The sequence below is a fragment of the Odontesthes bonariensis genome, chromosome 3 (assembly GCF_027942865.1).
Source record: "Odontesthes bonariensis isolate fOdoBon6 chromosome 3, fOdoBon6.hap1, whole genome shotgun sequence".
In the NCBI taxonomy this organism is placed as follows: Eukaryota; Metazoa; Chordata; class Actinopteri; order Atheriniformes; family Atherinopsidae; genus Odontesthes; species Odontesthes bonariensis.
Window position 1 is genome coordinate 15,265,745 of NC_134508.1, and position 139,217 is coordinate 15,404,961.

General features: G+C 41.4%; 13 protein-coding genes and 2 non-coding genes across 21 annotated transcripts in view; 9 read left to right on the forward strand and 6 right to left on the reverse strand.

The window, feature by feature from the left end:
* The first annotated feature begins 1,884 nt into the window (after window positions 1-1,884).
* Window positions 1,885-15,635, forward strand: pcsk1 (proprotein convertase subtilisin/kexin type 1). Its single transcript, XM_075460469.1, has 14 exons — window positions 1,885-2,313; window positions 3,321-3,425; window positions 3,558-3,680; window positions 6,199-6,345; window positions 7,118-7,194; window positions 8,600-8,688; window positions 9,455-9,627; window positions 10,019-10,231; window positions 10,353-10,453; window positions 10,573-10,810; window positions 11,462-11,615; window positions 11,711-11,844; window positions 12,077-12,238; window positions 13,612-15,635. Exons 1-14 carry the CDS (start codon window positions 2,125-2,127, stop codon window positions 14,029-14,031), a joined length of 2,325 nt encoding a protein of 774 aa, XP_075316584.1. The 5' UTR covers window positions 1,885-2,124; the 3' UTR covers window positions 14,032-15,635.
* Window positions 15,636-17,106: 1,471 nt separating this feature from the next.
* Window positions 17,107-19,787, forward strand: LOC142376849 (globoside alpha-1,3-N-acetylgalactosaminyltransferase 1-like). Its single transcript, XM_075460471.1, has 3 exons — window positions 17,107-17,386; window positions 17,845-17,907; window positions 18,161-19,787. Exons 1-3 carry the CDS (start codon window positions 17,353-17,355, stop codon window positions 19,117-19,119), a joined length of 1,056 nt encoding a protein of 351 aa, XP_075316586.1. The 5' UTR covers window positions 17,107-17,352; the 3' UTR covers window positions 19,120-19,787.
* A 5,467-nt stretch (window positions 19,788-25,254) lies between these two features.
* ell2 (elongation factor for RNA polymerase II 2) lies at window positions 25,255-42,126 on the forward strand. Its single transcript, XM_075460470.1, has 12 exons — window positions 25,255-25,439; window positions 28,323-28,370; window positions 28,904-29,028; window positions 29,143-29,306; window positions 31,476-31,735; window positions 32,156-32,280; window positions 34,080-34,152; window positions 34,246-34,933; window positions 36,875-36,938; window positions 37,179-37,350; window positions 37,828-37,872; window positions 39,585-42,126. The coding sequence occupies exons 1-12, from the start codon at window positions 25,266-25,268 to the stop codon at window positions 39,699-39,701; spliced, it is 2,055 nt and encodes a 684-aa protein (XP_075316585.1). The 5' UTR covers window positions 25,255-25,265; the 3' UTR covers window positions 39,702-42,126.
* Window positions 42,127-42,805: 679 nt separating this feature from the next.
* Window positions 42,806-47,493, forward strand: glrx (glutaredoxin (thioltransferase)). Its single transcript, XM_075460474.1, has 3 exons — window positions 42,806-43,096; window positions 44,056-44,188; window positions 46,994-47,493. Exons 1-2 carry the CDS (start codon window positions 42,890-42,892, stop codon window positions 44,167-44,169), a joined length of 321 nt encoding a protein of 106 aa, XP_075316589.1. The 5' UTR covers window positions 42,806-42,889; the 3' UTR covers window positions 44,170-44,188; window positions 46,994-47,493.
* On the reverse strand, window positions 44,896-68,758 carry rhobtb3 (Rho related BTB domain containing 3). 2 transcript variants are annotated; one of them, XM_075460473.1, is made up of 13 exons: window positions 67,699-68,758; window positions 67,143-67,374; window positions 66,140-66,332; window positions 63,887-64,044; window positions 63,550-63,658; window positions 60,867-61,062; window positions 60,534-60,730; window positions 54,843-54,952; window positions 53,489-53,594; window positions 52,515-52,688; window positions 49,498-49,664; window positions 48,384-48,480; window positions 44,896-47,123 (listed from the first exon to the last, which is right to left on the reverse strand). In XM_075460473.1, coding segments are annotated over exons 1-13 (1,860 nt in total). In that variant the 5' UTR covers window positions 67,701-68,758; the 3' UTR covers window positions 44,896-47,004. The 2 variants fall into 2 exon arrangements, with proteins under 2 accessions (XP_075316588.1, XP_075316587.1); XM_075460472.1 differs by lacking the exons at window positions 44,896-47,123; window positions 48,384-48,480 and having other exon boundaries at window positions 49,515-49,660; window positions 67,699-68,756.
* Window positions 68,759-71,511: 2,753 nt separating this feature from the next.
* rfesd (Rieske (Fe-S) domain containing) lies at window positions 71,512-77,332 on the reverse strand. Its single transcript, XM_075460476.1, has 4 exons — window positions 77,229-77,332; window positions 76,165-76,322; window positions 72,543-72,577; window positions 71,512-72,343 (listed from the first exon to the last, which is right to left on the reverse strand). The coding sequence occupies exons 2-4, from the start codon at window positions 76,304-76,306 to the stop codon at window positions 72,038-72,040; spliced, it is 483 nt and encodes a 160-aa protein (XP_075316591.1). The 5' UTR covers window positions 76,307-76,322; window positions 77,229-77,332; the 3' UTR covers window positions 71,512-72,037.
* Window positions 77,333-79,143: 1,811 nt separating this feature from the next.
* nudt2 (nudix (nucleoside diphosphate linked moiety X)-type motif 2) lies at window positions 79,144-81,886 on the forward strand. Of its 2 annotated transcripts, none has more exons than XM_075460477.1 (3): window positions 79,144-79,244; window positions 80,809-80,939; window positions 81,039-81,886. In XM_075460477.1, exons 2-3 carry the CDS (start codon window positions 80,813-80,815, stop codon window positions 81,359-81,361), a joined length of 450 nt encoding a protein of 149 aa, XP_075316592.1. In that variant the 5' UTR covers window positions 79,144-79,244; window positions 80,809-80,812; the 3' UTR covers window positions 81,362-81,886. The 2 variants fall into 2 exon arrangements, with proteins under 2 accessions (XP_075316592.1, XP_075316593.1); XM_075460478.1 differs by lacking the exon at window positions 79,144-79,244 and adding an exon at window positions 79,265-79,638.
* Window positions 81,887-85,202: 3,316 nt separating this feature from the next.
* ube2r2 (ubiquitin-conjugating enzyme E2R 2) lies at window positions 85,203-95,025 on the reverse strand. Its single transcript, XM_075460479.1, has 6 exons — window positions 94,431-95,025; window positions 93,888-94,098; window positions 91,559-91,645; window positions 90,652-90,749; window positions 89,827-89,961; window positions 85,203-89,722 (listed from the first exon to the last, which is right to left on the reverse strand). The coding sequence occupies exons 2-6, from the start codon at window positions 94,062-94,064 to the stop codon at window positions 89,437-89,439; spliced, it is 783 nt and encodes a 260-aa protein (XP_075316594.1). The 5' UTR covers window positions 94,065-94,098; window positions 94,431-95,025; the 3' UTR covers window positions 85,203-89,436.
* Window positions 95,026-98,675: 3,650 nt separating this feature from the next.
* ubap1 (ubiquitin associated protein 1) lies at window positions 98,676-104,445 on the forward strand. Its single transcript, XM_075460480.1, has 7 exons — window positions 98,676-98,837; window positions 100,330-100,378; window positions 100,534-100,658; window positions 101,261-102,097; window positions 102,219-102,377; window positions 102,751-102,852; window positions 102,942-104,445. Exons 2-7 carry the CDS (start codon window positions 100,339-100,341, stop codon window positions 103,080-103,082), a joined length of 1,404 nt encoding a protein of 467 aa, XP_075316595.1. The 5' UTR covers window positions 98,676-98,837; window positions 100,330-100,338; the 3' UTR covers window positions 103,083-104,445.
* Window positions 104,446-106,465: 2,020 nt separating this feature from the next.
* On the forward strand, window positions 106,466-116,867 carry dcaf12 (DDB1 and CUL4 associated factor 12). The gene is made up of 9 exons (XM_075460481.1): window positions 106,466-106,873; window positions 108,391-108,681; window positions 109,522-109,800; window positions 110,904-110,964; window positions 111,144-111,337; window positions 111,437-111,502; window positions 111,752-111,914; window positions 114,532-114,710; window positions 114,867-116,867. The coding sequence occupies exons 1-9, from the start codon at window positions 106,814-106,816 to the stop codon at window positions 115,023-115,025; spliced, it is 1,452 nt and encodes a 483-aa protein (XP_075316596.1). The 5' UTR covers window positions 106,466-106,813; the 3' UTR covers window positions 115,026-116,867.
* Window positions 116,868-117,134: 267 nt separating this feature from the next.
* On the forward strand, window positions 117,135-133,186 carry ubap2a (ubiquitin associated protein 2a). 4 transcript variants are annotated; one of them, XM_075460482.1, is made up of 27 exons: window positions 117,135-117,208; window positions 118,934-119,071; window positions 119,354-119,431; window positions 119,562-119,672; window positions 123,717-123,879; window positions 124,019-124,099; window positions 124,182-124,245; window positions 124,686-124,783; window positions 124,878-124,936; window positions 125,050-125,120; window positions 125,284-125,446; window positions 125,531-125,801; window positions 125,910-126,214; window positions 126,335-126,561; window positions 126,927-127,188; window positions 127,782-127,821; window positions 128,006-128,180; window positions 128,456-128,507; window positions 128,641-128,956; window positions 129,118-129,209; window positions 130,917-130,976; window positions 131,064-131,157; window positions 131,244-131,660; window positions 131,783-131,887; window positions 131,965-132,032; window positions 132,107-132,298; window positions 132,417-133,186. In XM_075460482.1, the coding sequence occupies exons 2-27, from the start codon at window positions 118,976-118,978 to the stop codon at window positions 132,510-132,512; spliced, it is 3,756 nt and encodes a 1,251-aa protein (XP_075316597.1). In that variant the 5' UTR covers window positions 117,135-117,208; window positions 118,934-118,975; the 3' UTR covers window positions 132,513-133,186. The 4 variants fall into 4 exon arrangements, with proteins under 4 accessions (XP_075316597.1, XP_075316600.1, XP_075316601.1 ...); XM_075460485.1 differs by having other exon boundaries at window positions 130,926-130,976; XM_075460486.1 differs by having other exon boundaries at window positions 124,019-124,090.
* Window positions 133,187-133,635: 449 nt separating this feature from the next.
* Window positions 133,636-139,145, reverse strand: nop56 (NOP56 ribonucleoprotein homolog). Its single transcript, XM_075460487.1, has 12 exons — window positions 139,066-139,145; window positions 138,265-138,354; window positions 138,071-138,185; window positions 137,704-137,868; window positions 137,267-137,465; window positions 136,660-136,847; window positions 136,177-136,328; window positions 135,859-135,959; window positions 135,097-135,245; window positions 134,765-134,886; window positions 134,368-134,487; window positions 133,636-134,128 (listed from the first exon to the last, which is right to left on the reverse strand). Exons 1-12 carry the CDS (start codon window positions 139,066-139,068, stop codon window positions 133,817-133,819), a joined length of 1,716 nt encoding a protein of 571 aa, XP_075316602.1. The 5' UTR covers window positions 139,069-139,145; the 3' UTR covers window positions 133,636-133,816.
* LOC142377995 (small nucleolar RNA SNORD57) lies at window positions 134,567-134,634 on the reverse strand. The gene has a single exon (XR_012769590.1). It is a non-coding gene; the product is annotated as a small nucleolar RNA SNORD57 (small nucleolar RNA).
* On the reverse strand, window positions 136,402-136,521 carry LOC142377988 (small nucleolar RNA SNORA26). The gene has a single exon (XR_012769583.1). It is a non-coding gene; the product is annotated as a small nucleolar RNA SNORA26 (small nucleolar RNA).
* The window catches only part of mlnl (motilin-like), a 6,114-nt gene continuing 5,337 nt past the window's right edge, over window positions 138,441-139,217 (forward strand). The window contains exon 1 of one of the 2 annotated variants that reach the window (XM_075460490.1): window positions 138,441-138,525. The gene's annotated coding sequence lies outside the window, so the exon portion shown is untranslated. The remainder of the gene's footprint in view (window positions 138,526-139,217) is intronic. The other variant, XM_075460491.1, reaches the window with a different exon arrangement.

Here is a 139,217-nt window from a genome sequence, read left to right on the forward strand (position 1 = left end):
TAAGTGATCTGTAAAAACAGACAGAAAAAGGTATTAAAGCCCCGACTGACACCTGTTCGTCTGCTTTAGTCTGCACTGTTGGCTACAATATTCAACATCTTCTATGTTTGTATCTTTATGTTTAAAAGATTCTTAAGGCTGTAGAGCTGGGTTGATGACTATCACTAAGTGCAGTAAATGTAATAACTTTCTATTCATAAATCCCAGACATATGATACAATTCTCATTGTTTCGCTGATTCTTATCAAGTGTGAGCCAACAAGAGCTATAGCATAAGGCAAAACAAGAGGATAACAATACTATCTAAATATTAGTTGTTATAAATATACCCCAAATTACCAGAATTATTGAGTGACCAGTTGAGTTTAGACTGCAGTTTAGTCATTCACTTCTGTTATTTTCTGTTATGAGTCACCATACTGCACAAAGACAAATTCAAAACAAATGAAGATTTATAGTACTTGCCCATTCAACACCTAATCTTATTCAGTATACAACATGTTTTTTTACACCATACACATTCATACAATGTACACAACTGTAATCCTACTGGCCCATTTTGGGTCAAGTTATTGTGTAAGTAGTATCATATCTCAGTGTCGTCTATTGGAAATGTTGCTTAAAATACATCAGGGCAGACATGAAATAGAATACTCCCTTCTCCAGGTACCACAACACCACAGCCGTATCAGTTTATTATAACAACTGCCCTGTTTCTCTTGAGTTGACGCTCAGAAGCCCTCTCTGATTTTATTAAATGAAAATGTTTTTTTGTGTGTGTTTGTATGTGTTTTATATGAGTCATGGATCGTTCCTGTCATGAAAAATCTTGACAACAACAGCATAACCACAAGGAACCTTTATATAATCTCAGTGCACTGTAAACCCTCTGAAGAAGGTGTCGCAGAGGAGTATTTGTCACAGAAGCTCTGTCGTGACTGCAAACTCAACAGTTATGATCGTGTTGCCTCTGAAGCAGCTTTATAGAGAGGAAAGATAAAACTAGGAAACATTCATGGGCATGAGATGCATGTATTTGAATACTACCCCATTGTAAGTGTAAGTTTTAATGTATCTTATACTGTGAAAATGCTTAGATGCTGAGTTATTATCTTGGTCCACCTTCATAAATCATAACATTACAGAACTGCATGTCACTAATTACAACCCACATAGGACTTTATGAGAATGCATTTCTCTTGGAAGCCATTAACGAGAGGCCTAATAATATCTTATTTCTGATACCTATTGTAATACTAACAGCTGGAGAGAATCTATTGCTTTATTCTGAAAAAGACGATTGCCTCCACAGCTGCTGGGGCGACCAGCTTTTTCTCTCCTCCTTGTGTGTTCGAGTCAGTTTCATTTCGAGCTCTTGATTCAGTGGTGTGAACAGGAGCTGTCCGGGGTGCTGAAACGTCTCGTCCCCCTCAAGAGGACGAGAGCATTGCCTGAGGACAGAGAGAGAGAGGCTTTACAGACTCCGACAGACTTCCTTCATCCATAATCTGTTGTACGAAACAGACGAAGGAAAAGCACTGATAAGCTTGAGAGACACGTGAACAGTCTAATGTATATGAAATGGAGGAAGTGTTGCACAGATGCTGCAAAGCCCCCTCTTCATAATGATAAGCCTATTGTGGCCTTGGTAAATAGCCTTATGGAATCACAAAAGATTTGTTTGATTGTTGTGTTTTTTTCCTCCTTCTCCTCCTTGTCCTTCTTTAGGGATAAACAGTGGGATATTTTTAGTTGGATCACCCCAACCTCCTCCCGTTTAGACTTTCTCCCTCAAGGACTCAATCTAACCAAAGGTAGACGCCAGACTGACGTCAGAGCACCCGTAATTTGACGTGTGAACACCCCCCATCGCGACCACAAACACACGCGCAGCGCACAGACCAGCCCTACCTATCAACAGTATTTCCTCTCCTTGGCGGACCAATAACGCGCAGTTTCCCTCCATCACAGCCAGCGGTGTCTTCGGGAATAAGCAGAATATAAAGGGGATTCTTTGATATCACCACGCGACTGCTATATCTCGGAGTTTTTGGTTGCTTTTCTTGGGGGTTAACTAAGCTATTTGTAAATATCTTTTTCTTATCTGGTTGAATTTCCTCTGACATGGAAGTGAGATGTCGTCCAGCGGTGATGTGCTGTGTTTTCGCCGTCCTCTGCTCCGTGCTTCCTCGCACGCTGGGGTCTTCCTTCTGGGACAGGCAGTACCTGAACGAGTGGGCTGTGGAGATCCCTGGTGGGCTGTCCGCTGCGGAGTCGATCGCCCGGGAGCTGGACTACGAGCTGGTCCGACAGGTATGGCACCAACGCCCTGGAGCGAAGCACTGCTACAGATAAAAAGCTGAAACTGAGTCCAAAATGTGTGCAAGTGTGACTGATTTCTGAGTTGTGTATTTAATGGGCATAGCTGGAATCTAAACAGCTTCACAATTTTACTATCCAACATCTCATCTAACAGCCATCAAACAGACAAGGCTTACGCAAAAATGTTTCATGAAATTTTAATCAAGCCAATAGCCTACAGGAGGCTACCATGAGCTGTATTGTAACAGCAGAGCAGACCAACCAATAGCGTTAGAATTATTCTGTTTTTGCTTAAAGAGGCCTTCAGAATAAACTACTTAATGCCTTTTCATCTGCAAATACAGTGCCCTAAAAAGATCAAATAGGACAAGCTATGACTCATTGTTTGCCCACTTTAGATAACCCATAACTGGAATTATCCAGTTCTTTACATCCTTGTCTTTCCGGTAATGCAGCTTGACTAATGCAGTCTTCTCCAAAACAAATATATTACCATCATTCTTTATTGTTAGGGTAGATCATGAATTCCTACAACATCTATGGTTCTGAACAACCACAGGTCCTTTTAATCTTCCAGGTAGAGGACACAGTGTGGTAATTTTCAATAGACTTTTTAGTTCATCTGTGGGAGGGCCACTTTGATAGTCGATTCAAGATACTAATGTGGTTAATAAGTGAAAGCACAGGTAAAAGGACACCTGTTATTGCCTGTTACACCTCCAACGGTGCCATCTGGGTAGCTGCAAGGTTATCAAAACTCTCACACGTGTAGGTCCAGTGTGCTTTGTTTGCCTAGTAATAAGATAGAAATATAAATCAGTGAATTCAGTATATCTACTCATAAACCAATATCTATTTACTGTTTTAATACCATGAACTCTAGGTCAAGGAAATAACTGAAATGAAATTGTGTGGCAAGCCACACTCACCAGATTACAGGTGTTGTCTTTTCTCAGAAAGCGTTTTGCTCGTCTGACTTCCTGTCTGTTTCCCTGCAGATTGGGGCCCTGGAAGACCACTTCTTGTTCAGACACCGCAATCACCCTCGCAGAATGAAACGCAGCGCCCACCTAATCACCAGGCAGCTGTCAGAGGATGATCGGGTATGTGGTGCTTTTTATACGTGTATATATGCTCAATTTTCTCAGGATTATCTCGTCCTGATCTGTGCAGGAGTATCTTGTCTCATGTTTAGGAAGACTGCTGGAATCAAATGTTTTCATTTGTCTGTTCAGGTGCTGTGGGCAGAGCAGCAGTATGAAAAGCAGCGCAACAAGCGAGCAGCCCTCAGAGAGTGCAGGGATTGCCCTGTGGACAAGCTGTTTGATGATCCCATGTGGAACCAGCAGTGGTACCTGGTGAGTCTCCAAGAAAGCTTGAACACTGCCTGAGACGGGAAAAGTTTCAACAAATAATCCAGTTTAAAGAAAACATTTGAATACCTGCTTGCAGAATTCAATAAACCACAGATATAGGTTGATAATCACCCCTTTGGTCGAGCGTTGTATACTTTGGTTCTACTTTTGCCTTCTGTGTGTCTCTCCATCCTCCCAAGAGACGTACTTAATGAAGTCCAGTGACAAACAGTAAAGACATGTACTGAGAGGAAAACATGATTTAAAAAAGAGATAAAACAATCAAGTGCCATCAAGCCATTCAGGCCAAAAGAGCCATTTGTTTAATTGGTAACACAGTCCCTGGTGGAGATAAGAGGGGTGGAGAGACTATAATCCAACAGGATGGAGCAGAGTAGAGCACCATGCATTAACTCCCAGTTTACACAGAATATGATATTTCAGCCCAATGAGGCCAAGTAGCAGCACAGAACAATGTCACAGCTGTGCATCCCCTTCCAGACCTATTACTAACACATTCACTTTAGACAGATAACAAGCTGAGAGCAAAATTTTGACAGATTTGAATCTATAATCTTAAAACAAACTCAGGCACATGCATATTATATTACGATCACTTATCATCTAAATGAGCTAAATCTGAGGGAAAAAAAAGGGGTGAGCAACAATCAACAAAGCATTTTTTCTTAAAAAATATTTTGGCGAAAGACAGAGATCACAGCATTCACCACCAGCTGTTTAGCTACAGGAAACAGATGTGATCTCTGCTGTTGCCTATATCAAATTGCAGCCATTGGATTAAAGGGTTTATCAGGTAGGGATGATTTGAGAAACAGTGGGTAGGGTACATATATGTGTGTCGCATCAGTGCTTCTGTGTGCAGGGGAGATATTTGTTTTCTCAGCTTCGACTGTTTTGCACCTGCAGTAATCGAGCATGAGTCACGCTTGTGGGGAACAAATTGAGATGAATCATTTTTGCCGATGAGGGATGATGACACTAATGGAATTGGCCTTAAAGTGCAGCTTACTGTATTTCCACATCAGCCCATGTCTGTGTCACTGACAGAGCCACGTTAGAGCTCATCTGAAGCAGTGTAATTTAGCGTCTTTCTCCATTCAGCGAGGGCAAAATATGTGCAGCCTCCGGTGTCATCTTTTTACATCTGTCACCATGGAAAAATTCATTGTTTGTACCTCTTGCATTAGTAAATGAGGGCACATATGATAACGAGGGAAAAGATAAGACTAGAGAATACAGAGACTGCACTGTGTAGGTAATGAAAAGTGATGCTAAAGATTACAAGGCAGTGACGTCGGCAGGCCTGATGAGCATGGATATTGGAGTAAGGGTGGAGCTGCAGGAAAGGAGCAGGGGGCAGTAATTATGGCAGAGCTGGAGAGCTGGGGCTAAGAGTGTGATCTTCATCTATTACAAGTGGGTGACTGCCTGAATTTGATTAGGGAGTGACTCATACTTGTAGTCTGAAATTCCTCCTGCCTGCACAATTTTGTGTGTGTGTGTGTGAGTTAGTCTGTGTTAAATGTGCATTTAGAGATCTCTCTGAGCTCTTGCATGTGCTTTCATTTGCTCTTTATATATGTAGTCAGAGCTGAGAGGCTTACTGAAGCTGTTTGCTGTATATCATTGAATCCCATGCAAGGCAAGCCATTGAGAGTCCTTCAGCTGCTACTACCATCAACAAGTGAGTTATTTTGTGTTGAAAACAGTAGTTCTGATTTGGCTGGAAGTAAAAGCCTCTCAAGGAAAATTGTGGGATATGTTGTGCATTGCAATTGAGGTTTGTAGTCTATTTGCAGTTAGAACTGGTAACTGGTTGCAGAAAGAGGGGTACGATATGTGAGAAGACTAAGTAAAAACAGGTAATCAAAGTGGAGTCCAATACATCACAGGGATGAGTCACATCTTGGAGTGACGTTCTGCAGTGTCTGTGCATAATGCGGTGAGAGTGTAAGAGCAGTTCTTTTTTTAGTCTTAGCTGTCTCCAGCTCTGAATCATCTTCCCAAGGCAGGCAGCAAGCAAGCATCAAGCTCTGCTTATTCTCCATTGATCCCTGGTGATTCTACAGGCTTGCTGCACCCCACGCTGCGTAATATCAGACAGCCTCAGAGATGGTTTTATGAATACGGTGACAGGGGCATTCAATGTGAGTCGAGCTCAGGTGAAAAAAACTACGCATATCTGGTCGCTTTAAGGCATGTTGGTTAAATTCATCAATAGAGTTATTATACTGATACCAAAAAAGCCTGAATTATTATGACCTTCAACCAGCAATCTGCCTGCAAGTGGCCATACAGTAGGAGTGGACTCAAGGCACAACAAAGGAAAAGCTTACAACCCAGTAATGAATTTCTGTAAAGGTCACTGGCAGACTCAGAGGACTATAAGACCCGACTTTGTTCGGCCCTCTTTGTGATAATACTTCAACAGCCTCTTTAGATAAAGTGGTTATAGATAATTTCAGCTGTGCAATCATATTACTTTCTGCCTGTCTTTCAGCAAGACACACGGACGTCTTCCTCGCTGCCGAAGCTGGACCTGCACGTGATCCCTGTGTGGCAGAAAGGCATCACAGGAAAAGGAGTGGTCATCACCGTTCTCGACGACGGGCTGGAGTGGAACCACACAGACATCTACTCCAACTACGTAAGACACCGTTTCCATGGAGACAGCCTCCGTCGTCTGGTCCTTCCGTTGCCATAGCAACGTTGCTGGCGACACCTTCCAAGGCCTTTAAAGACAGTAATAACTCTGCTATATGATCGTCCTAGTCTCTGAGGGGGCTTCATGGTCTCTAATGACGAGATGAATGAGATCATTTTTTGGTATGAATGACTACACCTTTTGAATTAAGGGATGTTGGATTTGAAAATATTCATCATTCAATGTTTTGAAAGTCGTAAGGGGGATGCGATGCAGATAATTATGGCTGAATGGAAGCTCAATAAGGTTTGATTTTGGCATAGTTTCTCTTCTTTATAGGAACTCCCAGCAGCTCAACACTGCTGCCTCACCAGAGCAAAAGAATGGAAGAGAAAGAGGGAAGAGTAGAATAGTGTGTGTTAGCAACTCCCGCTGCAATTAACTTAACGCTGATTAATTTGAGAATCAATCAACTGACACGCTCATCCTTAATAATCAAGGCATATGATCGGCATGCATTTGCATAATATAATAGCAGTAAAATGACAATCACAGGCATCTGATTTAATTGGATATTAAAGCTTTCATGGTGAAACATAGACTGACAGGATGATAAAATGCCTCTTTTTTTAAAATTTCCAATCTAATAGTAGCAGTATCTTTGGATTGTATCAAATTTCATGTTACAGGGGAACAATGGGAATGTCAAAAAACAAAGCTCAAACATGACGTTATGCCATCTTTTAAAAATACTTTTTCTTTATATTTCCCAAAGGATGCAGCAGCCAGCTACGATTTCAATGACAACGACCCAGACCCTTTCCCCAGATATGACTCCACCAATGAAAACAAGTAAGTATTGTCAGACTTGGACATGAGAGGGGACACAGATGCAGAGAGTTGGCGGAAGGACAGACTTTATTATAATTCCAAAACAAAAATCACTCCCAGGGAGGCAACATAAACGGCTATGAAACTAACTTAGACTTAGAAACTAAACTATGAAAATTACAAACCAAAATCACTCGCAATGAGGCTAAAGAACTGTGACTCGCAAAACGTGAGATAAGCAGGATAGACAAGGTCTATGGCTGCAAAGACGACACACTGGCACAAGACAAAGGGAGACGCAGACTAAATGAACACAGGGGGAAAGGGAACGGGTGGAAACAATTAGGAATCAGGGAAGACAATCAGACAAATGAGGAAAGGCAAGTGACCTGAAACGAGAGGACAGTTACCTATCAAAATAAAACAGTGAATGACGAGACAAAAACACCAAAATAAAACAAGACCTCACCGTGGTGTGACAAGTATTTAATTCTATTTAAATTAAACTATCCTGGAGCGCCCAGGGGCTGAGATACGACAGTTCTCGGCTTTGGCTTCCAGTCCCACACCACACTGTTTTGCTTTACAGTCACTTTAGATTTTTTCAGGCCTTTGATGACATCTTTGTGCCCTCTCCAACATGACAGCAATTCATGTGTATGGCTTTACATGAACAGGGTTCACATGGGGTTTTGTTTTTTGTGACAGAGGTATTACATCCTACAATAGTAGGAAAAAAATTGCCAAATTGTTTCGTGTTACTTTGAAAAGCTTTTAGCAAGCATAATCCCTTTTTGCACTTTCTACATTCAGAAAGCTTTTTCAAGCTTGTTTCGCCTTGTTTTTTCAACCCTTTGTAACAAAAACTTCTGATAGTCTCCGATGCACAAGCCAATTTGAACTCGATGAGACCCCAGTCCACCAATATGAACTACAATATATTTTTTTAAATATATAAAAAAAAACTTTTTGGGCGATTTGTTCCGTGCTTTTTCAAAAAGCACCCTGTAGATTTTAAGCTTGCAATCTGCAAGCTGCCACACAAATACACACATAATTCCCTGCCACTTACTCTGTGCTCCACTGTTGTCAGAATACTCCTACTGGAGTTCAAAGTCTCCAAAATGAATCATTTCAGGGCCAATCAATAGGTGGAGCTCCGCTTTCTGGTTATATAAATTCTCCTGTCCTCTCTATCATTGTTTTCTCTCCTAAACAATACATTTGACGTAATTATGTAACTAAACAGATGATAAGCTCTTGTAATGAGGATTGCTTTTTTTTTTTTTAATTATGAAACAGGGGAAATCATGACATGAATAATTCCTGCCAAAAGAACATCATGTCTGAATATATTTTCTACAAATTACACTTTTTTTTCTGAGAGCAGGTGAACTAATCAATTGAGCATATTATTTATTTTCAGGCATGGCACTAGGTGTGCGGGGGAGATTGCTATGCAGGCAGACAACAATAAATGCGGAGTTGGGGTGGCGTACAACTCAAAGGTCGGAGGTAAGACCTTCGTTTGTGTTCTGTCTTAAATATGAATGTACCTGATTTTACCACACGATATGATATCTCTAAATGTCGTGATCCTTTTTTTTCTGGTTATGGACTCACTCAGTTTACTTTGTCTTTTGTCTTTTGGAGATTCTGTTTTGTCCCTTCTGACTAACTTTTTTATCACATCAACCAGAAATCCTCTGCATTTGTTTGGCTTGTCTCCAGTAATCTCATCACCTCAGCTTGCCACATACTCTGTTCTGTTTCTTTGTTGTGAACTCCATCTTATTGCATTGCCTTTTGTCTTGTAATTACGATTGAATTGAGACTTTTATACAGCTGATAGACTGTATATTTTATAAAAGAATATAAAATAAGAGCAATCATCACATGCAATGCCATGAACACAGCTTTTACAGTCTATCCACAGGCACTGGTTTTGATTTATTTTGTGCATGTGGGCAAAGCTTTCTTGATGGAGCCCTGAATAATCAAATTGTTTGCATAATGTAACCCCCTTTAAAATAGTTGAGCTCCAATACACTGTGAAACGCTTTCTATTTAAGGGGCTGCAATGTATGAATTGTTTCAAACAGTGGGAGCTGGTCCCCTCGAGTCCCAGAAGCACCTTCTTCTCCAAATTTTACTGCCATGAAAAAAATGTCTCTACTATTTTACTGTTGCTCATTCCTTTCACACTATGGTATGTCCTTGAGTTTACCAGTTTATAAAAAGAAACCCTGTGCGGTGTTCCAATTTTTCTGTCCCTCTCTAGGGATTCGTATGCTGGATGGGATTGTGACTGATGCCATCGAGGCGAGCTCAATTGGATTCAATCAGAACCATGTGGACATCTACAGTGCCAGCTGGGGACCCAACGACGATGGCAAGACAGTGGAGGGCCCTGGTCGTCTGGCCCAGAAGGCTTTTGAATACGGTATTCAGAAGGTACATTAGAAGACAGAAAGGTTTTGCTTAAATTCAGTTGGTGTGATCTCCTAAAGGGAGCAATTATCTGCTGGAGTGATGAGAATAAGATAGCGCAGGATCAATACGGACAATGCAGTTAGCTGCTAAGAATGAAGCTTCTAATGACAGACTGTCATCAGCAATAGTTGTCTGCAACGAGTAGGTCTGTCAAATTATGCCTGTGTTACAACATAACAGTATTTTGATGTTTGTTTTTTATCAGCAAAATTGTTTCAACTCAAAATACCTCAAAATAATTAGTTTAATCCTAACCATTAATGCTTTTTAATTTTAATAAGATATATTTACAACAAGGCAATAAGTGATACAACACAGGCAACATCTACTTATCTTTTATTGCCTTCTGTAGGGCCGCGGTGGGAAAGGCTCTATCTTTGTGTGGGCATCAGGTAATGGAGGCCGACAGGGTGATAACTGTGACTGCGATGGCTACACAGACAGCATCTACACTATCTCAATCAGCAGTGCCTCCCAGCAGGGCCTGTCCCCATGGTACGCTGAGAAGTGCTCCTCCACTCTGGCTACAGCGTACAGCAGTGGCGACTACACTGATCAGAGGATTGTAAGCAGCTGCACTTGTTTTACGTTGTGTTGTGTCATGTTTTATTACATCATGTAGAGACAGTTCATGTCATACAAAGTTATTTTGTTTCATGTATTTATCTTTGCTGGCTCGCTTTCAGACAAGTGCGGATCTGCACAACGAGTGCACTCAGACTCATACTGGAACTTCGGCTTCTGCCCCACTGGCTGCAGGAATATTTGCCCTTGCACTGGAGCAAAAGTATGAAATTCTGCAAATCTAACACCACACTCACATTTGTTGTGTTGTTCGTTATAGCAAATGTCATACAACTTTGAGCATTTCATTAAATTCTCACTGCGCTGTCTTTGTTACCTTAGTCCTGATCTCACCTGGAGAGACCTGCAGCACATTGTGGTCTGGACTTCAGAGTATGATCCTTTGGCCAATAACCCAGGCTGGAAGAGAAACGGAGCAGGGCTGATGGTCAACAGCCGTTTTGGCTTTGGACTTCTAAATGCTAAAGCCCTGGTGGACCTTGCTGAACCGGCCACCTGGAAACATGTGCCGGAAAAGAAGCAGTGTATTGTCAGGGATGACTCCTTTCAGCCAAGGCACGTGAAGATTTGCTGCTTTTTAGTCTTCCGTTGGAATATACCCTGTGTGCTCTGCTTTAGTCCTGTAGACTGATGAGTGTTAACCAGTTTTGTTTCCTTTTGTCCTGACATCTTTCTCACTGTTAAACAGAGGGATTAAAACCAGAACCCAAAAACTGAGGAGGCATTAGTTTAAGTGTTCATTCTGCAGTTTACTTTGGATTATGAGACTCAATAGCACCGACACCCAGTTTCCACATTATCTTGCCACACCCCTGTTTAATCCCAAGCATTTGGCTCTACATTTCCGTCAGTGCTTAGTGGTCTTCAATCCTATCCAGCTTTATACCCGCATGAACACGAAAATCCTTTCATTCATGTCTGGAAGAGATGTGGATTAGCTGCTTTTACAAATGAATGACCAGATTCTTTGAAATCTGCATATGCATATTATGTCTGCTTGTGATTGTCATGCGGAAAAAAACTACACAGCGGCATATCATTTGTACAAGTAGGGCAGTATTGAGTTTCTACTGCCTAGGTTCTTTTTACATAATCCTGCAAATCGCAATAATGAGAAAACACTGAATGAAAGCCCATATGACAGACTACTGTTGTCTTGAGAGGCTGTTTGTGTAATATTCCCTGCTATTTTCATTCATCCCACAGGGAGCTAAAAGCAGCTGGGGAGATCACTATAGAGATTCCAACAAAAGCTTGCGCGGGGCAGGAAAATGCTGTCCACTCATTGGAGCATGTGCAAGTAGAGGCCAGCATCGAATACACCAGGAGAGGGGACCTGCACATCACACTCACCTCCCCAGCTGGTTAGTGATATGCACTCAAGTGCACATAAGCACACGGACATGTGAGCAAAATAACAAAGTTGTTAAGTGATTTATCCCTTTGGGTGTTTCCTCAGGCACCACTACTGTGCTTCTGGCAGAGCGAGAAAGGGACACATCATCTAACGGCTTCCGAAACTGGGACTTCATGTCTGTCCACACGTGGGGAGAAGATCCTGCTGGTACTTGGATCCTAAAGATTACAGATACTGTGAGTTTTGTTCATATTCCTACATATTGGCCAAACAAACATTTTATGGTTAAGTGTAAAATCTTTTTTTCTGTTCAAAACAAAGGTACACTTAAAGTAATTAGTTAAATATGCCAAAATAGATCTTATATGAAGCTTCTTACAAATGAATTGCATTTTTGCTGTATCAAAAATAATACCTGATTTGTTGAGCGTAAGATTACACCTTTTATTTCTTATTTCCGTTTCACAGTCAGGCCGTATGGAGAACAAGGGAAGGATCTTGAACTGGAAGTTGATTCTCCATGGTACATCAGAGAAACCAGAGCACATGAAGAAACCTCGAGTGTACATTCCTTACAACGCTGTGCAGAACGACCGGCGAGGTGTAGAACACATGGATGACATGATGGAGGTGAGCACAAAACCAGTCAGGCAAGGGACAAATGAGAGTTAACTACTAAATTCAAGATCTCCTTATTATTAAGCTGGTTTTGTGTTGAAATCCTGCAGTGTGAGCGCAGAGTACAACATGGCGTTAAACAAATTGGCATGTTGCGTCAACTTCGCATTGTTTACAGAGTCTTTATATGTCTTATTGAGATGCTGCAGATGGAATAAATGATGATATCAAGACATGACAATGTCCCTATGTAGGTCTTAACAAGTTATCCATTCACTGTTTCTCAAGTGACTACAGTTGTGCACGGCACTTTAAGGCTGTGAAACAAATGCTTATATGCTAAAGTAAGGATGAAAAATATGAGATACAACAGTATTTCAGTCTGGACTAAAGGTGACTGGCTGAATGAATTGCCAGAAACATGACAATGCAATAATTTAAAAAAAAAGTCAAAAGCCTAACAACAAAATTTATTATGTTTTTTGTAGAATATAAGAGTGCAGTGTCAGTAGTTGTGCTATTAATTTAAATAAAAGTAAGACTGCTTCCACATTTTCTTACTATCAAGATTTCTCGCTATCACACATATCTGCTCACTAAATCCAAGCTACATTCAATTGCTAGTTAGCGTAAATTAGCATACAAACTGAAGACATGGACGGCAGGTAGCTTATTAGCCCTGTCTGCTGATGCCGTTTTCCTAGAGGCAATGCAAAAATATTTACATTTAAAAATTTCATATTATTTGTAATATCTAACAGTGCATTTTAAGCACTTGGGCTATGAGTAAAAATGTGCCCCTCATTTTATTGCCAGCAATTAAACAATTGCTATCACTCTTAATTGTTCGCTAGATATAAGCCAGTTAGCTTGTCTACAGCTGTTGTAGCTTTCCTCCTAATGGGATCCAAAAAACAGGAGAAATAAATGCAAACCCAATCCCCTGGAGTCTTCAGCCGCATTTTAAGTGAACATATATAGAAATTATACCATTTTTCCCATCAAACCTTCATTGGGAGGACAGATAAATTCATTGTTACTCTATTTCTGTGATAGTGTTACATAAGAAGATGTTGTTATCCACATTAGCTACTTTCACCATAATATTACATAACAGCTAAGAGCATGCTGGCAGTCCTGTGTTAGTTAAAAATCCAAGCCGACATTGCTTTCCTTTTTTTTGTTTGTTGTGTGTTTTGTTTAGGTTTTTTACCACATGCATATCATGAAACTGTAGAAACTGTAAATACAAAATAGTGCCTCATTCTCTTGGAACCAGATAAAACACAACACAAATCATATGTCCTTTCAGAGGATTACTTTTGCCTCACATCATGTGTCATGACCCAATGCCATGTCTCCTCTTTCTTGTTCTGGTCATACAGGAGCCCACTCAGGCCCGCCCACCTCAGAAGACTGAGGCTGCACAAGCTTCTCCTTCATATCCAGAGAGGGAGCCCAGAAAGCCTTCAAACTCCTCTTACTCCCCCTCTCTGGCGCTATTGCGTCTCCTGCAAACGGCCTTCAACCGTCAGGTCACAGCCTTGCAGCCGCCCCAGACTGCAGCAAGGCCATCATCTGCTTGGAGGAAGCAGCACCTGGGCCAAAGCCTCTCCCTTCCTGCTACAAGACTCCCGCCGCAAAAGCTGTACCAGGCTCTGGACTTGATCAACAAGTACCGGGGCACAGAGGACAGCATCTACAGTGACTACAGTGATGGCTTCTACAGCAACAAGCCATACAGGCACAGAGACGACCGGCTGCTGCAGGCCCTGTTTCAAATGCTCGATGATGATCGGAAGTGAGAGCCAGGAGGTGTTGGTTTGGGAGCAGAGGAACAAGGGGAAGAGGCAAAATAAAGCAAACGATTGCTACTGGGTCTGGAAGAAAGGAGAAGATAAGAAATACCCCAAATGCTGCATTTCTAATCTATTTGCCAATCACCATTTGTTAATTGATTCTTTCATTCCTTCATTTAGCCATACAAAATTTACTAATGTGATTCAGAATTTCAACTTATTTAGAGCCTCTCTGCTTTAAAATGTATCTTCATGTGTTGAATATAAAAGCATTTAACTAGAAAAATAAGGGAGGAGGAGGTCATGGGGGCCTTGTCTCTCTTCTCTCTACTGCTTGCTCAAGCATGCCACCTTTAGAATATCAGTTTTGTAATAGTACCTATATCTATATATCATTCAGACAATGATTGTAATACGGTTTAAACACTAATTTAGAGTCCCCATTTCTTCATAGTTATACTTAGTGTCTCTTACAGTATAACAGGGTGCTTTCTTTCACACCACTGGGGATGAATTGATTTAAATAAATAAATAAATGAAGTAATTGAATTAAAAATACATATTTGAAATATATTTCAATTGATAAAATATTCTCAGGGTGTTAGCAAAGCTCAAGAGAGTAACAGAATGATCTCTGTCCTCTTTCAAGTACCAAGAGAACTATATTTACTGTGAAAGATTACTTATATAAGTATGCAGATGAAATGATGCACTTGTACTAAGATGCTTTTAATGAGATTAAACTTTTAAATTAAAACTTGACATTCAAAATGAAAAAAAAAAGAAAAGCAAATGAGCACCCAAATAAGAGATTCATTTTCTCGTGCAATTTGTTTAATTTTTTTAAGAGTACAATGCTGCATTAAAGGAAATATTTTTCTAAGGAACCAATATAACCCATGAAATAATATCTATGATATCAAACCCTTTTAGCAGTTTATTTTACTGTGGCACAGTTCACACAGCAACTACAAAGTCGGTGTAGTTCTAACTACATACAAACACTGCCAAAATCTTGTTTTCAAAAACAGCTTCTATGTATTCACTGACTGTACAAATGGCTAATCCTCTCTAATAAGCCAGCTCATTATGTGAATCCTCCTGAAAATTTGATGGTTGTACACATTTATTGTCAGTAGCTGTATCACATGCAGAGGCTGTCCTCCATCTCTGCAGAATAGAGACTCAGCACTGCCACATTCAAGCACATTCATGTTGAACGCCTTAATTTATGCTGTAATAAATGTGCATACTCATCTCCATGTGGTGTAGATCAGTTTTACGGATCCTATTGTAAGTGTTTATGACATGAATAACTATGAGGCCTCAATGCAGAGTCTTTATTCTCCAGCTTGAAACGTCCTGCCCCACTTCTCTGCCAAACAAAGTGACAGGAAAAAGATGAAGTCTGAGAAAAACCTTTCCATGCTCCCTGTAATTTATTCATTCTTTAGAGTAGCCTATGCTGTTTTCCTTCTGGTTTTTCTTTTGTTTTGACCTATTCTTCAGTCCCAAGTTGTTTACACAAACCAATCTCATGTTGCAATTTCTGTATGGATGTATAAAAAATATATATATAAGATTTATCGAAATAAACTGCAAAGTGACAACATGAGTCTGCTGGGTCTTTGGCAGTATACATACAGTAATTGTTGGAAATTCTGGCTACAGTAGCATCTCGTGGTAAACAAAAGGAAGTGAATGTTGTCCTCTATGAGCTGCTGTACAAAGATATTAAACTGAAAGGAAGTTAAGAATAGACTTTAGATTTTGTAAGAAGCTTAAAGCGAATGCTGCCTTAGAAGAAGCAACTGGTATTGACAGTCTTTTGAGTATCTCTAGACATAATCCATATGTTAACAGTAATGCTCAGTAAAATAGCAACATTTTTTTTTATCTGTGAGTTGGTCCAACACTTCTAATGCTATCATCAGGTCACAATAAGGATTTGCCCAATAATTGAATTAACAATCCAATAACTACAAACCACCTACCTCTGTTTAGTGTCAAGGGCAAATTAGCAGATTTAAGCACGTTAATAGAGGCTTAATGGTGAAGAACCCTACACATACTAACAATAAGCATGTTAGCATTATGATTCAAGGATTCATGTGAAAGCACTCGTTCGCAGACTATGAGTTTCACTATATTTCTTTTCTAGATTGCCTGTGCAGATAAGCCACAGAAAAGATCCTTTGGGATATTTGGATATTTGGAGAGCATTGTGCTAGTAAGTCTTTGAATATTGCTCCACGCATCAAAATTCAGTATTCAGCAAGAGATGTATCAAAATGAGTCGTTAAATGTTGTGTTTTCAGTTGCAATAATAGAGCTGCTTTTGAATATACAGCATTTGAATTGTGCATTGAAGTTTATCCACTAATGTCTTACAAAAGACAAAAATAGGGGGTTGGTAGAAGTTGGACACCAATTTACCTTACCTCACTTACGTTACATAGATTTATCTTGAGGTTCACATTGTAATTACAGTTTGCTGAGGAAAAACTGGTCTGAAATAAGAAGAAATTTCAGACTTCCAGTGTCTGATCTCAACAAATGTTTTTGAGTGTTTTGAAAGATTGATTACCCCACACACTAACACATATTCATGTGTTTATGTGTTGATTCGTGTGTTTAAGTGGGTGTGACCGGGGATGCTTTGAAAGGGTATCAGTAACTCAGAGGTAGCTCACTGACTACAATACAGATCTGAGACTTTACAGATTTTTTTGTAAGACCTATTAGTCACAAACTCCTCAAGAGGACTACAGTATACTGACTGTTTTTTGGGGTTGTCCATTCAATTGAATACCGCCACCTTTTGGTCAGAATGGGTTCAACACAGGAACTGGTATATAAAAGTGTGCATGTCTTTTAACTTCCTTTTTATATAAAGTTCAAGCCCCTAACATAGGTACAATGACTTGTTCATGTTAATTCTCTCTTGCTTTCAGTGTCCGTATAGCTTCAGTGAGTGTCTTTCCCTGGTTGTGTTTTATACTTCACTCCCCAGCTCCTCCCCAGACATCTGGTTTATTTGGTTTTGCTCCAAAAGTGAGCACTGCAAAAGCACTAGAAGGAATTTGAAAGAGGGGAGTGGGAAACCAGATATGTGAAGAAAAGGGAGTGGAAAATAATACAAAAACAATGATTAGCGAGAGAAAGAAGAGGCAAGTAAGGGAAATCAATGGCCGAAAAGAGCAACTTTAAAAAGAGATTTCCAGGAAGAGACTGTGTGAACTACAAAGAAACGCTTGCACATAAGAAAAGGCGAAAATAGTGTGTTCAGAAAGAGTGTTTCGTTTGTATCCACCAGTCAGTCAAAGTATGGCACGGTTCCCGTTCTGCAAGATATCTACAGGTTAGTACGATCTTCTTGACCTCTGCTCCACCTCTTGTGCTTTTGACATGTCTTTTTGCATTACTTCTTGTTGATTAGTGACTGCTGTACGTGTACGTGCTGTCTAAAAGAATGAGTCGCTTTTAAGCATCAAATGCCCAGCTGTAGGTGGCATAGTTTCATTTATCAGAGTGTCACTAGTTCCTTATATTCTCTTTTACCACCCTCAAAGTCATAAAAAGCTTTTACAAAGTGTGACAGAAATGACAATACATTCACGGTTAAATATTATCTAAAAAAATAAGCTCAAAGATTGGAGTATTTGTGCAATCTCAGATAACCAAACTTTATATTTTTATGAGATCGGGTCTTTTATTCATCATGTTCAAAGAGGACATTTGAAGTTAAAATAAAAGCACGGCTACTTGAAATAGTTTCATGAACTGATCTGTTCATCTGTTTGTTTGTCCTTCAAACAGGTCCTATCAGAACGACCAGAATACAACTATTTTTGTGCTGCTTTCTCCTGTCTCTTATCATATGTAAGTACTAGAGACGAACATGTTCTGTTCTTGCAATTACTATCAGGACACTGCATGCTCATGGAAAAAAAAAAGAACTTTTTGATCTATTTTTAAAATGACAACAGCTGAGCTGTGTTGTAAACAAATAAATTCTGATCAGTTGGATTGAGGTATGTCACTTTCCTCAATACAGAAGGCTGCTTAGCAAAAGGACTTACTGTTTGAAATAGTTTTGGTCTTGAAAGATAAAACTACTTTTTTGTCTCATTAGATTTTCTTCATGGGCGTAAGGTTACTCTCAGTCTGGATTCATCTCATTCCATCTATCATGCCATGGGAAGAGAAAGGGGAAAAACACTGACTGACCTGACAGGGGTCAAAGCAGCGAGATCACAAACTCCTGTGGAGACTCCATGGGGCGCTCCTATAGTGTGGGGCGACAACCGCAATTCAGTGTGGCGTAGGGCCAAATTTGCAGAACAGGGAATCCGTATAGGTTTGTTTGTCCTTGTGGTGGGAACTTATGCCCAATTTGTCCGACGTTTCCTTTACTCAGCTGAAACCCACTTTCTCCCTGGTCAGATGGTCACATACTACATTCTCACAGACAATCCCCGTACACTGGATCCCCCTGTCGAGCTGGGGCCTGAACGGCAGATGAAGGTTTTTCCAGTCACAGAGCTGCCTGAGTGGGACAGGTTGGCTTATCGTCGGATGGTCCTACTTGCTGATGCCATCAGAGATCCGATTGGCAGTGAGGTTGAATACATCTTCTGTGCTGATGTTGACCAGGAGTTTGTGGGCCTGGTGGGAGAGGAAATCCTTGGAGACCTGGTTGCCACATTGCACCCAGAACTCTATGGGATGCCGCGAAATGCTTTCCCTTATGAAGTTGAGGAAATATCATCAGCTTCTGTGGAGGAGGATGAAGGAGACTACTATTACACATCAGAGTTGTATGGTGGGCTGGTATCTGAGATGTACAGTCTGGCTCGTGCCTGTTCTTTTCTTATTCTACAAGACCAAGCAAATAAGGTTACAGCCAGAGGCCTAGAGGAAAGCTACCTGAACCGCTACCTGATCGACCACAGGCCAACCTGTGTGCTGTCTCCGGAATACAGCTGGTGGAATTCACACCTGGCTGCTCCTGTGCCTGCACACAGGTTAGTCTCCAAAGGAAGGCAATGTGCTGCTTATGATTTGCAGAAGCGGGAGCAACAAAAATGTTGAAATGACATGACAGAAGGTTTTCTGCTGGCTAAACCCACTGAAGTTAGATATAAAGCTCACTCCTGTGTGAAAGAAAAATGTTTTAAAACATTGCCAATTTGTGTTATGACAAGACACTAGATGCAGAGATTTAATGAGAAAGCACATAATGTAGTCATCTTCATGAAATTTAGAATGCTCATTTGATGTTCTGTTTTCGTGGCCGACAAATGGAGCCTGCAATCACACAGAAACAAACTGCACAATCTGCACTGAATTAAAGCTCCATTTGTGTCAACAGCACCTTTGTATGCTTGCTATCTCTTCTCGGCAGAAAAAAAAAAAATTGACCTGTCTCTTTAAACGAAACACTGTCCTCTCTATTAATGTCAGCCTCAGAGATGCTGCTCCAGTAGCTTTGTGGTCAGCAGCGATAAGAGTCAACAGTGTAAGTGCAGACTTTCCCCACAGTGGCCAATCATTAACTGGAAGAGCTGCTGTTTCAAGGTCTTTAAAGACCAGCTGGGTGGAAATGAATCCAACGGGATGCTGTTTCTTTAGGTTACACGTGTTTAAAAAGTTTGAGGATCAGGAAGAAAAGAAGTATTTTGAAAATGGTTTGTGTCCTGGAAATTCTATGAAAATATTCTGTTTGTCTCTTATATAAGTTGGAATAAAAAGCAAACCCAAATGACCTGATTCTGACTGTTGTGTTGTCTGCTTCCTTCTCTTACACAAACACGTACATGCTCTCACATTCACACATTGCTTTCTCCTCCTTGAGTGCTGTATTTTTATGGGAGGGTTAAACAGGAGCAGATGTTGTATTCTCACTGCCAGCAGAATCTGTCCTCGGGGCCAGATCGCCACGTGGAGTGAAGTTGGAGGTGAACTTCAAATTATCCCATGAAACTTTTTTGCTTCTAGAGTCATGATCAGCATAAGCTTTATTCAAATTTGAACAGAACTGCTCAATGGGCTGTAAGTTTCTGTCTCACAACACCCTGCTTTCACAAATCAGCATAACCATGAACCACAGTATGATAGTCATATGCAGATGTTTCTTAAGATCTAGGAGTAGTTTCACTAGTTAAGCTCTAAATAGATCTAACTAGACACATTTCAGAAGGAACTAAATGTGTCTGTTGCACAAATCTGTCTTCTTTTTGTTCTTTCTTGAAATATATTTTTGAAACCTGCCTCTGCAGTTGTTTGTTACGAATGCCTGTGTCACGCAGTATATAACACATGAGAGCACCACACAGCAAAGTCCCTTAAACTTCAAATAAATCCAAATTATATCACCCCAAACTTTCAGTGTTGCATTACATGTAAGTTATTACAAGTTATGGCGCCATTACAGTTATGGCGCAGTGAAAAGGGACAAAATTATAAAAATAAAAGAACCGGGAAGCCAGCTGAGGCCATTACCTGTCTAAAGCCACCACTGGTAACTGATAGGCCATGCGTGGGCAATGAGAAGGCAACCACTCATTAAACCACGGCAGTTACTGAGGTCTCTAACACTCTGCATCTGCTACTGCCTAAACAAGGTTGAGGCTGGCAACTGAGATGCCATATAGGGTTACCAATGTCATGCTGAAAGTTTCCCCTACTTTACAAAAACAGGCTATGAAAATAAAGTTCTGGTGTGCAACAAGCAAAGTTTTCCTTTGACAAAAATGTGAGAAAATATTCACAAATATCTTTTACTTTGTGTAGAATTGTGTTTTTTTAAAGTCAATATTATGCATTTGATTATCCATTCAACACTAGATGTTAGCACATTTATACAGTATTATATCAATTAATGATGATATAATTAATAGGATAAAACATGCTGCCTGTGTCTTATTAAATCTATTAAATCAATAACAAATTATTCTAAAAATGAAGATTGAATGACTGAATTCCTTGATTTTGAAATGCTATACAGATATCAAATTATTGTTCATGCTATGGTGGTTCAAAGCTTTAACCATTAAGGTCTGTTTACAGGAACATTATGAATTTAGGGGTGGCTGATTTGAACACAGAGATGCAGACACCAATGGAATTTACAATCCCATCCTGTGGATTGAAAGCTTTTGTGTACTGGTGACAGGCCAAGCCTGGAGCTGCTCTGCTGCTAGCATTGCTGTGCCAGTGCCCACCCGAGGCACTAGCTGATGCAGTGGGTTGCTGCATTGGCGCTTTGCACAGAATTACAAATGCACGTTTATTTGTTTTAAGATATTACTTCCACTTGGTGAACTATCTGATGTAAGCTTGTCTTGCTCGTGTTGTTGGTCCTTTAGCTTTGGCCTGCCAGGAAAGACTTTGTGGGTACAGATCTGCTTTGTGGAGGAGAGAAATGATTTCAAATTTAGTCTCTTTACTGTGCCATAGCACCGCAAAGTGCTTGGTCTGAGATTTACGACATTATAGATATTATAGAATATTTCCCTGTAGAAGGCACTCAATTGATTTCTTTCTTTCTTTTTTTTTCAAACACTTTATATGTCAACCTTTATGACAGACTCAGTTTAACTGAGCAAATTATAGTTTTGATCTACCCCCTATTCAGAAACTCAAGTGATTTTGGCAGTGAACTTTGGTTCATCATGTTGGAATATTTCTCTTCGGACAAGAGTGAGGAGGCTGGAAGTCAGAGAGTCTGACAGTATTTTGGTATTTCCACAGATTCTATCTATAAATGTCATATCCCCAACACCTTTTGCTCTCATCCTGCCCGTGCCAACGACCTCTGTACATCAGTGTTGGACAATGCAGTTAATCTGGTGGTGAAAATATCTTGCTCCCTTCTAATCAAACGATGTACTCCCAAAACTCATCAGACTTCTTCTCTTGTACTTTAGCTAAGTTTCCTTTAGAAGTTTGGTGCTAAAGTGTAAGCTTTGTTGTCTCTTTGAGCTGTCACAGAAACCTTGTTTTCCACTGATAACTTCTATGCCATGCCTGTAGCACCTTTCAGTCTGTTTTTTCAGAGCTGGGCTGGGAATCCTCATTTGATGATGCACAATGTTGGTGGCATCATTTTAAAATGGTTTGTTCTATATGGTCACAGCAGCAATTACATTTGGGGTTTATACTTTTCTATTTTTTTTAGTAGTATTATTATAGATTTTTGCTGCCAGTTTTTTTTTGGAATACTTGTCCATTTTCGTGACATTTTAAGATCCTTAAGATTTTCAATGTGTGTGTGTGTTTTTTTTTTGATTGCTCAAAAGAGAAAAATACTTGTCAAATCTGAAATTATGCGGTTATTGAGTTATTTATTTGAAGTCAAGTTATTTGAAATTTAAGTGATATTACAGAGTTGTGTTCTTACGTCTGACATACACAAGGCACCCGTTTCTTTTACTTAAGTTACATTCAATGTATCGGTCTGACCCCTGTTGAGTTTCCCTTTTCATGCCATAATGCAAAGCAGTTTTAAAGATTTGTTGGTTTAATCTCTGTCAGGTGCTTTACTTGTGGTAAGTGAGTTTATTGCTTGAATCAGCATAATGTAAAGCAGAGAGAAATCCCTAACGAGGAAAGATTTGTGTAATACCCCCCCCCACTTCTCCTTTAAAGCAACATTTCAAATCTATGTTGATAGACAAATCTGCTGTGAGGCAAGAGTTGGACAAAGGTGACACAAAGAGAAGTTATTGATATGATAAAAAGTCAGATTAAATAGTGTATTACTACCTGGTTCTATTCTAATGTATGGACAAATTTAGAATGGACTTAAAAATAGAGGAGATGTTTAAAGTTTGCTTGAGGCTTGCATTCCCCTGGCTTTACTCAGTCAAACTTGTCAGGTTTTCAGCGTTCACCTCAAGCAGTTTTAAACATCTAACAGCTGTATCAGTTATTAAGTCGGTCAAGAATGAGGCTAGTCTTGGCGTAAATCAGTCCTGCGTTTCAAACTAATGAACATAGGGACCCCATCGGAGCAATGTTCATGCAGATAAATACAATTTATCAGTTTGCAGGTGTGACTTTGTGTCATTTTCTGAGCATTGAAACCATTAGGGCGTAAGGAGTCCACAGCCCACCTGTCCTTCATTTATCTGCACTGATGGAGAAAGCAGGAGCAGCTGGATAAAATCCAGCCCAAGACCTAGCTAACAAGCCATTACCACACTTCCTTATTAGTGTCACCCACAGGTTGGTTAAGCTGCTGGAGATGTTTTTAGGACCTTGTGAGGAAGAAAAAAAAAAGAAATCAAATATCAAAATTAACTTAACTGGTTTAGTACTTCAGTTATGCTAATATTTTTTGCTGATTTCTTATTTTCTAAATGCATCTCCCATCTCATAATAGAGATACTTAAGTTTAGCTTCATCTCAGTTGTCAAAAACAGGTTTCAGAATAAAGTGTTAGAAATCATCTGGGTTCATTAGAGCTTTTTCCTTTCACTCACATGGCTTCTTAAAGAACACTGATGCACTTACACTGATAAGGTCTGGGCCACGAAGAGAATAAGTAGATGTTAGTGCCATTTGCCAGAGTTTACTTTAGCATATAGAGAAACATGACATGGGAAGGAGAAATCCAATTCTTAAAAGGAAAACAGCATCTTTAAATGTTACAAAAAAGAGCAGCAGCGTCTTTATCATTGTTTCTGACTGGGCTCCAAGCCCCAGTCATTAAAGCATGTACCCCTGATTAGTTCTAAAACTGACCAAATAATAATACATACATTAATGGTTAACCTTTTTCAGTTTTTGAGAATTGTCAAATAAGACAAAGAATAATTCATGAGGATAAGCTATATGCAAAATGAAGCAACATCAAAGAAAAGGCATCGGCATTCTTGGTAACACTTTAAGTACCCCATGTTTAATGATGAGCCTGAAGCAAAACGAGTGAAAATTTTACGGTATTCTTAAGCCTACACCTTCAGGATCTATGTCAACACAGAAGCTCTAAAACCAAAAACTAATGAGTCAGGGCAACTCTTTGGCTTTACTTAATTTTTTGCATAGCAGGTAACATGTCAGACAAACTATGACTAAGTACCTATAATATGCTTGGTTTCTAAGAAAGAGGGGGCGCACTACAGGAAACAATGCTCTGAAGCAAAACTGTCAATTCAGCTAGTGCTGCTTACCAGGTCTGATTTTACTTTTCATACATTCATTCCTCTTCAAACCAACTGCATGTCAACTTATTTTAAGAAACAGGAGAAGCTAATTGGTCTTTGTCAAAAATGTTTCAAACATAAGACTTGTGTAGTTGTGTAAGTGTGTCAAGGGGGTTGGGTGGGGTGGAGACCTATGGTAATCTGCTGGATTCACACAAGGCTTTCCCCACCCTGCCTGGGGCTACGCCACTAATCATCATGTCAAGGGGACTGATACTGTTAGATAATCCAGCTGACAAGGGAAACACTTATTGTCACCTCATATTTTAGGAGGAACCACATAAGAGTTTTTATTTATTTTATTTTTTTTGTCGAACCTGATTGCACAGCCCCCATATTAGCTGAAACTACAGCACAACATCTGATTATTCTATTGACATGAGTGTTCTTATGTATTGTTGTGTGAATGTAGTGTGAGGCAGTTCATTTGAGAAATCAATATGTCTGAAGGGTAATGTGGAACGATTCTGAATGTATGTTATCTAACATAGAGGGAAAGTAGTTTATATTTATATAATAGAATGTATACACATATATTAAATTCATTACAATGCATCAAAGCCTCATCTGTGAAGACAGTAGGTTTTCACCGCAGTGTATTCACAAAAGCTACCTTTAACATTTTCAGTAGGCTAAAATTAGTTCTGCCATGTCAGCAAAACAGCAGAGTGTGTTTGTGTGTATAAGTGTTTGCAAGGAAGGTTACAGGCTTACAGAGAAAGAGGAACTAGTAGGCAAGGAATGTTTTTCTAATTAAGGTTTTAAAAGACCAAACACGACTCCATTCAGTTTCCTGTATCCTCGTAGAAAATCCAAAAACAAAACCAAATATTAAATGTAAACCAACTCATGAAAGAAGCACAAACGCAATATAAACATAATAATATGTGCGAATTTGTAACTTTACTGTGCGTAGAAAGTGAAAAACTAACTGCTTTGCAAGTTAGGACCAATCCAACTGTCAGCCCTGCAGGCAACAATATAATCCCTCCCCGGACCGGGGTGAGCAGAGGGAGCCTGGGCTGCTAAATGCTCCTGCCTCAGAGGGACGATGGTGGAGGGCTGGTAAAGATGGCGGCTCTCTCCGAGGATGGGAGGTATGGATTAAATTGTGGCCAACAAAGCGCAGAAAGAGTCACCGTATTACACGTTAAATTGACTGAGACAGCGCTGAGAGCCATAGAAAGCTACCAAAATTGTATGGTGAGTAAAAACATATTAATTCATGTTGAAAGCAGCTAGGACTCGGGCTGACACCACTGTCTTAGCTAGGAAGACCAACTGCCACGCACAGCTAAAGCTACAAAGTTAGCTAAGCTGTTGACAGAGCGAGTTTCTGCCTGTTTTTGTGTTACATTAAGTTTTGTGTCATTCATTTGACCAACCGAAGAAGATAAACGAGGACTTGATCTTGTGCCCTGGCTTGGTTTTATGAGCTGACAAATGTCTGTTAACTTAGAAAACTTGTTTGTTAAGTTCGACACTGATTAGTGTTAGCTCTACGTTTGTGTAAACCCCCCTGTGCTGTTCATAAAGTCCCTTTTTTTTCTTCCTCTACCCATGTCAACTAACCTTCTTTACCAAATTAGGAATGTGGCAATTTCATATCGACCGATACACTCGTTTCAAGGCTATATTTATTAAACGAGTGTCTAGTTTCCAAAGCTTTGTTTCACTAACTTGAAGTTTAATTCGATGAGGTGGTAGTTATGTTAGGAGCAGACTGAAAAAATACACATGTATGAATAAAGCCTCATTTAACTGTAACTCTCAAGGTACTGGCGTCCCAATTATGTCGATGACTGGTCATCTTACCATATGGTTACAAGTTTCAGCTAGCTTGAAAACCTAACACCGCAACCTGGCAGGGATACTCACTCTCGCTCTCTCTCTCTTTTTTTTTTTAAACCGTTTAACTCAGTTTCATATGTGTTTAAAAAAAAAAGTCGCAAACGAGCGACCTACTAGCTGAAGGTTATGAAAACAAATGGATTTAAATGGTTTTAGACGGGCCAAATATTAAATATGGGCCTTTTTTACCAGATTATAGTTGTTGTTTTTTTCTTTCCACATTCCCTTCAACATCAAGCAGCAGTTTACAAAGAGTGGTCAGATACAAATGTATGCTATCTGATGGCATTAATATATTAGGATAATGTGATGCCAAATGCAGTGTATTTATGTACTTTACATAACCACTTAAAAAAAAATCGACTTTTCCCCAGAGTTTGACACCATTAACTGACTTCTGAACATTCAAAACTGGGTTTGCCTACCTGTACAGATGTTATATATATATATATATATATATATATATATATATATATATATATATAATCTAGAACTGTTCAGGTGATGTAATCATGTTCAGGGAAACACAGGTGATCTAATCTGAAGAAGCCTCTGCAGTCTTGTGTTGCAGGTGCCTGTAGCCAAGTTACTTGACCTTAACTCCGTCAAGCTGCCAACAGCTATACAATTACATAACACGGGGACTCTGCCTAGGTCTTCACCCAGGACCAGTGCACAATGGTTTAGCATGAGGGTTTTAGTGTTCAGAGGTCTCTGTGATTGGCAGACAATGCCTATATGTGTGCATTACACGTGCTAATGCGTATGGCTCAGTGTCCCTCCTGTGGGGCTGGCTTTTCCCAAAATTGTTTGTTTGATATGTGAAAATAAGCAGTGATAGACTAGATTATTTGGAAAGGTGAGAGTCTCACCTAGAGTCTTGTCAGTGTTTCTGCAGTAGAACAATATTTAATTTTTATTCTTTGGCAGGTATTCACTGTTATCTGCTGCTGTTTAAAAACGCATTTCGTGCCCACTATGGACTGTTTGTCAGTTAATTCATAAATTCATTATTTTTTTTTAGAAGTACAGTACTCCAAACAATATAGACGTCATGTTGTTGAGTAAAAAGTCGAAACAAATCCGAGCCTCGTTTGTGATTTATTAAACAGTTGAATTTTCATCAGATAGAAAAATTACATGATATCTGTGCGATTGGCCGTGAGCCACCTGCTGTTGAAATCATCAATAGTGGAGCCTGAATTTAAAGCCAACACTGTAAATCAAAACTTTAACTGATAATTAGCTGAGTTTCTGACAACTGGTAGGCGAAGACGCCATTAAGTTGAAGGAATTCTTTGTAACGGCCAGTGCTCCAACCTTGCAGGGTGTGTTGGTTCGTTTGCTGCACTGAACGGCAGCCTGCCATCTCTTGCTGACTGAGCAGCCAAAACGGCCTGCTTTTTGTTTCTCTCCCTCTCAGTAATGTCTGTTGTAGCTGAACCAGTCATCGAACTATGGAGGCTGGCTATCTTTGTCTTTCTGTGGTGATGTGAAATGTGATCAGAACTGTGTGTGAGTGGGGGAGGGAATCTGTGGCTTTAGAGTGGCTTTAGCTTTCACAAGCATGATATAATCTCAGTGCTATAAAAGTATACGTTTTATCCTGCAGTCATTTTGTTTAGCTACGCGTCGACATGCGTGCTTCGTGTCCAGCATCGAAAAGAGTCTGTTGTTGATTTTATTTAAAAATAAATAAATAAATAAATAAATTTTTAAATATCACATTCCTCTCCGACCAGTTCATGCAGCATTTCAGGAGTCTGGCCAACTGGTTCTTCTGTGTGCTTTAAGCTATGTGAAGAGGCTGGGAGATGAGTGTTTTCCTATCTTAACTGCCTATATGCTGCTCCAGAACAGCCACTGCATATTTGTGGCCTTCAGCTCCGCTTCAAATCGACTCCCAACAAACCTACACAAGACAAAAATGCTCCATAAATATTTTGTTCAGTGTTTTAAATTCCATCCCCCCCGCTTTGGATCATTAAACTGCAACCAATGTGTTTAGTGATTTATTTCCAAAGCTAAAGTCATTTGGTTTTGTGCGGTGGTCGTCAGATCAAGTCATCTGACATCATCTTTAGTGTTATGTGAGAATTGTTCTTCACATGTGATACGGTTTTATTGTTAAAACTATTGGTTATCAAAATTGTTAACCTCTTGGTTATTTTCTTGTGAATGTATTTTATGTGCTTGTAGTTGTTAATTAGTTCAACTGTGCTCTGTCCTTTTCAGAATGTACCTTCATTGCGGCCTACAATACAATTCAAGGGACTCCAAGGGGTAAGATTGTTTCTTTCTGTTCTCCTCATGACATTGGTCAATTAAGTTAAGCTTAAACTTGGATTAAATGATATGTAGCACTGAAATATGTAAACGATGCAAGGCAGGGGTCCAGGAAGTTTGAGATTTGGAAACGCGGCGCTGGTTATACGCAGATGTCTTAAACATCCATCAGACCATTGTCTCATTTTAAAAAGAGCAGGTTGGGGAGCTTCTTGGGTTCTGCAAGACCAAAATTGGGCTATTATAGCATGATTACGGAGGTGTGCCGCTTTAGCTATTTTAATGTTGTTGTTTTTTTCCCCAACAAATTGTGAATTCTTCTTTTTAATTTAATGGGGAAAAAGCCTCTCAAATATCAGTGTTTCATAAGTAAAAACACTTATCTTTTTATCTTTTAAAGGCTAACTTTGCTATTACTTCCCAATTTTATTTATTTAAATGGTATTGAAATATTTAGATATCACGGTATTGCTCATGAATGCATTATAGAAGATGTGTTATACTCAGTGTCTGTGCAAATTATTTTACAGCGCATTAAAATTCCCAAGACTGACTCCTCTGCAAACACCTCCCACAATTTCGATTTCTACCTGTCTAATGTTGGCAAAGACAACCCTCAGGGAAGCTTTGAGTGCATCCATCAGTATGCATCGAGGTAATGGTAATCACTGTTCAGCTGAATCAACTGTTACTGTCTTACTACACGTTGCTGGAAGGGTAATCCCCCTCTGCCTCACATTTCTCTCTTATACTCCCTCTTTGTCTCCAGCTCAGGGGCCTCACACCTGGCATTGTTGGCGACGGTACAGGACAAGGTCACCGTGTGTGCCACCAATGACTCGTACCAGGTGACCCGGGAACGTATGACCCAGGCTGTGGAGGACACACGTGAACGTGGGACCAAAGTCATCAAGCCTGGGGGCCAGTACAGAGGTAAGGCCCTCACTTCAGTCTTGCTTATCTGTAGCAGCAACTGGATTCCCACACGCAGCCATGGCTTTCCATTCTATCAACACTGATCTCTTTTCAGACTCTGCCTCTTTTGAGAGACTGAATAGCTGACAGCAGCACTCTATTCAAAGCTGTTACTGCAACCTACTAAGCCATTTTGCCTTTCCCCCCATATTAGGCGTCTGACTGAGTGCAAAACCTGGCAGATAAAGTCATTTCTGTGCTGTTGACCAATAGCTTGCCAAAATGGGTACGGTCACACTACAAGCAGGTAATTCTGCTTGTGTCCAACAACTGTCTTACTGTTACCGTACATTTGTTGACCACAGACTGACCATCCAGAGCCTTGTCACTTGTTCACAAAACTTTAACAGAAACGAAGTTACAAATGTAGTTATTTTATGCTGCTCATGTATTTCATGGGATATGTTTCTACAAAGCACCTGAAAATGCTTAGGTGCCAACAAATTATTTTTTTTACAAACGCTATTCTTAACATTTAGATGGCTTAAAGACACCCCCCCTCTCTTCATTTGTTTTAAAGTGGCAGGATGAAACTAACAAAAATGTAATTTTAAAATGATTTCACCCTGTTTGGTCAGTCGACTGAGGGAACAGATCATTTTTTTTTTTTCCTTCTCGGTTTGCAAAATGTTGTCGGAACCTCACTCAGGTGATAAGGGGATAAGTGCTGCCCCCGGCTAGTAAGCAGATCCTTCTGAGGAAAACCAGAGAAAGTAGACCTTCCCTAAATTCCAAATAAGTAGCTACAGCCCACTTTGCTGTTTTCCTGCTAGAGGTGCTTAAACAAACTCTAAAATGTCAAAGCTAAGAGCAAAGCAAGCCCTGCCAACACAAAAGTCACAATGTACTCCCCAGACCCAGAACACTGTGAGATTACTTTTTATTTCAACGAGAAAATCCCTGTCGATGAAATTGTTCAGTAGGATTACAGGTGGTTCAAAATTTACAAGATGGGTCTTGTATGCTGGCCTGTTATTTTTTATTTATTTTTTAAACTTCATTGTACAATATATTTCTTCTCTCGTACACTGAAACAGCCACTTTAGAGTAGCTGCAAAAAGGATTTGCACAGGTATGGCAGAACTAATGATCTGTTAGGCACTTGGAGCTTACACTTTAAATACAAACTCTGAGACTTTACTTGTAGAGAAAAGGTATATATTATGCCTCATTTAACATTGCCCTAGGGATAGGTTGCAGATTTGCATACACTGGCTCAGACAGAAACTGGGAAACGAGAGGGGCCGCATTGAGAAAAGAAGGGGGGTCAGGAACTTGAAGCAGCTGGTTTGAAGTTAGCACCATGTTTACTAAAACAAAATGGGTCTTTTAGCTTCTGGTGTTAAAAAGTGATTCTAATTTGTATGTTTCAATGAACGGCACAATGTATGTAATTATGAATGCAGTGGCATTTGATGGGGGAAACTCTAAAACTCCACTTCTGCATAGACGAAAGATTGCCAGAGCTTTCTCCTTGAATTTTTCCGTTAGGTAAGGTGTGTGTGTATGTGAGCTCCCGTAGCTTCCAGTCGACTTTTTGATAAGAAGGAAAGGGAGGAGTGTCCCTTTTTCTCTTCCTCTCTCTAACCTTAATCTCTTAAAGGGCTTTAGAATTTCATAACAGCCATGAAGAAGTTTAGGGGAATGTGCAGGCAACCTGGGACACAGCCCAGCATTATAGAGCCACGTCTTAGGGAAGTGCTGATCAGATTAAGACCTCAAGTTATCCAAACTACCTTGAGGTAATAAAACTACAGTTTAGTGTGGCTTAGACATTCATTGGCTGTAGCATTATTATTTTGGGACTGCCTTGTTTCAAAAACTGAATAATTGAAGCAAAAAGCAGGTATTAACTAACTGAAAATTTTAAGTCTAGATCTGAAAACCAGTCCAGATCATGGCTACATATGTACTGAAGTTCATTTTAAATTGGTTGTGACTTTCACATTTCAGCTTTAAACGGTCTTACTGGTATTATTGGTATGTTTTGGTTCCAACTCATTTACCCCACTGATTTAAAACCAAGGTCAACTGAGGCTGACTTCAATTAGCAACCGACCAAAAATATGATGATGAAAGTCCCTCCAGAGAAGTGGGTTAATGATGCCTTTTACCTTCTGTTTTTAGGAAAGCAAGTACATACTCGTAAGCCTGCACTGTCGGCTCCAGACGTGGTCCCAGAGCGCAAACGCTCCACACCAATCAACCCAGCCAACACTATACGCAAGTGCCTTTCCAATAACCCCGTGTCTCAGAGGCCGTTCCGGGATCGCATCATTCACCTGCTGGCGCTGAAGTCGTACAAGAAGCTGGAAATGCTCGGCCGTTTGCAGCGGGACGGTATTAACCAGAAGGACCGAAACTCACTGGGGACCACCCTGCAACAAGTAATTCATGACTTTTTGTGTTTGCTTGAAATAGTTGTAAGTGTTCAGAAATCGTGTCTAAGTCAAATGGTGGTGATCCAGGTCGCATCCCGGGTTAACACGGACAAATGAGTACAAATAGTCGATTTTTACCAAAACTTTTACTGTAAGAAAGTACCAGAAGTGGCCTTCAAGTATCTAACCTGACCCCAGGGGTCCCTTCTACCCTTGTTTCAACATGAGATTGAAGCGTGCACATTTGCCTGAGGTAATCGGGTGCGCATAAAGGCCTCATTGACGAGAAACAATTCACTAAATTGTTAAACATAATTTGCATGCACAGATGGCCAGCACAGGAAATATGAAGTTTCTGTGCATGTTGTATAGGTTTCATGTTGCTGTAGTTTTAGCTTTGAAACTGTGTGTATGTCTGCTAAACAGGTGGCCAACCTAAATCCCAAAGACAACACATACTCACTGAAGGACTTCATATATCGGGATGTCCAGCGAGACTGGCCTGGCTATTCTGAAGACGAGAAGACCCAGGTGGACCGGATTCTGGCTCGGTACAGAAGAGGCCTTTTTAGGCTTTTTCTTTTTTTATATTTATTTATTACCTCCGCCAAGGAGGTTATGTGATCGCCCGAGTTTGTCTGTTGGTTTGTCTGGATGTTCGTTCGTCTGTTCGTGCTGCAATCTTGCGACCTGCCACAAGGTGGCGCGACCTCAAGGTGCCACAGCCAAACAGAGCCAAAGCCAGACAGAATGCATATTGCGCGGATTTGCTGTAATTAGCACAACAAAAGATTGCAACGGCAAGCCAGTGTGCATAACTGCATATAGCGTAATAATAACGGCGAACACTGCTTCCCGACAAAACATTATTATAATAATATTAATAATAATTAATAACGGCGAACACTGCTGTTCAATAATGAATAGGGAGAAGGGAATGCCTCTTCTGCTGACAGCGCCAAAGAACAAGTAGCCCACATCAGGAACGTATGTCCATACATGGCTCGCTATCCACAGGTAGGTTGGCTGTTGGCGGAGGTCTGCACTCTCTGAGTGCATTTCTAGTTGTTATTGTTTGTGTGTTTCTTGAATTCTTTTCATACAGGCAGTAGAGATATGGAAAAGAAATGCAGAGCCATAACAGATCCTCAGGCTGTAAATGAAACATCATAAGCCACATACCTCACCCAGATGGCTAACACATGGTCTCGATTTATTTATTTTTTTTTAAATCCCGAAAACCTGACCGAAGGATTTACTTCTTATTGTGTGTCAACTATTAGGAATGCCATTCTTCTTTTCTTTTTCTTTTTCTTTTTTTTTTCCCTGAAATGATGTTTGATTCTTCAAATTAAATGTTTGAAATTGCCTTTTAGTGATTAAACCTGAAAAAATCTCTCGACTGCAGCGAACATGAAGCAGCTGTAAGTCTGTTATCTGACACTCTGCTTAACTAAACCATACGAGTTTTACTATTTTATAAACCAGTTTATCAACATTACTGCTGCAGATACAGGGACAAGGCAGACGATATTATTATTTTTCTTGAAAGGCAGAGAGTTGTGCTCGTTTTACAATTATTGTGACCACAATGATGCGGCTAAACCGTCTAATTTTCTTCTTAATCAGTTATGCTTTTAAGTTATTTGATAGCAATAGTTAAATGACAATCAATCAATCAACATCCCTACTAACTACACTTATTTATAAGCTCTAGTACGAGAACAGACTACCTGATATTCACAGTGCAAAAGTACCCTGTTGCAGCAGTGCTTTTAGCATCTTAAGGGCTTGTTACGTTTGCACGGAGATATGTCTCACTCTCAACAACTGTAGAGCGAAGAGTTTTTTTTTTTGTTTTGTTTTTTTTGTCTATGCAAACCTATTTGTGCGCGGTCCTACAAGGAGCTAGCAGCACAGCCCTGAGATTACACCACATGTAGGTTGAATGCTGACTGGTTGAAAGTTGGCTCGAGCTGGGAGGGGCTGAGAACAGATCTTGTTACAAAGAGGATGAAGTGCCAAAAACATTGCATGACAGAGAAGCTCAGGTGAAAAGCTTGGACAACAGCTGCACCGCACAATCTTGATTATTTCACGTTACTTGCACTCCATCACAAAACAAGTATTTCTTTTTACAGCAGAGCAAATATGCGGGTGAAGTCTGCAATTTACAGCAAATACAATCAAAGCCAAAGGTTTAACATCTCATGGTCATTCAATCATTTGTTTTAAAAAGTGTGTTTTCAGCAGTTCCTGGAGTAATTCCAGTTGCATGTCAGCTCCCGCAGGGCTTTTTCTTATACAACATATTGTTCTCATCTAACAGTACTCTTCCTCTCCTAAACAGCAAATTGGGTCTTCCAGTTGAGACGGCCTCATCAAACGGTTCACCTAAAGACAGTGTGCCCACATCTCCTCAGGTAGCTGGACAAACGCACACTAACACATGCCAACAGAGGAATACAGTATTTGGCTTAATGTTTGTTTATTTTTTGTTTGTTGTGTCCTTGCAGAAGCGCCAGCCTGACTTTGACTTCATTGATCCCTTGGCTCCCAAGAAAGCCCGCATTTCTCACCTCAGCAACCGAGGGCCAGCTGCATCTTCATCCTCCTCTGACCGTCGTGAGGACGAGGGCATCAACAGCTCCAAACGCTCGTCCCTTCCCCCAAATGTTTCCTCAGGCCCTCCCACCCATCTCCCCATCTCATCCCATCCTCCTGCACCCTCTCACCAGCAACCCAGCCCAGCCTCCAACTCCAACTCTCCGTGCACCCCAGAAGGCTGTGGCACCCAGGACCTGCCCATTGACCAGAGTTCTTCCTGCAGAGACCCTTCCCCCAGCCCCTTTTCCTCTGATAGGACCCAGCCGGACCGCTATCAGCACCCTACCCCCAGACCAGTGGCTTCCCCCAGACCAGTGGCTTCCCCCAGCCCTCCTCCTTGCACCACTCTCACAGTTACCTCAACTGTCATCAGCAGCCCTCCCTTATCCAGCAGTACAAATAAGAAGTTCAAAAAGAAATCGAAGAAGCACAAAGACAAGGATCGAGAGAGGGAGAAAGGGAAACGAACAGAAAGAGCCAGCATTAGTCCTCCCATTGTAGCCGAGCAGGCTGAGAAGAGTCGTAGGGCCAAAAAGAAGCGGAGTGCTGAAGAGGACAATGGACAAGTTCTGGACAAAAATTCCCACAAAGATCAAGGTACGTCTCCAATGTCGGCAATATTTGCACAGCTGAGCCAAATGTTGTAAGACTTAAAGGATTACATGGGATTTATAAATTCAATATAATATATTCACTGACACAAGTGTAACAAACCTGAAGATAACTCAGGCTCTGTTCGAAACCGCCTACTTCTCCCACTACTCCTACTAACTTTAACTTTTTTTAAGTTCCCGGATGCATACTAGATTCGCCGAAATGTTGAGTATGCATCATGTGGTTACTTGTCATACTTAAACTACCCAAGATGCAACATAACTTGACGTCACCGATCGTCATTTCCTGTCAAAACGGCAGTTTCAAGCTAGCTACAATGAGGGTAGGTTCACTTCCTGTTTTCAAAACAAAAGCACCAATTGTATCGTAATGGCTTTCCCTATGATAAAAGGCAACGGGTATTTTATTTTGTGAAAATAACCGGAAGTGCGTTACTCACTGCTAGCTTTAGTAGCGCCGAATTCGTGGGAACAAACTTGTAAATAGCCGGTATTTTGTCAAATTTTCCACACGTTGGGGATCTAAACGACTACTTTCTCGCCTGAAAATGTTTCAAATGTTGCTAAAGTTATATATTTACAGAGTTTATAGCTTAAGCGAAATCAGCTTCAGGCTGGCTGATTTCGGCTCGGGCAGGAGCGAAGTGCACTATGTGTAAACGCTCTGCATACTGTCTGATCGAATGAGTATGCCGTTTGCAAGTATGTAAGTATGTAGTATGCGGTTTTGAACACAGCCTAAGAGTGGCTCTGGTGCGTCCAGTGATGCTTCTGGGCAAGACTTGAATCCTTGCTAGTACCCTCAAATAGGTTTTTATACGGATTTAACCCTAATTGAAAAGATTTAGCAACTCATGAACTCCTGGAGCAAACTTTATCATCACTTCACAGGTCTCCCCTCCGCTGTGCATGAGGTGTAGCATAACCAAACACGTACAGAAGACGGCATTAAATTATGTTGATGTTTTTCACAGAAAAAAAAAAAAAAAGAAACAGTTGAAGAAACAGAATATTAGTGAATAACTTTAGTGTTGTGTAAATTTAATGTGGCAACTCTGATAAACATATTGTACACAGCTTTCACATCAAATAGATGGATGGAGTTTGACATTAATATTATCCAAATATTATTGCTGCTTTTTTCAGATACCCCACAACATTCCAATGGGACTCAAATCTGGGCTTTAAGATGCTCTCGCATGTATTCAGTCACTCTTTTAATTAATGCAGAATTCATAGTTGAATCAATTACTTGAAGCTGTCCAGTCCCAGAGGCAGTGACTTAGTCTCTGTAATTTAGTTTGTCGGTGCATTTTCAGATCTCCTGCTCCCGACTGTTTAGAGCATCTTTACCTATATACAGTAGTCATCCTGTTGTCCTGTAATCACCCTTTATTCTGCAGTGGAGTGTATATGTGTGTATACAGACTGACTTTCTCAAGCAGCACTAACGCATCTTGTGACTGATGTGACTTAATGAAGCCAGTTTATCTCAGACTTTAAATCATTCTCACAGTGATTCTTACAGCCTAATTTAGCCCATACACTTTTATCAATAATAACACTGATGCTCTTGAATTTTTCACAATATGTTGAATTGATTTAGGCTCTTCTTTACTCTTTGGCCTTCTCTTGTTGACCTGGTTTTTCAAAATGTTTTTGTATAGGTGTCCTGCCTCTGTATTTGTATGAGTTCTCAACTTGTTTAAACTGTTCTTACAGATGTTACTCTTTAAGGATTTTACAAAACCACGAGTGATAGCAGAAACTATTATTATTGTTCTTTCAAAATACAAAATTTTGCATTGTAATTGATAACTATAAAGTTAAAGATGGTGCTCATAGGTGTGTTGATTTTCTGTATAATGGGTTACAGTATTTACATTCTCATGCTCCTTTTTTCTTTTTATATCTTTCTCTCCAGACAAAGATAAGCCAGTCCAGTCCACTGAATTATCATCCAAAATTGAGATGCCTGCCTATTTAGCGTGAGTAACTTTGTCCCATCTTTCTATCATGTGTCCTGCTTTACCTTTCATACCCGCCCCCCCCCCAAAAAATTAAAAAAATAAATTAAGAATGCCAGATGGTAATGACACATTGATTCATACATTTAACTGTTTTATATTAACTTTGTTAAGCTTCCGTGCATTTTTAAAAGTCATGAACCTTAAAAAAAGATGTACTTAGTACAAAGTTTTCTTTTCTTTTTTTCCTTTTTCTTACAGTAAGTATACAGCTCTGGTGTCCCTCGACCAGAGACAAAGCTACAAGGATGACTTCAACGCAGAGTATGATGAGTACCGCCAGTTGCACGCCCGTGTGGAGAACATCACACGCCACTTTACCCAGCTGGATGCCCAGTGCCGGAAGCTGGCACCTGGCACCAAAGAGCATCAGGTCATATGGAAAACATTGCTTAGATCTTAAGACGCACAACTTTGGCATATAACTTTCGGCTTAAAAAGATTATGAAGGTCAGGAGCAGAATAATGAAAAGATTACTAGTTTAAACAGTAGTTTGGACAACGTTATGCTCTGTGTGACAGTTGTTTCATATGTACTTGCAACTTTTGCCAGTCTGGTGGACTTCTGCAGAATAATGTTAAGCATTTGGATTCAGGCTTTTCAAAATTGTTAGAACACTGCTGTCAAATTATTGAGGACACAAGAGGCTGAAATGAAAGAGGCTCTAAACCAAAAGTTTGTGTTGTCTCCATTCCACTTCTGTTCCTTGATCATGTCACATCTGCAACCACCAGGCAACCTAAAGTCATTAAAGCAGTAAAAACACTCTGCTGCTGTTCGGTATGCTGTAATGTAAAGTTATAACATGGTTTTACTGGCATAACCTTTTTATTTTGTATTTATTTACAGAAAGTGCAAGAAGAAGTCATGAAAGAGTACAAAAAGATGAAACAAGTGAGTATTTGCACAGTCTGTGATTAATAATTGTGTGTGTATTCACTATATGTATTTCCGCCTTTGTGAGCACTATGATTGACTTTTTTTCAAGTGCTCACTTCCAAGGTCAAAGTCTCAAATTTTTAGAAAGGAGAAACACGCGAGTGGGCACACGTGCTTCAGTGTCTGCACTTTTCGAACTTCCGATATTCAACTTCTTTAATTTGGGGAATTGACCGCAATCAGACATGGGTCGCTTACGATGTTCATGTAAATGTTCCCAACGTCTTCATTCAGACACACCCATGATAATCCCAGAAAGGGCATGTGAGTGATATTAGCCATAAACATGTGATTGGACTAGCCTGGGAATTCCCATGCTGCTTTGCGCTCGATTTCATTCTCACTGCAAAGTCAGCCTGGAAACCACCGCCCTTATTTTTGCCTGAGTTTGGGAACCAATCACACAAGGTTAATCCAACATGGCAGCGGACACAACGTTACCATTCGATGCAGCCTTAGAAAGTGTTTCGGAGTAGATTCATTGGCTGAACATCAGCGGAGTTACTGAGTTATCCTGAATAGCTTATTACAAGCGCTAACGGACCCTGGCAGCATCTCCAAAATTACCACACTAAAATCACATGCCATGACACCAAACTTCTACAGTAGTACAAATATGGTCTGTACTCACAAAACGATGCATTTGGAAGTTTGTACATATTCCAGGAGTTTATTATTATCAACACAAGCCTGATAGCTTCTCTGCTGCTAAAGCTGTGTCGACGTCACTTCCTTGATCTGGGAGCTTCAATGTAAGATGAGGGTTGATCTACTACTGTAGACAACAAAGTATATGCTATATTCTACATGAATTTTTATGTTGTAGAGTTGTGAATTTATTTTATCAATGGAGAAATTGAGCAGCCTTGCTCTGTCGTCATCTGGTATAAGTGATACAATTGGCTATGAATCGCGCGCAAAGCAGCATGGGAAGAACCTGACGCCGTTTGATAGACATTCGTAGCGCCCAATAAACGGCTCTAGGCATTCGTAAACCACGCCTCAAATACGAGAAAATGCACACCTAGTTCCCAGACCACCATCTCATCGAGATTGTGGACGCGTCAGCCAGGCTAGTGATTGGACAGTATGTTGTGTGAAATATCCCACAAGCTCAAAGTTTTCTGATTAAAGTAATTGGACAGTTGTGTAATTAGAGGATTTTTCCTGCTGCGTTGGGAACTCTCACAGTCACACCGGCAGTTTCTGGTGACGTCGCCTTCTAGGCCGTAATGTTGTCGACTGTATATAAGTTTGTGAGACTGTTACTGCTTTATAGTTTGTACTTGAACAGACCCAAGCTGATTGCCGTTGTGAATTTTATGGAGAAGTGACCATGATGCTCATTCTGATGGAAAAATTTAATAGAAAAGAGTGTCTGAGAAGGGATGAGTCATAGAGAAGGGGGGAGGGAGAGTAGAAAAAAGGTTTGGAAGCTCCAGTGGATATTACCAATTCTGTTAAGTAAAAGAATGTTGATAACAGATACCGAACAGTCAGTCATGCTCAGGTTTTTATCTGTTTGCCACAGGTAATGTATAGAAAAACCTTCCCTGTGGCAAACAACAAGTAACCAAAGACCGTCCAGATTTAGCTCTTCAGTCGTGGCACTTATGGGACTGACATTGGTAGTCTAATATCATGGATTTGTGTTATTTATTTTCCAGCATAATCCAAGCTACCATGAGGAGAAACTGCGCTGCGAGTACCTGCACAACAAACTGGCCCACATCAAGCGGCTAATAGCTGATTTTGACCAGCGCAGAGCCCAGGCCTGGTGCTGAGAGCACAGCACGGGACATCTTCACTTATCAGTATTGTGAAAGGAGTGTCAAACCAGGAGAGGAGTGACCGCTCTTATTTATTAACACCCCTTCATTTCTTTCCTCTACAGCCTCCTCCCTTACTCCTTCATTCCCTTTCTTTTTGACCTTTGATTCCACAGGCTTCTATGTCGCCTGCAGTCTTGAAAATTTCACGTGGACTTTCCTCCCACCCTTCAGTTTCTCAACGCTTTATCTTAATTAGCTCCTGTGGAATTTGATACCACTGGACCAGAAAAAAAGGGGCCACCTGCATGAGCAACAAGGTGTGCGGGAAAGCTTCCAACTCTTAACTTTTGAAGGACACTCTCTTCAGGCAAAAGTATTTTTGAGCATCGGAGAAGTATATTGAGGTGTATTTAAGTAAAACATTAAAAAGAGGGAGATATTTATTTTGAGACTCATAGTCCAAACAAGAGTCAGCAGATATTGTTTAATTTCTTAAACGGTGAGAGAGGGAGGGAAAAAAATAAAGAATTACCACAGGCCTTATATGTTGTGAAGCCATTTTGCACGCAAATTCGATACGTCATCTCATCTGGCAAAAATAGCTCTGCTGCCTCATTTCCTTTCCTTTTCAAACAAAACTGTACTGGAAAACTGATTGAAAAGGAGGGAAATGAGACGGTCAGACGAGCAAAACGCAATATGTGCATGGGTCGTAAAGTTACTTGTAATGACCACAAGGGGCGGTGAAGTTTGGGGCACCTAAGAAGTTATGTGTGGGGGCAGTATTCCTTGCACCTAACGATGTTTATGTTCCCGGTGCCTTACGGCGTTTACATTCGGAAACGTAGTTGGGCCGATCCCAGGGGTCCACAGACTATGCAAAGGAACTACAACTGCCTGGAAACTGTTGTGTGTGTGTGTGTGTGTGTGTATGGTGATGCAAATGTCAGACCGGTGGAAGAAGGAAGGGATGTTGAGTCTGAAAGTGTTACAAATTGTGTGCGTTTGTATGGTTGTGAACTTTGTTGAGCAACAGCAAAAATAGTAATGCGGAGAAAAAGTTAGAAATATGAAAAACAACAAAATAAAAAAAAAACTAAAAAAAAAGCTGCTATAGTGTTTGACCAGCCAGAGCACTCGGGATCAACCTGGCTGGAGTAACAGGACCTGATCCTTGTAGAAGAAATGCAGAAGATTCTTGTTTTCCAGAGTGGTTCCTCTCTTAGCTCCTGGAAAGTACTGCACCCACCTCATGAGCTTAACCCAGCGGCAAACACTGTTTTACGAAAAGAGGCCACTTTGTCATCCACCAGAGGACTTATCTTTACTGTGGTGTTCAATGTGTTTGATTCTCAGTTTTGACTTCCACAAAGTAGTGAAAGGTTTCAGTATTTCACTTCTATTTTTATTTTATTTTTTATTTTCCCGTGTTGACGATCATTTATTTTCACGATGGATGAATGGCTTCTGGTTTATTCTTTATTTCAACAAGGGAAAAAAAAAAACTGTTTACAAACTTGTGTTAGAATGTTTGCCAAAAAAGAAAATGAAATGCCTTTCTGGTACTGCTTCCATGGAGTGAAATTTCTGATAGGAGTATGGTACATCAATACTGAAACAAATGTCACGATCACTGAAGAATACTGAAACTCGAGTTTGAAAGTGTGACGAACGTTGGGCACCGCGGTGTTCGGCCTCTTCTGAAGAGCCCTATCTGAATGGCTGTCCAGTCAAACGAGGGTCTGTGTTCTGTTTTTCGGGGGGGGATGAGGCACAAGATTAAAGTCGATAATTGTCGCTTCCATCTTTTGATTCTGGCAGACTTTTAAATGGTCAGTCTCTGCAGTAGACTGGCTGTTGATCTTGGCTGTCTGAATCAATTTAGCATAATTTAATTTAAAAAGAAAAAAAAAAAAAAAAAACTTTGTTGATCTAATTTGTTCCCTTAATTTCAACAGCAAATCAGCACTTATATGTTGGTCTTGTTACAGCACCAGATAAATGAAACCCCCTGTAAATGTTAAAGATTATTCTGCTATCTCACTTAAATTGCCAGCATTTAGAACTACTAAAGGGCCATTCCAACAAACTGATGTTGGGAAATCGGAGCTTTTCATCAAGTCTTTGTTGCAGTCCGTCACCTATGTCCTCTTCTCAGCCTTCCAAAGATTTTTTTTTTTTTTTTTTTTTGTCTTAATCATATAAAAATATTCTTGAGTTTGGTCTGAAGATGCATACGCACAATGTGACTCATTGTGGAGGGAGGAAGGAGGGAAGGGGGTCGATCAGTCTTAATGAGGAAATGGAAAATGCCCCGGCCGTGTTTAGAGACGAGAAACTACAGGAAATCAAGTGAATTTGTACTGAAATGTCATCCTGCCCACCTGAAAATATACAAGATGTTTCAATAAAAATGAACTTAGTTTTACCTGGAAAATGTCTGGCTGTGTTTTTGTTACATGGTTTTCCCCAAGAGACATTTAAAGAGGAAAAATAAAACTTGAGTAGGCGTGAAAGTAATGGCATCTAGATTGAGGGTCTAGCTATTGAGAAGGTCCAGTATACTGTATTAAAATGTTATATATATATGCTATAAGTATTCATTAAATGTGTTAGTCATACTGTGGTTCTGAATATTTGCTTATGGCTTTATGACGCCATCTCTTCCAGGTCGGGTCAGACCCCTCAAAAGTTTGGAAAACAGGATGGAGCCTGGGCGTAACACTTGAAATCTGACAGCTAAAACATGAATCATCACTTGCTAATGGGAAGGAAGCTTTGAACACAATCATCAACCACTTGTGCTTAAAATGTAAGTCAAAGGGAACAGCTCAACACTGCAGCTCCTCAGTTTGCCACCAGACGGGCTCAATCCCTGAACCCTGTTGCAGGACAAAAAAGAAAAACTGAAAAATGCATTGCCTCTCACTCCGTTGCTGACCTCTAATAACTCTCAGCGGTTCTTTATAGTACCTACAATTAGTTGTGCTACTCCGTAGCAACCTGCAAGGTGTGGACAGCCGTCTTATCTGGCTGGGTTGGTGCGTGTTCGAAGCAAGACGTACTGTGTCTTTAAGATGGTAGACGTGTCTGTACGTCACACCTCATTAACATAAATTGCCAAACGCAGATATATAATTTCTCATCTCCCGCCGCATCACCACTCCCCAACATCTGAGTGTTTCTCCGAGTGATTTAAAATGGCGCAGCAGTTTGTGAAGGCTCAGATCAAAGGCGACAAAGTGGTGGTGTTTATGAAGCCCACGTGCCCGTACTGCATCACGGCCAAAGACGTGCTATCCAAGTACAAGTTCAAACCCGGGCATTTGGAGTTTATTGACATATGCGGACGCAGCGACATGGACAGCATTCAGGACTGTTTCGTGGAAATTACCGGAGCCCGCACGGTAAACACTGAATGCTCTCTCGTGTTTCACGCACCTGGGAATAATTTAACTTCCAACGACGTGGAAATGCCATGTCTTCTTTGTTTTCACCGTTGAAAATAACGTGTTTTTTTTTGTTAACTATACACCGGAAGTGCGTCGTCTGTCTTGACACAACCTAAACCTCCTCAGAGAGATATTTTGATGTCTTTCTTAACTGCTCCCCCCCCCCCGAGCACCAAACACACCGATCACCTGTTACTGTCCTTCATTAGTACAAAGAGCAGCTTGTGTTTTTTTTTTTTAACTAGTTAAATGCCAGATAACACATGCATGTTGTCTCTTAAAACATTTAATGTAATCGAAATAACACTGAGTGTCAACATGTGACCAACTTTCTCGTTTAGAGGTTGATCTGTTGGTGTTTTTCTTGGGAGTGGGACTAAATGGACTCCACCCTGGCAATAGGACTGCGCCCTCTGATTCATCCGGGAACAGCAGCAGAAGGAGCCCATTGCAGATCCCATTTCCTTTATATTTGCTCATTGGTGTGTGTGAATGTAGAGAATGGAGTGCGAACAGAAGTATTGTTTGAGTGTTTCTATTAGTTTTTATGAATCATAAAGCGTTTTGTAAAGCCTATATAGTTTTTTTTGTTTGTTTGTTTTAAAAGGGGGGAGGGGGCAATTCAGCTGCAGACAATCTACATTTTCCAAAGCTTTGCAAGAATTATTTGTAGGCCAAGGAGTACCCAAGGTTTTCCTCCAGTCAGCTGATCCCAACACCACTCACCAGTTACTGACGGCCCACTTTGCATTGCTCTGTATCCTCACTCATTCCTCCGTGCAGGAATGATGTGCATCTTGTCATGAGCACACAAGAGGGCCCACCCTAACGCACACAACTTTTCAGAGATGTATTGTATGACCTTACTCCGTGCACGAGTAAGTGGTTCCATTTGTGATGTGGTTGTCATGCAGGTCCCGCGGGTGTTCATCGGTGAGAAGTGTATTGGAGGTGGCAGCGACGTTGCGGCTCTGGCTAAGAGTGGTAAACTGGAGGGCATGCTGCAGTCTATCGGGGCCCTGCAGTGATCTGCTTCCAGACGTCCAGGTACGGGACACGTCAAAGGCACTCGTATTACATCTTCCCTTTTCCTCCACGTAAGCGCAGTAAAATAAAGTCAAACTAAGTTGTTCCTCCCAAGCCATCGTTTGGCTGGCGTCAGTGGGCAAACAGTTGGGAATAGATAAGGCACACATGTCCATTAAAAGCAGCAGTGGTTTGTTCATTCTAAAACATGTCTTTATTTCAAGTGAGACAGCATGTTATCTACAGTTTGTACAGCTCTGCCCCAGCGCAGCCTTGTGGGCGTCACCACACACCAGGTGCAGATGCAGCACCGGGGTCCACTTTGTTTTACAGTCCAGAGTTTCACCTGCTTTTTACTGACTGTATTGGTCAATTTGGATTCATTTGAGGATTAATTTGAGGATTTCTTCAGACACAAACTCTGATTTCTGCTGTGAACCTGCAGGATAAAGGCATACGAACTGCTTACAGATCGCTCGCATACTCTCTCATCTTAATCTTCTTGCGGTTGCCTGATTTGATGCAATATACGGCAACATTTCTGCACTAATACTATACCGACTATTACTATTATTACTCTTTCGTAATTCAAAGGCAAAAAGCGGGTCAGAAAGTCGTCTGATAACACGTTGATCAGGACTTTCTTCCAACATTTTGGTAAAGAGCAGTGAAACATTAAACTGTAAAGGTGTGCGACCCTGCCGTCTTTTCCCCTGATGTGTTTAAAAAAAAAAAAAAAAAAAAAAAAAAAAATGTCCACATATTGTAGGATACAAAAATAATTGCAGCACCTGAAATCATAATCACGTTATGATTAAAAACAATATAGCCAAAAAAAAAAAAGGATAAATAAATGCTGTTTATCAACCCAGAGGCAGCGAGGTTTTTATTTTTATTTTTTACTGTGCTCACTCGTGTTCATGATTATTGTGGTTTCTTCTACATCTCAATTCCACTTCTGTAAATGCTACGAAAGGCTTTTGCCTCTTTGTGACGGACAAATCTTTCTAATGTGTTGCTCCGGACGAATAAGGACTCATTTTTAAAAAAAAAAAATTTAACTTGCCAAAGAAATGGTATAAAACTTCAGCTCAGCAGGTTAAACGTGAACATGTCAAACATATCGATTGCTGTGCTGGATTTGATGCACAGAGCACTTGATTTGAGTGCAGGCTAAGTGTAGTTTTAATTTGAAGATTTCATTCCCCGGCCATCTTTTTCAACAAAAGAAAATTAGCCTCATTTGGACCCGGAATGTATTCAATCAGGTTTTCAATCATGAGATGAATTTGCCTAGAAGACACTCACTGATGTTGCGATTTTTAGATGTGAAAGAATCTCATAAAAGTCGTGGTAATTGGATTGGTCCTGCTTAGAAGCCAAACTGAATTTCTGATATATTACAGATGGTAGCGAGCAACGCCTGTGCACACCGGCCGCTTCAGCGTTTGCTTTAAAACTCTGCACTCTCTTAATGCCGCTCACTGCTCCGCTGAAGGGCTGATTGAGCCGCTGAGAAAATGAGACGCAACAATTGTTTCAGCTGTGGAAATACTGGGTGGGCACACTTTAGAGAACAACGCTAACAAGCTCCCGTTAGGATTTTTTTATCCACTGGTGACATTTCGAGCGCCAGGCCCTTCTTTAGACTGATGATTTCTGTGTACAGAGCCGCCATCTTAAATCCCTTATCCAAAACGACATACGAAACTGCGAGTGTACAAATAAGCGCAGATGCGACTTATACTGCCTTCACTAACAGACAGAGAGCATCTCTTCTAATGAGTATTTATGATGGCTGGTTCACCCTGATTTCCTGTATGTAAGTCCATGTTATTAGGCAGAATGTTCTTGAAAATGTTTTTTTCTGTATAGATCTCTCATTCAGTCTAGTTTTTATATAGCAGAAGTAGATTTTATGATGCTCATCTGATATTACATTGAGTATTTTCGAATGGCTGCATGTTTCCAATTTATTTTGGTATTTATATATTTCTATTTGTGCACAGAAATCATTAGTCTGAAGAAGGGCCCGGCTCTCGAAACATCTCAACAGGTGTGCAAATCGTTCTTTTCCTCTGCTGATTTAGTTGTTGTTTTTTTTTTATCTAGCACCCACTTCAGTGTACTGCTGGATGTGCGTCTTTTCCTTTTTTTTTTTTCTTCATCATGCGCACTTTAACAATCTCTAAATTCAAGAGGATAGAGTTTTAGTTATGAGCCCTCGTGGGTTTAATCCATGAAGTGGCCATCCTGTGTCCAGTGTACAAAAGATGGACATTGCCGGGTATCGCAGGTATCGGGTATCTTATTTTTCTCCTTCTTATTCAACCTGAAGTTAAATTTACCCATTAAACCCTCAGTGTGAAAAATTCTGCACGGTTTTGTTTTCCAACACACGTTTGGGTAACTGATATATTGTTTGTATGATATATATATATATATATATATATTTTTTTTGTTTGTTTTTATTTGGGTTATCTTTGAAATCCACTATTTTGCATCAGCCCGTAGAAAATTATTATATCACAGAGCCTCTGGCCAGAGGTCAGACGGTCATTTTTAAAATCACACTTGGTTTTAAGGATGGATAGTTTTTGTATTGCCCACAGTGGAGCGGTCCTTCTGCAAAGAGTTACTCCTCTGGAGACTCCTCTGCTGGTCTGATTGGTCCGTGAACTCTCTCCTCTGCAGCATTGTCCTTCAGAGCCAAACCTTAGTCCAGCAGGGTTCTCCACATTTTAATGACCATGCTCCCTGCCATATCTTTTTCTCTTTCTTTCTTTTTCTTTGAATTCCCCTCTCCTCCCCACCCTCTCTCCACAGGGTTTTGGCGATCACATGATGATGCAGCGGGACTTGCGGAGTTTGCGCCGCCGCTGCTGGTACTCGCTGAGCTCCTGTAGGTAGCCCCTGGACGGCCAGCGTAGCCTCTCCACCTGCTCACGCTCTTCCTCTGGAACACGCAGAAACACAATCATACATAACTAATTGCAGAACACAACTATATGATGCTATGCTAAAAAAAAAACTGTTACACATGGATTTATTGTACTTGGCACATGCTTAGATACACACACAGTAATAACTGCCTAGCATGCTGCAATGAACACAGTTTAAAAGGGATAAAATATCAAAGAATTTGTTTCTACTAACAAGCAACTGAATATCAGTGATAATCAGTTGTTTGCTGTCTCTTTCCTTTTATCTTTTACTTTGCTTGTACCCTTCAGTACCCGTCCAATGGCCTTTAAATGAGTCAAGTGTGTATGACTAATTATGACAATAAAATGTGCTTCAGCAATGCAATGTTGTTGTTAATCTTGGCCATTAGCCTGTCTTTATCTGCTTTTTTTTGTTGCCCATTAAATTCACAAGCTGCTTGCAAACAATCCAAGCGTAAACGTACAGCATTTAACAAACCATACGTAGACCTTCTTCTGAAGGGTTATCGTGATGCAACGTAGCGTTGTTACTTACACTCCAGGATTTTGTATATTTGAAAAACAGGCCCCAAAAGTAGAGCATGAATGCAACACGAGCCAGTGAAGTGAACTCTTGACCTGTTTTTTTTGTCCCTTTTCTTTTTTAAATACAGATTCAATGCTCTTCAGATTGAAATTTACTCATTTTGAAATTGTTCCGCCATTCTTCAGAGATACTTCTTTTCAGCCTCACTTTGCTGGAGAGCTTGTTTCTGCCTCTTTATATTAAAATACTCTGAAGCTTCTTCTGTTAGACTCAGTTGCAGAAACACACTTATCCAGGTCATAGTTGGTCATGTTTTCTCCTTCAGAAAGTCACGTATGATGTGTGTTGGCTGTGTGCTTTGAATTCGCTACCATTCAGGAATAGTGCTCTTCTGCCAAGTCTTGACACGCTCTGAGTCATCTTGTCAGCTTGTATTTTGGTTTTGGTATTTTATCCGAAGGCATTCATGGTGCCATGAATGTGACCCATCTGCCAACACCTTTTCGTCTAGTACAGAATTCAATGTCCCAATCTGACCTCTGCATCATGGGCAAGTTCACACCAAACATGCTGGATCCCCCATCCGTCCATTTTCCACACCCTCCTTATCCAATTCAGGAGTCATTTTGATCTCTGTGAGCCTAACGATCAGCAGTGTAATTTTGATATTTATCAATGCGTCAATTTGCACAACTGTTGCTTAAAAGTAGCTTATTCAGACATTTGGAGTAAAGTTTCCACTGACCTGAGAGTTCCAGGAAGTCAGGTTTATGACTGAAGATCAGGTAGTTGTTGGCGATGAAGTGGAGGAGCCAAACGTACAGCTGCTCTGCGTTGTGGCACTGGGAATCAATAGAAAGATGGAGGTTAGGTGAGAAAAACAGAATTTCTTTAGATTTTAACTTATCTAAGGTTCACCGAGCTGAGGCTGTAGACGAGGAGGAACAGAGCAGACTGTTCTTCTTGAGGGAGCTAAGATGTTGGGGCAGCAGCCTCAGAGCGACTCAAAGAAACTAGACAAACTGATAAAGAAAGCTGTCTCCATGCAGTGGACTGCACTGGAGCCGCAATAAATAATTTTCCAAAAACGAATGAATGAATGAATGAACACGTACTATTGCACTGTTAGCTCAGAGCTGCCGTGTTGTTGTTATTGGGGGCTATCGGGGGGCTTTCTACACACGCGTCTAGTGGGATGATAAATAAATAAATAAGCTGTGGTGCAGCGGTGCGCGTCGATGACGTCATCCCACTAGACGCGTGTGTAGAAAGCACCCGATAGCCCCCAATAACAACAACACGGCAGCTCTGAACTAACAGTGCAATAGTTCATTCATTTATTCGTCTTAAAGTATTGGTGAAATAAAGACAGATAATGCCTTACTTAGGGGCTGTATTGTTAATGCCCTGTTCACTCCCGTTATATGGATATACGCAGATCTCGAGTGACCGAAATGTCTTCCGAAGGATGCCGACTTTCACCAAACTGTTATCGGTGAGTAGATGAATGTATTTTATGCCAGGAATAAGGTCCAGGTTTAAAAAAAAAAAAAAAAGAACTTCCGCTTTAATTCTCTTTAAAAAGAATTTCCCACTTTCCGATTAATAAGGTGTCATTCCCATCAAACCCATTCAACGTGGAGGCCATGAGAAACTCCTGGTAAAAACATTGCACCCCAGCCAAAATATGTTTGGACAATTAGAAATACAAACAGCAAAAAAAAATTTACTCCATAAATACAAAGCATTTTGGAGATGTTCTATCATAATAAAGTAGTCATCAATTCCCAAAATTCGTCCTCAGATGGTCTCTTTTGCTCTTTTTTTTTTACCCACGCACGCTCTGTGGTGGCACTGACCTTTGCTCTGCGGAGCAGTCGAACCACGCTGATCCCCGTCGACGCCAGCTCTCGGCTGGGCATGCTCTGAAGGTACGCGCACACGCACACCTCACACAGATGCTGCAGTCGTTTCACCTGGTACATCTCAGCACAAACCAGCACGGCCATGGCTTGGAGCACACTGGCTGGACACACAGACACACACAGCAGCGTCTCATACACTGTACTCAGTTTTCACTTATTTCTTTTATTCAAGATGTATACATGAGCCGTACACGTTTTTATCTAAGTTCAAAGAGCTCCGGGGGAAATGAAAAGCTTCAAAATGTTCCTCGTTAAAATAGCTATATATTTTTTATCAGTTCACTTCTCTAAGTTCACACAAAAATCAAGAGCTTTAAAGGGATAGTTCGCCTCTTTTGACATGAAGCTGTATGACATCCCATACTAACAATATCGTTTATGAACATTGACTTACCCCCTGCTGCGTCCTGTGAGCCGAGTTCCGGCCTCGTTTTGGCGTTGACGAAAGTAGTCCGGCTAGTTGGCTGGGGCTTAAAAAATAAAGCGTTTTGCTTCTCAAAACAATATGCGTTCAAAAGAGTAATACATTTGCATCACAAAATCGTTCTCCAGGAAAAAGTCAGACCTCACAATCGCTTGCCGCTATTTTCTCTCCCTTCGTGTCACTGCGTGCTGTGTAGACCGTGCAGACCGAAGTGCAGACCGAGCAGTAAACACTGTAACAGGCGCGGCTGTCGGCAGTTGGCACGCTTTATTTTTTAAACCCCAACAAACTAGCCGGACTACCTTCGTTAACACCAAAACGAGGCTGGAACTCGGCTCACAGGACGCAGCAGGGGGTAAGTCAGTGTTCATAAACGATATTGCTAGTATGGGATGTCATACAGCTTAATGTCAAAAGAGGCGAACTATCCCTTTAAGAAAAATAAATGTATTAAAACTGTTATAATACTATTCTATACTTCCTCTAAAGTTAAATACATTTGTCTGCAACATTCTTCAAGTGCTGACAAAGTGCCTTTAAAAAAAAACGAGAGAATTCATTTGCATCAACCTGGTCACATTTATCTCAAATCAAGAATAAAAAAATTGATGATTTATGCCATTTTATTTCTTATTCCACTTCCTTTAAAACATAACATTGCCAGTGTAGCAGACATGCGCTCCCTTTTGCAACATCTCTGACTTGTAGAACGGCAAAAAAATTCCCTCTCACCTGCCCGTTATTTCAAATAGAACTCTGTGATAATTATCCACTGAGCTATCCACGCTGTTAAATTATATCAGTACACACAAAAAATGTCAAATAAGCGATCAATCAATCCAGCTCCATGTTCAATTCTCAATCAGATTACCCCTGATGCAGCCCGATTCTTCTTAGTTAACCATACACCCTGTTCAACAACCTCCACATACACACTGGCTCTCAGACGGGCTGCTGCACTGTCAGAGCAGCAGCAACACATCAGCTTTGTTCTATCCCGCTGCACAATTACGCAAACGAGCATTCAGAGCGTCTTCTGTCACATGCACTGTGGACATTTTCTGGATGAAATACTCCGATAGTCTTCCCGCTATGATTTCCCACCCTTCGTCCCAGATGTTGATGGAGTCTCCTTGCTCTGACCTTGAGAGCTGTGTTCTTACGTAACAGAAGGACGACTGCAGCCTCTTGGCTTTAATTTCCTGTTGTCATGGCACTGACCCTCAAACTGTTCCTCTGGAAGCAGAGATATTTATCCCAGCCGTAATGAAGCTGGATCTTGCGGATTTCTTGCTGGATTTATCATCAGTTTTTCATCAAAAAGATCTCTTGCCTCAAACTAATGGGATCATCAGCTACTGGGAGCTGGTTATTGTGAAGTGATTGTTCTGAGGCTTCACCTCATGTATTCAACAGCCATGTTATATAATATCGCAAAGGAAGAGGGCAGACAAAGTTCTGGGTAACACAGTCTGCAACCTAATTATTAACGACTGTGACGCGTTTCTTCTTTCTTTGTTATTGTTCTTTTTGAATTTGAAATAACCTGCAGATAAAGCCTTGGTTATAAGAGGCACGACAGTCGCTGCAGTCTGCTGTTTAGTTTTCATTAAAAACTCAAAGAAACTTCCCTTCAACTGCCTCAGACACGAGCACCTCATCATTCAAAGAGCTTTTTAGCAAGCTCTTACCATTAAGGGACAGAAGACACACAAAAATGAGACTCATCCAGTTGTTGTGACTGACCTGCAAACATGTCAGGCTGACATGAGCACTGCATGCCGTCTTTTCTCCAGCCCCAGACCAAACTAAAATCAGTTACATTACAGACAGTTAATTCTGCTTGATGCCACGATAAGGCTGCAGCTGGACCTAAAATCCACTGCAGCTCTGTGCAGGCAATGTGCTGCAGCTCACTGCCATGACCGTTGAGTATTATCGGCAGTAATTACTTTGAGAAGCAGGCGCACATCGTGACAGATTGTGACAACAAAGCGACAGCGTGTGTGGGTCTGTGACATGGCAACATTAAAGGCAGCTGAAGCAGCGATGCCACGGGTCTGTATTCACTGAATCTAATTCAATTTTAAGCTCAGCGCTGGGTCTCGGCGCCTCTTGAGACTGAAGCTGGCAACACGTCGCGGTCACGCGGATGGAAAATGGGACCTGTCATCTGCGTCTTTGTTTTGTGACCAAAGCTCAGAGAGAAAAGAAAAAAAAGATGCACCTCTTTAAGTGTTTTTTGATTAGTAAACTATGCCAAATTAGAGAAAAAATTACATTTAAATCAAAGGTCCCCTGTGCACAGCATGTGAACTGTCATCTCAATTAAAAATGAATCAACTGTTTATTGTTCTCTTATTAACAAAGGAAATTTGTAAGATTCTCCCTTTACTCATCTCCTGCTCTTCCCCTTCCCCCAATAGATATGTATTAGCAGCTTATGTGCCTGTGAGTCGTGCACTCTTGGGCAGCAGTCACGCCAGTACTGTTGAATTAACCTCCAGGTTGTGTGTAGTAAACTCACCAGGACAGCAGGAGTCAGTGTAGAGGTACTCCAAGAAGGACAGGAAGGTGTCAGAGGAGACACCGTGGATGGGAACCACTCTGCTCCGAGCCTCTGCGTACTTCCCACTGAACATGGCCGCCATCACATCACAGCGGGCCACCAGCACTGCCCGGTGGGCCGGCAACACACTTCCTAAATCGTACACAAAAAATCAACATCCCCGTTTAAATTTGCAGAGCAGCGTCCAGAAACATGTCTGAAACGGCGGGACCCGTTTCAGACATGTTCAAACAAACAAGGACAGATGATAATTAATGTATTTAATCATAACGGATTGCCAATTAATACTTTGATGGCATCAAACCCGATAAGGAACAGATGAACATGTTAAATCGTATTCAGTTAGCCGACCTCAAATGGGCACTCCACATGTATAAACTCGGTTCATTTGGCTTCACTGCGATGATGGTGGTAATGTGCCGTTTCAACGGGAAACAAGGGGCACGTAAAGCTGGCCACAGATCCTGACATGATTTCCCGCAATTTAAAGAAAGAAAATGATCTTTCTTTTTTTTTTTAAATATACTCCGATACATTTCCTCTTCGACCGCTAAAAGTTTACCTCTTAGCTCCGAGGGGCACAGACAGAAAAAGGATCACTGCTTTTTTTTGATTAGATAAATATTGATCAGAAGAGGCTTTGGGGCATTTGTTCTGTTTTCAAGGTTTAAGAGCGAGGAGGCGCTTTAATCGAGATGAAGCACGACAGGAACGGAAGAGAGCATGTCTCAAGGGCTGTTTTATCTTATTTTGTCTCCGAAGGGATGATCAGGCCCGGGACTGAGATCATAATTCAATCACAGGTGATAAAATGTGACCTTCCTTTGCTGTGTGAGACGATGCGTGCATTTGTAAATGCAAAGAGAGATGCCTGCGACTGCTCCGGACGCACCAGCCGCTGGGGAAGTTTCAGTTGATCAGCCTGACCCTACCTTGCACCATGAAGATGACATCGGAGTAAAGAGGAGAATTGAATAAGTTGACGAGAGTCTGAGGACCCAGCTGAGCTGCCCGTGCACTTGGTGTGTCCCTGGAGGCCTGCACACACACACACACACACACACAGTGGAGAGGAAGCCGGAAGTATCAGACACTGGAAGGTAGCATACCTCTGCTTATGTCAGGCACTTGTTACCAGCAAATTGCCATTCTGAGCATCTATCGCGCCTCCCCCGTGGAATACAGATGGCCCCTCTGCCAGTCCTGCTTAACGCTACCCAAACACACTCAAACTGCAATGCCAAGAGCGACATGAGTGGAACTGGCTAACACTGAAAACAGAGTGAGAACCAGACGGTTGTCCAAACTTCCCAATATCAAAACATCAATGCTCATTTACAGTTTTTTTCAATGAAAGTATGCAAAATATGTGACATACTGATGAAACAGGTAGAATTGGAAAGGCTGATAGTGTGTGAGTGCATTTTTTTTTAAATGTTTTTACAGACACGGTTTTGTCAAGTCCACAAATGAGCATCGTGAAGCATCTCATTACCATTTCACGACCTTTATTAGTGCACTCAAGCACAAAGGACCCACATTCTCGCACTCCTCTGCTGCAGAGAGGCAAGTATTTAGTGGAGACGGTGGCAGGATAATGGGCTTTGATTTCGTAAATCCAAGCAAAGCTCAATGAAAGTTCCATTCAACCAATTTTAGCGTCAGATGGCCTGGAGGGGTTTGCAGAGGAACAGATCAAATCATGACAGCATTATGGCGTCTCATCACGTTAAAGTGGCCATTCCATCTCAGTGTGTCAGCTCGCTGAAGTGGAAGACCTACTTCTATCATGTTGGGTTGGTGGAACATGCACAGGGCCAAAAGGCTTGCCAGGTCATATTTCCTGATCCCTCTCTAAATCTCAAAGTCTGTTGTTTTTTTACACAAAGCTATATCATGCTTTCGAAATACAGACGAAACAATTGTGATGCAGCAGGTTTTACGACCAACTTTTGGTGTTCATGGCTGAAGCGACGTCTTTTTAGATACTGTGTTGTGCTTTTGCTCCTTGCAGACTTCTCGTCGACTTTGAGCTAATTCCTTTATTATTTGAGAGGTGATTAAAGCACTAATTATGTAAATAGGTTAATTATAGCCATGGTACTACTGCACAGATTCAAAACAGGATCTCTCTAATTAAGGTACAAGACTACATGTTCATACATTCAAAGCGTAGCTTTGACACATTAAAGTGGCTTGACCTCTGTTAGGGAGGGCTGCATACCTATGTCATGCACACCTTAAGAAATTGTTCTTTTGTGCTATTTATTCAATACAAGACCTCACCCTTTCTCTGCCGATGAGGGACCGTATGCGCTCCATAAGCTGAGTCACAGCTATTGAATTCTTCAGCTTCTCTTCCAGGGCCTCCTGGAGGTGCTCCCACTCCCACGCTCCTACAAAATATCCACAAACACACTTATTCTATGGGCCCACAACAAGTGCAGTTTTTTAGAAATTCACAGGCAAACTATTTTCTTGCTGGCACTGTGCTCTGACCACCCACATACCTTTTACTGAACACTCGGCGTCTGTTTTACTGAGAGCTGGCTTCTTGTTAAATGCGTCCCGTTTACATAATCTTTGGCGGTTATGGGTGGCGCACCCAGTCCAGATTCCACGAATGTTTAAAAAAGTGAATAAAAGGGCTTTGTGAAATAGTAATTCTCCCTCAATTAGCCACGTAATGGTTGTTATTGTTCTCGATTATCACTTCATTTTTATTTGTATCTTTATCTGTATTTATGACTCCATAATTACAGAAAAGGAATACTGAAATGAGTAAAAGATGACTTGCAGGACTATTGTTTTGGTCTTTTATATAAGGAGATGGCATTATTTTTCAGAAAGCTGTTTCTTTTATTTGTAATGTGATTTTAGAATATGGCAGTTAACAGCAACAGTGGAGATGTTGTGGTCCGGAAGAATAGGAAAACTCTCAGAGAGAACCGGTAGTAGGAATGCAAGAAAGGCAAATAAGTCATTGTCTGACTGAACAAAGACTTTAAGGAAGATTAATCAAGAGTCTGGAATGGTGATGCATTGTTGCACGGCGCAGCCACACCTGCACAAATCTCACCAACATTAAAGAGTTGTCAGAGAAAAGCCTTTCCTGTCTCCTCACCAGAAGATTCAGGGGTAAAGTTGAGCATCTAAATAAAGGCCGATTAATGCAGTCTTGTGGACTTTTTAAAATTTCAGTGAGCAAAGACACGTTTGGAAAGACAGGGTGCGGAATTTCTCTTGTGGCTAGTGTCACAGGGAGCATTTCACTGGTAGAAGCTAATGGATTCAATCAAATATTGGCAATGGGGTTTGTCAAACAGCGCAATTAAATAAAAGCCGGAAATCTAAAGAGGATGGCTGACGGCACGGTGATCCTCTTTAACGCACCTTAAATCCAACAATAGCCTACATCATGAGATGCAGCCGAAAAACTCAGATGTGGAACAAGAACTGAGAGACTCGTGGCTGGCTGATACTCGTCAAGGGAGATGTTACACAAACTGACGTTTGGACTTTTTGATGCATGATGGGGATAAAACAGTAACTATCTATAAAAGTGAATTAGTTAACTTAAATTGAAATATTGACTATGACTCATAATTTCATGACAACACATTAATAGTTTTAAAGACATTTCAGCCCAAAATTAAGTAGGCAACCAACAAGCAAAGAAGCCAAAATGCTTATATTACTGTCCTTGGACCCAGGCCACAGCCACAAACTCTGCACTCTGTTTAACACAGGTTAAACAGAGTGCTGCGCTCTGACTCAGGTATAAGCGGGCAGCCGAGGGAAGAAGGAAGCTCTACTGGGCAGGATTTAGCTCATCGTTTGTTATAATGACGGCATTTATGCTGAAAGAGGGATTACCTCAACACACAGCGCGGTGTAATGACACAGCATCATGCACACACCTCCAATGCAGGGTGTGAGATTAGCTCAGAAGCTGTTGTGCTGACGTGATGCAGACAGGCAACACCAGCACCAAATATACACGCCAGAGGACGGAGGTAAAACAAAGCAAATTGAATGTACACGGTTTATGAAGAGGAAGCAAAAGCTTCAAAGCACTTAGATCATTTCCAGATCCCACAAATAAATCCACAAAGTGATAAAGTATTATGTCATCACTTAATAAACTAGCAAAAACGCTGCTGGAGTGGTTTGTACAGATTAAAGCTAATTTCCAAGAGATTTTCTTTAACTGTGTCCGCGCTGCCTTTCCGACTCTGAAATTTAGACTAAACTACATTAATTTCACATCTTACTCATTTTTGTATAAAAACAACTGGTCTGTTGCATAAAATCTTAAAAAGAGTGTCCACACACACATTGATTCATCTGCACGTGTACTATTTATGCAGACTATGCACATGCACGCAATTGCTACCAAGTGACAATTTCATTAAGTCAGCAGCGGACCACAAAAGTCGACAGAGTCTCGAAGTGTTAACGTCTCACATGCAAAGTCATGGTCTCTGTGACTGTCCTCACGCAGTCAAGTGATATAAGACTGTGGGTCTGATGCAGCGACTTTGCTGAAATATAAAGTTGTGGTGGGAAGATGAGCTGCAGCCGAAGACCGAGCGGATCTAAATTACAAACGAAAGTTTGCAGTTCGTTTACAGCAAATGAACGCCTGATGTTTGCTCAGTGCACTCTGAATGTTTTGGTGGGCATAGATCCCATTCATACATTTTAAGCCAATTCAAGCAAACACACTAATACACACAGCGTACTGTACACAATGTCTGCTCCCTCAGACATGCAATCGGACCCTTCGTGTTGAAGGTTAACTGTAGTTATTTTCACACGACTTAACATTGTCCGCCTGCAGGGGTTTCTGGGAACGTGACATTCTCATTTCACTCGGCTCGTGCACACATATTCTTCTTTGCCCTATTCTCACCAAACCTCGATCACTCACACACACTCGCACACACACACTAACAGAACATTGTGGTGCTCAGCCTTTTACTAGCACATTTTCTTACACAATTGCAGAAAAGCACCACCTTGCTCTCTCCTCCTCCAACACCCCCCCCCCCCCCCCCGGTCTCATCTTCACATTCTGCCACCTTCGATTTTCACCCTACACAGTACTTTCCTTTCTTCCTAAAACACACACACGCAGTACTGTATATGTGCTCGTGGAAACACCCCCCCCCTCTATATTTCAACCACTGGCCCTTATTCTTATTCATGCAGTCACTCACAGAGAAGCAGTCTCGCCCTATAATCTTCTTCCCCTCTCTGTTAACCCTCCACCATATTAAGCGTGTGTGCATCCACCTCTTATGGTTATGTGTCAGAGCATCAGTGCTGCTCGCATACATGTTAACAGGCAGCCATGAATCAGACGCTAGAAAAGCTTTTTGCCGCGAGGATTCGTGCACGACATGCAGCCTGTGGTGGAGTGCTGGCATGTGAGAGTGCTGTGATCAAACGCGCACACTCTGCAGACTCTAAGCCGCAGACCGAGAATGTTTTTTTATTACAGTCACAGAGGACATCACATACCTGTTAAATGATGCTTCATACTTCCAACATTTTGAGTATGAACTCGATACCTGCACTCCTCTGCGTCCATATTGAGAGAGGCTAAAGACTGCTTCATCATTAAGTTCGTCATAGGTTATTGTGAATACGAGCACTCAAACCTGTTTCAGAGTCAGATTCTAGCAGATTAGCCATCAAATACTATACATTTCTGCAAAGCCTCCCCTCAGTGTCCCTCCTGACTTATTTCCATCATGATAAACAGAACCGGGCTGGGAGGAGACAAATTCAACACGAGAGGCCTGAGGTAGCCAAGTGCAAATACAGGTTAAGAAAGCAGTGCCAGATCACACGTTCACAAAATGAATCATCAGGTCCGACTTTGAAATACTACTGTTGCTTACTATCAAGTGCTTTCAATTTGACTGATTTCTGTTCCTCGGCGTAATGGAGCATTGGCTCAGGCCCAGAAGCAGGCCGACTGGCTTCTGCTGCCAGGGGGCATTTATCATTACATCTTAATTATTAGAGAAAGACTAACTGCTCTCTACCTTCTCATGAATCTCAGTCAGACTCTGTTAACTGTATGTAATGTGCACAATGTGTTTACATTGACAAAGCAGGAAGGATCAGGGCTGAAACACTGTCCTCGCAAACATAGAGACTAAAAATCGCCAAAGTAGTACAATTATTCGACATGTCATTACAGTATAAGTGCAATGCAAACATTCACATTTAATGGCAGGGAATAACAGACTTCTTCACTGTGTAGTGTGATGGGAAAGTAACGACTGCACCATCCTCGCTGTGTTAATTTGTTTGGATGAGGTACTCCATCGCTGCTGCTGGCGAGATGCTTTTTGTCTTTTCTGATCCTGCTGCCAGAATGTCAGTTTGGGCAACTTCATCTTGGACTGATCACAGAGGATGGCAGGCAGCACTGTTGCTGCTCCCCTGCTCCCCCACCCTATCGTCTTCCGCCGCTTTTCATCGCTGTACACTTGTGTTTTAACGACCACGTTGACCCCAAAAGATTAGTCGGGTATCGAAATCAACATGTAGAGCTAATAGCGTTAAAAACAGAATAATTGATTTTGGACATGCTAACAACAGGTCAACAGCTCTTGGGATGGCAATGTGAATTGTTCCACCACTTGATATTTGATTGTCTCCAGAATCCAACTAATCATGGCGGTTCCCTATCTTTCCATCACCAGAATGATATTTTCTGCAGTACTCCAAAACCGGTTCCCATCAGCCTCAGCATATACTTTGTGTTAGCATGTATCAGCATGAGCTAAAACACCTAACTGAGATGTGGAAGACCGCAAATATAACACCTGTTTACTGTCAGTTACTGATAGAATGTTTTTTTAGCATTTAGTCAACTGAAAACACTTCCTGGCAGTGTTGGTATACCAACAAGACTTCTTCAACGGGTGAATTTGTGGATTAGTTTACTCTTCCGTGATAGCAAATTGGAAATTAGTTACACTTAACAACAAGGGAGACATGACTATCCATATTCAAGGTAATAATGAGGAAATGCCATACAATGTATGCTTTGTTTTTGAGCCTTACTCTGATAACTCAAACACCAGGAGAATATACTATTAACCTTAAAAGTGCCAGCAGAATACTGTATGGGTAATACTTAGTTCATTGATGTCTGTAAATTGATCATACTAAGAGTTTCCTCGTGAGTTGCTGCTTATGAACTCTTATTAAAATGTGGAGCAGCTCAGAACAGTTCCGATATTCATTACTGAATACTCCATGGTCAATTACGTTTTTTTAGTTTCACCTTTTTAGTTTCACCTTTTTAGTTTCTTTTTCATTTGGAGGTGAAGTGAAACATTATCATGATTCATGGTGATCGTTACCGAGTACGTAATCGTTTTCACAATTACAGCTTTGTCAGTACTGACTACAGTTCCTGTTTTGAGCTGCTCAGTCTTTGGATACAAGTTAAGGAGGAGCGCTTCATGAAGAGAAGAGGGATAGAATTGATATATGGATCATTATCAGCTAATCACTAACTGATGATTCACCGATATAACCTTTCCCGGTCGGATTTGTAGTAAACAATCTTTACATGTGCCATCCTCCTACATTGGGAGCTATGAGGGAAATATATATGAAAAAAGCATTGATTACTGGGTTGCTACTCATTTCTTATGTGTTTGTTCTTGAGTAACTAACCAAATATATGTATTCCTTATTGTTATTAGATGCTTAAATATGTTGCGTGTTATTCTGAGGAGCAATGAATGAACTAATCGAGAAAATAATGTGCATAATGAACGCTATCAATGATGTGAGTTGTTTCTGTAATGGATGGAGACAGCTCTAGGTCCAGAAGTGCAAGCGTCTTGCGAGCAGAATAATGGTTGTTAGACATGGGAAACAGACACCTCTGAAAAGACAAAAAACACCAATTTCACCTGAGCTGTGTTTGACAGGTGGGTTTACCTCTGTAAATGAACATTAGAGTCTCCCACAAGCACATACACAGGAGGGGGTCTTTCACCACCAGACGAGTGAGGCGTCCCGTCACGTGTCCGTCTGATCGTGGCATGTCATCAATAATGCCCCCATCCCAGGTGGAGAGCAGCGAATTGGGGCCTCCGTCCCGCTCTCTGCAAATACATCGTGACTGTGGACGTTCCCTGTGCAACCAGAGGTGAACAAAGAGCTTCGCTGTTACACTGAAGGCAGAGTTTGGAGCAGCTGAGCTCAGTCTGGCTACGGTGGTGATATAGCTTATTAACCTCCTTCCTGTGAACGTATAAACACCTCTCCTACCTGTTCTTGGGCCCCAGGAGCAGCTGTCTGAAGTATGGGCTGACAGCACATAGCACAGCCGCATGTGCCCACCCCAGTTCTTTCCCAGAATCCCCGGCATAGAAAGCCACGTCGGCGAACTGCACGCCACGCTCCAACAGCCACTGCATGTCCTGGGAAAAGCTGGACTCCTCCACTCGAATAGGGGGAAGACGAGCTAAAAGGATCGATGAAGGGGTAGCAAGACAGATTAAAAGGAGAGAGCTTTTAATGACCAATTACAGCTGAAATTCAGCTCGTGCCTTAATAAGAAAAATCTGCCAAATGTGTTATATTCAAAGCCTGCTAGGAGATTTGCTATATAGATAAACTTGTCTTCTTCCACTATTGATTTCTTCTTTTGGCTTGAAGTTTTGTCTGAGAGAAATGGGGTGTACACGGACAAAGTGACTGTGACAGCAATAGTGTAGTGAAGTCTTTTAGCCAATAAAGTGAGAGAGATGAGAGACACTAAAGGCATGCTATGGCCTTTTCTGCTGTGCAAGTGAGAAAAAAGTGCTTCCAGATATGTTTGACAGTCCCGGAAAGACACAAGCTTGGACCACCCCACCGGATTCTGGTCTGTTGTCAGTTAGGTTTTGAATTATTTTGGTGATTAAAAAAAGAAAAGGTCTAAGCAAAGCTGTTTATTTTAGATGAGGTTAACATGTGAACAACATTCAGAAAAACCTGAACGGGCATTAGTTTCAAACTGACAACAGGGGATAAACTGAACAAAAACATCTCACTGAAAGACCTGCTTGAATCAACAGCCTTTAAAGACGCACAAAAGGGGGCAGACAAACAAATGTCCGTTATTTATGTTTCCTGCATTCATGAAGTCAGATTAATAAAACATGAAAAACAGCGAGCAGGAGAGTTAAGGCAGCGTTCGGTCGGGGCAATAACAGGGTCTCATATCACAGTCCTATTTTGTGCTGAATACACACGGCACCTCTTTGCACCTCATCTTCCTTTTTATGGCTGCTCCAATTTAGCCATGAAAACCGTGCTGGTCCTGAATCAGTGCACGTCATATTTAATGTAAGCCACCCCCGTAACTTGAGTTAAGTAGTGTCGGACAGGCCCCAATAAATCCACCAGCACTTGCTTCCATTTTTGGCAGGACTTTAAGCTTTCAGTCACTGCATCAGATTTAAATACACACAGCGGCAGAGTGGCCAGATCAATATTTAACACCAGTTTAACAGCTCGATTGGGGTTGAATATTTCCAGGTGTCCATATTATGAAAAAATTTAATTAAATAAAAAAAAAAATCGCATAGCAGCAGCAGCAACATGGTACTGCTGTGAATTCAGCACGCCTCATGCAAGCCATTACTTCAGATTATGTCCTTTCAAATTCAGAGAATATTTTCAGTTTGTATCAACATCCGAGGGTTAAGAATGGCAGCTGGTTTTAGATTTTAGAGTCCCACAGTCTAAAAAAGTGGAACATTAAGACTAAGAAGAAGTGACAGAAATGCAGCTGTCAAACTCTGTAGCTTGGCTTATTATTTTCAAGCTTTTCTACAGTAATGAAAGGTCCTCTCTCCAAGCTGCCCACTGCGTATGAATGCGTGTGTGATTCTGGGAGTTTTAGCCTCTTTTGATCAGCGTGCCCACTTATCCCTTCATAATTAGCGTTTTTTTTGTGTTTAGCAGAATCTGATTGGCTTAGACCCAGCTTCATTAAGCCTGCAGTAAATCTGCCAGCGAGTAGATGTTAATGCTGGAGCCTAAAAATCCCTCTGTGAGGGGTTCGTTTTGAAGCTTAAATGTAATTTAATCTGCAATTCGCAATGAACCTGAACTTCTTAAATAATAAGTCAACAATCAACTGGCCATTTTTTGATTATTGATTAACCCTTTGAACAACATGTTGGGGAACTTTTCCTCGCTTTAGCTTCTAAAAGGGAAATGAGTGTTTTTGTTTTATTTGTTGTTAAGTTTTTTGTACAACAGCTATCGCTGTTGAAGCTTTCAGCTCATTTGGAAATTAGTTCACCTGAAAAGGCCTTCCATCTGCAGGGAGTACATTATTATTACAATCAATGTTACAATCTAAACTTGTTAATTATAATATTTTATATGAGCTAAAACCATAACTGATTCAATGACCCATTCGCAATTTCACTGAACTGGCCATGTGGACTTAGACCTGCATTGCTTAATCTTTGAGACATTGATAGAGACCAATTTGTTAAAGATGAGCGTAAGGAGTGATCCTCTCCTATCCTGAACTGAGTAGTCTCAACTCAAAACACTTAAGCCCACAGCTGACTTGAATTGATTCAAATGTCTCTTAAAGATGAAAATAAAAAAAGCAGTCAACCTAGCTTTTTTTGTCTCTCTTCTCATTTCCAGTTTGGAACCAGAATATTGATCCACACAAACCTTTGTGCTCAGCTCTTTTTATGGCTAAGTAAGCTGAAGAGGAAACAATCCAGTCAGTCCACTAAATACTCTCTAAACTCAGAGAAAGGTACTTTGTAAATAAATTATAATAACCTCATAACATTTAGAAAGTGCATTAGTGAATTAAAAACAATGGAAGAAGATTGAAGAAAAAGGTAAAGATTTGGTTTATGGAAAGCAAACGAGACATACATCCATGCTACCTCGAGTAAAGGCAGCATCACTCATGCCATTAAATTCCTCTGACCTGGTTGTTCTAAGTGAGGGGGACGAAGCTCATTCACTTTATTTCCGCGCCTCTTCTCCGGCCTCTCTTTGGCTTTGTGTTTCAGACACTGGATCATGAAGTACTCTAGCTGAACAAAACAGACCAAAGCAGTGATATTAAGTCATTCATTTTTCACCTTAAGAACAATTCACTGGAAAGATCAGTTGATTAAAGCATGAAACTAATGTGGAAATGTTGGGTTCCTCAGGGAATGAGGTTTAAAAAAAAAAAAAAAACACACATACACTCAGCATCAGGGACTTCAAACATCACTTCAAACTGGATCCACTGGTTCCCGTGTTGCATTATCACTTACCACGCTGCCAAAGTAGCGACCAACAAAAACGTGGTTGAGAGAGGGCAGCTCCAGGTAGGTAGCCCCCAGGTCCCGGGACAGCTGCAGACCTTCGCTGTGAGGCACACAGCTGCTCCAGTCAGACGCACACAACGGACACGTACAAGGAGGGCCTTCATCTGGACACGGAAAAGAATAGAAACAGAGAGCCTTTATTAGCATTATACAACCACGAGTCATGAAGTAGCGAGTAGTAAGTGTATGACGTAATCTAGAAGAAGCGGTGCGTGAGTTATTGATGTTACATTGAGCTTTTTAGGAAACGTGAAACTAGTGTCAATAAGACAGCAAAAGCTGACAAAAAACATCGACATGTGACTAAATGAGCAGCGCTGGAGCGCCACGGCACACTGCAAATGAAAGGCTAAAATTTATTTGGTACTCAACATCCCCAGTGCTAATGCCCACACCTGACATGGGTCGATACGTATTGAACACATCTTTCCACTACTCTCTAAAGCTCTCAATAAAAACACTTTAGGTTAAAGGAAAGTTTCATCGCTGAACACTGTATTAGGGCTATATGTAAACACACTCATCCCTCAGGGTGTTGCCATTTGCACACTGACTGATGCTCTATGAAGAAATAAAGTATACAATCATGTCTTAATACAACGACCTTAAACGTCTAAGAGCATTACACAACCCCAATTCCAAATTAGTTGGGATGTACATAAAAACAGAATGAGAACACGTTGAACCTACAACATCACAGACACCCAGTAAAAGAACATGCACTCCCTTTGTCAATTTAGTAGTTAAAACTTAAAGTTACTTGATGTGCGGGGTACCGCAGGCCACAGCTACGCGTGGTTTCATAGCGTGCATCCTCCTTCCTTCTCTCCCTCACTCTTTTTAAAAGGCATTCATTTATATGTACTTCAAGTTTGTGAAATATAGTTGTTTTCAGTTTTGTCACATGTGGCTCTAAAGGCTCTGAAATGAGAAATCTTTCAGTAGCGCTTCAAGACTGCAGCTTTTACATCTTCACTAAGTTCAAAGAGGGGGGTGGGGTGGGGGTGGGGGGGTGATTACAGATATGACTAAGATCATCTAACTGACTCAAATCTGCAGTGGCACGTGTACAAGGACCGGCTGCACTGTGTGGCATGTGTGCATGGAGAACTCGGACAGTGTCAGACAGAGGAAAAAGGGGGATTATCTTGAGGGCGCAGAAAAGACCACAGAAAGACTGTACAAAGGAGGAGAGAGAAAGGCAGCGTGAACCAAGGCATTTGGTATATCGTACGGCTAATAACCTACAGGCTTGACACAGAGACACAGCTCGGCTGAGTGTGTGTTTCAGTGAGTGAGGGGTAGGAAGGGGGAAAAGAAAAGCATCCGTGAGCCTCTGACAAGCAGTGACTTGGCATATCAGAGGCACATTTGTGTGCGAGCGTGCCCTTGGACAAATCTGTCTGCACTCCTCCGTTCATCTCCAGTTTAAAGGCTGCGCTAGCGCACGAATGGTAGCGCTCGTTACCACAGCTGCACCTTAGGTGGCCTGAAGTCAACCGGCGGGAAGTCCTCAGAGCTCCGCCGTCATCTTCTGCAGCCGTGAGGGGATAGAATGAAAATACTCACAGCAGCCACAAAGAAAACACAAACAAAGGCTCCAGCTTATAGCTCCTCGCTCCCTCCTCTTTACCTTCTCTTTTTCCTGCAAAGTCTCCCACTGTGATCACTCTGCAGCAGTGCTCTGACAGGATCTCAAAGTATGTTGAGCAGACAGGCTAAAAATACAACCTGGGTTGTTTGATGGGCTTGTTTACACATTCTGAATTTAACAGTGGTCAGCATGTCTGCAAATAAACACTCACAGACTTACGTAAGGTGCAAACATATGTGTACGTCAATGCCTCTCATATCAATCAGCCTCCAGTCAGGCTGCACCAAAATGCCCGAATCTACTTACAGTAAGGGATACACTAGTGCTGTGGTTCCCTTTTGGGCCATAATTATGAATTGTTGCCGACTTGGAAGGCTTCAAAAACTGCAAATTTGGTGTTTTACTTTGGTGTGTTTCCTTCGGGGAGGCATGCGAGCTGACAGCCTATAGGCAACCATGGGGAGATTTAATCATGAGCATCCCCCTCATTACTGGAAGGACACTGGAGGACACAAGACTCAGACAGTGGTCTCCCACACCAGAGAACACGATAGCCTCCTAAAACCAAAAACCAGCAAACGCAGAGCAAAGGCGTGCGTGCTCACCATTCAGCCGCGCTCCAACAGCAACAAGAATCACAGGCACACCCCAGTGCCTCAGGAGAGGGCGGAGCCTCGGGGCGTAGCCGTTCCGGACCTGCTGGAAGGCCAGCTTGTCTGTGACTGAATATTTAATGACCAGGATGTCTGCCTGCTCAAGAACTTTCCGTACACTGGCCCAGTCGCTGTCCAGCAAGTCCTAGTAAGACAAGAAAAGGATGACAAATAGAAAACAGGGGGAGGAGGGCAGATACATGAGAAATGCAATACACAGAGTAGCCCGCATGCTCAATCTGTACCATAAATCTTAGCTCAGATAGCACTGACCCCTCCCCTTTTAAGTCTAAATACCTCAAGGTCGTAGGCTCTTGGGACTTTACCCCTGAGGGCTTGTGTGAGTCTAGCTGCTCTAAACCAACTTGATTTAAGTCATTAGGCAGAAAAGAAAAAGAAAAAACCGACTGAAAGCTCTTTGCAGTTTGAATATAAATGGACAAAGAAAAAGAGAATTAGACTGACAGACTTCTCCACCTACAAGCCTTACACGGAGCGACAGCTGTATAATAGGACATGTACAGTGTCTACAAAATCACAACAGTGCCTTTATTTCAAATTCATGTGCCATTAGGAACAAAAGGTCTTTCATCTGGGCTTTTTGTGCAGTGCATGTTAAAATAGCGTCCTCCAAGAATAGGGATGTTTTTATGAAGCCTGCAATCAGCATTGTTAGGCCTTCTAATTTGAAATGCTTGTACCGTATGTCTTCTGAGCAGCAATAAGCGGACTGGAAAGTAAACAGCGTGTCAGTGAAGTGACACACACTCTCCCATAACGACAATGCTCTGGAAAAATGACACCACCGTTTTCTGGCATGTTTTGCCATCTTGGGCATGCAGATGATGAATCTTAAACATCTCTGTTTAATGCACATGGGAACACTGATGAATGAGCCAGCCAAAGGCCCAGCTGAATTCATTGCTGTGTTTTGTCTCTGCTTGCTGTCTCTTACCCAGCTGGGACAATCTCGCACCACTACAGTAACATCTCCAAAGACACGTGAGGTGTACTCCATGAAGGCTGGACTTTGCAGGCTGCCCTCCATGTCGCAGGGTCCCACCAGCGCACCGTGACCCAAGTAGCTCCACAGCAGCCCCCCCTGAAGCTGCCCCTGGCCCATTATCTCCTCCCCAGGCCCGACTCCTCCGGGACACTCGCTGCCCAGAGCCACTATGTGGATGGACCTGCAAGGAAGACAACTCATTGAGACTGAGTGGAGGTATTACGGAGGAGCCTATTATTCATGTTTATCACGGACACAGAGCAGCACAATTATGTCAGTAAAAATAAAAAATAAAAAATGACAGAAGAAGCTCGCCGTGGTATTTATTACACCTGAGAGGGTATCATCGATAAATAGCCTAAATCACATAGTCAGATACATACTTTCGGTGTTGTGTTTGTCCCTACCGTGCAGTGACAATAGTAAGAGAATATAAATGAGGCATGCGAGCAGAAGCTCCATCTCCTCGTATGTTTGAACGAGTTGCAGCTTCGGAGGAACTTACATTGTGATCAAAGCGCGGTTTTGTTCCGCTGCTCTGCGCTATGGAGCCCGTTTCCCTCGCGGTGCGTTTTCACGCCAGTCTGCAGTCACGGGCTCGCTTTTCCGCAATGAGCCGCGGCCCCGCTCCGCCGTTAATCCCTCTCATCGGTGGCTGCCCCCTCTGGAGCCCGTCTGCAGGGGACTTCAGCAGTCACTCGCATTTCCCCCTGTTTCGTTTACTCATTCATAAAAATAAAAAAACGGAGCTCCCGAACCGACCGCAGAGGCGCACCGGACAGCCCAACCGGCGGAGCAGCACAGCGGATAAACAGCAGCGCCCATGGGCGGCACATGCGCTGACTGACGAAACAAGTTGCCAGTCTCAGGAAACACAATTAACCACGGGGAGAGGACGGCTTCGCGGCTCGCTGTTCAGACCAAATGAAAGACGGCATGACGTCGGCGGATAAAACAAAAGTCTCGCTGGCGAGAAACAACTGCGAGAGAGAGGGGGGGGGGGGGCCGAGAGTCGCCGCGCCTGACTCAGCAACACCAACACGCGAGCACATTTAAGCAAAAGTGGCGCGCGCTAATGCGCACAAACTCTCTCAATAGGACAACGCCACAAACATGCGGGGCGATTGTTTGTGTTGTCCTGTCAAAGCAAGTAGTTTTGTCTTGACACAGATGGGTTTGCTGCAAAACTCTCGTCTTTCCATGTCTGTTCAAAGATTACAAAAGTCCATCACACCCACCAAAGGAGAAAGGAGATGAAGGCCACAGAGGTGCTTGAAAGTGTGAGAACCATTAATATGTTCAACACCTCCAGTTCCTGTAGATGTGAGATGCTGTGTAAAATGTAAATAGGATCAGAATTGTGTCATAAACCACTATTATATTCACAACATAGAAAACCATATCACGACAAATATGAGCTCATCTTGACATTGATGGAACGAGCACATCTAAAAAAAGAGTTGGGACGGGGACAACAGAAGACTGTCCCCACAAAACTGTGCCTAAACTCATCAAGAAAAGAAGACATTAAATGGGCCATCTTCTCTGGACCACTCTCATTAAGAATGGACTGAGGCAAAGTGGAAAACTGATCCGTGATTAGATGAATCAAAATTTAAAACATCTTTTTGGAAATCGTGGATGCTGCAATGTCCAGGCTAAAGAGGAGAGGGACCATCCGGCTTGTTGTCATCAGTTAGTTCCAAAGCCTGCTTCTCAGATTGTGTGGGGGTGCATTAGTGCCTGTGGAACTGGCAACTTGCACATCGGAAAGGGACCTTCGATGCCTACTGGTATAAAGCTTTTAGAGCAGCATGTGCTCCCATCCGGACACAATCTTTTTCAGGGGATGGCTTTGCATATTTATATAAGACAACGCTAAACCGCATACTGCGTCTTTTAGACCATCTTGGCTTTATAGTAGAAGAGTCCCCACACACGTTTGCAGAACGTTGCAGAGCACATTCCATAACAGGAGATTTATAGTGACCTCCTCATAAGGCTGGAAATAGGTACAAAATCCCTCTCAAATACATTTGAACTCCACCAACCCACATGTGCATATGAGGGGATTTAAAGGCCTTTGTTGGCCTTGTAGAGAGTGGTGGACCAACAAGGTAACTCAAAGTAATTTCTGAGTGACTGCATGTATGTTCTCACACTGGTCAGTGTTCATTTTTGCCATCAGGAGGACCCTTATTGAGATCCAAAATGATCAGCATGACAGTGCTGAAAAGAAAAGGCCCCTGCTCTCAAAAAAAGACACGGGTGCCCAGCTCCAGTTTGCTAAAGTTCACGCTAACAAACTCATAGGCTGTTTGGAAAATGTTTAGTTGAGGGGGTGAGACATTGCAACTTTAATCCAGAATTAAATTCTTCTAACATGTCAAAAGTGGGCCTGGCTGCTAAAAAACACAAACACTGCCCAATAAACAAGTGAAGAGTGAGTCGACCTTCGACCTTCACTTGGGGCCCTTTCAGGGAGCAGATAAGAAGGCTGTCAGTTAACCTTAAGAGAGAGGAGCAGTTGCACTTACACAATTTACTGATCAAGATTGAAGCACTTCAGAATATTATGTTGAGACATTCAACAGTCTTTAAGTTCTCCAAAAAAACTCTCCATCAAACCTGTTCAGTTTTGCTTTGGCCATGTCTGAATTACAACAATGAATACTACAAGAAAACGTCAGCCCATCTCTCGGTGAATTACAGAAGGGACATAATCATTTGACCAAATAACAGTTAAAGAGAGAGAATATAAAGTCAAAGCCATGACCTGAATCCAACAGAAATAGGACTACTTATCTTTACCTCTTCTATTTCTACCCTCTACCCGAACCAGGGTTTGTATCCCCACCCCACGCTGTGGCTGGTGTGCAGTTGCTGAGAGGCTGGGGTAGCTTGCGGTTGTGGGAAAAAAAAGAAAAAAGATGGTTGTTGTGGTGTGAGGAGCAGTGATGGCTGGCATTAGGTGGAGTGACTCTGGGACGCCAATGATCACTGTCTAGCCTCCTAGAGGTGTCGTGGGCCCAACTAGACGAAACACTGATGAAAGGAAGTTCCATGTTGGTCAGCACTGCCCACTGATCTATGTAGGGATTATAGGGAATTATTCACTGAGTCTGGTCCATTTTTTCTTTAGCACAAGTTTCTTGTGTTTATCTTAAAAAAATTGAAGGGAGCAGTTCATGAGGAAAACCCCCAACCTCCCAGAGCTGAAACTGATCTATATGGAGGAATGGGCTAAGATTTCTCCAAGCTGACATGCAGGACTGATCAACACTTCGGGATCACATACTGAATGAAAAGGTTCACATATTTTGCGACAGTCGGTTTCCCTCAATGAGTTAAAGGTCAGCAATAATACCTTTCACCTAATTGTATCAAGTAAATCTGATTGTGTTTGGGTCTCACTGATAAAGAAGTATAGAAAATTAGGAGATTCTTAAAACACTAAACTGGCTTTGAGGGTTTTTTCGTTGAGGGAGTTGTAAATAATAGGTAATAAACGAGATCTGGTCGCCCCACTTGGATAAACTCCAGGGCTTCCAAAGCTATTTTACACGGAGAGAGCCCTGAGATTTAAACATTTAATTGAAACCTCCCGAGTCATTCTCAGCTACATAATGTAAACCATAACATAAAGCATGCACTGAATTGGAATTCTCTCTGCAGATGAAAAACCATAATGCTCGTATGCTGTTTTTCTCCCTCTGGTAGCCCTACGTAGCAGTTTCCTTGCAGTCTGCTCTTTATCTTGGCAAACAGCCCTCACTTGACCACCTGCTGATAATGGTCCCGGTCTTATGTAAAGACTCCAAATCCGACTACATGATCATATTTTAATATCAAATGCATGGTATCTGGGCACAAGTGCTCACCCCTAACTCTATGTAACCTAAGGCTCTGTGCGTATTGTGATTTTATTCAAAGCGTCACTTAGGCCAAAGCCTCCAGACCACGCTGGGAGTTTGCTGTAAGCGAGTAACAGAGACTGACATCTTTCATGCTCACTGGAACATTATACTCCGTGGCTTCTGTGTTCTTTACCCATGGCATTTGCAGTTCTGGGGCAAGTTTGCTGTTTTAGTCTGCGCTGCTGTGAATCAGAGAAATAATCTGAACGTGACAATCTGTCTTGATTTTTTACATCAAAAGGTTAGAAATGACAAAACTCAACTCTTCCGTATTGTCGTAGCAATAAATTATGACATAGTTTTTCCCATCCTCTAGTAATGATATAAATTCCACTATAGATGTATCAGATAAGTTTAAAGTATTCCACCGCGTTGTACCATGAATAAAGATAACAACAAAATGTAACTTTTCCCTTTATTAGGCAATTTCTCATGTCTCTGGTTGGACGAGACACATGTCACAACATAATCCCCCCCCAAACTGATCTCTGTGTGCCATAGGGAAACAGACATGGATAGCACAGCCGCCGTTGTTACGTGATCTTTTTATTTTTTTTACATAAACACTTATCCACTTCAGGGACCTTATTGATCAGTACAAACCCCATCAATTGATTCGCAGTTTGCATAATATGTGAGAAGATAATGCAGAAGAAGAGCGTGGGAACACATCTCATTCCCGCTTTCCGATATGAACAGACAGAGAAAGAAAGAACAATTCATCCACAGGAAAGTTGATTTAGTTCAAATGATTTTAAGAAACAAAACTTACATAATCCACAAGGCCATATTATGCTGTTTTTCTTTCATTTCTAAATCGTCCTGAATTCATTGAAAAAGCATAAACAGTCATCAAAGTTAGTCATGTGAATGAAATCAGAGAAAGCAAAAATCCAAAAAAACCAAAAAAACATTGAGAAGTAATCCTCAGCTTTCATCGTCTGTTAAGACTGTTTCCGACTCGGCTGCCTCAGATTTAGCTCTTTCCACCTTTCCCTTTTCTCCTTGGTAGTAGTCTGACTCGATCCATCCTGGCTGCATGGATAGCTTGACAAAGACCTCCCCGTTAGTCTCTGTGACTGTGTGGGTCCGCTGCTTTATACCTTTGGAGTACCATCTGGGCACAGGTGGCCTTTCCCTTGGGTTTATGCCCTTGTACAAGCCCTCCCCATCGGCTAAACTGATCTTGTACTTGTGCTTCGGACAAATTATGCACAGCTTGCCACTAATTTCCTGTGTGCGAGTAGGAAGAGAACAAGTAGTAATGTTAATGTTATGCAGATTTGATGTCATAATTACAGAATCCCTGTGTGTCTCAGCCCAGCAGTTGTCTGTAGGTGTTTAAGTACAGCTACTTTAACATGTAAAAATGGGAACATGATCCAGTCATCTGAGTCAGAGTCTACCTTCTTTAGTCAAGTGAAAACCTCACCTCAATGTCTCCAGTCTGCAGCATTCCTCCAGCATCTGTCAGGAAGAGAGTTTGACTTTATTGCAAAAACAATAAACCAGTTTACACCATGGTAAACCATTACAAACCTGACACACTGTGACTAGGAAATGTGTTAACATGTGCAATGTGAACGCTCCAAAGATTAACAACAAAACAGATAAATCCCTTCCGTATCTCAAAATGCGACTAAGACTAATCAAATGTAGAAACTGAAGATTTTGATTGTATTTTTTCCAAATGAATATGTTCATTTCAAACTTGGGGGCAGCAAACCAAGAAGACCAATGGCATATTCTATTTTTTCCACCAAGTATTCTGAATAGGCAACAGATCTGAGCTGCAAGCAGACCAGGTTCAATACATTGCAATCAATACAGAATGCAGTCTGACTCAGAATTAAGACAGGCTTCCTGTAGTTCCCCATATCATATCCCATAATCCACCCCCACCACACCATCAGGAATACTGGCTTTGAATGGAGCAAAGATGTGCTGGATGATTCCTCTCCTTCTGATTTAGGAGAATATATGAGAATATAGGATATCTGTCGTTTCCAAAAAGGATTTCAGATCTTGATTTGTTGGTCTGGAGTACAGTGTTTGACTTCACTGAGTACAGAGAAGTATTTCTCAATCTTGTATCTGCATTTTTTTGATTGGAGTTCTAACTTGTATTTCTGCATCAAGCTAATGCAGAGATTTCTACCACAGAATCACATCTGATTTTAAAGCAGTGCTGCCTGAATGGCTGCATATCACCACCACACAATATTGATCTTGGACCCTGTCCCCTGTGTGCAGCATTGTTTTCTGGATTATCTGAATATTTTAACTATTCAATCAGAGCCCAACTGCCACAGGACTTTGTATCTTTAGGAAGAAAACTAAATCAGTGTATCAGTCAATACTACTTCAATATGGATAATGTATAATGAACTGGGAAAAATATGGGTTCATTGTTCATTAGGCTTGTAAGAAAAGCAAAAAAAAAAAGGTTTTCACATGTCAGGACCAGATAAAATATCACCTGGTCCTTACCTGGTCTTAAGATCAGGTGAAAACATGTTAAGTTGATCCACAACTCATGATATATTACATTGTGATGTTATCTATTAAAGAAAAGTGTGGGGAAAACTCAGCAAACCCTATAATATAGCTTGTAAACTACCTTTAACAGTATTTATTTTAGGTAACTGTTTTCTGTTATCAGTCTTCCACACTGTTATGGAGGCATTTTGGCCCACTCTTCTTTACAGTGTTGCTTCAGATCATTGAGGTTTGCAGACATTCATTAATTTGCAACCCTTTTAAAGTTTGTTCAGGGTGTTTCAATCAGGTTGAGGTCTGGACTTTGACTGAGTCATTGCAACACCTTGATTCTTTTCTTTTTTCAGTCATCCTGTGGTAGATTTGCTGCTGTGTTTGGGATCCTTGTCCTGTTGTTTCAACCAATTTTAGCCAAACGATTGGAACTGTCGGACAGATGGCCTCACATTTGACTCTATACTTTGGTATACAGAGGAGTTTGTGGTGGACTCAATGACTACAAGGTCTCCAGGTCCTGTGGCTGCAAAACAATCCCAAATCATTAAGTTTCCACCACTGTGCTTCACAGTTGCCATGAGGTGTTTGTGCTGTTATCCGGCGTTCTTCTGCTTCTTCTTTTATAGAGGTGCTCACACTAGCCGGAGAACAATTAGTCAAGTGCATTTGATTCGCAGAACCCGGCTGCTTATCCTCCTAATTTCTATGAAAGCAGTAAGGATGGGATTGCTTTTTCACATACTGGTTCTCCATTTTTGATTAGTTTTTGTTTATTAAAGCATGACACAGTGTAATAAGTCCTGTGTTGTTGTTCTTCTGATGTTGCATTTATCTCCTTTTAGGACCTGTTGGGGACCAGATGGTATTCTTTTTTTTAAACACTTTATTTTGGAATTTTTCATCTTATAAACAAAAATGATACAGAGCATATTGTTAAGCACTCCAACACGTACAGCATATGGTACAAGGAACAATTCTACCAGACTGCCGAGATAAGAGATCACATATTCCCTCCACCCACCTCCCTTCACAAAGAAGAACAACTAAAGAAAAATTACAATTCCTAACAATGGGAGCCAAAAAAATAAGAAAACAAGAAAACAAATAAATAAATACATTAAAAACAAAAAAGGGGGGGGGGTCAAAATAAATCAGGCACAATCAATTAAAGTTGGTGCATCCCATGCTACAGCAACACTCAGCTCCAGACACAATCAACCTCAATTTGTTAAATCCAGCCCGCAGTTCTCTACGTGTGTGATGAAAGGCTGCCAGGCCTTGTAAAATCTAGCAGTTGATCCCCTCAGAGTGGACCGGACCTTCTCTAACCGCAAGAACTGCATTAGATCTCGAATCCAGTGGTTACGTGTGGGTGGTGCTTCGTCCTTCCATTTGAGAAGAATTAGCCGGCGAGCAATCAGAGACGCAAAAGTAATAGCATTTCATTTATAATTTGGAAGGCGAGCTTCTTCAGTCACTCCAAACAGCGCTGTCAGCTGAGACTGATTAAGAGGAATCTCAAATACTATTGAGAGAGTTTTAAATACATCCTCCCTGTACTTACAAAGCAGGGGACAAGTCCAAAACGTGTGGATAAGAGTCCCTGCCTGATTTTTACACCTAGCACATAAGGGGCTCACATTAGGATAAAATCTGGTCAATTTCGCTTTAGTATAGTGAAGACGGTGGAGAATTTTAAACTGCAGAAGTCCATGCCACGCGCAGATAGATAAGGAGTGGACCCTGTCTAGATTTTAATCCCATGTGCCCTCGTCCAGTTGTTACTGCAGGTCCTCTTCCCATTGGTCCTTAATTATAGATAAGGAGGGACAGTCAAGTTGTGAAATTAGATTATATATTTGAGCAACCACATCCCTTCCAATTGGGTTAATATCCAAAATATGGTCTAAGACCAGATGATATTCTATCATGTTTTGATATGTAAAAACTTAGTGTTGAGAGAGGCTGTATTTTGTTTTTTCACAAGACTTTGTGTGTGAACGCAATTTCTAAATTGCAGAAATAGTTTTTCTGTTTTTTAAATTGTGTTCTGTGTAACTAATGTTTTTATGTCAGTGAATGGATATACCAATACATCTGTGATAGGGCAATACTGGCTTACAATATTAGTAGACAGTGAAATAACCACATTCTTTCATTTAGACTTGAACTGTCGATGTCAACTCCTCAGCCTCTCTGAGATGTTCTTTTTATGTCATATTACTGTCCTGATGTCTTTTAGATATCATTATATTCCATTATATTCATTTCAGTGGAACGTGGGGTTTGAATTATTGATAAGTACCAACAGTCTGTTGTCTTTTTAGACTGGATAGTAAATGAAACATCAGGGGATTCATATTGGCAGCCACAGATTCAGTGAAATTTGGCTTTTATCATCAGTTGCTGTTCAGGACAGAGTGTATGGTGCTCCATAAAATCTTCTGGCTTGTAGTGTAACTATCAGGTATGCAGGGAAACTTGATAACCATAGTCATGCTTTCCATCTCCAAAAGGAAGCAGGTGTTTCTAACCTGTAAAAAAAAACCTGTACTCACGATAACAGTAAGAGTCCACAGCATAGAAGGTTCCCTGATGGTAGATAATCAGTATGTCCCGACCCTCTAGTGTTCTGAAAGAGCGCTTTGCTTCAATCAGTTCATCCTTCTTGCCCACAAAATGAAGTGGCTGCTCCCCCATGACTCACTGTGAAATTCTGTTTCAAGAAAAAGCACAAAATTTCCCAATTTGTCAGTTTTTCGTGTTATAATTTGAAATTGTACTTTTCATACCACCAAGATTGGGTACACAACTGTAACTATCCCGTCATCACTGCCACGATGCAGGTGGAACCAAGTAGATGTGACATATTTCAGTATGAGAACCGCCAAATCCTTAACTACACGTGGAAAGAGTGGTTTTTGGATTCGTCAACAGGTTTACAGTGTTGGCACTTCTGGTCACAGTTGTCAGCTTACTTTAAGTCTACAACACCTCCAGAACATCAACAAATACACCAAGACTTACAGCATTAATCCTTAACATCTGTTTTACTATAATCCAGTGAACATTTAGTGGACATTTTGACAGTTTTGTTGGTTATTTTGTGCCCCCCAAAATGCAAAATATATTTTCAGTCGAGTGCCTAGTGATTCATGTATATGACTGACATGAACTGGCACATAAGGAAAATTACATATATTTGGCTATCATCATTCAGCACAGTCACTGGTTATCCAAAAGCCTCAGTGCAACATCTATCCATGTGTAATCTCCATGTAGGCAGTGCATTAGAATTATCCGGATGCGAGTGTGACTCACGTAGAACAAAGTCGAATAATGAGTGCTACAGTGCAGGCTGACTAAGCAAAGTAGTGGCAGAAAAATACGCATGTTTTCAAGACTGTGGCTAAAACAAAGACGATTTTCAGAGAGAATATACAAAAGAACAAAATAATTTGTCAAAAAAAAAGAAAGAAGAATTCTTTTTCAAGCGAGCCCTTTAGGGACTATTGAGGCTAAATTTGTACCATTCTTGCATTGCTCTGTCAGTTTGCATCCTTCTCCTTATACATATTCTTGAACATGACAAAGTGGAAATTCCCTCTTATTTTGTCTTTACCTTGAAACTCAGCGGCTGTGTCTCCTCCATCAAATGGAACAACTGCTCCGCTGACAGCTCAGGGCTGTGTGTAAAGGAACGCCCATCTCCATTATCTTCACACACAGGCTGTCTTCAGAAGCCCCATCCTCCTCTGGGTATGTTTCTTATCTCACTCCTCTCAGACATGAACCCCTCTCCATTAATCTGAAGACATCTGGACATGTTAGCTTCATTTCTGACACACAACAGCTATTTCGTTGTAAAGAAACGTCTCTGTATATATTTAATCCTCTTTGTTTAACAGATAATTGGGAGACATTTCCAGCAGGATATATCTGTAATAAATACATTCATTTATAAAAGAAATGTACATATTTTTGGCATATTTAATGTAATTTGTTAGTCTGCTATGAGTTGCCAAACACTATAAGAATTTGTGAAATTTAAGACCACATTTTCTTTATTTAGGCATGAAATTTGTCCTCCGCTTTTAACCCCTGGATGGGCTAAAAGCGGAGGACAAATTTCGTGTGTATGCATGACCAATAAATCGGATCTTAATCTTGTGCTTAAAACAAGTGAGTTTATCTGTCTCAGATCTTTGTCATTAAAGCAAATCAAACCTCCAAATAAGATAAGAAAGACTCAGTTCAAGCACTCTAATTAAGTCCAGATAATAAAGAAGAAACCTTATACAGCTATGTCTCCTATATTTGGTTAAAAAACCAAGACAAATCAAGGCATATTTGACTTGATATAAGTCAAATGACCGTCCTTGGAAAGTTCTATATAACCCATTTTCACTAAAAACACGATCAGCTACTTCTTCAGTTTGGATGCAAAACTGACCGCTACAGGAAATCTTTCCTGCCCACAGCCATCAGCATCTATAATAACTCCTTGATTTAATTGAGGTACATCAACATTTAATTTCCCTCTGGGATAAATAAAGTATTTTTTAATTGAATTTAATTGAATTAATATGAGATCATAACAGTTGGTTAGAACTGCAGTTTTTGCATTTGGATATAGTTCATTCTACCCCTCTGCCCTGCTTTCATTTGGCAGCAGAATGTTTTACAGGCATAATATTCTATTAGTTAGTATGATACATATAGAAAATCAATGGTGGATTTGTCTAGAATTATGTTAGATTTCAATGGCGTACCTAATTAAGTTATGGGATGTTTATGGCTGTTTATTAGCCCTGGTAATTGAATATTAGTGTATATGTTTACTGTTGAGTTCATAGTGTGTGGTGCAGCTTGTTGTTTAATGTATTGCATTCAGTTAACATATTTATAACGGTGTACTCCTCATGTATGTCAACTGACTTCAGTAATAACCATGAAGTCAAATTATTCCTTTTTTTGGCAAAAGATGAAAAGATAAATGATTCATAGACTACAACTTATGGAAGATGTTGTATTAGATTGCGTTAGATTTCACCTGTGTTTTTAAATTAAAAACTGGATATTTGTATGTGGAAAAAACAACACTGAGTATTATAAAGAATACAATGTGACTTAAAACCAGACTATTTCATAAAAAATCAAATCTAGTAAAACGTACAAATATGTACTTTTTAGCCAGAGCCAGAAGAATTAGACATGATAGAGATATATCATAATTCGCTATATTTTTTCAGATGTCAGGATCCTTTGTTTTGGTACACTTTTATTCAGTATTACTTGATTACTGTAAAACGTTAATAAATAACATCTTAATTTTGGTTTGGTAAATGTATTGTACAAATTTGAACACGCTGCAGTAACGAGAGGAGAGATTTGTGAGATTCAAAGAATCACAAAAATATTACTGTGAGATGAGAAAGCGTGACACTCTAGAGTGTAATATAATGATACTAAAAGTGTGCAGGACGAAAATGTTCAATTCAGACCTGCGCTCCTTGACAAACCGGAACTGTTTATATCAGTCTCAAATTCCTGCCGGATCAATTTGCCGGTGCACCGCTGTGCTCTCAGCTGAGAAAGCTACCTGCGCTAATTGAGTTTTCCTCATTGCAAATAGAGAGTAAGTGTTAGACGTTTTTAAGAGTGAGTGACTATCTGTTTTGGGGCCCAGCAGTCAGTAAAGGGCAGAAGAGCAGGAGACGCAGAGCGGAACTGTAAAAGTTCAGTCTGTGTGGTAGAAAAAGGCCAGCTTGCTAACATCGTGGATTTAACAGCTATTTACGCTAGGTTCAAGGATTAAGTGCAAATGGAATCAGTCTCGACAGTTTACTTGTGAAAAAAAAAAAAAGAAAGTTGACTGGCCATGTAAAGGAAGACTTTATATTTTCTTCCTCGTGCTTACACCACGGTGTGGTAACACAACTACTGTGAGACTTGTTCTGTTTGTGTAGGTAAATTGTAAAGATTTGTGTATCTTTCATTGAGGGTTCACGGTCTGGTCTTTGTCCTGACAGGTAAATACACCAGCAAATGCTAAAGTTTGAACAGGAAACCAGGCATTTAGTCGGTTTAGCCCATTTGAATCAAAGTGACTACCTCCAGATTACACGTGTTCAACTACACGGTCCAATCATAGCATTACTGAACTGTGTAAATGGTACAGCTTGGGCAAAGGTCTGCATATGTAGCACCGATCAGCCACAGCTACAGTCGTCACCATCATGACATGTTACCTAATGATAAACTGTGATTCTTCCAGTCTCCGCCTAATGATAGTTTATACATACACCATAAAGAGAGGAAGATGATGGGATGTAGTCTGTATACTTTTTAGATCACTAGTATTAGTGCTCTTTACTTCCATCATTTTGCCACAACTTTGTCAAATGGCATCCTCTAAGCTTTTTGCCTTTTCCATTCACTTTAAAAACCAAAATTTGCTTGTTTGTTTGTTTTTTTAAAACTAATAAATCCCTCAAACTAATGCCAGGACAATGTCACTGAAATACAGTTGCGGTAAAAGTATCAAGTCAAGGACCTCAAAATAAACATTTGGTGGGGCTGATTCTCCATTTAGGTGCCATTACACCGCAGAACAAGGGGCACAGCAGGAGTGGAAATCGTTGTGAAGAATAGTGACGGAAATGTGTTTTTGTGAAGGTGAATGAAAACAAGTAACCATAATGTGGCTAATTCAAGTAATTGCGATCGGGTCATTGTTTGACACTTATGACAGGCTTATCCCCCACCACATTTAATCGGGCGTGGGCGACAATCTGAGACCTCGGAGCAGTTCTTAAAGTCCTATAACCTCCGAGATGATGCCTCAGTGGATTGGACTTGTTTTTCCCAGCACACTGAACTTTTGCCAGTCAAACCGCGGTTAAAGGATTTTTGCTCTGGTAAGAAGGTGTGTTATGCTGCTGAAACTGGCCACTGCTGTCAGAAAGAACCGTGTCTAAAGGGGGGTTAACATGATCTGTAATTATTTTTAAGTAAGTGGGATGCACAAGAATGGCAGGACCATTGGCCAAGGTTTCCCAATAATATAACACGCACCCTACTGTATAGTCCACCCAAAGCTTGCAGTTGATGGCTTATTGGGACTACTGGTCTTTTTTTTTTTTTTTTAAACAAGCACAACAAGATTGAAAGAATTCATTATCTGGCAATTTGTTAAACAGGAAGATGGCGCTTCGAGCTTGTGGCTTTATAGTGTTTCGCCACCTTCTTGGCTGCATGCCCCCAACAGGCAACATTGAGTATCTCCTCTTGCAGACTTCTTATGGGGAACACCACTGGACCCCACCCAAAGGTGTGTTATCATCGTGGGCCTGACAGTCACATGAGCTGTATTCTACTTGTTTAGCTTGAAATGCTTTTAACTGTCAGCATCCAATGTGTTCACTGCCAGGTCACGTGGACCCAGGTGAGGACGACCTCACCACAGCTCTGAGAGAGACCAAGGAGGAGGCGGGTCTGGGGGCGGAGCACCTGAGGGTGATTGACGGCTTTGTGCAGGAGCTGCACTACGAGGTCCGTGGCAGACCCAAAGAGGTGCTGTACTGGCTGGCCGAGCTGAGAGACCCAGGAACAGCGGTGAGTCTGTCTGACGAGCACCAGGACTACCGCTGGGCCCAGCTGGAGGAGGCCTGTGCTCTGGCCGGGTACAAAGACCTGCAGAACACTCTGAGAGCAGCGCAAAGACACTTAGAAGCTCAGCAGGACAAGCAGTGAAATGTAAACTGAAAAGACTGCATGGTTTAAGAAAGGAAAATAACTCTCAGCTGGGCCACATGCCACCCTGCTCTTTTTTTTTTTCTTTTTCTTTTTCTGGTAAAGCCAATGTGATGATACCGTCCCTTATTCGTCTAACTGGATTGTAAAAGGACTCCACTTTTTCTGCCTTTGCTGTTTGTTTAAATACTTTGTCTCTACTGTGTGGTCTTATGTAAGGAGAAGACATCCGTCTGTGCACAAAGACCTGATACTCTGTGCACTCGGATCTTAGCCACATGTAAGGGGATTGAATCGAGAAATCATCTTTATTTGGATGTGAATAATCTGATATACACAGCCGGAGCACAAAACCGACTCTATAAAAAAAACTAAATTAATTGTGCCTTTTAACCTTTAACATGGTCCCATAACCAAACAAACAAAAAACAACTTAAAGAGCGGTATGTGTTCATGTGGTAGTTTTGTCACTGTCTATTGTTGGAATCATATTTAGCCCTAATTAAAACAAAATGTTTTATTCTACCTCTTGATGTATCTTCAATTTACTAAGTGCAAATAACAAAGATTTAAGGGAACACAGCAAGTTTAGACATGACCATGTCGATGAAAAGGTAACTGGATAAAGAAGGATTGCAAGTGATAAATCCTGCCACAAGGTGGCGACAAAACACATTCTTTCATAAAGCTGCACATTGGTTCTGTAACACCCAGATCACAGTGAGCTGTAGCATTACGCAAAGTTGTTGCCGTCCAGAAATGAAAAGCAAATATTAGGCATCATTTTTATCAAGTTGAAAATATTGATCATAACATTTAAGAAATAATGCCATTACGTAGCAATTCTAATTGAATGCATTTATTGTAAATAGTAAGCGATAAACATCAGGGAATGCATTCCAGATGTTCAAATGAACTGTATTTTTTTAAAAACCTGCTCAAATGGGCCTCAACACAAAATCCGTTGCGGGACAATGAGGTTCATTTTTATGCTGACTGTCTTTTACTCTGAAAACTGTACAGTTTTTAAAGAAAAGCAAAGGATGAGGACCCTGAGAGCAGAGCCACAGTCTAATTAGTGTTCTGCATATCCGAAATGTTCTTTTCTCCTACAAGCAAGCATCAACATTAGAGGTCCAATGCTCTGCCCTGACTTCATGCTGCAGGATTCCATTATTATCTGCTGCCCGAAGGATGAAATGAGAATCAATAAAAAGAAACAAATAATCGCTTTCGACTGATAAAGCAGGATGGAAGTGCTGATGCCAACGAAGTGTCTTTTTTCATGATGAAGACACACAGGAAACGGCAGTGAACGTGGAAGCAGAGGTCAGCTGTAGTTTCCAGTGTCACCTGTATCATTTTACCCTGTGGCATACATACTGTAGTAAAACTAGAACCGCTGCTTGGTTTAACACTTGTCAGAGCATAGTTCAGAGCAAAGCTCTCAATGATAAAGCACAAATACTTGCTCTAAATTGAAATGACAATGATTAGGCAGTGTTTCCTCATTTCTAAATGATCTGCTTCTTAGAAGATGTGGAGTGTCCTCATAACTTTTTTCTGTGAATCAGTTTACCAAAAGCATACAAAAATATATACTCTCCCTTGTCATGTGTAGTATTTACAGATCTGAGATGTTTGGCTCCAAAATTAGAAGAATCTACAAACCCCATTTCCTGAAAGTTGGGATGATGAAACATAAACCGAAATATGTAATTTGTGGATTCATTGAATCTTTTTTTAAACAGACAGAAAAACAGAAAATTTGACGTCAGAAGCACACTCAAATGTTGGGACAGACGCATGTTTACCATCGTGTTATGACACTCTTTCTTTTACTTACACTTTTTAATTGTTTGCAGTCTGATGACACTAATTGTCGCAGTCTTTTGGAGGAATCGGTGGCAATTCTTGCAAATTCTAAGACGTTAGCTGCTCAGCAATCCGTATTCATTGTTGTTGTCGATTCTCCTCTTCATTACACTGTCACACATTTTCAGTAGGAGAAAGATGTGAACTGCAGGCGTGCAAGTCAAACACACATTCATTCGGCTGTTGTAAGTGGTGCAGAATGATTTCTGGCATTGTTCTTAAAACTATTTTCCTCCCAGGAAAATACATTTCCTTGATTGGAGCATATTTTCTCTCCAAAATTGCACTTATGCCAGTCACTCATGCCCTGGACACTGACCCACCTCCATACCATGACAGATGCCGGATTTTGCTCTTTTTACTGATTTGGCATGCAGTCTTTTTCTCAAAGCCAACTGAAACATGGAGTCATCTGACCTCAGAACATGTGTTCTCTGAATTTCTGTCCATCCAAGCCGTTGTCCAGATTCTGCACGGAGTTGAGATATGGTGAAGTGAAGGTTTCACAAGGTACTCCTGAGCTCAAGCGACTAAATAGTGGCATGGCTATTTTTTTTTTTTTTCATACAGTTCCACATCAAAGCTCAAAGGTCACGTGCATCCAACAGTGGTTTTCGTTCTTGGCCTTTAAAGGACAAGACCGTTTTTTTGACATTGGACCCTTGATTTCACATTATAACATGATGTTCTACTCACCCCTGCTTGTTGTTGGTCATTTGGAGCTGTTCCGAAGATATTCGAGAGGCGTCTGGCTGCTCTCTTGAGATATTCGGCCATGAAACGGTTTCCTATGGGCAACGTTATACAGGCACAAACTATGCTGTTTATAATTTATTAATTACTGTACACTAGCACTGATAACGTGGAGGTGCGTCGCTTACTTAAAAAAATCCGGGTTACTGTAATTTTGAATTTTTGTCGTAAAGTGGGTGTTACTGACGTCATCATCGGGCTACTACCACAGACAGCCCACAGACAAACACACACAGACTTTACGACAAAAATTCAAAATTACAGTAACCCGGATTTTTTTAAGTAAGCGACGCACCTCCACATTATCAGTGGTAGTGTACAGTAATTAATAAATTATAAACAGCATAGTTTGTGCCTGTATAACGTTGCCCATAGGAAACCGTTTCATGGCCGAATATCTCAAGAGAGCAGCCAGACGCCTCTCGAATATCTTCGGAACAGCTCCAAATTACCAACAACAAGCAGGGGTGAGTAGAACATCATGTTATAATGTGAAATCAAGGGTCCAATGTCAAAAAAACGGTCTTGTCCTTTAAGCACTAAGATTTCCCTCGACTTTCCTGATTGTTTTCACAGTATTATATATACTGTGGTTACAGAAGTTTTCCAAATACAGTGAATTTGGTAATGTGGGTCAAATTGAGTCTGTGTTCCTTGTTGCACTTACTCCACATCAATACAATGGACATGGCTACTTTTATTTGTAATTTACCAAACACTAAAAACTGATCCAAAGGAAAAAATAAATCACCCTTTTTCAATGACCACTGTTAATGGATTATCCAGGGCGACATGAACATTTCATGAGGAAATGCAAGTTCCTTTAAATCCTGTTTTCAATGTTATGTCTTAAAATAAGAGACATCTCTGGGGCGGTCAGTGGCGTAGTGGGTTAAGCAGCCACCCCATGTACAGAGGCTATAGCAGCTGGCCCCGGCTCAAGTCCCGCACCATGCAGCCCTTTGCTGTATGTCTCCCCTCTCTGCCCCCTGCTTCTTGCCTCTCTCCAACTGTTCTATCATTAAAGGCATAAAAAAGCCCCAAAATATATATATATAAAAAAAAATAAGAGACATCTCAACAACTGGACAAACTATGTCAAACCCATATGCATGGTTACATATGCCTACTAGTACTGCCCTTTGAGGTAATTAACTAACTATGAAACACTAATAATAATAATAATAATAATCCACGCAGTGGTAACCACCAATCAGAAGCTTTCAGCAGGCTTCGAGGACATACTTTTATTTTCAATGATTATCAAACTTAACCACAATAATTTTCAATCTGCATACCACTCTTAACTTTAACACCACCCTCAAAAAAAAAGAAGGAGCTTTCTTTGTTGTCTGTGATGGAGGACACGTAGGCTTAGCAACAGAGATCCGAGCCATTTTGCAAACAAACCCAACAATGTTTTTTTTTTTTTTTGACAACAGAAGCCTATGAGTGACATTTACATAGTAACAAACACAACATGATGGGGGGCAGGGGATCTAAATTAAAAAGAAAATGAAGCCAACATGGACAGCAAAAACATCAAAAGGTGTGGGCACATTGTAGTAGCACTGTGAACAGGTCAGTCTTTCAGTGTGTGACCATGCGAAGGCTTTAGGGGGACCTCACTGTGTGGACCCACAACTCACATTTGCACACGCATTATCACACTCACACACAGATCAAATTAACTAAACTATTTCATTCAGTTTTTGTATATAACAGTGTGTATACATTAATATTTCATCATCTCTGACTTCGGTCTTTTCAGTGAGTTTTTTTTTATCTATGTAATAGCTGATGGCTATTCCCTAAAAAGGGAAGCATTACCCCACTTTTTTTCCACCTGTCCTAATTATATATATTAAAAAAAAAAAACATACTTTCAAAGTGGGCCATTCTATCACAGAAAGGCTTTTAACTGACAATCAAATAGGGTTTACACTAAACCAGGATATTTCATTATAAAAAGAAAAGGCAGATTCAGATTTCGACATTTGCAACAGAAGGTTTAAAGTTGGCTTGAAAGCAGCCGTTTGTCATTTTGGGGATATATTTGCTTCCTGCTGAGACTTGGATGAGAGAGTTTATGCATGTTCTTGTGTATGTTCGTAAAATGCCGAGCTACTGCCAGAAGTCATTTAGCTTAGCTTAGCTTAGCACAGACATGAAACAGGGGAACAACTAGCATAGAACTAGCATAGTTTGGCTTAAGTCTCAACTCCTGTTCCAAGTTAGCATCTGAACAAGTAAATCCACAAACTGTTGTTTATACATTTTTCTACAGGCAGAGCCAGATGTTTCCATCCTTCTGAGTGCTAAAACAAGCTAACCTGCTGCTAGCTGCGTACTTCATGCCAATTAACCTCACCCTCTCCATTCATGTCATGATATTTCTTTGAAAAATAAATATTATGAAAACTTTACGTTCATGGGAATTTGTGAAATCCTAAATATCTAATCTGAATACTTAGTTGTTAACAAGAAAATAGACTTTAATTGCCACAGGGGGACAAATAAAGTTGTTTGAATTTGAAACATTGGTGTTAGGTACACAGAAGTTTTTTTTACAGGAGATTTTAAGAAAATCCATGGCATGAACTGGGAGGGTTACATCAGACTGAGACACAACATGTACATCCACATCCATTGCACAAAGTGCAATTAAGAAGTCATGAGTGGAGCCCTGCAGTGTGTAAGCCTTTTTGTGTTTTTCTGTCAAGGTTACTTGAGATGCCATGGAGTGAGTGATGTTCAATGGACAGACATTATGATGCCAATCTTCCCATCCGACTCATCATTAAAAAGCATACCTTTCACAAAATGTTCAACTACTCCTCGAGCAGACACACGAGATTGGTACTTTTCATTCCTCAATAGTAAATTACCGCTCTACTTTATGAGGGACAGGGAGAGATGGGGAGCCACATCGAGAAAAGCTCAGAATCTCTGGCATCTGTCCTCCTCCTCTTGTGCCATAAAATCAAATCCGTTACAGGTCCGGATCAGAAGCGGACTTCCTCTTTTCTGCCCACAACAGAGCCCAGTCTCTGTGAGAATCCAAAGCACAAGGCCAGGAGAGAATGTTTAACTCCTTTGGTTTCACATTTAAATCCAAACGGTATCTCAGGAAGAGTTTAATCGGAAAATAGTAAATCCACTACATGCATCCATTGCTTGGTAGTCTTTAAAATGAAAGCTTGAGGGGCGGTACTTGCTTTCCGTGGCATAAAAATCCATCCATTTGAATGACAGGTTTACCCCAGTGCTCCATTGTGTTGAACAGGAGAACAAGATCTTAAAACAAAATGTGTGGTTTATGGGAAGCCGCACGAGTAATATTAGCCACATTGTGCTGTAGAGGGTGTTCCAAAACCTTGTACTCAAAGGGCATTTCTTTTCCTTTATCAGGCAAGTAATTGGCTGATTCGGGCCACCTAAAGCAGCACTGAATTGAGTGTTCCCAAGTTCAAAATGTCATTTGGGCAAACGCGACATTATAGCCAACGTGGATGTAAATATACACACACAAACAGGTAACAGGCAGTCAATGTAGTTTTCATTCAAATGCAAATAAGTATCCCAGCTGAATGTAGATTTGTCAATAGACAGACCCCGAATACTCAAAGTACAGTTCTCCCAAAGTTGCAATTAAGCATAGGTAGGAGACAAAGAAAAAGAGAAAATAAAGAAAAAAAAAAACTGAACATTTTTACATCAATCACAACATAATGTGAGCATTGTCGAGAGAACAAGTCCCAACAGATGTATTTTCTTTATTTGGCTCCTGCTTACCGACAGCAAAACAACTTAAAGCACCCTAATCTAGACCAACAGCAACACTCATTCATGTGTAAACGCTAGCAGTGGGATTGGAGACTATCGGAGCAGTCTTGGCCCTCTAATAACGTTCAGTGGTACATAAAGAAAGAAAAGGAAGTGAAGGGGAGGAGCAGTTTGTGTCTTAGGATCTTTTTTTTTTCTCTCTCAGTGAAAGTCTACTGAGGCCCTGAGGTTTGAGAGGCAGAGATAAGTGCCGGAGGCGACGGGAGAGAAGGTCTTGACCTTGTCACCTCAAACAAAATGATGCTGCTTCAGGGGATCATGATGGAGAAGCTGAAGTTTATGGACTCTACTGAAGTTGCAGGGTTAAAGATGAACAAAGTTGAAACAGACAGCCGCAAGGACCGAAGATGCCCTGCCACTGGACACACTGAATGACAGTGGGAGGACAGGATGACTCCCTCATCAACTGGTTAATGAGCCAAAGCATGTGTGCAAAGTGTCCATTAGCCAGGCTGTCTGAGCCATTTAAGAAAATACAAGAGACAAGTTAAGGAGGACATAGTGTCAACCAAACAGACTGCAAAAAAAAAAAAAAGCAACAAGGAAAGACACAGCGGGTAGACTCAATCTTTCTTTCAACAGAAAACAATCTGACATGGACTGGCCTGACAAAGAACTGGCCAGCGACAGTGGGCTTCAACAGACCACCACAATTACAACTGGTTTTCATCATTTATCAACACTGGAACAAATCGTTTACTCAGAAGATGGTTTGTAGGTAACGACTGCATGACATCGAACCAAGTGCTCTATCTTTATGAAGTTCGTGCCACATGATGAAATACTGATATTGTGGGAAATTTCCTCTATTTACCGATTGTTACTATGGATAATAGCTGTGCCTGGAATTTGTAAAGCAATGTGTAGTTGCACTCTTGAGGATCACATGGTTTCATTCAAACCAGGCCCAGACAGACCCAAAGACATGGCACCACCACTGACGGTGAACTGAACCGCGCCAATATCAAAGATACAAAGCCAACTCCATCTAACAAAACTACAGATGCAAAAGAGAAACTACAACAGGGATCAAATTACTCCTTTAATTGCACCAAGTCTAATTATTAAAGGATGTCATACTTTATTGTGCGATACGTGAGGAATTTGTTTACAAACTAGAGTTGAACAAAGTGATGAATATATTCAAGAGCTTTCCGTAGGTTGTGTTTAAAGTAATATGGAAGAGAATCGATTCTCAAGCCTCATTGGACATTTTCAAAAATGTGAAATATGACTTTAAAAATACTCTTGGGATTCTCTGGAGCAGTGCTGGAATAATTTCACATCTCAAACTCTTCAAAACATTAGACAGAGTGCAAGTTGCAATTAAGGCAAACGGTGGACACACCAAATTCTGACTTTCAGTGCAAATAGTACCAACAAGCTTTAGCTGTTATTCAACAACACGCGAGAACTATTATTTGACCAAACACTCGTATTAGTTTAATAAATGATGAAAAAGTTTTTTTGGCAGTAGACTTTTGACCCCACTGTATGTGCAAACATACGCACACACATGTAGACACACACACAGACACGCAGACACAATGAAAAATGAAGGGGTTGGGGGGGCTGGTAGGGAGGAGTTATCATCCAGATCATCACGAGTCTTCATTGCCAGAGTCGTCCTGGTTGTCATAACGTCTGGTGGACGTCCCACCGTCCTCCACGCTGCTCATCCCCCCGGCCTCACCTACGGACTCCATCTCACTCTCGTCTTCCTCCTCGTCCTCTTCCTCCATGTCATCATCATAGAGGTCGTCATAGAGAAGGTCTGAACTGCTGTCCTGGGAAGGGACTCTGGTCTGGACACAGTACTCCGCCAATGTCGTTGGCACCTTGACGCCATCGCGCTCAGCCTCCGCTGCTGTTGACATCACCTGCTTCCTGTTGGTGAATTAGTTTAGAAGTTCATAACATACCTGTATTGATTTTATGAATGACAATTGTTTAAAGAAACTCCAGTGTGCCTCCGTCTCACATCGCAGTACCTGATAATCTCTGCATACTCCTTGTCTTTGCCTTTGCTGTCCCTCCATTTGCGAAACATAACAGAGGCATCCACGTTGGCTGGGGAGAAGGTGTTGGGCTCATTGAGCAGGGAGATGACACTAAGAAGGATGGTTCTGATGACAAAAAAAAAAAAAAAAAGAAACTTCATAAAACTTCCTCCGCCTGATGTGGTTCAATTACACGCTACATCCAGTCTGCTCACATTTTTTTTTACCTCAACTTCCGAGCATCTTGTTGAATTTCAAGGAAATTCACAAAGCGGCCCTAAACTATCGTCTCGCTCTTTAGTTGCAACCAAGAGAAGAAGTTCAATTAAGCAGTACTGACCTTTCGATTTGCATCTTCAAATTTTTTTACAATGATCTTAATGCTCACAGAGGCCGTTTTCACATCAGATGACCTCACATGTTGTTGTTATACCTCCAAACTCTTTGCAGATAAATGTCATTAATGAATTACCCTGCGCCTACATTATCCACAATCCAACTTAACTACACACATTTCTGTTGGAAATCCAGGTGTGTGGATAACTTCTTCAAAGCAGCAAATTGAACGGCTGATTCGTCACACCAAAGGTTTGTGACAGTACTCCCAAAGACAAACATCAGCAAAGTTCCCCTTTAATTGTCAGCTTTCTTTTCTTGATTGCTGTTTGAATTAAGTTAATTGTATTTTTTTGCCCAAATGAATATCTACGGCAACAAATGAGAGCCAAAAAAAAAAGACAACTAACTTTGGAGCACATGTGTGTGTAAAAGAATATGCAAAAAAAAAAGCACGAGGGACTTGTGTTGAGAAAGTACCTGACGTTCTGGGTGGGGTTCCACCTCTCAGACGGTAGCTCCCCGCTCTGTGGGTCATCGACAGGCGGGTGCAAGATGGAGATGCACACATCTCCATTCTGGAAGGAGACCAGATGACACTAAATGATCTGTCATGAGAACACGAGGGTCTCGATATTTGCATCCAAACGACTGATCGTTGACTTCGGTCTGTATATAAATACCAAATTCTGCTTCCCGGCAGAAACTCCTTGAAAATTACTAAGCTGGAAGGCAACGGTCTTGATTTACAAGTCGATTTAGTCAATTTCCAACTTTCCCCTGAGGCAACGCACTGTAGGTAGAGACTGAAAGAATAAGTGCAAATAAAGACAGCCAAAATATGCCTCTTCCAAAGGGTGGCTGGGCATAACCTTAGAGATAAGAGTTCAGACGCCAGACTCATTGAAGAGATTTTAATCACTCATCTGGCTTGGGAACACCTTGGTGTCCCTCAGGAAGAGCTGGAGAACGGGGCTGGGAAAAAAAGGTCTGGGGATCTCTGCTCAGACTGTTTCTCCCACTACAAAGTCCAAATAAGCTACTTAAAATGGATTGATGGATAAGAAGTCAAATTTCATGTTACATATTTTCATTATGTACTCTATTGAGTACTGCGAAAAGACCAAAGTATCTAATGTGCTTTTTGTGGAGTATTATCTACTGCGCTACAGTTTCACTCCTGCAGATGCACAATAAACTTGAGAGGAAAATGTGGTTGGATTTTAGCGACAGCACGACCGTCTCTTCACAAAGACGAAAAGGAAATCGAGAAGAACGAGTGCGAGTTGCAGACGCAACAAACCAAATAAAGTGCATAGACAAGCCAGTCAAAACACGAGTAGCAACACTGAACACACAATGTCCACACGGACGAAGAATGTTTTACCTCATATATGTTTGGGTGCCACATCTTGGTGAGGAAGCGAAACGTAGGTGGGGAGTACGGGTAATCGACTGGGAACTTGATGTGAGCCTGGAGGAACAAACAGAAGATCATTTTAGCTTTTTTCGTGAGCTCCTCTTGATAGGGATGAATAAATTCAATGTGAAAAACACATTCAATCTTCACAAGGAGCAAATACGTGTCTTCAAACTAAATGAGCTGAGATTTACTCAAAAAACGACTTTATATCTTTAGGGGATGCAAGTTTCCATCGACTCCATCTTCACATTAAAGCCAAAAGCTGCTTTAACATGGACCTTAGCACGCCTTACAACAAGTTCAAACTGGGGTGATACTACAAATTGGATTGTGTTAACCTTTACATTCAAATAATTTTTTTTTTAAAAAGCCCTATTACGACTGACTTGTATGACATCACTGGTTGAATAATATGACGGGTTTAACCACAAAGACGCTTTCCTGTTTCAGTTAAAACATACAAATACATAGAAAAAAGTTCAAGCATACATTCAGCCGGGCAGTCAAAGTGTGAAGCAGCTGATGTCACGTCATCACTAATTCTCCATCACTTCTAAAAATGACTACACTTTAGTGGATATAACATAGGGTGCTTCGGGTTCTGTTCTTTCTCTTTTAGGTACAATCATCAAACTGCGATAGCTGTAGGCTTGGGTGTGTGCGACACCACCCCAGCCCCCGCTGAGCAGACAGATAGGACTATCACCACTCCACAGCAAGTCCCTACACTGCTCCAGCCTCGGCTCATTCAAAGCACCTACACGTGTGAGTCTTACTGAAAAAGGGAAGAAATTCTAATCTGGTTACGGTGGCCTTTGATGCAACAACAACGTTAGGTCTGCAGCCCACTGGCACAACTCGGCGTTCAGCACCTTCTTTGCAAATGCTTGGAAAAGCAGCGGCGTCGAGTTGTTGTTTCAGACCTTCCAGCTTTGTCTTCCGTTTTGGTTCCACAGGTCTGTGGCCATTGTGTCATCGCAGGATCAAGATCCAGCCATAGTTATATATTTTTGTATCGTAAACAATTACACAAATCACATCTGTATGCTTATCAATGATTCCTGTGGCCGCCATCATCGCTCCCACAATCGACAAAGACGAATGAGTAAGTCGGACAAGTTCAAAGCCATACCAGACACGAGCTTCTCCGTGTTTCACAGGAGAGGTGGAATTGTCCAGCACGTGCCCATAAAAAAACAAAAAAAAACAAAAAGAAGCTTCTTCCTCCTTTACTTAGTTGAAAGTTAACTTTGGTCTAATCTATCTGTAAAACTTTGCTCCAGAACTGTGTCGCTTATCTTCTTTGGCAAAACCTCAACTTTGCATGGCTGAACATGTTGGCAATCAGCCCAACCCGAATGATTCTGTGAAATGAGTGTTTTTGCCTGCGAAGACCATCACATGGAAGCTGCTAAGAGCTCCTTTTATTTTGCGTGACATTTTTCACTCTACACCACAACATACTTTTGGTGAGCTCTGTGAATGTATACAGACGTGTGTGGTCCATGTGCCAAACATATGACTACACATCTCATATTTCTCAACCCATGCGATGTTTAGAAGCACCATTCCAGGACTTTCTCTGGTATTTCATGCCACGATGACCTGATGCGTTCACACACAGACACACGCATGTACACAGTTCAGTCAAGATGCTTAGGCAAAGCAAAAAGGTCCTGGTCTGGGGTTGAAAGTGTTGGCAAACTGGGGCATCTACATAGTATCACTATAGCAAATATTTCATCAAACAGACATGAAGGTTGGGTAAAACTGGACCTGAACTTTCCAGTGAATGAGTCTGAAGAAGTACCTACAGAGCTCAGTATTTTTCTATCGTTTCTAGTAGGCCTCCGCATCACGACATGACCCCAACCTCAAAGCAGGCTCTTTCTCTCCGGCAATTTCTTTTAAGGAATAAGTTACATGAAAGCAAGTCAGATGAGTCTAATCATGCCCCTCTCTCCTACGTTTTCTCTGTGGTGAGGTGCCATTTATAGCGGCCGCATAGCTAAAAATAGCCATCTGAAGCCCAACCACCATACAGAGAGAAGGGGGAAGGCTGAGAATGGAGGGACACGAGAAAGCCTGAACATGACTAAGACAAAAAAAAATGGCTACTAAAGCCTTTCGAAGAGTAGAAGAGATCTGTAGAGTTGAGACAGTATCAAAGTTGGACTATACGATTCGATTACTCAGTCTGTTGTATTATCATTTCACGAATGCGACTCGTTAAATCATCCCGACACCCTGCTTTGACTTTTCTGAACACACACGCTGAAAGGGCGCATCCCACCTTAAAGTAGCCTCCCTCATACAAGGTGTTCGGGGGTCCGAAGATGGCCACTTCCCAGTTGTAGAGGTCAGACTCCTCCACCAGGGTGATGCGGAAGCCTTCCACGGGCTGCTCCTGCAGAGACTTCAGCTCCATCATCAGGGCCTTCTGGGAACTGGGGGTTGCTTGGTGGGCCATGTTAACTCCACTTGTGACACCAGTGGCCACAGATCTGTAAATGTGTAAAAAGAACAAAAATAACACAAGTTTCACGATACTGTCAGCACTGTAGTTAATATTCCATGGAGTCCTTCATTCAACTATTACAATTTGACTGTAAAAGTTAAACACCTCCAACCTTTTAGCTTTGGTTTTAAGGACAGTTTTCATAGAAAAACATTAAGCACCAAACAGAAGACTTTTTTTTTTAAACCAAAACAGGTAACAAGCTTGTTGGTGAACTAAACTCAGCATACAGCAAAAACACGCTAGGTGGCCTGTCAAGCTAGGTTTAGTTCGGAGGCCTTTCATGGGGATAAAGCAAAGTTAATAAAAAGTGTTTACCTCTGTCTTCTTGCACTGTAATATGTGTTCGGTTCGTTACAGCTGACACCTGGACGGTAAACTCATAGGCTGTCCATGCTAACCTTGCTATTTCTTGATAAAGAGACTGTAACAGGAGCAGTGGATTCTCTGCTAAAGCCTATGGCTGGTCCTCGTGTTGTGTTTCCGAAATTCTTTGTGTGCCAGTGTTGACAATTGACATGGAGCGAATATCAGTGTGAGTCACGGTCTCCTGTGGATAATTCTTGGGCTCAAAAGATGCATTTCGCTTCCCCTGCCATCTCTCCGAGCTGCTGGTTCGGTTCGGACAGACGCTCAGCTGATCCCTGCTTGTTTATGTTTGTTTATCTGGTCTCTAGCAGTCTCAACTTCTCCACACGTCAGCTAAACCCCTACCGAGCAACTTCGTTCAAATAGAGCAGCCTTCCTGCTCTCTACCGTCCCCTCTGGCACGGCAGCAGTGGAAAAGACTGAAGAATTCGAGCCTATGATCGCAAAAAAGAACAGTAAGTGAGAGGTTTACACTCGCGAATAACAGTGGATTTAATCGATTTTTATTTTCCTCCCATCGATGCTTCCGGCTATCATTGCGCGTGTCTGCAGAACGTAACCTGCGTACTGGTCTGACGTGACGTGCGCGCACTCCTTACTGAAATCAAGTACCTGTTTCACGTTCCGTAACTCAAACTTGTAAACAGCGGCACATACCATTTTTTGACGTTCTTTTTGATAAATTTAACGATAACGTTCGAGTGTTTGGATTACATATTATTGCGATTTCAAAGACATCACATTGTGTGGCAACGCAATTAGAAAAGACTCATGTCCAAACCTTCACACCTTCCACAATGACCTGATCAGCCACGCAAACATTGGCTCAGTACATTTTGTCGCTTCACTTTTGACTGTCCAGGCTAGATATTGTACTGAAGGTAGGTGCACAAAAAAAGGAGCACAAGACCCCTTCTGAGCAAGTTATTAAAATAATAAAAGGATGTTTCCCACATGTGTTGTTCCAGATGTTTCCATTCAATTACGACACTGGAGATAACAATAATCAGACCATTCAACTTGGTATATTTTCAGTGAATTGGTCTTATTGAAAAAACAGTTTGTCACTGAAATGAGATTAAATTTGAATTTGCCCAGCTGAAAATGAACTGTGGCGTTAACCAGAGTGGTGTAGAGAGTAGTGGTACTCTCACAGACTTCTACAGAAAGAAAGGAATGTAAAAAAAAAAAAAAAAATTTCAGTGGAAAAAAATTCAGTGGAAAAAGAACCAGACTCAACATCCGGGTAAACAAGGAGAAGCAATCGATACCTGTCTCAATTCATCAGATCAGCTCAGATATTGAGTAATATCTATTACTCAATTTTACTAACACAAATGGCAAATAAAGTAAACTCACTCACCGAAGCACCATCACCCGCGTTGGTGGACATGGCTGATCTGTCCAATGCATGGGCGTCAGTTTGATTTCAGAAGTGCTGGGGACAATTACCATAAACCTGAGTAAGGTTTGAAAAGTGCTGGGTACAAGCTAGGCCCATTACTTCAGAATTGAGGTTTCATGATAAATAATAGGCATTGCATTAGATGATGCGTATTGACGCGATATTGTCCCCATATTAAAAGTTAAAAGCCATCTGCGCGGTCTTGTTTAGGCCGTCGGAAACATCCTGGGTTGGGACAAACTTAAGAGTAGGCCCTATTCATATTTCAAAATCCGCATTTTAGTACAAGACACGATTTTGGTTATTGCACAGCCCTTGACACACCAACAAATCTCAGACAAATCTCGACCAAGCAAGAGCGCATCAAGAGACGTAGCCTGGCTACAAACAGCCCTTGCCCTGACAAAGTTTTCAAACATTGCCAGGCTATGAAACGACTGGCAAGAGTGAACGAGCAGCAACCCCTCTGTGAAATAAGTTTTCATTCATTGTCTATCTCGCCTGATATGCATCATAAACACTGAGGAATCTTCACCTGCAACACCAGCGACATCTTTCATTGCTCAGACTGCAGACCGCCAGCCCAGTGTGTGGGAGCGGAGCGGATTCAACATAGTTGCTATTCAGCAATGGGGGCTGATCGCAAGCACATTCATACAAGGAGAGTGAAAGCAGAGCGGATTAAATAGTCTTTGGTTAGGAGAATGCCATGATATAAAAACTTTTTTAAAGTGGTGGGGACAAATCTGCTCGTCAGACAAAGTGCCGGGGACGCGTCCCCACCGTCCCCGGCGGAAATGACGCGCCTGGTCCAATGGAGCGTAACTTGGTTGGCTGCCGTTGGATGAATTGAGACAGGGATCGATTGCTTCTCCCTGTTTACCCGGATGTTAAAGCTGGTTCTTTTTCCACTGAATTTTTGGAAGTTGAATTTTTTTCCACTGAATTTTTGGAAGTTGAATTTTTTTCCACTGAATTTTTTTTTTCGACTGTTGGTTTTTCAAATTCAAAGTCTGATTTTGATGCTGTAAAAATTCAATATTAGAAATTCGTATTCAAACTCTGATGGCACAGAAAAACTTCCATACATTAGCTGACTGCTCTGTAACGAATTCAGTTAACAGTGTTATTTCATGTAGCCAGTTATAGTTAATTAATCGTGTTAACCAGTTGTATCAGCACACCTGATTTTAGTTCCGAGTTGTGAACTATCTCAACTAGAAAACATGTTTAGCTTTTGATCTGCAAGATTGATATGATGGCTAATTTTGGTCGAATTATACATAATTTGACAGACAATGCCTCAGAGACGGCCGCATCAATGTGCATATTATTAGTATATATGTCGAATTTTGTGAAAATCCCAAAATATAGTAATGTGTACACTTAGGCTATAAACCTTTCTCTTCTTCTACCCTCAACATTGAACACTAAAACAAAGATTGAAATAATGATTTAAAGTAGCAGAAGCAATGTGCAGAAGTGATGAGCCACCCCTCATTTCTTTATATATTTCATTTTCTTTGTGGTCCATTACGTGTAGACACAACACTGGTTCATCCCTTGAGTTACGAGCCTTTTTTTTCTGCTTGAATGATCCATAGGTCAGAGTTAAGTGGCTTAACAAAGAAAAAAACACATTCCTCCGAAAATGGACAGGTACAAGGACTGGACTGAAAAAGCAGCCAAAGAAAAACTTTGAAAGACCTTCAGAAAGCCTGGAGAACTATTGCTCAAGACCACTTTAAAAGATTAAAAGAAGGTCTGGCTGCTTGGAAGGAAACAGAAAGAAATGAGGGCTGGATTCCTCCGACAGTTCAGTGAACACCTACAGTACCTTCCAGAATAATCCAGGTGTTTTCATTTTATCAGAATCGCTCATTAATTTCAGCCTGAATGTAAAAACGGTTGCCCTTCTAATAAGTTTATTTCATTTTCTTCTGATTACATGAGTTAATTCCTTCATAGCAACACATATTGGCACTTTTTCAGCATGACTTTGCACCTGTGATAATGAATTGTTTCTCTGTTGTTGTTGTTGTCAGGGAGGTCAGCAGATGTGGCGGCCGCTGTCAAAGGGAGATGCTGTCATGCTGCCAAGGATCAACCCTCATTAGGACTTGAGCACATTTTTTCAAATGATCAAATGCAGTTCATAGTTGCAGATTTATCTACCCAACAGTATAAATAGCAGTAAAATAACTTAACTTTATTAAGGCTTGTTTTACATTTTCCATGACATTGTATAATAAAATGTTTGGTTTAAAGCTGTTTGTTTTTGCACAACTGACACACACTATTTTGTCATCTAATATGGTTCTAACCAGAAAAAGTTTAATTTACATTGATATTTAAATCAATTAATTCATATTTTACAATAGTTTTCTGGCTTGAATCACAATAAACAAGGTTACAGATACATGCATTCAGTTAATATGAAAAGCAAAAAATGAAATACAGAAATAATTATGTCCTCTACAGAAATAATTATGTCCTCTACAGAAAATAATAATTCATCCCGGCTCATCAGTCAAAGCGTCTGCAGCCAAATATTTTCCTCCAAGTCGTTTAAAGCTTCTTTGAAAGTAGTAATCAATGCACATTATTGGTCAATATTTACAGAAAATTGCGGAGAAAACAGTCGTTTTTTCCGCTGCATCCCGTCATAACCGATTGACAGCGCTGAACCACGTCACCGTGTGCTGGTTTGTTAAAAATAATGTCGTAACTCTATTTCTAGGGACTGCTGGCGTTAACGTGTTCTGACGTCATGAAATGACATCACACAGGAACCAGTGGAGATAGCTTGACAAATCAAGATGGCGGCCTACACCGAATCAGGAAAGAGGTTTCAGTTTAAATAAACGTGATTCCGAACTCAATTTTCATTGGAGTGTCAGCGCGATTTGGCGTCGTTTGGTTTTTGAAAGGACAAGACGGAGCAGATACTGGTGAGAGGGCCCTGTATTTATATGCGAGCTCAGTTTTTTTTGTGAGGGGCGGTGGCAGCAGAGACATCAGTCTGTCTTATCCAGCTCGTAACGTTACAGCCAGGCCATAGGCGAAGCTAAGCGTATTAGCATGTACAGTGGAATTCCTTTAAGGCTATTTCCTCTGTCTCGATAGGATTGTAGGACTTTTAGTTTAGCCAGTCTTTATCTAACTCCTAATGCCAACCAAGTTACTGCCATACCATACGTTGAATTCTTAAACTTCTACGTTTTGTTAGCTGTCAGCGCGTCATACCAAGAGTAACCACAGATAGCTTAGCTTGTGGCTAAGGCTATCACAATTAAGGTGAATATGTTGGACTTAACTGCGGTTTCTAAGACGTTTTATTAGTCACAATTGAGCTTGGGGGTGGGGATCTTTAATTAATTCAGTATGACAAAAAGTTTACTTTATAATGCCAAGAACTGTACTGTCATTCCTCGGTTGTCAGTTTACATTAAACCCATTAAACCCAACCCGAAATTGGCTAACTGTTCTCTACCCAGACGATTTGTCTAGGACTGTGGTGGTTATCCCCTTGTATCAGGAATACTATAATTTACTTGTCTTAACTCTTCCCCTACTATAAGTACATGCTAAGCTGTTAAATAGCTACGGGGAACAACAACTGGTGTTGCATAACTTTGTGCTGAACTACTATTAGCTACTAACTATAGTGTAATTACTAAGTTAAGGTCTTCACGCTTAAAATTCACGCTTTGGAAGTCCGACAGAGAGACACACGGACCCTGATCACAAGATACCGTCTGTACTAGTCATGTGTGATCCAAGGCGAATTGAAAGCACTGACATTTAATCTGAGGAGTAAGCTCACTAAGGCAAAGAGCTCAAAGATGCTAAGAGCTGGGTGGTTGTGTTTGTTTTAGCTGATGTGGTGAATGCTGGCAAAATGGTCATTATGTCTATGAGTAAGTTTGGTGTTCATTTAAAACTGAACTTGTTATTTTCCGTAGACACCGGCTTAGTAAAGTGAATCTGTTTATCTTAACCTTCCACGCAGATCAGAGTTCCGTGTAGCAGAATTGAAGAGTTTTTTCCTGTTTTGATAATGTCAGGTATTGTTTCAGCTTGTCATTGTTGACCAAGTTAACATAACTCATTTTTAAACTGTCGAGCGAGGTTGTCAACAAAGACAAATGTGATTGTCATTTCTCTTTTTCTGACATTTGCTTTGATAAAACCGTTCCACTGGAGCAGTAATACAATTTAATACACAGCGTGCTGTACAGTGGACAGACAAATCATTGTCCCCACAGAGGGGTGGGGGACTTTGGACTCTGGAATCTTGGGTTTGTTTTCCCCCTTTTGAACCACAGTGAGCATATTAAGATAGATGCATTAATGGCTTATAATTAACAGCTTTTTCTGTCTTCTGAACAAAGCATGGCTTGCTCTCTGCTCATAAACCCATGCACTCATTTCTATTTTCAGATTCTCTAAATGGCTGCGAGGAAGTCTGGAGCAGATGCATACAACAATGGCAAGAATTATTTTTTTTTTTCCATTCTTTATTGTCAGACTTCAGTGATGTTTGTAGTTGTGATTGAAGTGTATGTTCAAGGTTTCTATGGTTCTTACAGTTTGGGTCCACAATCCTCTCATGTATGCCTCCTTTTTTATTTTGTTTGTGCACAGGACCCATCAGTTACCTTGAGGACGTTCCCTTCAAGATTAATGATAAATTCCGCTGTCCGGCCAAAGTGGGGTTGCCTGTTGGCTTCTGTATGCCAGACTGTGCGTCTTTATTTGCGCACACGCAGGTAAGTCAACTACAGGGAAGGTGCTGATATGTAATTACTCCTGTTTTGATTCTCAGTTACAATAATCCTTGTACAATATGTTGTTTTGCAGTGACTGTCGTTTTGTCTTGCACGATAAATTCAGTGCACACCTTTTCTGTAAAGTAATGCAATTTCACTTCTTCCAAAAATCACCAACTCACTCCTTGTCAGTCTGTGGCATGTTTATCCCAGATTAGACTTCAAAAATGGAAAAGAGTTTTTGGTAAATACTCGGTTTTAAGTAGTCTGGAAAGGTATAAATAAATACAAGATCAATAGATTTGATGATTGTGTCACTATTGTTTTAGATAATAGTGATGATGATTTTTTTTTTCCGCAAAAAGCATGCATTCAGCCTTCCATATCATGTTTCTAAATGGTATGTTTAAAAAGAGAGGTGTAGTAAAGCATACACTGTCAATTAGGAGAGGAAAGTTTGCTAAAAGTTGAGCATACCGGCTCACATCTTGCCTATTATGGCATTTTAATACCATGTGATAGTTCTAAGTGATACAATGATCATTATCTCTGTTCCTTATTTGGCCATTACCCTCATTCTTCTTCTCTCTTGACCTGAACAGTATGACTTTTCATTGGAGAGGCGTAGTGTACGGTGGGGGATAGACCTTGCAGAGGCCAGAGCTGCGGAGGCCAGAGCAGAAGAGGCGGCAGCCAAGCGGGAGGCAGAGAACCAGGAGTCTTTGGCCCAGTCCCAGGACATTGATAGCGGTAGAGGGAAAATACCCAGGTCTGCTACAGATGATCACGATCTTCCACCACCAGCGCTGAACCCTGTTCTGGCAGGGTTGAGCCATAATGCCATCCTCACTCCACTGCCTGCCCCGAGCCTTGGCCCCAGAAAAGCCCAGCCTAGCACTCCTCAGCCACACAGCCTCAATCTAGCAGACTTTGAGCGGGAAGAAGACCCCTTTGACAAGCTGGAACTTAAAACATTGGATGATAGGGAAGAGCTAAGAAACATCCTACAGAGCCAGCCCCAACCTCAGCCCCAGCCTCAGCCCCAGCCTCAGCCACCTCCAGCTGTATCCGCACCAGATGCCTCTCAGCAACAGTCAGCATCTCGTGGAAACAGCCCATCTCCACCCGGTACCAATGCCAGCCTCTCGGCCAAACCAGCCTTTGCCCACAAACCCAACGGGTTGGTTGCCTTGCTGGACATGGACAGAGTTGGGCATCCTGGAAGAGTAGGGTTTGATACTGACGATCGGCCTTGTAACATCCGCTCTTTGACTTTTCCCAAACTTTCTGATTCTGGTGACCCAGAGCCAGTTAAATACAGTCCGCTTCCTGCACCGCGACAGAGGCTACCCAATGGCAGCCCGACGACTCCACCAAAAACACAAGTTATTGTTGCCCCCGAAGTACCCAGCCATAACAAGAGTGACACACCAAAGCCGGTGAGTGTTGGAGAACATACCGTACTGCATATGTGCGTAAAACCTATGTGAGATGTTGCACTAAAATGTGATGGTAAAAGTAATAGTGCCTTATGTATATTCACTTATGATTTTTCACTAGGCCAACCCAGGGTCAGGATCTTCTGGTCTCCCGTGTGGCGGAGCTCTTCTCAGCATGACGCCCAATGAACAACAGTGTGTGGAAACACTTGTGGGCATGGGCTACTCTTATGAAGGTGTCCTGCGGGCCATGCAAAGACAAGGACAGAATGTGGAGCAGGTGGGACTCCCACTCTCACCAGTGTGCAGAAATTTTTATTTCTAAGATATTGAAATTCTCTTTGTAATCACAGTCCAAGATTAATATAAAAGTATTGGAAATGATCAGGTTGTGTACAAAAGATTAAGATACTTAAAACCAGTGTTCTGATCGATCACGGCCACATTGATGTGGTAACTATCACTGTGATGTGATAGAACAGGGTTTGTGAGCTTCTAAACTGCATACACCAGATGTCATTTGAATTGCAAATGATCCAGTTAATTTGTAAACGATAAACTTGTATCGGCAAACAGCAGCATACTGCGATGTGCTCATAAATAGGTGTTCTTACTAGACAAATGGTTTAACCTTTACTTATTGTCTGTCCAAGGTACTGGACTATTTGTTTGTTCATGGCCGTCTGTGTGAGCGGGGCTTCGATGCAGGCGCAGTAGAAGAATGTTTAGAGATGTACCAGTGTTCAGAAGAAAAGGTTTGTACATTTTACTACGATTGCTGCATTTTTATGATATAGACGTAAATGCATAGTGTTTATAGTTTTCATATGAAATTCCTTTCCAGGCCTTGCAGTTTCTTGAGCTCATGTCAAGATTTGGTGAAATGGGATTTGAGCGACACGCCATCAAAGAGGTGCTGCTCGTCCACAACAATGATCAGGACAAGGCTCTCGAGGATCTGATGGCCCGTGCCACAGCTAGCTGAGCCAAGTCAGTCAGCTAACCAAAGCTCTACCTAGGGCATGTTTCCCGCTACCACTCAACAGCCCTTTTCCCTTTGCCAACCTTATCTCACCATGCCCTGCCCTTGCCTTGGCTGTGGAAGTGACAGCTGGGAAACTATTTCTCTCTGTGCTAATACATATTTTGTCTCAGCACTTCTGAACATTTGTGTGCCTAGATTGGAGGGAGTTGAACTGTAACATTACTTTGTGGTTGTTCCAGGACTTGGTACTTCTAGTTTATCCAAGAAAAGGAAGAATACCTGAGCCGAGAAGGGAGAAACTGGAAGATTTGGGCCATGGCATTTTGATGCCATGCTGATTTCCTTCTTCTAGGAAGTGTTTATCTGAAAGCAGATGAAACTGCAGAACTGATAGAGGAGGAGTCAGCGACAGGCTCTGTGAACATCATCGAAAGAACAGTGTGAACTTGGAAACTCCCAAACAACTAAGCTGCCATCTTCCACTGCTCACTGCAGACCTAGTAAATGCAGGTGGGGATGGGGGCGGGCGGAGGAGCCTCTCTAAAACTGAGCCTACTTGCATTGAAAGAAAAAATAAAACGCACAGCCTGCAGACAGAGCTGACTCTCAAGAAGTGCCCTCTGAGCTGTTGTGCCCTGCACCTGTCTCTGTTCTACTTTATGCTTTCACTTATTCATGTCTTCTTTTTCTGTTCATTTTCGGCACTTTTACATGTCAGTTTAAACATTGCATTTCTTTGCTTTCTGTTTTAGGAATTGCGTAATAGATCTTTAATCATTACAATTCAAAAGATGAGTACTACTGTCCCATTGTACTCTTTGACCTGCACTGGAATAGCCTGCTACCGTGGGGGAGATGATGATGGGGGGGGGGGTCTCTTTGTGGGGGAAATTTAGAAATATCCCATGACCCCTTGTCATTAATGTTTCACATACTGCACAGGAACACACCTTTCATAATTCACATCTATTTAAAAATAGTACACTGACACTTTGATTTCAGAATAAAGAGTTTGATACGATAATATAAGATATGTTGACTTACAAATGTGATGCTATAAACTGTTGTGGATGTTTGTTTGCAGAAATGATGAGTGAGTGGGTTTAAAACAAAAAAGAAACAAACTGTAAGTGAGGGTTGTTTTTGCAGCCGCATCACTGTGCAATAGAGACATTTCATGTTTTGCGTGACTGTTGACTGGCACTTTGAGCCTCAAATAATTGTTGGGAGAAACAGAATGGTATTTAAGCCTTGCTGGAAATTTGGTTGAAAGTAGAGAAGGCTTGATTTCAGTGCTTTCTGTCATTCACTCATTCTCTGTTATTGGAGTTCATACCATGAAATATAATCAAACCTTACTTTGGATTGTTGAGTGTCAATTTTTTGTTTTCTTCCCCCCTCGTGTATGTTAATTCCACTTTGGTTGGCATCTGCGCAGTCCTAAATGGAAAAATTTAAAAGAAAAATGTTTAACATATTCCCAGGTTTTGAATGGATGCAGTTATGTAGAAGCAGGGCGGGTTGCTTTATTTTATGTGAGAACGGACCTCCTGAGGTCGGCGTGTAGAATTCCCTGCCTGCTCATTTTCAACTGGGGCAAAGTTGGCTAAGACGTTTGCGATCTTGAGCCGTGTGATTTTTATTTTTTTTGTTGTTGGGGACTGTGAGAGGCATGGTAGCAGATTAAGGGCTTAAAGTTGGCAAAATGTGACTGAAAACTGGCACTTTGTTTGGGACAGGTTCTGTGCTTTGTCCAGAGTGTTCAAATGTAAGGGGGAGGGGAACGGGACCCTTCTCACAACCAACCTGTTTGAGAACAAACCAGTGAAACCGTGTTGAATTGCCAATTTGTTTGATTTATTTGATAGAAAATAAAAGTGACCAATTATTTGCAGTGTATAAACTACACATCTGAGATGTGACATCAGTAAATTCACTCCCCGAACATGTCACAAGTCTGTCTGTGACCTAAATTTTGCTGTATTACGATGTTTGTAGAATTCGCATTCCTGCTGCAGATGATTAAATATTTCATTATCAACGTGCTCTGTCAGACTCAGTAAAGTTACACCAGCCAGCACTGTAAGTCTGACATGTCACTGACATGATTGCCAAGTTGTTGTTGTTTTTTTAACCTTACTTTTTTAATTAATGTGGACGGAAGGTAGATTTACCTGACATGAGCCCACGAAAGTGGTGTTATTGTCTCCACACTTGACTCAGGTGTTGTTAGTACGTTATGGTTAAAGCAAGTCTAACCACTTGCCTTTCAGTGTGTACATTTCTGGACCTCTTATAGTTGATCCTTCCACTCAGTTATGTTCTGATCTTTGAGTTTTACTTGGTTCACATTATCAAGGGGGCGCATACTTACGGTTTTATCTATCAAAATATTTTTTTTAATCATTACACAACTAATGAAGTTTCAACGATACCGTAAACGGTCGGTGAGCTCTGCGTTCTTTCCAAAACTTTCAGTTAAACTTCTTAGTGAGTTATTTGGAAAATTCACATGATTAAATGCCTTTCCACTGGTGAGACTGTGGTTGTTGCTGGTCTTGCTTTTTGAGTGCATCTTAACGTTGTATCTCAAGTAAAACTACACATCAAATGTGGTACATGAAGCTGGCGAGATGGTACACCTCTCTTTACCCTCACTGGTCTTGACTAATGAAGGTGTTATTTTTCTCTCTGTTCTGTGTACAAGTCAGCAACTGATGATTGTCCGTCTGGGTATTGTCGGTGGCAACTGGAAACATCCAACTGTGAGGCCTAGTCAGCAGGAAAAAAGACCAATACGCAACAGAGGAGAGGCTATATGCAGCCTGCCAGTAAGGGTAAATAAACTGCAGGTGCAGTCATGTCTACCATCTGTTTACCTATCAGAGGAAAAGTTTTACACAGTGCTCAACATCATTATGATTTCAGATTTCTTCAACAGCCATACGTTGGTGTTCATAGAGATTAAGATAAGAGCTATTTTCAGGTTAATCCAGTAAAACCATTGTTATAAGAATGTATGAGGTCATGTGTGATTACTCGCCTTTTTCAGCTGACATTACAAAAATATCCAGTTGGACACATAATGTCCTCAGTATCCACAATAATTGGAAACATACTTATGTGATAAATGATAAAACGCCCCAACACATTTATTTAACGTCACAAAATATACGCTGATCGCATATATCTTTGCTAATTTTCCCTAGCATTTAAATGTACTCATTCTTAACTTAAATTTAAAATGTGTATTACTAAATTTTAGTGCGCGTAGAAGCAGAGAATATTACACTATGTCACTGACACCAAATAAAACGGTTATCAGATCAATGGGTTCGCGTGAACGAGCACGTATGACGCTCCCGTTCACGTACGACCTTGTTTTTGTTGATGTTTAATTTGAGTGCGGCTGCGCACTGCTCAATGCTTTTGCCGTTGCTGCTGACGCGACTTGGCAGGGAAAAACGAACCCCTTAATATTACCAAGAGAGTGTGTCGAAACTGAATTGTTTTCACAGCTTAAGAGCCGTATTATTTAGGAGGTGGGGGAGCCAGCTAACTTTATCTTAGCCTGCGACTGACCAACATCACCCATATGTGATCGCCCTTCCTCATCGGCGGACACTGCCAGAGAGGGCCAAGGAACAAAATAGCATATCGCCATTATATGATCCAGTGTCCAGCGTCACTTTTACCCTCCATGTGGGTGAGGGAATTGTGTGTGTCAGATTATGGCGAGAAAAACAGTTAGCAGGAAAAGGAAGACAGGAGAGCCCAAGGACCAACAACAGGTAGGCGGAAACCGGTTGTATTAGCATGCTAACTAGCACTATGCTAGTCAGTTAGCTGATATACGCTATGTAAGCGTGAGGACATACATCGCCTTAAACTGACATACTACCGCTTTAAAATCGAAAAACATCAACAAAACAAGCACAATTATGGTTTTGTTTAAAAAAATAATACAGCATGTATCTGTTTGAAAGTCATGACGTTAGCCAACGATAGTCCGTTATCAAACGACAGCTAACGTTAGCTACAGGGTTGCCTGCTTTACCTTATTAGGGCTATTGCCTCCCTGTAATTATGCTTAAGAAACATTGTTTCAGGTTGTAAAATAAGATTGACATTGCTTTGCTCGAGTGAAGTCCTCGCATCACCATTGAGAATTGTGGTGGTCTTAACTGCAAACGGAAATTTCACTGAAATAACTAATAGGTGTCAATAGGGATCTATCGAACATCAACGTTAGCTTGCACGTTAATGGTCCGGTGGTTACTTTACGTGCAGATTAACCATAGATTGCTTGTCCAGCGTATATTATTTAATCACACAACCAGTCGTAACACAAATAAATGTCCATTGACGTAAACTAACAATTGCATGGTGATCTCTCTAGTTTTGCTTTGATACATGAGTGACCTTATTTTACACTATTGTTTGATAAACTTTTAAAGTAAGTTTAACTCAATCTGCACAAGCACAACGGTTTTCAAGTTTATACTTGTTTTTTCTGAGGGAAGACTATCAAAAACTACAAGAAAGGCTGTAGACATAACCTCAGGCTCTACTTTCTTTCCCAGGGCGATGGATAACTAGGCCAGTGTGAGACAATTAAACACCAGCTTTTGCATTTTTTTTCCCCTGTTTTACTGTAGCCTAATGAAATGCTTATGGATGATTGTGTATATACATACATATGTGTGTATGTTTTAGAAATGAAAAATAATGAAAGATCCTGATTTTTTTTTTTTTTTCTTTCTGTATTATTCTGTACTCACTCTGGTGCCAAATTCTCTAATTTGTTAGGATTTACAGATTAGATTAAATTATGATTATGTCCATAATCTAACAATTTTTTTTGTTTTTTTTGTTTTTGTGTGTGTTCTCTTGTATTCAATTATAAAATGACTCGATCAATCCAAAGCGAAAATGATGAAATTAAGGGAATGAGCTGGAACACCATTGCCTTAAGCTGCTTTGTGGGCTGAATTTGTACACTGTGTGATGTTGATAGAGCATTGGTTGGAGGTTTGACTTTGACTTTTCTCACAAAAGTCTCGGCCAACAAGCCACTCAGTGTTGCAAAGGTTAATTAAATATTTTGATAAATTAACACAGGTGACACCTTCAGTATGTATTTGTTTGCGTGTGAGATATTTGTGCTGTAATGTGCTTAATTGCAGATTAACATTTCCACAGTTGTATATAAAACAAAGATTAAAAATTTGCTAAAGTTATCAAAGTTACCTGCTTTTTCAACAAATCCTCTTCAGACACCTGAACTTCTTCTCGTCTCTTTCCGCAGCTGAGCTGGTGTCAGACACCACACAAACGGAGCCGTGTTTCTTGTTCATCACGACATGCCCATCCGTGGTGGTGCAGCAGGCGCTCCGTGGTATGTGCCCTCCGGGGCCGGGAGTTCAGACCCCAGCAGCAGCATGAGTTGCGGCTCCAAAGGAGCCTGCGTGGCTTTGCAGCTGGCAGGCTCCCTGGGATTCTCAAAGAAAGGGAGTTTTCTCTGGGACGGCTTAACAAGGTGTTCGCGTCGCAGTGGCTCAACCACCGACAAGTGGTGTGTGGGACTAAATGCAACACGGTGAGATCCCTTCTTGTTACTACTCTGGATAAGCTTGTCTGGCCTTTCCATACTTTTTTTTTTTTATCATTTTTAGTCAGACCGATTTCACAAAATTGTTAAGTTCACGTGCATTTGAAGTTTTATTAATCGGTGATGGAAACTTCTTAGAATATTGCAGCTTATAATCGGTCTAAAAGCATGTTAATAACTACATGTAATGAATGCAAGCACCTCAGTTAGCTATAAGTCTTCAGAGTTATTTTGTATTTTTGTTGGTAATGTCGCATAAAAGTCTGCAGGATTTCCCCGAAGAAATGTGTGCTGAGCTTTGTGTGTGGAAAACAGAAGTATTTGACACCTTCCTGTCAAGCACTTATATACAAGATATTTGGATGTACAGGATTTTAAGCAGGATTTTTTAGGCTGTGTGTCCGGGGGCACTTTGCATTTGGAGTGGGATCAGTCTCTGAGGCAATGCTAATGGGGTTCGGGCCTTATTGATGTGTAAATGAGCATCGCTTGAGGGAGGAAACAGTCATTTATTTATTTAAAGTAAAAGGGTTACTGTCCGTTAACATTTGATCTGGGATCTGTAAATTAAAGAAATAATGTTAATTGTGTCCTTTTATTTCTAGGAATTTACATTGCTGATATTGCTGCCATGCGCACTGCCCACATGTTTTTAGTCAGTAACAGCTTTGGATTATAGGCTAAAATCCTTGCTTACGTTTGTTAAGTGTTTCAGTTTGGTGAATATGAAGTTGGCCTCGGATCGTTGTATCAGTGCTGCTTTCAGAACCTTGGTGTGCTTGTGGCATAATTTGGGCTCACCAGATGCATTTTCTTCTTTACTTTCAGCTTTTTGTCGTTGATGTCCTGACAGGACAGATAACTCGCATTCCAATGTTGAAGGATAGAGAGTGTCAGGATGGAGGTTCTGGGTTGGTAGGTGGCGTTGGAGCTGGGCGACATTACCACCCAACAGGAGGTTCCCGCGCCCGGCTGGACCAGCAGGGGTGTGGGATCCACGCAATTGAACTCAATCCGTCAAAAACACTGCTTGCCACAGGAGGCGACAACCCAAACAGTCTGGCCATCTACCAACTTCCCACACTGGACCCTGTTTGTGTTGGAGATGTAAGTGTTTTGATCTCTCTGGCTTTATATATATGTAATTCTGGTCACTAATCCACCAAAGGGCTCTTTTTTTTTTTTTAATCTTAGAAGAATAGAAGAAGAAAGAAAAAGAATAGAAATATAAGAAGAATAGAATAGAAAAATACTTTATTCATCCCCTAATGGGGAAATTAAAAAAAATATATTATTAATTATTAAACATTTAATTAGTTAAATGATATCAACCATTTTCAAAGTGGACCTTTTAACTTAACTGTGTCACACCATGAAAAGCAAAGGTGTATTAGTTGACATTAACATAAGCCGCTTTCGGACTGTAGGAACCATTGGCAGTTCTAATAACCTTTTAATCCGCGGGGCCGTTTTCACGGTGGCCTCCCCGCTCTCCATATTAGCTTCTTGGTGGTGTTTTTTCTTCTCTAATTACTTTTACAGGTTTTGTTTTGTTGTTGAATGTGGCGCTAAACGGCTAACGTAACACGTCACTGACGCAGACGGCTGCGCGCGGCGCATCAGTCCCTATCAGGTCCCGACTCATGTGCGAATGCAGACTGAAACAGAAGGACAGTTATCAGAACGAAATTCGAGTAGGACAGTTCTGATAACTGCGTTCTTAGAACGGTCTGTCCGAAAGCGGCTATAGTGCCCCATGGAAGTTCCTCATTGTGAGTGAAAAACATGGTTTCCAATTTGAAACACCGATAAATCCCACGGGTGCTGTCATGAAAGTGTTAAACAGACTTTTTTTTTTTCTTACCAGAGATAAATATTCATTCTCACTGTGTGTGTTGTAACCCAAGCAGCTGTGTTCAGTGTTGTGGCAGCTGGTCTGACCATTGGTGCATGTTAGTGCAGTGCAGAGCATGCAGACTTCCTGATTTTTGTTTTTATTTTTATTTTTTTTCTTCCCCACTGAATAAACAAAATGTTTATTCCATTCCCGTGCAGGTTGAGTCTCTCAATTCAGTTAGATGTTAGTTCTTTGCCTAAATCAGTGAAAAAATACTAGGGCTTCACCACTATTTAGTATTAGTGGTTGGTAATTTAGTTTGATTTTCATATAACATCCTTTTTTTGTGGGGGCGTGTGTGTGTGTTTTACAGGATGGTCACAATGACTGGATTTTCTCCATTGCATGGATCAGTGACAACATGGCAGTTTCTGGTGAGTTTGCATGAGCTTTGTGTGCTCTGGACAGTTAGCAATACAGTCATGTACAAGTTTCTTCACTCTAAGCTGGTGCCCCGTACAATTTAATGGCCGCTGTCTGGTTTTATGATATCTTCACCTTTGTGCATAATTATTGGATTAATTGACTGGCCCTGTGTGCAATTTATTCACAGGGTCCAGAGATGGCTCCATGGGTCTTTGGGAGGTTACAGAAGAGGTAATGAGCCAGGCTCAGCGGAGTCAGAGTGAGGAGACGGTACCCTCCTACGCTCACATCTCCCACCGTGCACTCAAGGACATCCCCAAGGAGTACACCAACCCATACAACTGTAAAGTTCGTGCTCTGGCCTTCAACAACAACCATAAGGTAAGGCTCATCTGGATAGAATTTGAATGGGGAGTGGTAGTTGGACGGTCTTCGGATAAATTTATGTCCCATCTTCCAATGTTGTTTTTCTCTTTCCAGGAACTAGGTGCTGTGTCCTTGGATGGCTATTTCCACCTGTGGAAAGCGGAGCATAACTTGTGCAAGGTGCAGTACATATGTTAATAATCATTTTGGTTTTTTTTTCTTTTTACAAATTGACTTTGATTTATTATTTGCTCTGCTGTCTAGCAAAATAGTAAATGTTTCAATCATTCTATGTTTTGTTTTGTTTTTTTCCCCAAATTTAGTGGATCTTCATAGTGGGGTTTTGTTTCAAAGCTATCATAATAGAACTTGATAAAGTTATTTACTAGAATCCTTAACATTTAACGTCCTGTGTCCATCTCTCCATAGATACTGTCCACCAAGCTGCCTCACTGCAAAGAAAATGTGTGTTTAGCGTATGGACAGGACTGGTCAGTGTATGCTGTTGGATCTCAAGCCCATGTTTCCTTCCTTGATCCACGCCAGCCAACACACAGCATCAAGTCTGTTAATTCCAGAGAAAGAGGAAGCGGTAAGTGCAGAGTAAATTTACAAAAGAAGTATTGAAACATTAGCAGAGGGCAGCTGACCTTAAGATATGAGTCGCTCTACACTCTACAACATAGAAAAGATCGGGCCCACTCAACTACTGGAATGCTTTTCTAGCAAGTCTCCCAGCTATCTGAGTTCAGTCATACAGGCTTATACTCCTTCTCAACCACTTTGTTCTTAAGAGGAACATCGTCTGATACTGCCATTCTAACGCACAAGGCAGTCTCAGTCCAGATTGTTTACTCTGCTGAAGCTTAAAGATAGCCTGTCGCTTTTGATGGAACTGTCGTCATAAATGGCTAAATGTAAATAATAGGGCTGTGACTCGATTAAAATTAATCGCATTTTAATCGCATATACTTTATCCTTTAGAAAATTAACATTTTCAACAATATTTCAACAAACACAGAACATATCCCTATTTGAAATCTGAATGTAGCATGCATGAAAACACAGTATATAGAATCTTGGATGTTAAGCTGCGTTCGGCCCCCGTTAGCTTCCACGCTAGCTGCTACATGTTTAGCGTTGCATCAACGCAACAACGTTACTGACCCATTACTCCACCGTCTGCATGCAGCCTTGCATAGTGTAAACTTTAAGTTATCAGTGGAGCTTACTGCTCACAAGCAGACAGATGTCGCACTGTGCGTTGTGGTGGAACAGCTGAAGGTCCAGGGGCAGACAGCCCCAGCCCGTGTACGCAACCACACACGCACACACAGGCATACCTGTCCATCTCATTCATTCATAGCCCGTTCACTAAGGATAAAATAGCCAATCCACAAAGGCTACTTTGCCCACTGTGTTCCTCAAATAAGTTTTGATCAACTTCATCTTGGAAAAAAAGAGCTGGGAGTGAATGAGCTACAGTGCGGACTTTCTATTTCATCTCATCTGACGCACAACAGTTGTAGGCGACAACTTTCAAGAGATAGTTCTACCCGGCGGGCTTCCAACAGTAGCCTCGTACAGTGCTAAATCACACAGGCACAACGTTACGTTCAAACTTGTTGCTCACACCAGTCTGTCTGCTGCCACAGCGGACACATAGCCTACTCAGGCCAATCTACTCGCATCACATTATGGCAGAGGAAGCACGCTGGCAACCTAACATAAAGTAAAAAGTGTGTCCGTTATTTTCAAAAGATGGTGCTAACTGCACTGACACTAGGCTACTTAGCAAGTAGCTCTAGATAGACTGCACGCACCTAGAGTCGACTAACAAACCAAGTCACAAGAAGACTATTTGATAATAGTGTTTCGGCGAGCATATGAAAAACAACTGGGATTTCCTACCTTATTTGTGTTACTTGAAGAAGGACATTCTCAAAATCGCCATATTCCAGTTAGAATCGCCAAAGATCCATTTAGAATTGCAGTTTAGCTATGTTATGAGTGAATGGGTGCTAAAATGAGAGGAAAACTGTAACATATGACTATTCAAAAACTAATTAAACTGAGAATACAATTAAATAGGGTTTCTATTTATCTCATAAATCTGCTTTATGGAAATATTATTTTAGAACAGGCGTGATTGGCTGACTGTAGAATGACATCACCACAGCTACTGTAGATCTAGGAACAATGTGGATAGCCGTTTCACCAGTAAAGCTGGTGTTTTATACCTTTCCATATGTATATTTATTAGCTAAAGAACGAAAAACGGCGATAGGCTACCACGCAGCAACATACGTGATTCTTTACTTCTTAATATTGTTGTCGTTGTTGCACTGCACTTCTGTTCTTTGTGAGCAGTAAACCTGCCTCTAGCCCCAAAGTTGGGGTAGCTATGGGGTTGCTGAGCACATTCTTGGGGTTGCTATAGCAACCGCAAGCAACCTCTTAGCGCCGCTGCCTCTGGGCTTGATACGCTGCGGTGATACGCAAATTCCTTGTTGCATAATCTGCACACAACCACGCTCTTGTCGACGCTTCCATCCGTCTGTATTTAAAAAAAGATTTATAGTGTGCGATTAAAATGCGTTACGTTTTTTTAACGCGCTAATATGTGTGTAGTTAATTAATCGAAATTAACGCGCTAAAGTCCCAGCCCTAGTAAATAAAAAATGATAAAAAATAAAAAAACGGTTCGGAATAACCAGTCAACCTCAGCTGGGGTTTCAAAGGAGCCTTCTTGGTTCACCACAGTGTTAGCCACCATGTAGCTGTGATAGCAAACCATGCTGCAACTCAACAAACCCAAACCACCATACGACCACCCCCGTGTTTCACAGATGGGTTGAGGTTCTCATCATCTTTCTCCATATTTAACGCTTTTAGTGGTCTCCTTATAGTGGATACAGCCAATTTGAAAGAGTCTCTTTAACTGATTTGAAGTTACAGGGTTTCTTTGATCCTTGCTCATGCAGCGGTCTTTGATGAACAGTCACTCCTGGGGAGGCTTGTGGTGCTTCCTGTAAATTGGTGTCCAAATTTCACTGTCGTTCTAGTCTGATAAATAGCATTTTGTTGATTGTTAGTTATAGTGATTCCCAAAGGATTTTCTATGTAAAGATGGAAAACCTAAAGGATTAGAGGGTAGACGTTTACTTTTGAGGAGCTTTGCACTAACCCTTGCGCCTCTCTTTGTGCAGGGATCCGCTCTGTGAGTTTCTATGAGCACATTGTGACGGTGGGTACCGGCCAGGGTTCTCTTCTCTTCTACGACATCAGGGCCCAGAGGTTCCTCGAAAACCCTTTCAATCCGGCCGGTGGGTATCGGAAGTGTCCCGGGGACGGTATCCTCAAGCTCACTACAGGGAAAGGCTGGCTGGTATGCAGTGTTTTATTTTATTCTATTTATTTTTTACTTAAATGCAGTAGATCTGGCACCACATTCGTCACATGCTGACATAAATGGTCATAACTTCTTTATTTCCCCCCCTGAACTCATAATCCGCCCCTCCCCCCTGCTCTCTGTTGCCTTTAGAATCACGATGAGACGTGGAGGAGTTACTTCTCAGACATTCATTCCTTTCCCAACGCCGTGTACACCCATTGCTATGACGACTCCGGCACCAAACTGTTCGTAGCCGGTGGACCACTCTGCTCTGGGCTCCACGGGAACTACGCAGGACTGTGGAGCTGATCATTGCTGTATCACTACAGACTCATCCAGAGCTTCACTTATCCAGTCCCTCCATCCGTCTCCCTGCACAAATTCATCCGCTCCACGGTCGTTGGTGTCCATCTTGCTCAACAAAGTGTTGCTCCGTTTTGCTCATGTGTGGACGTCAGGGGCATAGTCTTCGTTACTTTCAGTATTCTTGCGGTGTATATTTCTGTCCACCTTTACACTATCCCATCTCAACAAAATGATCCCTTTGCACCTTTCACTTCATCATCTACTTTTTCTTTTTATATATATCCGAATATATATATACACACACATAAAATGTACAAACAATTAATAATTTAAAGAGCTGCAAAGTCTGCTTCTAAGAATTTTTAAAGGGTTTTGAAACATTAAGAATTAAAATGTCCATGTTCTCATCATTTCTACATTAACATCCAACCTGCAGGGATTATGCCATTGGTCTTTTGCTGGCTTGTTTTTTGTAGGCACGAATAGAGTTAATCTCGGCTTCCTCTGTGACAAATGAGTGTTTTTGTGAAAAAACTTTGGGATTCCCCTCTGAAAGTTTTGTTCTCGTTCTCTCACTTCAAATGGATGGCAATAAAAGAGAGGGAGAGCGGAAGAAGGACTAAAGAGACAATGATTTTCTGAAGGACTGACCCCGGAGCGTGGTTTTGACTTTTGTTTGAGAGTAGCCACCGGCTGGACTGCCAAGAGCAATCACAAAGGACTTTTCTCTTCTCTGGCCAGAAGTCAAACAAGGTTGAAATGAGACTTTGTGTTCATCTTACCTCTACTCAGATGATGTAAAGAAACATTAAGATTGATAAATGCAGTGACATAAAAAAAAAAAGGAAAAAAAAAAGCAAGGGTTTTTTGCCTGTATTTGACAGGTTAATCTTTTCTGATATTCTGATTTGCTTCATTGTATTTATTCCCTCCCCCCCCCCGCCTTCAGTTTTATTTGAATGGTTAGGATTGTTTTGCTGCTTCTCTTGAAGGAGGTGTTTTCTATCTAACCGTTGCTTACGTTCTAGTTCCCCTTCGATTGAAATGCTTTCAGCAGGTTTTCTTTTTTTTTTTTCTTTCGTCCTCATCTGAAACCACTCTGCTGTTACTAGGGAGCTTAGCCCAAGATATTTTGGTAGCGAATTAAGTATCATCAAATGTGATGATTAATAGCCTTTAATCACTAGACTGAAACCCCTACACAGAAACTGGGGAGAAGATCTGTAGGTGCTGGGTTTGATCTTCTCGCCTAGAAGGGTTGCAAGGAGAACTTCAGGCACATCATTTGTTGTCATTTGTGGAAACTTCTTTTTTTTTTTTTTTGTTTTTTCTTCCACTCTTTGTACCGAGGAGTGAGTGATTCTGCTCATTTCCTTGAGGTGGAGTTGGCTCAAGTGTTCTGCCTTCGAGTCTTTCTGTGAAAGACTGCCACAGGTGATCATACTTTTCCTTTTCTACATGGAACTTTTCTCCAGTTTTAATGATAATTGGGAAGAAAAAAAAACAGAAAAAAAATTCCGACCACGTATTGAACAAACAACCAACACTTTAAAGTGTATTTTATATATAATTGTGTATATATACATATACATATATATATATGTGTGTGTGTGTGTAAAATGCACAAGGACAATTGCATACATTTTGTGTATATGTCTGAGGAAGTGTGTGGATTAATCTGTCTAGTTGGTGATACCGTTTTTCTTTTTTTTTTTTATACACGCCTCTTGAATGTTTTTACAAATGACTGAAACAGGATATTGTAAGATATTAACATCTGGGGGAAATATATAATTCTTTAAAAGGAGTAAATAATACAAATAAAATGTATATTGATGTAACGTTTCTTTGTGTTTGTGCTTAACGTTCGTATAGCTTGAGTTAACATAGGTTATTGCAATGTCGAACAGTTTTTATAAAGGTCTGTCACTGATGGTGTCGTCTTTCTTTGTGGTTAGAAACTATCTATATGCAGCTTTTGTGTGCATCTTAGACCATTAAAGGAAAAAGTTCCGTACTTGAACGTCCAGCATGAATCGGTTTTGAACTTGTCGCGGATAATAATAGTCAGCAGCGGACACTTTAAAGGAGAGTTTGACCTGGTGATGAGAGGGGAGCATCCACCGCGGCAGCGCGCGTCACGTGACCATCTTGTCTACTGCTGGCTGAGTGAAGCGTGTTAGCAGGTAATAAAAACACATTTACTAAGCTTATTCAACTTTAGTCTTGAGTATTTTGCACCCCGTAAACACCGTACTTAAATGCGTGTTCGCTGAAACAACTGCTCGCCGGCTCCTTTGTTCCCCTTACATCGGGTTTTATAGGATGTCTTTCGCAATTTTTCTGTTGTCTTGATTCCCGGCGAGCAATGTCGGGATGGGATTGTGCGCTGCGAGGCCTTTTTTTTTCTTTATATTTGATACACCTTTGTTGTTAGCTGGCAATAACAGTTAGTTTAGCTGTGGAATATATATGTGTAATATAGCTGCTACGATGGTTGAATAACCGCGAAGCTCCAAGTGCGTGAAATACTTTAAGCAAGACAGTTTGATGACCGTTGGCTATCAACTTGGACCAGATTTAGATAGCATCGTTAGCTAGCTTCTGCATCGCTTGTTCTGTATCGACGCTAGTGTCAGCAGTAGCATACAATAGCTAACTTTATGCTAGCGAGGACAAAGGGGACCTTAGTATCAACAACACAAAGTCGGTCAGTTTGGATGATAGCTTACAAAAATCCAATATGTTTAAAATTTGAAGTATTTGCTGCTAATAACCAGATAGTAATATCATGTTTGGACTACAGAAATACGTAAGAAAACAACAACGGGTTAACGTTAGCATTGATTTAAAACAGCGCTCCCTTTCCTCTACTGATGGAATAATAAATAGCTTCTAACCAGTTTGTAAGCTCAAACCACATGAATGCCACTACACTCCAGTGCGTATCTACACGTTATTTAATGGATGTCTGACATTGTTTTTGGTCGCCCAAATAAATGTGAAAACTGAGATTTGCATAGCCGCTGGATGATTGTTTTGTTATTGTTTGTGTGGGACCGCCGATACTCATCATTACAATCCCATAATAGATGTAAAACGTGGGTGCAGCTGTAGAATCCAAGGGATAAACATAGTTTTGAATATTTTTTTTTATGAATATGTTTTGCTGAAATTAATCTTTAAAGTCTGTCTGTGTTGTAGCTTTGTTCAGTTCAGCCAATGGCAGCTTTGTATTTGCCAACGTCACTCAGACACCTAAAGCCGGATTGCTATTGTTCTCTGACATATCTCAAATGGGTCATTGAGGAAATCTGTACTTCTTTTAGTCTTGAGCACCATATTCTAAGTTTGGAGTTCAAATCGTCTTTCACACCGTTTGAAAAGAAAACATTAACATGTTTTTTTTTCTCCCCTGGGACGCAGCTCAGTGTGTATTGTAATGATATTTTGCAAGTTTAGAATATGTAAGTATAATTCCCATATAAGTTTATCACAGCCCGCCCACAATATTTTCATTCATTTTAATGAGATTCGGATGTCAAACGGATCATTTCAGCATTTCAGTGCATTAGTTTTTGAGGGTGTGAATAGAAACTTATCCAGCAGCAATATTGGGTGTGAGGTCAGGGTGTGTAGTGTGTGTTCTGTTTCACACACACACACTGGGGTCTGCGCCTGTCTGTAAGAGGACACAGGGTTGCTCTTCCTCTTTGACACAGATTTTCAGCAAAGCTCTTTCGTCACCGGGCCAACTCTGTGTCTTTTAACCTTCACAAGGCCAGTATGCATTATTTGCCAATAAGGCTTTGCCATGCATTTACTTAGTTGTATGCACTCTTCCAGGTGAGAGTATATTAGAGCTGTTGTAAACAGCACGGTTTGGTTGATTATTATTTTTCCTTTTGCAGGTTTTTCTATTTTGTACATACAGAGTTTTGTATATACTGTATATGATGAGCTCGCTGGGCAGCGACAAGGCCCGGGGCCCTCGGGAAAAAGTGCTGCCAGCTGCCACTCACACATCACAACCACAGAAACAAATACAGGTGAGCCACTGCAATCACATGATGAATATGAAAACACCCTCGTTTGAGCGGCAGACACCACTGGACAAAAATGTGCACATGACCACCCTTTCCAACACAACCACAATGCACACATTATGCAGTGATCGCTGCAGCTACACAGCACCCACACTTTTAAACCACTTTTTTTTCGTAGTCACCGATTTCACACAATAAAAACCGAGCTCGCGGTTCCTTTCACCTTTTATACCACATATATACTTTGTTTTTCCCATTATATGTCTAATTGGATCTGCGTTACAGGCTACTGCTGAACAGATCCGGCTTGCCCAGGTGATCTATGACAAGAATGATGCTGACTTTGAGGACAAAGTCAACCAGGTGAGGAACAGAGCTCGTGTCTGTCTGGTTCTTCTTTGACTTTGGCATCTTTTTTGTGAATTTTGCTATTTTTCACAAGCCTCATTCAGCAGTAGACTTATCTAATATTTGTGTTTGTTGCTTTTCCCAGCTGATGGAAGTGACAGGGAAGAACCAGGATGAGTGCATGGTAGCACTCCATGACTGCAATGAGGATGTTAGCCGAGCCATCAATTTCCTCCTGGAGAGCACCTCAGATATGGTAAGTGACTACTTGTTTTATTTTGCCTCATCGAAAGATTATAGCCTCAGTTATGATCATCATCAGTTATTATCAGCAGTGTTGGTCAAGTTACTTTTAAAAAGTAATTAGTTATAGTTACTGCTCCCAAAAAGTAATTGAGTTAGTAACTCAGTTACCACATTGTAAAAGTAATTAGTTACTCAGCAAAGTAACTGTCAGTGTTGTGCCAGTTCACAGCTTTTCTGAACTAGTTCAAGTTCAGTTCATACGTGCTCAAAGTGAACAGTTCACGTTCAAAGTTCACAATTTTAATTCTGAACTAGTTCAAAGTTCAGTTCATTTTACTTTTTTCGTGAGATATTCAAATAAATATTTTTTTTACACTACGAGCTAGAAATCACTATATGTTCTTTGAAACTGCTCATTGTAGACATTTGCTCATGACACTGCAATTGTGCGTTTCTTAACAGGTGATGAAACTTGCAGCAGTACAGACAAGGTAGACAGTTGGCAGTGTCATTTGCGTTTGGGGTTGGCAGGGGGTCTTTTTTCCCTTTCCTCCCTTATGACCCTCGAGGGCGTGCATATATGCATTCACACTGGATGGGATGTTTTAACTCAATGTGCCGTTTCAAATTCGAGAAGGACGTTGTTGATGTCCTAACTTGTTTTTGCTGCGCAGGTGGACATATCTTACACAGAAAAGTAAGATTTTTGCCATCGGGGTCTTGGTTTGCAAGAGTGTAAAATTGTTTTAAATGTTCATAAAGGAGAATCGGTGTCTGTCTCCGTGCCATCACTTCCACTAGCCTTTTTTTTTTAATTGCAGCGCTTTCACTCACTCTCGTCATTGCTCTCTCTCTCTCTCTCGCTCGCTCCTCCAGCCCTCTGCGCGCAATTCATCACGGGTAACGTCGTTCGGAAGCCAGTATGTTATTCAACTATTCTCAGCCGGACACTACGTTGCCCGCAATGCATTGCGCACCCAATGTCAAAACCATTTCTGTCTGGTGATACATGATTTAAGCGGCACCAGCGAGAATACAGGAGGGAGGAATTTCTCTCGTTGCGTTTCAAAAAAGAAAACAGATGTCACTCAGTTTTCAATGGAAAACAAATTCCAACGTTCATTTACAGTGATGTCTGCCGTTCATGACACATAATGTGAACTCATTCACGTTCAAGTTCTTTATTAAAAAACGTGTTGAGTTCAGATCAATATTTTTTGTGTTCTATAACGCTGTTACGTTCTATAGCATCTTTAACATCAAATATGTTTATATTAACTGATTTAATTCATTCAAGGTAAACACAAGAAACTTATGCTAAAGGAAAAAAAAAATGAACCAGACTCAGTGAATATTTCCCTATACTTAGAAGATATAAAAACACTAAATACAGTAATTTAGAACATTCTGTATTTATTTGAACTCAATAGCCTGCCATATGATGCATAGAAATAAATTAATAAATAAATTCTGACCCGAAAAATCGAGTGTTTGTTTTCGAGTGGCTCCGTCTCCTTTGCTGGGGCTCACGCTAGCTGCATTTGGGCTTGGGGTTGGGTTAGCTAGCTGCATTGGGGCTTGGGGGTTGGGCTAGCAGCTGCAGAAGCAACAAGTGCTTCATATTCGCATGGGTTGATGTGAGGTGCTTCATTAGATTTGAGTTACTTGAGGCAGACGTGGATAAAGTTTTTTCCCCTGGGCATAGCGTGCATGTTACATACACATTCTTGCCTTTTATCTCCACGAGTGAGAAGTAGTGCCAGTACTTCCAGTTAGAGAACGCTACCTTTGAACTTCCCTGGCTCGGCGCTGCTGTCTTGTGTGTGTTTAGCGCGTGCAGTGAGACAGCGTGAGCAGGGCATCCGCCCACACAGCCAATCATCATCGCATTTGCAACGGTGTCATCATCCCCACCCCTGCTCTCTCCAGGCAGCGTCCAGCTGATGTGTAGCCGAAAGCCTACAACCAAATTGTAGTAACGCGCCACTTTATATTCTCAGTAATGATAACGGCGTTGTAACGATGGGAAAAGTAATTAAATAGATTACTCCGTTACTGGAAAAATAACGCCGTTAGTAACGCCGTTATACTTAAACGCCGTTACTCCCAACACTGATTATCAGTAATATGGATTTGGTCTTTCAAATAATGTGAATAGATGTGTTTTACTTTGAACGCAGGACATAAATTAGGACCATGCAGTATATTAAATTTCTAATTTATAGGATTTCGTTTTTTAAAACGAGACAATAAGATGAGAAAACACCCTTAATAACAGTAAAGTTGGATGTTCTGTTGGATAACCTGTCTCCTTTGTAAAGCCAGGCCACAGTTCATATCCCTCCTCTCCCTTACTACACAGCCCCACCCCTACTTTCGCTCTAGAGCTGCGAGCCAACTCGATGAGCAGCAGCCTTGGTCAGGCTTCTTCTCAACGTTACCAAATTAATAACTGTGCTACCAGATGCTTTCGAAAATGCACGTGGCAACAAATCCAGCAACTTCTTGGACAAACTGTAGCCAGTATAACTGTAAACACAAGAGCACACAATTGAAAAGCAGTTGTGTGGGGCCTTTATCCAATTCTGACACTTGATAGTAAGAGTGTCTGTGTATCTTTTTGTCTTTAGTAAGATAGGACTGATAGTTTATCCATTAAATTTCCTTCCAGAAGATTCCAATAGCTTACCCAGCTTTATTATACTTGGGGAAAGATGGTATCAGTCGTTTAGAGCTGTATTATTAACCACTGATGTACCGTGTTAAACATAGTGAAAGCCACATGTTGAATGCAGTTGAACTTTTAAAGTGATCATGCATGCTTTTATCCAGTAGCTGGGTGGCCTGTGAAAACTGCCGCTTTCATCCAAATATTCATCTCTGTTCTCACAGAAAGGCACAAGGTAGATGAGTGAAACATTATGTGTAGGCAGCCTCTAAGGATCAGATCTATTTCCAACATAAGAACAAAAAAGCACAGAGAAAAACTTTCACCATTTCTCTTTTTTAGGTTGTTTTATGCGCATTCTGCATGAGTTTGAAAGATGCAGCTCAGGTGCTGATCACTGGGAATAAATCATTGAAAGTCTTGTTGCACGCTCTGGCCCCGTATTCATTCAAATGCATTAATCGAAGTTTCGACCATCGGGGCTTCCTCAAGATCAGTAATAGTAAGACAAAGACACTTGTCTGTTATATTTGGTATATATTATAGGGTGTGTTGAACATGTTCAGGAGATCAACAAGTGGAGGCACTCAGTGGTTCTGTGCTTCGCTCGACTGACCGCTTTAACATCCGGGACTCGATGGCTTGCATGAAAGCATACCATTGTACGCCTTTTTTTTTTTTTCTCCGTCTTTCTCTTTTGCTCAGAGAGCAGAGTCACACAGGCAAACGTCAGGCAAACACTTGGGCGTTGTTGTGCTTTTGTGTCGTAAGACAGAGCGACTGTCCCAGAAATCATTTCTGGGGGAATCCAATCAGCACAGACGGTTCAGAGTGGCCAAACAACTACCTGTGTTTGATGTTGAAATTCAAAAACTGGAAATAACCGTCTTCCCTCTTTTACATTCAAGACTCTATTGTGATGCGAGACACTGCACCCCAGTTATTGCATTTGAATGAATGGTTTCTGATTGAGTTTACTTATGCTGTAAAAATTGGTGCTGTACAGGAGAAGATTCACATTATAAAGGATACATGCCCTAATTGATTTAATTTTGTGTGCTAATATGGTGTTTTGGAGACAATTTTATGTCCCGATCTTAGTCTGAGATCCCATTTCATTTTAGATGTCGTCCTGGAGTGACCTTTATTTTGATATTTGTTTTCCTCACAAAAAACGCTCCATTGGTCACACTTCGGTGCATAAGTTGGTCAAAAACAACTGACATAACAACACCCTGTGAAACTTTTTGCAGACTGAAAGCAGTTAGAATCGTTGCAATGCAAGTGTTAATTCTGCTGTCTTTTCTTTAAAAGGAGAGTTTTCACACAAAATTAGCACATAATGCATCAGCAACGCTGTTCCGTTGATTTCTCTTGTGTGTTTAGACCTCATGGGAAACGGTGGGGAAAAAGAAGCCCCTGGTGAAGGAGGGTCCATCAGAAAGCAAGGAGAATAAGGAGAACAGGGAGAAGAAAGGTGAGAGGGAGGCTAGCAAAGGTCGCACCACTGCCAGCCGCAAAAGCAAGGGGGCCACTCGAAGCCGACAGGGTGAGAAGTCTACGCTTGCTATTGATTCAAATCTAGTAAAGAGCCCAGTGTTTGTGCCATCTAACTTGCTTCGAAAATATTTGATCACGCAGTCAGTATTGTAGGTTCTAATTTCATTTGTGTGTTTGTGGGCCAACAGCCCGCCCTGAGGAGAACGGCATAGAGGTGTCACTGGTGGAAAAAGGTTCGGATAGAGGTCGCAGGGTCAAAGGTAGCAGAGGTCAGCAGATGCATGGTGCAACTCTCCATTTGCCAAGTACTTGAGAGCATGTTGTTGACTTTTTAATAAAAATGTTTTGCAGGATCTGGAGTTCGAGGTCGGGGTAAAGCTCCAACAGGGAGCAGGTTCTCAGCCCAGGGCATGGGGTATAGTGGCAACACACACCTACATTCACAACCAAGACTTTAGGTGTCAGTCTAATTTTTATTTTTTTCTATTGCTTATGCCGGTAAAAGACGAATAGATATTTTGTTTTTCTATTACATTTTTATTAATGAATGTAGGTGGTATTTTTCTCTTGTAATTATCTAAAGAAATCCAAAACAAAGCCCAGAAATCCAAACTTCAAACGGCTTTGTTTCATATGAGCATATAAGGTACTTTATGAGGAACCTATGGCAAGGCTTCGTATGACTGTGTTACTAGGCAGATTCCAAACACTGCTGGATGGCACACATGGCCATTCCTCATCTAATGGTACCAACGCCTAACTAACAGTTAAACTGTAAATAAAAGTATTAACCACATTGGATATTTATCACTGTTAGTCTCTCTTAATCAGCCTGTGTTTCTATGCCCGAATCAGGACTTTCAACCCTGCGGACTACACCTCAGAGGCTGGAACTAGGACCACACAAACAGAGGTTTGGGACACAACGACCAACAACCCCACAGATGGGACAGGTGAGATCTGCAGGGCACACGTTTCTTATGACTTATATATAACCGCACTGTGAATCGGCTTGTGATATATAATGCAAATAAACATGTTTTCTAGTTGCTTGGAGGAGTACTTTAGAGGACTGGGCAGCTGAGGACTGGAATGAGGATGTCAGTGTGAGTTGACACAACAAAACGCACAAACACACATATACATATATACTATATATATATAAATATATATATGTATACTTTTTCTGTAACAAATGTGTCTCTCTGTGTTTGTACAGCTTTCAGAGACCAAAGTGTTCACCCCCTCTTGTGCACCTGCTGCTGAGAACCATATCACACCTGGGCAAAGGTGAGCAAAGTGTCTCAGTAAGGCAAAAAGCATCTTGACATGTGAATCTTTTACGTGTTGTACATACTAACCACTTTCTATTGTGGAGATGATTCAGAACACATAGTGACACAGTGTTCTGGAACCATTTGCTAATTGTTTTTCCCAACTATTTTGTTGTTAGTCTGGACCTCGCTTCTCTGCTGCAGAAACCTGCGGTTGGCGGAAGAGAGCCACCTTCCTCTTCCTCCACTCAGAGTCTGGTCTTCACCAACTCCCATCATCACCAGCAGCCGCCTCCCAGCCGCAACACCACCAGCAGCACAAGCTACGCACATGCTGCTCTGGTAAAAACACTCTGTAGTTCTCATTTTGTTCCTTCGTGATCCAGACAAACAGGAAGATTGATAACTTTACTCTCTCTGTGGCAGTCATCAGTTCTGGGAGCTGGTTTTGGGGACTTGGGACAGGCCAAGAGGACTCAGCCCAGTGCTGGAGCTCAGATACTGGAACAGCTGAAGGGTCCAGGCTTGGGTCAACTGCCTTCATCCCAGACGGCCCCTCCTGTCAGCACCCAAGGAAGCAACCCCTCTATTGGTCGACTGCCAGGTCTGGGAGGATCTGTACCTCCGCCTTCCTCTTCTAGTTGGGACATGAAAGTTTCAGAATCCAACACTACTTCGCTGTCTTCACAATTCAGCCGTAAGTGTATCAGACCTTGTCTTGGACAAAGGAATTGCTATTTTTGTATTAACTTACCTACAGTATTGTAATTCCTTGATCTGTGCCTGTGTTTTGTCATGTGTGCAGGTGAGTTTGGCCTGCAACCGGAGCCTTCTCTTGTGTTGAGCCAGCTGGTTCAGCGACACCCAGGACCTTCCTTGCCCCTGGCTCGTCAACCCAGTCCTCCATCGCAACAACAAGCACCCCCTGCATCAGCCTCGCCTGCTTCCCAACACACCAGCACGTCAGCACAGGCTGGCCCGGTGATGGCTGCTGGTGGTGTTAAACTTCCTGTCCCTAGTGCTGGGCTGGACCCTCTGGGAAGCAGTACGCCACAGCAACAACGGGCGCAGCTCAAAGGTCCAAAACGAAGGATACCTCCCACATCAAAGGTAGGGAGTGGATGCGAGGATACAGTAAGGCTGCAGCTACTCAGATGGACATTTGTCTGCAAAGATGTTTGCCAGAGGGTTTGATATCAAAGAATGAAAAAATAGCCTCTTCTCTGTCAGATCCCCTCCACGGCAGTGGAAATGCCAGGCTCAGCTGATGTCCCTGGCCTAAACCTCCAGTTTGGAGCTCTAGACTTTGGCTCGGAGTCAGCATTGCCAGAGTTTGGAGTTGTGGACAATTGTGTGAGTGCAGCGTCCAGGGAGTCCACACCGGCACCTGCCCCAGCGCCACCGGCATCAGGGCCAGGGACAAAGAGCCAAACAAGCCTGTACTCAAAACCGCTCAGGTACCATCACTGCTGATAACGATTCCATCTTCATATAGTAATGTAAGGAATGTCATTCAGCGTGTCAAAACAGACATTTTGCATTTCATCACATCAGTGCAAAACGGGAAGTAGTGCAAATAAAAGATTAAATTTATCAGTGCATATTAGGAAGGTAAAAGAAAGAAAAACAGAATTTTCTTTAAAACTGTGTTATGTGTTTTCCTTTTATGTGCTCCAGATTCAGTACAGTACATATTTTCACTTTTACACCAGCAGTTACTTCCTAATACAGCAGTTTCCTCTTTTCCTTTCTCCTGTGGTCTAATTTATTCTAATTCTTACTGACTTTGGTCATCTGTTCTCTTCCTCATGGTGCCTTGCAGTGAGCCACTGGGCAGCCCTCTGTCGGTTGCCCTGCCTTCGCCCCTCTCCTCATCAGAGCCAGTATATCACACCTCCTCAGTGGCGCTGTCTAGTCTCACTCCATCATTAGGGACAGCCAGCTCCACCAATCCTGCATCCTCTTCGGCGACCTCAACCACCTCCTCTCCCTTCTCTTCAGTGGGTCCAAGTTACGATGGGACGATGCCCTCTCACACACGACTGGCCTTTTCCCAGAGCAAAGAGGCCACTGGGACAGTGATGGTGGGTAGAAAAAGAACGTATTTTTGTTGTGGAGGGACAGCGTGTGTAAATGTCTGCAGACTTGTGGCTTGAGATTTTCCACCCAGCTCCAGAAGAGAAAAAGTGAACGAGTGACTGTGCGTGTTGAGTCATTCTCCTTTCTGCTCACTTGTATGTTTCTTTACACTCGCTGCCATGGATACGTTCAGATACTTTCAACATTGATATCAAGACACAACAAGAAAACTCACTTGGAATTTTCAAGATGTTGAAAATTTGAAACGGACAACTACAATGGGAATTTCCCCACAGCCCCGTGATCTGTGCGGTCAGATACGAGCTGGATTGCAGCACTTACTATTGAAGCGAGTGGTGGCGCTCAACATGAGTCATATGTCGGGCCACAGCAGCATACTGCCGATGTGTTCATGAAACATGAAAAAATCTGTTTAGGTCACACTTTTACCTTTTTAACATTAGGTAAGGTTGAGACTCGCACTGAATTAATTAATTCAAAGTAGTTGCTGCTTTTTGTTGTCTTTGCCATGATATGTTAACGTTTCTCACAGGTTAACAGTGAATTAAAATTTCGGTGCTTTGTGTTTTTTCACCAGAATGGTCTGAATGGTGTACGGAGTTCTGCTGCTCTAGACAGTATGTACTATGTCTTTCTTTGCATAATTTACCCATTAAGACCTGAGAGGCCCTCTAAAGATGGGGGCCGGTGTACCCATATGCTGCATCATGTCTTAATGGGTTGATGGTGAAAATACCAGTCACGTTTTGCAGGTTAAGATACTTTTATTTTAGTTAAATGCTGTTTTACCCCTCCTCTCAGCTTCGTCTGCTTCCTCCACACCGAAGCCAGAGTCATCATCTCTAAATATCAATGCCAATGGACCATCAGCACCTTCTTGTCACTTACCCTCCACCCTCAGTGCACACAACTCGACCACGCTCTCCAACCTGACACAGGACCATCCCTCAGCAAGTCAACTCAACTCTCTCAACAGGTGATACAGCAGACTTAACTGAAATGTTTTGACCACCGTCTTGGTTTTTACCAGCTTCACCAAACTCGGTTTAACCCTCAGGTAAACGCAGACTGTTTGTTGGCCATGACTAAATGGAAACTTTTTGGTTTATTCTTTTTGATGGGCACTGTTAAATGAGTTTGTCTCTGAAGCAACTTTAGGAAAAAGTAGAGCTATAATAACAGAACCGCAGAAAAGCTGTGATGTCTTCTTCTACGCTTGCTGTTGGTCACGCTCCCCTCTTTGCCCTACAGCCATGTCAGCAGTCATTCCTCAGTTTCAGCTCTGGGATCCAACTCTCTCACTGTGAGTACCTGTTTGGATGGTTGCTGTTTCTATGTGACATTCCCTGTGTTCTCTGATTTCTGGGGGAAAAAAAGACACATTATGGATAGACACATTTCAAATTAAGTTGCATCTTTGATTTGTCGCTCTTCAGCACACCAGTGTTGACAGCAGCAATGTGAGCTCCCTGGCTCCTTCGTCTGGCTCTTACACCTCATCGCAGCCCGCAGTGTCATCACTCCATTCAGTCCACAACAGCAGCAACAGTAGCAGCAGCATCTGCCACCTGGCCAACATGCCTGGCATGGGCAGCAACATGAGCAGCACAGTAGGTGGCATCACTGGCACAAGTGGACTTCACTCTGGTGTCGCCATCGCCACCAGCACAATGCTGGGACTTGGCTCCAATGGAGCTACTGCCACGTCCAACCTCTCTGCACCAAGGAACACGGCCCTGCTCTCCTCCACTGGTACATACACACACCTGAAAAAGAGGAAATCTTTATTCTTAATGGCCTGTTTTTTTTCTTCAGAGAACTGGATTTTTGTAATGGTACCATATCAAAGAGTTCAGATTAGCTAAATAGGCTGTAATGTAAAATGGACGACTGTTATGTCATTGTGTTGGCAGGTAAAGCTCCTCCAAACCTGTCCCAGGGAGTGCCTCCTCTACTGCCCAACCAGTATATCATGGGCCCTGGGGGGCTGTTGCCTGCTTACCCAGTAAGTGGATCATCATGAACTATGGTTTTATACTCCTCCATAATTTTACTATGGAGGAGTAAAAGTGTCCATTAATATGGCTAAATAAAAGAGTACATGAACATAGCAGAGGTATAGACTTGATCCTTAAAACCAACTGTAATCTTAGCAGCTGTCTGTAGTTTTGTACTTCAATCCAATCCAATCCAGCTTTATTTATAAAGCACTTTAAAATAACCACAGTGCTGTACAGACGAGTGGGTAAAAAAAACATGGTAACATAAGTAAGATAAATAAACAATAAAATACCTACTTGTATTTAACATCCTCTGAAAGCTGAGCAGTTGTCTTCATTTTCTTTTAGTTTTCAGAAATTGCACACCGCCACTGACCAAAGGGAAGAGATTAAAATAAGATAAGATACAACTTTTTTAATCCCGAAGGAAATCCTGTGCCAGATAGCTCCAAAACTATGATATACAGCAGAGCATCAAATAGACGATGTATAAAAATAAGTGTAAAAATAAGTGTAATGAGTAGAAAAGCAAGATACGTTGAATACAAAGTAGAGCAGATAATGGCATTTTTCATTGACGGTAAAGTTGTCAGAGCTATTGGGAGGTTGTATTGCACCAGATAATGAATGTAATTGTTCATGGTAGTAATAATCATAATAATAATAGTAATTACAACAATGAAAAGTGAAAATGGTGAAAAATAAAATAATATCACACAAAGTCACACACACCACCGTTTTGTTCGACCACTTTCAGCTTTGATTACAGCACAGATTAGCTGTGACATTTCGATAAACTCATGCGATGTCACAACGTTTGTTTCTGTCGAGCTGCTTTAATTTTTCGGCGAGATCCTGTATTGATGACGGGAGAATTGGACGGCCGCATAAAGTTTTCTCGAGCACACCCCAAAGATTCTTAATACGGTTATGGTCTAACCGGTCTAACCGGTTATGGTCTTACTCTGTGGTAATTCATGTATGAAAGTGTCTTCTCATCCTCGCTGAATCACTTTTTGAAAATTTAAGACCAATGAATCCTGTTGTCATCTGTCGCTCCGACTGTGCTACCAGGAAAGAAAAAAATCTTTTCATGGAAAATAACAACATCATTGAACCTAGACCTGACCAATTGAAGCAATCTCAGCTCATTATGCTGCTCCCGCAGCCTTACACGGGAGGCACCAAGCATGATGGATGCAGCACTTAATTTGCTGCTTTTCTTACCTTGATGCACCTATCATGGACTCAGTAGACCAAATTACCCTTTTTAGTTGCCTCAGTCTTTATGCTAGCTAGAAAACTGAGGCCCTTTTTTCAATTTGCCTCATTAATAAACTGTTTTATTAAGGCCTTGAATTCCTCTTCACATTGTGTGTGTGTGTGTGTGTGTGTGTGTGTGTGGGAAGGCTTACTTTCACCATAAATTTCTTCCTAGAAGGTGGTGGTTCACTGCTATCCTTCCAGGTTTTAATGTGTTGTACAGTTCTAACGCTATTCTAGTATTTTTACCCATTTCCGTAATTGTTTTGTTTGCTTGATGCAGAACAATAACTTGACTCTTCTTAGACATCGTAAAATATTTTCCACAACCACAGATATGTCTTCTGACATGGTTGCTAAATAAATGAGAGGTGACTTTTGTTAGTCCGGTAATATTTGCATTTTGCTTTGTTTTGTCATTTGTGTAACTGAGTCTATTTGCTCTTCATGTCTCACAGCAGATCTACGGCTATGAGGACCTCCATATGCTCCAGTCCAGACTGCCAATGGTGAGCCACATTATCATGTTCATGAGACATCTCTTAACCATTGTCACATTGGGTTGTTGGTCCTCTGATCTTCTTCTGTTTCTTTAGCCCTCTTTGCAGGATTACTATGGAATCACATTCCCTGGCCCCGCAGCAACTCTTTCTGGCAGAGACGGGAGCCTTGCCAATAACCCCTACTCAGGTAAAGCATCTCAAGCCTTTGGCTGCCTTTTCTAAAATCCACTAAACTAATGTGTCCTCACATGACATCTCCCTTCGTTTGTTAAGGTGAAGTCACAAAGTTTGGTAGGAATGACTCCACCTCCCCGGCGCCCCCCACTAGCCTGGCTGCCCAGCAGCCTCCCCAGGCCCAAAGCCAAGGACAGACCCAGACGCAGCCTCAGCCTCCGCAGGCCCAGCCTCAGCCCCAGGGCCAGCCGCAGCATCACAGCAGTCAGCAGGCCTTTCTGCCACCAGGCTACAGTTACACAGGCCTGCCTTACTACCCCGGAGTGCCCGGCGCAGTACCCAGTGCTGCTGCCTTCCAGTATGGCCCCACTATGTTTGTTCCGCCTGGAGGCCCCGGACCAGCTTCAGCCAAGCAACACAGTATGGGCCTCGGCCTGGGAAACCCCTCAGCTGGCCCTTTCCAGCAGCAGGCACAGCAGCAGCCCAGCGGTTATGGCCAGCACACCTTCGGCTCAGGTTCAGAAAAAGTGCACTTTATTAAAAATATGTGTTCAAAGTTTGGTTAGTCTTGTGCAGGAAATTTCTTGATGAGGACGTAGTGAGTGCTTGATCTCTGAGGTTGATGTTTTCCTTTCCAGGGTATGAGGAGCTGACAGCAGGGCCAGCAGGGGTAGAATATAGTAAAGGGTACAACTCCTCATCACAGGCACAAGCCAAATCTGCTGCTGCCGGGCCTGGGAAAGGTATGAAAAAAAACCCACTGGATTGGGATTTTTTTTATTTTAGTTTCAAGATGTAAACATTGCTGCTTCTCTGCCAGGTGTCTCAGTGACATCCAGTAACTCCGGTGTGCCAGACATCAGTGGAAGTGTTTACAATAAGACCCAGGTGAGTCTAACTCAACCCCACAACCACTGTGTTGTTTTGCTGTACGGACTATTCTAACCAATCTTTATTTGCAGTCTTTTGATAAGCAGGGTTTCCATACAGGGACCCCCCCTCCCTTCAGCCTGCCATCAGCACTGGGGGGTCCAGGGCCCCTGAACCCTGGAGCAGCTCCTGGAGGCTATGCACCTGCCCCATTCCTCCACATCCTGCCTCACCAGCAACCACACTCGCAGCTGCTGCATCACCATCTAGCTCAGGATGGACAGGTAGTGAACCTCCAAATGCTCTCAACCCTTTCCCACGTTTAAACTTACCGCCTAATCTGCTTTTGGAGGTGCTTTTTTTTTTGTGACAAATTTTAAAAATGTTGTTGTCCGTTGTCAGGTTGGTCCCAGCCAGCGGGGCCAGGCCAGCAGCCTGCAGCAGAAGAGCCAAGTTAACAAGTCGAGCTATGGCAACTCCCCCTACTGGGCCAACTGAGATGTGCGATGTGTGTGTGTGGGTGAATGTGCATGGACACGCACCAGCACAGGGCACCACTCCAGCAGATCTGACTGGCAAGATAATAGAGGGACAAACCATTTTACACCACAAGCTAAAACACACACACTACCACCCTCCCCTCCCCTTTGCTCTGTATATCCCCTTTTCAAATTTATGGCTGTTGTATGTAAAATATATTTATGTATTTATACAGTATATATGTATTGGTAGGACATAAAAATGTGGTTTTCTGCATTGTTTTTATTTTGAAGGACATTTTATTTCAAAAAGATGAGAATGCTAAATCATGGAGATGAAGTTGGTGAATATACTTGAACACAAGCATCTTGTGATGTGGATTTGGGTTTTTTTTTGTATGCATACATGAACTGAGAATGATGTACATAGATTATACACATCATTTTCACGGCAAAGGCCTTTTTTTATTTTAGGGAAGAAAAAAAAAACATGTTTTTGTAACTTTGGTCTCCCACATCTGTGAATCCTTATATTGAGGGTGACTTTATAGCTTGATTTATCTTTTACTCCCCATTTGTCTCTCATTCCTGAATTCTTACTAGTTGGTTGGTTTGACCAGCCAGGCCTTGGATTTGATGTCATTTTAACATTGGTTTAATCCTTGTTGTCCAAATTAAAAGTTACCAACAGTTTCCATGGATGTAGCATCTATGTTTCCATACAACATTGTTTTACTCACAGCTTTTATTCGGGACGCGGAGACGAGGCGCATGTTCAGGACTGCTGCTCCCTTCACAACGGTCTCTTTTATTTAGGTTAATAAAAATTTGAAGTCTGTCACAAATTGAGAACCTACTTGTTAATGAGGGCCACAAAAGATTGGGTGTTTTAAATTTGCAAAATGACAAGTGATGTCTGTATGTTCCAATTTATAGCCACATACATCTTCTTAAAGAACCTCACTCTATCGACACTGCTTCGTGGTACAAGCTTCAGGCGGAGCGTGGGTGTGAGAAACCCCAGCTTATTGCAGTCATCACCGATTATTAGGATAAGCAACAGAGTGGCTTTTGGAAGTCATGTTTAAGCTTTAACTGAAATGCTTTTGATGGTGCTTTATACTTAAAATTACACTCAAACCTCAATTCATACAGGATTTATTTACAAAAGTATAAGTAACTGACTAAAAGGCACAGTTACAAGCATTAACCATCTGATCTGATGTGGCAAAAACAAAAAGACAACAAAGCCGACTACGGAAATTTGTTTGGATAAGTAAAATAAAGCTGTACACAAAAATAACAATTCAGTCTCTGTTCGGTCTATTCTGCAGTCTGTTTTTTCTTTTTCTTCTTCTTCTCAGATGCAACCGTTTCTGCTGCTGGTTCTGCATCCGCGGCCTCACTCTGTCGTTTCTTTTTCTTCTTAGCGGGAGTGTCTGTTCCATTATCCGTGGCCTCCTCTGCCTGAGCCTCCAGGCCCTCCGCCTCAGATTTTCGCTTCTTCTTTTTCTTGCCCGGAGTCTCCTTTGCTCCATCCTCAGCAGTCTCCTCTGCCTGGACCTCCATCTCCTCAGCAGCTTGTTTCTTCTTTTTCTTCTTTTCCATCGTTATATCCGCTTCTTGATTCTCCACCTTTCGGTCAAACAGAATATACCATGAGGATCAATTTTTCCTTTTTTTGATGAAATGTTAGTCATCTTTCAGATAGCTTAAATGTTAGACTCTCTTCAGTGATCAAGCCCACTAATTAGGGCCAGCCAATGGTTCGGAGTCAAGTTCATTTAGCATGTCGTACACTGAGAAAGGACCACATTGTGAGGGTCAACTCTCAAATCAAACACGCAGGGCCAGAAGCTAAAATAAAAGGTCACCTCAGCTTCTCCGTTGGTTTCTCCATTTGCGTCAAGTTCTTGTAACTTCTTCTCACGCTTCTTGCGTTTCTTTTCCTTCTTCTCTAGTTTGCGCTTGATCTCAGCGGCAACATCGGTCGCCTAAGTTGAGAAAGAACAAAGAATGTGAGTAAACCAGGGTTAGACGAGGAGTTATTTTTTCTTTACAAGCATTAATGCTGCATCAGGCTCATTAAATCAGCTTTAACCCCCACGGTGATGTCAGGGAAAGACGTCTCATCATTTACAGCATTGCCACATTGAACTGATTGTTTTTTGTAATTTTGAGAAAACAGGCCTTTTCAGGATAATTGGTGGTGTTCAGTGCACCACAACACAACTGGGTTTAGAGAAACTCTATAAAAGACCACAAGCTCACCTCCTTTACTGCCTCTTTCATGACATCCACATTTTTCCGTGGCAACTCGCCCGACTCATAGAAAGACAGACGCTCTTCCACCTGTTCGCGCAGCTTGTCACCAAACACACTTGTGGGCACCTCTGTAAGAAAGTTAAACCAGACATCAACTCAGTGGGGATTACAGCAGGCTACTGTCTCTTTAAGACACTGGGCTTTGCTCAGGCAATAGCTTCTCAACATCAACCCAAGGGTTGAATACTGTTGACGAAAAATAAATGCATCATTGCAATAAACCAACACAGACAAGAACAGAAGTACTGCCACTGTTATATTACACTGCTGTCACTTACCAGAGAAACAGTCAATACGTGAGGCGATCGTGCACTTGTTTGCCAGATATCTGGAGATGCGTCCTTTATTCTTGGCAGCTGCACGGCCAATAAAGGTCGAATGGAAGATGAGGCCGTACTTGGGGGTGTTGCCACGTGTCTTCAGGGCTCTGTGTGAAAACATAACTGCTTTCACATTCAGGACAGACAATGATAATGGAGTTCTCCATTTGAAAACAAGTCAATCTGTTAACTAGAGAATCTTCTTTTAATCAGTGTCGTGGGTAGGGACACTTTCTCCAGCTTGAAGTCTAAATGAGATTCAGGCAACAATATCCAGCTGCAAAGCTGCAGTGAACATGTTTATCTGTCCGTCTGCAATGAACAGCACCCTCTGCTCTTACGTGAACACTTGAAATTAGGGGTCCATCACAGACAACTAGGAATATGAAAAAATAAATATATATATTAATTTGTTAATATAATTAATTTGTTATTTTAATTAATTAAAAGATAATTACCACCATGTAAGTTTTATATGTTATGATTATTAAACAAAAAAAAAAAAAAAAAAAAAAAAAAGCTTCACGTAGTCTTTCCAATATTCTACCTCTGTGCTGTGAGTGGATGCTCAGACTGTGGGGGTGCATTAGGGCGAGAGGGATCACTCCAAATAAGACTTTAAATTTTCATGTCTTCTTCGGTCACCCTGCTCTGCTCCGGCCCAACCCTGCCATCACTGCAACCACATCTTTCCCCAGCAGGGAGGGGGTGCCCCAGTACCTGAACAGGGCCTTCTCTGCTCCCAGGATCTGAACCGTGGATGCTGGGTACTTGGCCAGGTTTGTCAAACTGCCAGCGTGAGATATCAGACGAGCTCCAACCTAAAGTTTAAAAAAAAAAAAAAAAAAAAAAAAAAAAAAAAAAAAACCTGTCAGTTTTGCACCACAAAAAGCTACAAAATAAACTTAAATTTGAATACAGCCAGAGGACCATCAGCAACAGATGTTTTTCATCACAGATATTCAGTGGATTGACAGATTTTGTTTTAACATCATTGGTCCCGTGTACAATCAAAAACAGATTTGAAATTGTGCTCACCACTTCTCCGATTAAGGCTGCAAGGTTGGGTGCCACCTGGCTCATCTTGGATCGCAGGTACTCCTGCAGCTCCAACCGATAGGCAGCCAGAGACACGACGCGACTAGAGAACCGCTCTATGTTGATCAGGTCAATAGGAGAAATGTCCATACCTGAAGGAAAAACAACCAGGAGGAAATGAGCAGAGGAAAACACATGCGGCATATTATGTTGGGTGCAAAGTAAGTTTGTTTCTCCCGACAGGATCCGCAGCGAGGATTAGTGCCTTCACTACAGGTTTATGAGAGAGTTTCTCTACCCCCCTGTGTTAGTCACCCAGGACAATTATTGATCCAGGGTGGGCAAAAAAGGGGCATAAAATGAATAAATATGCAAGTCTCTAAAGAGTACATGTCAATATGAGCCTAAACCTAGCATGAAATGGCTGCGTCAGTTCCTCTAAAGACAGTTTACAATTCAAACTTTAGAATGTAGTGTGCTGACCCATAGAGGAGCGAGACGCGTCCAGAATGGCCTGAGCCTTGCCACTGTCCATCACCACCTCCTCCAAGCTCTCCAAACTCTCCTCTGACAGCTCCTTCCTGTTCCCAATGAGCTGGGCCAAGCGGCAGTACATTGAATTGTCCGGCACAATTTTGATCAGCTCTGGAAAGTGGTAGCCATACCATTCACTGTAAAGAAACACACAGGCTGTTTGGTTAAACAAGCTGCAAAGCCAAAGTGACATTCACAACACATCTATAGCACGCCTGGTAAGTGAATACACATGGCAGGATGTCTCAACCAATGGTGATGCCTTAGCAGACAATAGCTAGCAAAGCACAAGGGTCAGGGGAGGTTGGATGTACCTCCCGTTTCAATACAGACAATACTCTGTGGTGCACTGCCTGTGGTAAACATTAGGAGGATACTCAGAAAACAGGAATCTCATTTGCAGGCAAACATTGAGCCCTCAAAGACAGAATAAAAACTTACACTATTATACTATTGCTCCCTCACATAAATGATATGCTACAGATGATGCAACCACAGAATACAAAACAATCCAACAACCAAACTAAAAAAAAATAAATTCGGATCAGAAACCTACCGGACACGCATGGAGAAAGTGTTGATGTCTTTGTCAAGCTGATCCAACAAAGCAATGGACTGGATGATCATGTTGTCGACTCTGTTGACGTTAAACTTGACCTTCGCTCTGGAGTAGCTGTGACCGAGACCCAGTTGTGCCTTGGAGGCAGCCTGGCCAGTCAGGCCCTTAACCAGGGAGTGAAAGTGCAAACGCACGCCTGCCGGGCAGAAAAGAAAGAAAAAACAGGAGGGTTTGTTGGTGTTAACGGGGAAAGGGTCAGGACAGCGAGTGTCTTGTGGCTGTTCAGATTTTCAGTATGAACCGTCATGAGTTTCAGCATCACAAGATCACATCACGACAAACCACCTTTAACATTCTAGCTTTCGTAACAATTTTAATAATATTTACGGTACATTAGCTCACAATTCACAGAACAGGTAAACTGCCCCCCTCACCTCTGGTTATCTCAGCCACCACCCCTCCAGTCTGAATAGAAACAGTAAACTCTTCCTGTAAAGCGGCTCCGATCTTTGCATCAGAAACTCCCAAAACAGCTTTCTTCTTTCCAGAGAGTGGGAGGTTTGTCTCAAGGAACAACTTGAGATCAGCATGAACCACACCTAAATGACAAAAATAATGAAACATTTGGATGAAATGAAGAGTATTTTTCTCATATGCTCAGTTCAATCTATTAAAAATCAAAACGTCTTCCCTCAGATGTTCAGGACATTTAAGCCGTCAGCATATCAACTCAGTGGATTGACAGATATTACACATCACTACATCTGAGGATACTTTACTCCAAGTAAGGGAAACACTTGCCTTCAGAAACAGCATTCATGTTTTCCAGGGCAGCCTGGGCTGACTTGAAAGGGAAAAAGGCAGCCAGGCTCACCATGCCGTTGAACTTTGCGATGTTCAGCACGCTTTCCTCAACCTGATAAAAACACACACTAGTTGATGCCGGTCCCATTTGAAACAGACCAGAGCAGCTTACGTTATGTCGGCAGACTCACCTGAGGTAGCAGCATGCCGATTTCCTCCACCTCTTTGACGGCGAACAGTGCGTAGCCCGCCGCATGCTCGAACAACACGTGCAGCAATACCTGCAAACGTTAAGAGCACAAATACTGATGAGGGAGCCAGACACCTACCAACTGATAGCATGCAACGTCAGCACAAGCAATGAAACGTGTTCGTAGAAACTTTTTGTACAGCGGAAGTTTCCACTGGGCTGCACGTGGTCAGCTGTGAGGCACAAGTCAACCTTTTTTTGGGTAGGTTGAGCCAAATATCCGATACTGTATTTAAATTGAGTAGCTACTAGTGTTTTATACGAGTTTGCTTTTTTAAAAAAAACAAACGGGTATATTCCAATGAAAAAACCTTAACACGTAACCACGCTGTCGACGAACCCACGTGTTAACCTGGGCCCACCCAAACGTGCTATGAAGCTAACATGTGCTAACAGCCTAGCTAAAACAACCTAAAGCCAACCCATGTTCAGAAACTTAAAATGCGCATTACTGAAGTTACCTGCATGACTGCGACTAACACAACTACCATTGTCTCCTGAAAGATATTTTCGCCTAAATTGTTAAAATAAAAATACTTTTAAATACTCCCGCTAAATTATCTAAAGAGACGGCTAACTGCTCTTCAAGTGTTGAAAGGCCCTGAACTTAGACACCAGTATATTTGTCAATCTAGACGTTTTTCTCTTCGAACGACAGCCGTGTAAAAAAAAAAGCCTCATATTTTATAGTGCAAGAATAAGTTTGCAGTAAAATTCAGATCGTCAGGTCTATTTCTCTTACCATGATTTGAAAATGTCTGCAGCAGTACGCAGTGTGCGTCTGCCCTGTTGGTTCGCCTCACAGAAAAAGACTGTGATCACGTTTCAGCAAGCTGCCACATTGCCCAAATCCCGCGATAATGTTCTAACATCGCGAGCTCCAGCCAAGATCAC

Coding starts and splice junctions, on each gene's coding strand:
- dcaf12 (XM_075460481.1), top strand. CDS start 106,814: ATGGCGAGAAAAACAGTTAGCAGGAAAAGGAAGACAGGAGAGCCCAAG. Junction 106,874..108,390: donor AGCCCAAGGACCAACAACAG/GTAGGCGGAAAC, acceptor CTCTTTCCGCAG/CTGAGCTGGTGTCAGACACC. Junction 111,503..111,751: donor CGGAGCATAACTTGTGCAAG/GTGCAGTACATA, acceptor ATCTCTCCATAG/ATACTGTCCACCAAGCTGCC.
- ube2r2 (XM_075460479.1), bottom strand. CDS start 94,064: ATGGCCCACCAAGCAACCCCCAGTTCCCAGAAGGCCCTGATGATGGAG. Junction 91,646..93,887: donor ATGAGGGAGGCTACTTTAAG/GTGGGATGCGCC, acceptor TTGTTCCTCCAG/GCTCACATCAAGTTCCCAGT. Junction 89,962..90,651: donor AACCCCACCCAGAACGTCAG/GTACTTTCTCAA, acceptor TTTTGTCATCAG/AACCATCCTTCTTAGTGTCA.
- rfesd (XM_075460476.1), bottom strand. CDS start 76,306: ATGGGGGAGCAGCCACTTCATTTTGTGGGCAAGAAGGATGAACTGATT. Junction 72,578..76,164: donor TGTGGACTCTTACTGTTATC/GTGAGTACAGGT, acceptor TCTTCCTGACAG/ATGCTGGAGGAATGCTGCAG. Junction 72,344..72,542: donor TGCAGACTGGAGACATTGAG/GTGAGGTTTTCA, acceptor ACTCGCACACAG/GAAATTAGTGGCAAGCTGTG.
- LOC142376849 (XM_075460471.1), top strand. CDS start 17,353: ATGGCACGGTTCCCGTTCTGCAAGATATCTACAG. Junction 17,387..17,844: donor GTTCTGCAAGATATCTACAG/GTTAGTACGATC, acceptor TCCTTCAAACAG/GTCCTATCAGAACGACCAGA. Junction 17,908..18,160: donor TCTCCTGTCTCTTATCATAT/GTAAGTACTAGA, acceptor TTGTCTCATTAG/ATTTTCTTCATGGGCGTAAG.
- ubap1 (XM_075460480.1), top strand. CDS start 100,339: ATGGCTGCGAGGAAGTCTGGAGCAGATGCATACAACAATG. Junction 100,379..100,533: donor AGCAGATGCATACAACAATG/GCAAGAATTATT, acceptor GTTTGTGCACAG/GACCCATCAGTTACCTTGAG. Junction 102,098..102,218: donor AGAGTGACACACCAAAGCCG/GTGAGTGTTGGA, acceptor ATTTTTCACTAG/GCCAACCCAGGGTCAGGATC.
- pcsk1 (XM_075460469.1), top strand. CDS start 2,125: ATGGAAGTGAGATGTCGTCCAGCGGTGATGTGCTGTGTTTTCGCCGTC. Junction 8,689..9,454: donor GTACAACTCAAAGGTCGGAG/GTAAGACCTTCG, acceptor GTCCCTCTCTAG/GGATTCGTATGCTGGATGGG. Junction 10,232..10,352: donor ACTACACTGATCAGAGGATT/GTAAGCAGCTGC, acceptor GCTCGCTTTCAG/ACAAGTGCGGATCTGCACAA.
- nop56 (XM_075460487.1), bottom strand. Junction 137,466..137,703: donor GGTGGCTGAGATAACCAGAG/GTGAGGGGGGCA, acceptor TCTGCCCGGCAG/GCGTGCGTTTGCACTTTCAC. Junction 134,887..135,096: donor ACGTATTGACTGTTTCTCTG/GTAAGTGACAGC, acceptor ACTTTCTTACAG/AGGTGCCCACAAGTGTGTTT.
- rhobtb3 (XM_075460473.1), bottom strand. Junction 66,333..67,142: donor TGCGAGATTGTCCCAGCTGG/GTAAGAGACAGC, acceptor TTGTCTTACTAG/GACTTGCTGGACAGCGACTG. Junction 63,659..63,886: donor GTCGCTACTTTGGCAGCGTG/GTAAGTGATAAT, acceptor TGTTTTGTTCAG/CTAGAGTACTTCATGATCCA.
- glrx (XM_075460474.1), top strand. CDS start 42,890: ATGGCGCAGCAGTTTGTGAAGGCTCAGATCAAAGGCGACAAAGTGGTG. Junction 43,097..44,055: donor AAATTACCGGAGCCCGCACG/GTAAACACTGAA, acceptor GTTGTCATGCAG/GTCCCGCGGGTGTTCATCGG.
- ubap2a (XM_075460482.1), top strand. CDS start 118,976: ATGATGAGCTCGCTGGGCAGCGACAAGGCCCGGGGCCCTCGGGAAAAA. Junction 119,432..119,561: donor TTGAGGACAAAGTCAACCAG/GTGAGGAACAGA, acceptor TGCTTTTCCCAG/CTGATGGAAGTGACAGGGAA. Junction 123,880..124,018: donor GGCCACTCGAAGCCGACAGG/GTGAGAAGTCTA, acceptor GTGGGCCAACAG/CCCGCCCTGAGGAGAACGGC.
- nudt2 (XM_075460477.1), top strand. CDS start 80,813: ATGGCGCTTCGAGCTTGTGGCTTTATAGTGTTTCGCCACCTTCTTGGC. Junction 80,940..81,038: donor CCACTGGACCCCACCCAAAG/GTGTGTTATCAT, acceptor GTTCACTGCCAG/GTCACGTGGACCCAGGTGAG.
- ell2 (XM_075460470.1), top strand. CDS start 25,266: ATGCTCCTGCCTCAGAGGGACGATGGTGGAGGGCTGGTAAAGATGGCG. Junction 29,029..29,142: donor ATCCATCAGTATGCATCGAG/GTAATGGTAATC, acceptor CTTTGTCTCCAG/CTCAGGGGCCTCACACCTGG. Junction 36,939..37,178: donor GAGATGCCTGCCTATTTAGC/GTGAGTAACTTT, acceptor TTTTTCTTACAG/TAAGTATACAGCTCTGGTGT.